Source organism: Carassius carassius, chromosome 31, assembly GCF_963082965.1.
Source record: "Carassius carassius chromosome 31, fCarCar2.1, whole genome shotgun sequence".
Lineage (NCBI taxonomy): Eukaryota > Metazoa > Chordata > Actinopteri > Cypriniformes > Cyprinidae > Carassius > Carassius carassius.
The window spans coordinates 21,034,487-21,155,185 of NC_081785.1; the positions used below are offsets into that span (position 1 = coordinate 21,034,487).

Sequence of the window (120,699 nt, forward strand, 5' to 3'; positions counted from 1 at the left end):
ATCCAGTCTTCAGAGTTTGAGGGACGGCGCGGAGGCTGGCAAAGATGGCCAGCGTATGACGGTTCACACAGCCGCCGCGTTCTCGCTAGCGGCGTGGCCCGATGTTTATCTTGTTGGATTAAATCCTGCCGTGGATACGCTTCAGGATTATACACAACGAAACGCAGCGAATGTGACGCATGCGTTTTTCCTTCATGTTTACTTAGGACTGTGCCCGCCTCCAGAGAACGCTGTTGGACTGCTAATGCACATCTAAGCCTCTCACTGCAGTTTCCACACTCTAACATTTGACTGTCTCGCAGCAAAGGCTCCTCGAGCGTCATTTAACTGAGCTATCATTCGCGCGCCCCCTCAGACACTCTGCACAATCCAGCCTTCAGAGTTTGAGGGACGGCGCGGGGGCTGGCAAAGATGGCCAGTGTATGACGGCTCGCACAGCTGCCGCGTTCTCGCTAGCAGCGTGGCCCAATGTTTATCTTGTTGGATTAAATCCTGCCGTGGATACGCTTCAGGATTATACACAACGAAACGCAGCGAGTTTGATGCATGCGTTTTCCTTCATGTTCTCTAACATTGACTGTCTCGCAGCAAAGGCTCCTCGAGCGTCATTTAACTGAGCTATCATTCGCGCGCCCCCTCAGACACTCTGCACAATCCAGTCTTCAGAGTTTGAGGGACGGCGCGGAGGCTGGCAAAGATGGCCAGCGTATGACGGTTCACACAGCCGCCGCGTTCTCGCTAGCGGCGTGGCCCGATGTTTATCTTGTTGGATTAAATCCTGCCGTGGATACGCTTCAGGATTATACACAACGAAACGCAGCGAGTTTGATGCATGCGTTTCCTTCATTTTCTCTAACATTTGACTGTCTCGCAGCAAAGGCTCCTCGAGCGTCATTTAACTGAGCTATCATTCGCGCGCCCCCTCAGACACTCTGCACAATCCAGCCTTCAGAGTTTGAGGGACGGTGCGGAGGCTGGCAAAGATGGCCAGTGTATGACGGCTCGCACAGCTGCCGCGTTCTCGCTAGCAGCGTGGCCCAATGTTTATCTTGTTGGATTAAATCCTGCCGTGGATACGCTTCAGGATTATACACAACGAAACGCAGCGAGTTTGATGCATGCATTTTACTTCATGTTCTCTAACATTGACTGTCTCGCAGCAAAGGCACCTCGAGCGTCATTGAACTGAGCTCTCATTCGCGCGCCCCCTCAGACACTCTGCACAATCCAGCCTTCAGAGTTTGAGGGACGGCGCGGAGGCTGGCAAAGATGGCCAGTGTATGACGGCTCACACAGCTGCCGTGTTCTCGCTAGCAGCGTGGCCCAATGTTTATCTTGTTGGATTAAATCCTGCCGTGGATACGCTTCAGGATTATACACAACGAAACGCAGCGAGTTTGACGCATGCGTTTTCCTTAATGCTTGCCAGGGACTGTGCCCTCCACCAGAGAGTGCTGTTGGATTGCTATGCACATCTAACCCTCTCACTGCAGTCCCCACATTCTACATTGTTTGCCTCGCAGCAAACGGTGCTTCGAGCAGCATTGGATTGAGCTGTAATGCCAAACGTTCCCTCAGACACTCTGCGCAATCCAGCTTTCAGAATTCGAGGGGCGATTCAAGGGTCCTGCACCGACGACCCATTTATGACGGCTCGCACAGCCGCCGTTTTTCGCTAGCGGCAAAGCCCGATGTTCAATCTGTTGGCCTAATTCCTGCCGTGGATACGCTTCAGGATTATACACAACGAAACGCAGCGAGTTTGACGCATGCGTTTTCCTTAATGCTTGCCAGGGACTGTGCCCTCCACCAGAGAGTGCTGTTGTATTGCTATGCACATCTAACCCTCTCACTGCAGTCCCCACATTCTACATTGTTTGCCTCGCAGCAAACGGTGCTTCGAGCAGCATTGGATTGAGCTGTAATGCCAAACGTTCCCTCAGACACTCTGCGCAATCCAGCTTTCAGAATTCGAGGGGCGATTCAAGGGTCCTGCACCGACGACCCATTTTTGACGGCTCGCACAGCCGCCGTTTTTCGCTAGCGGCAAAGCCCGATGTTCAATCTGTTGGCCTAATTCCTGCCGTGGACACGTTTCAGGATTATACACAACGAGACGCAACGGCTCTTATACATACACTTCCCCTGTGCACGAACGCCACGAGCTTTTCGTGCCCGGATATTTTAACATGTATGACAGCGTTGCAGGAAGCGGAAATTTTGAGACCGCTAGTATGGTCTCGGCCGTGTGTGAACGCTTGCCCGACATTTCTCTATGGGTGTTACGCACGATTTGTCATGGATACACCATTCAGTTTCAATAAGGCCCGCCTCCTTTCCGCAGAATTCTTTCCACGGTGGCGAAGCCGATGGAAATAGCGGTGCTGCGACTGGAGATGTCAACTCTGCTGAGCAAAGGGGCTATAGAGGAAGTACACCCCTCTCAGATGGAGGCGGGGTTTTTTTTTTACAGCCGTCATTTTGTGGTAAAAAAAAAAAAAAAAAAACCACTGACGGATTACGACCCATTCTGGATTTACACCATCTGAATCTTGCACTCAGGAAGTTCCTCAGATTCGCTTTAGAGAGCAAAGCGTATCAGTATTTCTCAAAGTGCATGGATGGATCTCTGGCCCCGTTGCGGCCCCAGGGCGTTCGTGTTTGAACTATTTTAGGCGATTAGCTGGTGTTTAGCGCAATCGCAGACTCAAGCACACTCTCATGGGGATCTTGTGTTGAATCATTTAACAGCCTGGGCTTACGTATGGAATGTTTCACCCCGTTGTCTCCGCATCGGACGATTCCGGTGACACGGCGATGTGTGATGTCGCTAAAAATATGTATGTCAACCGAATTCTCCTGACTGAATTCTCCTGACCGGAGTCCGGCTGGGGATTTGCGCTTCCCGAGAGACTGTCACGACGGATGCGTCTTTGACCGACTGGGGAGCTGTTTGTCAAGGGAGTTGGCACATAAACAGGTTGAAATTACTGGCTGTTTTTCTGGCTCTCCAGTATTTCTCGAATCTGCTGATCGGCCGTCATGTGCTGCTCAGATCAGACAACACAGCGGTTGCGTCATACCTGAATCATCAGAAAGGATTATTCTCTCGCCCCCTGTGCAGGCTGGCGAAACATGTTCTTTGTTTTCAGAACTAAATTCTATCGATCCGAGCTGTTCATGTCCCTGGACGTTGGACTTTGGAGCGAATTTGCTATCCAGGCAGACTCTGGAGCAAGCGGAGTGGGGATTGCACCCTCAAACGGTGAGTCTCCTATGGCAAATTTTCGGGGAAGCGAAGTGGAATTGTTTGCGTCAAACACGACTACGCATTACCCGCTTTGGTTCTCCCTATGCCCTCCAGCACCCCTGGGCTTGGATGCATTAGCCCACAACTGGCCCAGGACCAGTTTGTATGCGTTTTCCCCCAATCTGTCTGATTTCGGCGGTATTATGCAGAATACGGGTGGACAGGGTGGAACAGCTGCTGCTGGTGGCTCCGCGGTGGCACACACACAGCCGTGGTTTGTGGATCTGATCAATCTGTTAGCGGGCTCTCCATGGGAGATTCCCCTCAGACAGGATTTATTATCACAAGCACAGGGACTGATTTGGCACCCGAGGCCAGATCTATGGAATCTGTGGGCGTGGCCTCTGAGCGGAGTGAGTTCATATGTCCCGGTCTTTCTGCTGAAACTACCGAGACTATACTGAATTCTAGAGCAGCTTCTACGAGACGCTTATATGCTTTCAAGTGGAGACTGTTTACGGCCTGGTGTGAAACTCATAATATGGATCCAGTTTACTGCCCAGTGGCGTCAGTACTGGAGTTCCTTCAGGAACGTTTTTCGGATGGAGTGACAACAGCTACCCTAAGGTTTACGTGGCAGCCATTCAGCTTACCACGAATATATAAATGGTGCCTCAGTGGGCCATCATCCACTGTTTCTCGTTCATACAGGGTGCGCGACGGCTGAGGCCTTTCCGCCCCGTGCGGGTCCCTTCATGGGTTTTTCCATTGTGTTGCATGGTTTATCTGGGCATCTGTTTGAGCCCTTGGAATTGTTCCGGATAAATCCTGACTTTTATAGCACAGACTCTGTGGAAGTGTTGTTGCGACCAAGGCCTAATTATGTCCCTAGGTCGCATCTATCCCTTTCGCTTTCAGCAGGTGGTCCTGGAGGCTTTTTCTCCTGCTGCGGCGGAGTCTGGGGATCTAAGTCTTTGCCCTGTGAGAGCGTTAAAGACTTATGTGGATCGTACTGCCCCATGGCGTGAGTCTGACCAGCTGTTTGTCTGTTTTGGACATAAGAATAAGGCCATGCAGTTACGAAACAGCGCCTGTCCCATTGGCTGGTGCAGGCTATTTCCTTGGCCAATGAGGCGCGCGGGCTCGCTTGGCCCTTAGGAGTAAATGCTGCGGTTCTGGCCGTGCCGTACCTTGATAGCTTTCTTCTTCGTCATGAAATCTGAGGTAAATGGCTTGGGCACCAGGTATATATATGCTTACGCATGCTGGGCGGTGCCACGCGCTATTTGGCCAATAAGATTGGCGGGATGGTATAGGGCTTCAGACATTCGTCACACCGAAGGTGTTCCCCATACGTGGTGACGTCACCGCAGCATCTCGTTCCCTAATCAGGGAACCAAGGTTACATACGTAACCGAGATGACTTCATCCGTTCAGCCGCATTCACTGGGTTTTTGTGTTAGCCTACTTTAGGTGCTTGAGAATGTTTGTAATACCTTAAAATGTTATTTTCAGCGACAGTTATCTGACATACAAATGGACGCTTGAGTCATCAATCTGTATAAAAATACTACTTTTAAACTTCTTGTGTACATTAATCACTAACGACTGTGATTGGTCCTTCTTGAGTAACGTTGAGAAAAGTAACAAGGAGCTATCAAGGCAAGGCAAGTTTATTTATATAGCACATTTCGTACACAATGGTAATTCAAAGTGCTTTACATAAAAGAAAGTAAAATAATAATGAAGAAAAATAATAACAAGAATAAAACAAGCAATTTTAAAACTTTTAAAATTATTAAGAAAATTACTTATTTGAAATGAATTTAAAACAGTTAGAAAATGATTTTACATAAAATAAAATAAAAACAGTGAAAATATAGTGCAATCAGTTCGGACATTGCACAGTGCTCATTCAATAAATGCACAGCTAAACAGATCTCTCCATTTGTTTCGTATGCTCCAACCAATGTAAATGACAAAATAATTTAAAAAAAAATCACAAACATTTTTTTCTGGTTCTCAGGAGGATATATTATTTAATGCTTTTAGTAGAAGACCGAAACTAAACAAGAAGCCAACACTGCTGTCCCGGGTCTCAACAGAAGAGGGCACCTTCCTCCCAGATTTGAGCAGTTCTCGAGGACGCGCCCTGAGAATCCACGTGCACTCGCAGAGTGGAATGCCAGTTCGCGCGCTTGCTGTTGCGAAGGGCGATAGCGTCGCGAACGAGCGCGCATGCAAGCAGATGGATCAGATGAGACGTGCGTCACGAATCCATTCCGCAGAGATGCTGAAGGAGCCGCGACAATAAAGCGACGTTTAGAAAAGAGAAAAAAGGATATCACCCGCCGTCCTCATGGATGAACATTACGCATATATAACGTTAAACCATTTGACGTCTTCGACATAATTTTAAAGCGCATTTTGTAAGAATTATAAACCACACCCGGCTCTGTGAGGAACGGGATAGAGGTGAGTAACATGGAAACGGACACACGGCTCTATGACATGCCGTCAGTGATATTAATGCAGTTATATGACTGTTTCCAAGGTCATAGCCACGTACCGGAATGAACCAGATGTAATATGTGTGTGAATGTGTTGTCTGTTTTTATTGTAGCAACGCAACACATCGAGCTGCGCGAATCTCATTTCAACAGCGGCCCGCTGCAGTCATTAAACCAGACCAGAGCACGACAGAGACCGGTCTGATGGGTTTATTAAGAAGTTAAATCGTCGGTATAGAAAGCAGCATTTGTCGAAAGTAACTGCTGTAATTATCGGGTAATTACTTAAGCTCTGCAAGACACGCAAACGCCAGACTGATGTTCGAATAAAAGCTCAGTGTCACGTTACACAGGGTTTTGTTTTGTTTTTCTTTAGCACCGTCTGCACGCCTGTAGTAACGTTACATTAGTTTCACAGATCAGTCATTTAGTATGTAAACGTGTGAACATGTTAAAATGACAGCTGTCAATCACTAAGCTCTTTAAAGGCAGGAAAGCGCAATTCTAAGAGATGATATCATGTCTTTAAATTTACATTTGCCTTACATTTTTTATCCAAAGAAACTTAGTTATAGTCTTACACAGTCCTCCAGTTTGATTGTCTCAAGAGTGCACTAATGTGTCACTGGGATGTTCTGTTGTGTGGCTCTGCTTGTACTATTTGAGTTCCAGCACATATAAATGAGCGTGTGTGATGGAAAACCAGGAGTGGAATCATAACAAGGGGATTACATGTGTTTACAGTGCGGGAATGGACATTGTTCCAGACTGTGTTGACATGCAAAGCTTTATGCTCTGGCTTCTTTTGGAACTATTTTCACTGACAGAGAGAAAATATACAAACCAAAGGTGCGGTAATATTTACTTTTGTTCTGCAAAATTTCGCAGGAAAAATGCAATAATTTCTCGGAACGTTGTGGGAACATTCCCAGAACGTTCTAGGTAGGTTCCAGAATGTTCCCGTAAACTAAACTAAACATTCTATTTACATGAAGCAAACTTTCCTGGCAAGCCAAGAGGGTCCTAATTCCTAGTTCCTAAAAGGTTCCCAGAAAGTTCTCTGAAGGCTCCCAGAACGTTCACCTAACCTCTTTACTCTGATATTCCCATCCAGCTTTCCTGTGTCCCATCATGTACACGATATAGAGGACGAACAGATGGACGTCAATAATCAGAAGGCTACAACAAACCATGTCTAGTTTTAAATCATTAAAAATAATCAGAGCAAATTTAACCATCATAAGGAGCATTAAATGAGATTGAATTGTCCATTAATATGGAAGAACTTGTATCACTGTACCATAATAACCCAGATTTTACATCTCTTAAGCAACCACCAAATAACAATTACTTCAACACAATATTGGGTTTTAAAATATGAATTTTATTTTAACAGACATTAAAAATAAATAACATGTATTTGACTTGAACTAGGATAACATTACATGACATCCATTTCTTACCACTCAATTAGCGATGATGTCTAATTCTCTCTTTTGGTCTGTAAACAAAAACTTCTATGATAACGTCATGTACTCTTCAATTAGACGTGTCAAATGTCTCTGAAATCACAATATTTACTTTCGTATATATATCCATTATAAGTAATTATTTAACAAAGAAATCAATAAATGAATGTAAGTCAGTCAGTAAAACGAAATGATAATTTTTTAATTACTCAAGTGTGTGGCTCTTGGAAGACAGGAGAAGGCACATTCTTGACAAGCGCATGCAGATCAGAGGTGCGCAGTGAAGAAAGATATGAACAAACCATGGAGTTTATGATACGCTTAACCTTGGCTTAATTTCAGCTATAAAATTAGATTCATATGATCGTTATAATGCGATTTGACTGCTTTAATGTCTACACTTTATTAAAAGCTTATCAGACATAAAATTCTGCAAAATATAATTTGTTTATGAAAAAAAAAACATTTAATTAGAATAATCTAATTCAGAAACCTCTGCAAAGTTTTAATTCGTTTACATGGTTATGACATCTAAAAATAATCTGCTGGGAACGTTCTGGGGTCACTCATGAATACTTATAAATTATTTGATCCATTTAGAGTTTTATCTCCCAACACAAGGAAATATTCTTATTTTTCTCCGGTTCACCATTCGTTTTCTAGAATAGATTTCTTCTTAATTGATTATGCATATTTAACAAACATCAAACATTGTGATTACGAAGCAATTGTGTTACCTGATCATAGTCCAGTATCATTCCACATAGAGATGGAGTATGGCCTGACAACCAAAAAATGGCGGTTTAATAATGCTCTTTTATCAGATGACAAAGTAATAGAGGAACTGCAAAAACAAATTGATATATTCTTGCATACAAATGATGATCCAGAGATCAAAAGATCGACCTTGTGGGAACATTTAAAGCATACATGAGGGGCCAGATTATTTGCTTGAATAGCTTGAAAAATAAACAGCGAAGAGAAAGGGAGCTGAAAATTACTCAAGAACTTAAGGAACTGACAGAGTTTATGCCAACTCCCCCACACCAGACCTTTATAAAAGAAAGCAGTCATTGCAGACATTATGAATATGGGGAAAAAACAGGTTGCTGTTAGCCCAGCAAATTAAAGAAGCAGCAGCATCAAGGTTAATTACAGAGATACGAACAGATTCTGGTCAGACAACAACCAAGCCCAAAATAATAAATGACACATTCAAAAATTTCTACTCTAAGTTGTACTCTTCAGAATCAAAAAATGATTCAAACGTAATAGAACATTTTTTTAATAATCTTCAGATACCTACTATAAGTCTAGAAAACAAAAAATTATTAGAACAACCTATTTCAAACTTAGAAATAAAACAAGCTATACAGTGTATGCAAAACTCTAAGTGCCCTGGCCCTGATGGTTACAGTGTTGAATTTTACAAGGCTTTTAAAGATCAAATCTCAACACTTCTTTTAAGTGTTTATAATGAAGCATTAACTACAGGTTCTTTGCCTCCAACATTATACGATGCATGTATCTCTTTAATCCATAAATCTGGCAAGGACCTTCTAGAACCAGGTTCATATAGACCTATAAGCCTTTTGAATGTAGATAACAAAATTTTGGCAAAGATCTTAGCCATTCGTTTGGAAAATGTTCTTCCAACTGTTGTGTCATCAGACCAAACTGGATTTGTTAAAGACAGGCAGTTGTTTTTTAACATCAGGCGATTGTTCAACATTATCTACACTCAAAATCCAAATAAAGAAGTATCCGAAATATTGGTCTCACTGGATGCCGAGAAGGCCTTCGACAGGGTCGAGTGGGATTTTCTTTTCTCGGCCCTGTCAAGGTTTGGATTTGTCCCCTACTACATTTCTTTAATTCAGCTGCTTTACGCTCAGCCTAAAGCATGTGTTCACACAAATAATATGGACTCTTGTTCTTTTCCTCTTCACCGGTCAACACGACAAGGCTGCCCTTTGTCTCCCTTGTTGTTATAGGTTATAGAACCTCTTGCTATTTTGCTGCGCTCAACGGGCGATTATAAGGGGATCGTAAGAGGAGATAAAGAGCATAAAGTGTCCTTATATGCAGACGATCTGCTCTTATATGTTTCAGATCCATCTCGATCTCTACCAAAAATTATGTCCATGCTATCTGACTTCTGGAAAGTATCAGGATATAAAATTAATCTGTCAAAAAGCACATTATTTCCGATCAGCTCTAAGGCAAAAGATCAAGTACATACGCTCACCCCCTTTCCCTTCGCTGTTTCAGACTGTTTTAAATATCTCGGAATAAATATCACTCAGGAAATATCTGGCCTCTTCAGCAAAAACTTTGTCAACCTATATAAACAAACGGAGCAACAGATCGAGAGGTGGTCTAATCTCCCGATCTCTCTCGCTGGCCGAATTAATATTATCAGAATGAATGTTTTACCGAAATATTTATTTTTATTTCAGTGTGTTCTAATTTTGATTAATAAGAATTTTTTTACCAAAATAGATTCTTTAGTTGCGTCCTTTATTTGGAATAAAAAGACACCAAGAATTAAAAAATCATTTTTACAAAGACCCAAACCCATAGGAGGAATGGGATTGCCCAGTTTTCGGCTCTATTATTGGTCCTGCAATATTCGATGTATGTCATTTTGGAATGGATCTCTCAAACCTGATTGGGAACAGATGGAAAATCAAGCTTTTTCTCCTAAAACATTGAGATCATTGATACATTATACCTCTGATCTTTCTAAATTTAAGGCTCAAAATCCTGTTGTGTCTCACTCACTAAAAATTTGGTCTCAGATTAGAAGACATTTTCAGTGGAATCAATGTTCAGTCCATACACCAATAATTGGTAATCAAGCACATAAGCTTTTTTCAGGTCAAACATTTCAACAATGGGACCTTAAAGGAGTGCATACAATTATAGACCTCTTCATTGGCAAAATATTTCCAACATTTGAACAATTAATACATAAATTTAATATTGATAACAAGGACTTTTTTAAATACTTGCAAATTCGCAACTTTACTAAAGCAACATTTCCCTCTTTTCCAAATCAGCCTGAAGTATGTCCTATGAACAATGTATTATTGAACAATCCACTCAAAAAGGGTCTATTTCTAGAATATATAATTACCTTTCACAAATAGATTGTACAACTGCACTTGACTATATAAAGGATGCTTGGAGTGAAGACTTAGGAATAAACATCACAGACGACCAGTGGATCGAAGCTCAAGAGCGGGTCCACTCCTCTTCAGTTTGTATCAGACACGGTCTGCTGCAGTTTAAAATCCTGCACCGATTGCACCTTTCCAAACAAAGACTGTCCAGGATGTTTCCAGGAGTGGACGCCTCTTGTGAACGTTGTGGCTATGCCCCTGCTTCATTGGCACATACATTTTGGAACTGTCCCCACATTACCCTCTATTGGTCTAAAATAATAATAAAAATAATTGAGACTGTCAACAATTTTTAATGTTAGACTTCCAGCAGATCCAGTAATGTCACTATTTGGTGTTGTACCTATAGATATACATTTGAACAGCTCACAAATTTATGTTTTGTGTTTTGTGACGCTGCTAGCCAGACGTCTAATTTTACTAAACTGGAAAAATAAAATTCCTCCTACTCATCAAAACCTTCTTAGATGCTTAATGCAATATTTACAATTGGAAAAATTAAATATTGTTTAAGGAAGATAGAAAAAACATTTTTATTAATTATTATAACAACCTTTTATTAATTATTATAACAAGTAAATTTGGAAGACCCTCCTATTGCCTGATTTGATATATTTTTAATTAATACTTCAAGTGTGTGCAGGAATTTTGCTTTGTGTGTTTTTTTTTTATTTATTTATTTTTTTGTGTGTTTTTTCTGTTTACATTCATACATATACACATTGTATATATGTAAGTGATTTGTATAAAACTGTTGGAAAATGGTAATAAAGACAACTGGGAAAAAAAGTATATTATTTATATTTATGCCACCTGATGGAGAAGTTCTGTAAAGGGTTAGTTCACCAAAAAAAGAAAATTAGGCTGTGTTTTACTCATCCCCGAGGCATCCTGTGTGTATATGACTTCCTTCTTTCAAACTTATCCAGTTGGGGTTAAATAAAAAATTAATCTTTGATCTTTTAAGCTCTATCGATGCAGTCAGCGGTAGAGATCGACCGATATGGGTTTTTCTATAGCCGATGCCGATGTTTAGGGGTCAGGGTTAGACGATGGCCGATATATGCTGTTGATTTTTATGGCCAATATCTTGAAGTTTCCCCTTCATTTGCATGCCAAAATGTCACACTAATAATAAGTGGATGCACAACATTTCTAAACTTATCATCATTTATTGAGCACTGACTTGAACCATCTCTCGAATCTTAATTTTGTGCACTGCACGGTATTAAAATAAAAAATTTATCCAAAGTTAACCAAATCATTTACATAAAAGTTTTAGAGCATTTATCAAGCAGAATTTTTCAAGTTTGTTGGAACATAAATGTAAACTTAAATATACATTTCAATAAAATAAATACAATTTTAGAAATAAAAATCAATTAAACTGATAAATATAAAAAGTTAAATATATAAAAAAATAAATAACACTAGTGCTGCAAACACACTAGCAACCAGCAACATTTGTGTTTGGTATAAATGACACAGAACATCTATAGTGCATTCTAATTTCAACTTACACACGCACAAATTTTTTAGCGGATATGCATTTTCGTCCACACGGATCTGGTGTTTTGGAAGAGTGAAACCGATGTTTTGAAACCGGGTCCCAGAATGGATATATTTGAAAACGCCGCCTTTGCATTTCGTCTGGACGGCGAATCCGTACATTTTCTGAAAATATGACATCAGCCCACGTCTCGCCCCTAGTCAAACACCATTACATCACATAACAGCAACAAAAACATGAACAAACACCGAACGATTGTGTTTTTTATTAACTAACATTAACACGGATTAATAAATGTATTGTTCCATGTTCATTTGTGTACCACGCGCAGCAAATCCATGTCTTCTTCTCCGTTTTAAGTGTATCTCTGTGGCAGAATTACAGCGCCACATGCTGGTCTGGCATGTATACTACATCGGTTTCGTGTGGGCACGGATATTTCTTGAGACAAGGGAAAAAAAGATCGGGGGTCCATCTCCGTGTGGACGGGGCCGAAGAAGTAACGGGTACTTACGGTTATGGATAGAAATGTAGCGGAGTAAAGAGTACAATATTTGCCTCTCAAATGTACATGAGTAAAGTCATGAGTACTCCCCAAAAATGATACTCGAGTAAAGTACAGATCCCTCAAAATTGTACTTAAGTACTGTACTCAAGTAAATGTACTCCGTTACTGTCCGACTCTGTATATCATGTTAATATATTGCCATAGTTAAATTCCATAACATGCCAATTACATGTGATACCAATTTCACATGTTCGCACATACATAAGTTCTTGCCAAATTTTTTTCGTTAATTCTTAGTTTTTGCCTTGATAATAGAAAATATGAGCTAGGCATCATGTATGACAGTCAAAAATGAGATATGAGCTACAAAATGACCATATCCTGCCATTAGTTATATAGAAGACATATCTTGTATGTATAGGGTTTATATGTGGATATGAAGAAGCAATACAGGAGACCATTTCCTGTATATGCACATATATGCACCTCAATTTTGCCTATACGTGGCATATATACAGCATATATATTATCATATATGTGCATATTCGCATATATCCACATATAGGTTCTTTCCATGTGGATGTCTACACTTCTTCATTTCATCGTTGTTGTGTTTAGGGGATACGCGTGAGCGTCGCGACATGTTTACATTAATCTACACCCCACCTCCAGCTGCGGGGTGGGGGGGTTTGAAAACTTCGTTAATTGTATAACGTTGCTCCGCCTTTTGGAAGTTTTTATTGCCCTGAAATGAAGAACGAAAACGAACTTCATTTGAAGTGTATCAGGGCCTTAAGTCATGATCACAAGAAAACAAGAAAGAAAAATATTAATAATCCATGGCCTCTTAGGACATCCCTGTCATGTGAGTGTGAAAAAGTAATTCTCTTCTTTTAGTTAAATCTTGGCTGCTTTGTATCAATTCATTCCCTTTTAAATTTAAACAAATGTTGAATTCTTTGCCATGATATCAGATTTTTCTTCCATATGGAGACAAGGGCTGTAACATCGATATCCATTTATACAACAACCAATTGATGGTATGATGTGCCCATGTAGTGTTTTAAAAATCAGTATATATTTTTAAGATTTTATTTTGACACTCTCATGTGTCATCTATATCTGCGTGCAATGTCCTAAAGAAAAACCCCTCGAAAAAGACCAATGGAAGATTTGTTTGAAATCTACATCAAATATTTGAATAGATTATTATTTTTTTTCTTCAGCATGGATTAACATGTTAACAGATTTTTTTTCTTTTATTTGCTGTATTTTTTAAATTCCAGGCACGAGGACATCCAACTTGCTTAATCAAATATTTAATTTTTGCTCCGCAGTTTTGCTTCCTGACTGTGAAACCACTGATTGTGCATTTTAAATGCTGTCACGGTACAACAAGCAATACTCAAACAATCTTCTTTTCTTCTCTGGGTGCAGAGGGCACCACACGGCTCCAATGACAGTCCCAGACCCCTGTCGCTGGCGTTAGGGGACAAGCTCGGAGAAGACCACAGACAGGATGAGCGCAGGGCAGGAGCAGACAGACATCCTGTCAGCAGGCATTCTGGTGAAGGACCGATGGAAAGTAGTAAGTCTGCAGGTTTTAATGCACATCAGTGTAGTGCTTGGCTTGTTTCCTATCATGAGACCGTTTTCAGTAGCTGTTCAGATGGTGGCGGTTGTGACTCACTCCTCACTGTGATCTCGTGGTGCAGTGTGTGTTCCTCTGTGACCGGCTCCTAAAGGGCACTGATCAGTAACACGTGGCCTCCTCTGACCAAACATGTTGTATAAGCCCGCTGCTGACTCAACCCAGTATAACCCCCAGTGAAAACCTTGTCACTGTGCAGGGAGATCTGAGGGAAAAAGGAAGTGACACAAGAGGGCAGAAGAAATTGTTGCACAAAGGGACATGTGATGCCAAGAGAAATAAATAGCAAAATATTGAAAATGTAATCCGACTGCTGTGATGCTATTGCAGAGGACATGTAATTTAGCATTTTCTTGGTTTGCATTAAATCTAGTATAAGTGCTGTACAAAATAAAAATGATTTTATTGATTCTTTTTTCCCCTTAATTAATGTATTTTACACCAAAAACAGTCAAATTTAGCATTTTAGTCTGTGACTGAGGTGCATTTTTTGATATGGATGGGATTTTGATCAGGGTGAGGAACAGTGGATTAAGAATTGAATTACATTTTGAAATGATTAAATTACTAGTAATTATTGTGATTAATAATCTATGATCTTCAAATTGAAACCATATACAGTGATATCACTCTGGTCTTTGCGTTTGACCTCAGGTGAAGAAGATTGGCGGTGGTGGCTTTGGCGAGATCTACGAGGCTCTGGACCCGATGAACCGCATCTGTGTGGCTCTGAAAGCAGAGTCCGCTCAGCAACCCAAACAGGTTCTGAAGATGGAGGTGGCGGTGTTGAAGAAACTGCAAGGCACGTTGTTAAGCAGAGGAGATAAATGTGACTTTTATAAATACACAAATGGCATACTTGAATGAATTCCCAAATTTTCTATTTTTGAAACTTTCAAATACCATACCATACACTTTCATATTTTTAATAAAAAAAGTATGGTTTCACAAAAATATTAAATATTAAGCAGTAGCACAGCATTTCCAGTATTAATAATAAGAAGAAATAAGTTTCATAAGATACCGAATCAGCATATTATAAGGATCATGTGACACTGAAAACTGGAGTGAGCTGCTGAAAATTCAACCTTGTCATCACAGGATTAAATTACATTTTAAAATATAATAAAAACAATTTTAAATTGTAATAATGCTTCACAAATATTACTCTTTACACGATCAAATAAATATGCTACATAATTAAATGCAAATATTAAAAAAATTGCACTGACCCCAAACTTTTGAACAGTAGTATATCTTGTGTCACTTTTTAGTTTTTTGTTAAATTATTTTGTTTTCATGGTTGTATATAGGTTTTCCTCTGGGCAAAGAATCAACTAATCAATTAGCAGAGCCCAGCAGTGACTCCATCGTTATCATCTTTCCCTCCCTTTACAGTCCTCCTTCATTATATCCTCAACCTCTCCACTCTGCTTATGAAAAAAAAAAAAAATCAATGTACTTGTATCATGTTGGCTGTAATATGGCTGTATGATAGATCAGAGTGGTTTGATCTCTCCCTGAAGGAACGGCTTGTAACTGGAGATCTCTCTATCCACTTGCTGCCCCTCACCCCATTAGAAGAGACGTAAATTAAACAGAGCGATGCACAAATAATATATGCAAATCTTCTGGACACTAGCTAAGAAGTACAGTAGCCTGGTGTTTTTCATACATAGCTATGTCATTTTTCTCATAATTCTGAATGAGAATACTGTGTCAATAACGAAAATGAGCATCACACTCAGAATAATCAAAATTATAGAGGACTGGAGACTATGGAAGAGGCATATGAGGAAGAGAGGGTCTTGCGGGGGTCTGTAGGGTGTATCAGGCAGAAGGCAGGAGTAGATCAGAGTAGAATATGGCTAAAGCCAGTCTGATCTGCTCCTGCGGACAGAGAGTGTCCCAAGAGAGCTGAGCCGCACTGAACTAAATCCAAACACCCCCCTCCTCTGGACGGATCTCCGTTAGGAGGAGTAGTGGAGCTCATGGACAGAAAAAGACGCAGAATACTTAAAAAAAGAAAATTTACTGTTTACTATTTGTCTTGTGAAGTGGTCATAATCATAACTTTTATAGCTTTTTGAAGTCCATTTTGGTTTCATGTCCACCCTCTCTTTGATCTTTAGATTACTATTTTTTTGAAGGCTATTTCTGCTGCTGTACATTTAAGAGTTCATATGCAAACGACTTCTGTTATGATTGGTTGGTGCATGTGAAATGAGATACATTGATATAAAGTGTTGTCTCTCTGTTTCAGGAAAGGATCACGTCTGTCGGTTTGTTGGATGTGGCCGCAACGATCGCTTTAACTATGTTGTCATGGAGCTTCAGGTGAGGTCTGATTGACAGGTTATGCATTTTTTCTATCTTAACATGTGCTGAATATTACAGTTCACTAGTAGTGATGGTTTTACATGCCTAATATGTGTATTTAATTAGGGATGTCCCAATCCGATCCACGGCATCGGTATCGTTCAGATACTGGCCCAAATCGGAGACCGGAGAGGAGAAAAAAATATGATCCGATACCAACACAAACCATGGGAAAATCTAGCTTAAACCATCGCCCAAATGCTTGAATATTAGCATTTCCCTTGCTGTGACATCCAGTTAATCGCGCAGCCTGTCACGTGATAAGCGTAGTAGCCAATTATAGTCGCATGAGTATGAGAGTTAGCTGATTTACAGAATAGCCATGTCAGTGGTGAGGAAGTATTTTAACCTTAAAGAGAAAAAAAGTCCAAGGGTCGAATGCAAAATTTGCGATGCAAATGTTATGAGGGCTGGCAGTGTAATGTGAATATTTTTGCACCATCCCAGTTGTTAAGAAAAAAACTTTTGTTTTATATGTATATTAACGTATACGTAAATAAAGATGTAAACAGAATAATAAAAAATGCGTTTCACGGTGAAGACAGTAGACATGCGAAGCACAAGCCATTCCCGCAGCCGTGCGCGCTCGCTCTCACCTCATGTTTGCGGCTGACTGATGACTGCAAACGATCATAACTGATGGACAACTTTGCCCTGGAAAAGACAACAGTAGTCTGTAGTCCGAGATAAGAAAAAGAAAAAAGCCCAAGATGAGGCCCGTGCATCACTTTTAGGTACTTTTATAATCCTGTTAATCTTTATTGGATTTTGATAACATTAAGTTATGTGTTTTAATGTCGCATCTGCCTTAATATCCTCTTAGAGTTTCAATGTTCCGTTTAATTAATTCAATTCAAATATCCACTTAATCTTTCATTTTTGGTTACCTTTTTGCGAGAATACTTGAGACTATAAAATTAATCAGACAACTGTATTAGTAAAATCATAGCCATAGGCAACTATCTAAGTACAATTGTAATTTGTAAATAATAATTGTTTTATTTTTACTTGTTCATTCAATTTTTTGAATGCTCCTGCTAAATACTATTGTACCTGCAAAACACTGTTTATTTTTATTTGTGCATTATGTGCATTTGTAATGTGTATCTTTGTTCTATTTTTTTTAATAACAAAGATAAAATAATGACAAAGATTTGTATGTTTTTCGGTGGCTAATTGAGCAAAGTTGAGCTTCCATTTATTATTATTAGTAGTAGTAGTATTAGTTCAAGAATAAAATAAAAATATTGGATTTATATCGGAATCGGCAAATAGCCAAAGCTGCGGCATTGGTATCGGAAGTGAAATAGTGGTATTGGGACATCCCTATATTTAATATGAGAGTGCAGTAATGTACACTGAAATATATAAAGACAATAATAATGGTTAAAACATCTGTAACCTATTAAAAGAAAGTTATCTGTTAATCTATCATTTACCTACAATATACATTAACTTAGTTATGCAAATAAGATGTAGATTTGTGGTTTTGTTTGTTGCAGTTTATATATGAATATGATGACTTTGCAGTCTGTGTGCATTTATTTATGACTTTATGTTAAACCCATCTTTCAATTAAATATTTGCAGCCAAAATGAGTAACCTTTTGAGTTGCCTTTTTGGCTTTTGCAGGGTCGTAATTTAGCGGATCTGAGGAGGAGCATGAACCGTGGCACTTTCACAGTCAGCACTACACTCAGACTGGGTCTGCAGATACTGGAGGCCATTGAGAGCATCCACTCAGTGGGCTTTTTACACCGTGACATCAAACCGGTAAGAAATTTTAACTCTTTTAACTGCCCCCAACAATAGTTAACAATACAGATAGTAGTGATAAGAAAATATATACTTTATATTATAACTGTGTTGTAAATAAAAAGCAGTATACTTAAATAGTACACGTAGTATAACAATAGAATGCTTACTTTTTACTCAAAATATTGCAACCTTATCTAAACGAGTGTCTTGTTCACACTGTTTTCAGTCCAACTTTGCCATGGGCCGATTTCCTAGCACATGTCGAACTTGCTACATGTTAGATTTTGGTTTGGCACGCCAATTTACAAACTCCTGCCAAGAAGTCAGACCGGTCAGTATCAATAGTCATTTCCAATGCAGTCTTTCTGACTCTGACTCTGTACTGTAAGATTCTCTTCTCTCTTAGCCCCGTCCTGTTGCAGGGTTTAGGGGTACAGTGCGATACGCCTCAGTCAACGCCCACAAGAACAAGGTAACAATCCCCCCGTTCGCTCTCTTGTTCCTGTTTGGTCTCAGCTTCTTATACTGTGGTCAATTCTGGTCTGATCAGATTTGTTTTGGTCTCACTGTCACAGGAGATGGGAAGACATGATGACCTGTGGTCTTTGTTCTACATGCTGGTGGAGTTCTTGGTTGGCCAGCTGCCCTGGAGGAAAATAAAAGACAAGGTGCCGATCAGGCACGACGAAGAAGTGCTATGAAAAGCATTTTCCTGTTTGTTGGGAAGTGATGATGATATTTTTGTGTTTGTGCATTAGGACCAAGTGGGGAAATTAAAAGAGAAGTATGATCATCGGCTCATGTTGAAACACCTGCCACCAGAATTCAATGTCTTTCTGGACCACACCAGCAATTTGGACTACTTTACCAAACCTGACTATCAGGTAAACATTTGATACTTTAATAGATCAGTTTAATAGAGCATATCTAGCAGTTATTGGTCAATCTTACTTGAAAATGATCTCTCCACTCTAGCTATTGAGGACCGTTTTTGAGAATAGCATGAGAACCTATAACGTAGTGGAAAATGACCCGTATGATTGGGAAAGGATGAGCTCAGATAGTCCACTGACAATCTCTGCCACTGCAAACACGCCACAGCACCATACACGCCTCACACCAGCTCAGATGGGGTAAGTCCTGTGACTGCTTTACTTCCATTTGGTTGAATTCTCTTAAACAATTGCATTTTCTTAGTAGTGGCGTCATCATGAAGGGGTGCTTCTGTTTTCTTCCAGCGTGGTGAATGCCTCACAGCTGCCTGGAGATCTTCTGAAGGAGAACACAGATGAAGTTCTGCAAGATGAGCATCTCAGTGATGGGGACAATGCTCGGCCCGAGCATCTGCCTGGATCTCCAAGCTTTCCTTTTAGGAACCAGGAGACTGAAGTCTGGGAGGGCCTGGACCGCAACCAGAACCAAATCTGTCCCGCTGTCTGGAAGGTACCAGAATGTGTACCATGAACCAAAATCAATCCTAGACAACTTTGTCTGTTCTTTGATGTTTCATATTATGTTTTCCTTCCCTTCTAGATGGGAACAGAGGATGAACATAGCAACCAAGGCAATCAAAGCCCCCATGCAGGGCCTAGCATTGGTTCTCCAGTGCGAGTCCGGTTAGACATGGTGCCATCAGATAGAGACACTCCTCTTTTGAGGAAACTGCGCAACATCCATAGCTTTGAACTGGAGAAGAGACTAACTTTGGAACCCAAACCCAACACTGAGCATTTTGTAGAAGCCTGGTAAGTCTCTCTACACTCAAAATTGCGTTTTCTTTTTTCAAATATTGAGCATTTAGCTACTTGTGAGTATGTTCTGAAGACTTAGCGTGCATTCTTTTGGGTTTCTGTGAACAGTTCTGGCAAGCAGCCACCTGGTACAGCACAGGGGCGGGAAGCTGACGGTATCCCTGGCATGGCTATGATGAACGGAAGTCACACAGAGCGTGTTTGGCTCTGTGATGAGGGATTGCGCTCTGGCGGTGTCTCGCCCAAGGTTGCTTCACCGGGATCTCCTGAGCAGGGCAATGATGCAGCTAACAGTGGCTTTGTTGCTCTAAACCTGAGCTCAGGTCTACAAGATGTTGAGTTGCGTGATTGGGTGATGGTAGAGAAGGGCTCTGACCTGCAGGACTTCAAAGAGGCGGCAGGACGTAGCCCTGGTACTGAGGCTAAACTCACGAGTAGCCCATCAGATGAGTGCGATGAGGAGCCAGAAGTTTTGCAGCCAATGGATGAATCTCCGGATAAAGAATCCACTCTTAGTCCCGTACAAGGAGACACCCACATACCTCACACGGTCCAGGGCCCACAAAGGATGGATCGGATGGAGCTCAGTGTATTCCCTGCTGCTGGTGGACTTCCTGTTACCCCCACCAGCCCTGGTGAGGCACTGGCTGAAGGAGCTCTCACACAGGTAACTATGGCTCAGAAAACTGTTTTCATTACTTCTACAAATAGTCTACAATTTCAGATTTGGTCACATGATCTTTAGACCCATACCCAGAAAAGCTCAAAACAGCTACAAATATGTGCCAAACATAATATGAGGCTCTATCTTGGCAATACTTTAGCTTATCAAGACACATTTTGGGAGGTATTATTGGTACCATGACCATGCCACCTAATTGTCAAACATTTAGTACAAATCACAATTAATTTTATAAAGCGCCTGTGTAATCCCTGCAGCGTTTCTCACTAAATTTAGATGAGGTGAATTTTAGACTGCTTTTCTCTTGCAAATGTGATCAAGAGCAAGCCAGACAGGAACTGAATAGGAGGCAACATTTTGCCAAGGATCTGGGCAACACTTATAAACCTACCAAATACAAAACAAAAAAGACAATAATTTAGATAAACTAGCTTATTAAATGCATGTATGTAAGTTGCAAAAAAACATTACAGTAATTAGTGATTTTCACTTATACACCCCTCGTGAAAATTTCCTTTCTGCTCTACTTTTCTGGATGTCGTAAATAAGGCTAAATAAGTTTCTATGCTACACACGCTCATGTCAGCAGAATAAAGGTGGTCTCTGAGGGCTGCTCACCTGTAAGCCACAGTAATGAGCTACAGACAGCTCACCCTCACGTCTGTGATGTAAGTTTACAGTAGTCTGACCTCAGCTGATCCTGTTACCTTAGCTCTTGTATCCTCACAGCCCAGGTCAGGACACTGTTTGTGGAAGAAGTGTTGTGAAACAACACATAGCTGGCTTAATTTATTAGGATGTTGCAGATTCAAGCACATTATGGCTCTCTGAAAGATGAAGTGCCAAGGTCTCTAGAAGATGTCAGTGAATTTTCCAGAATTTTTATTCTGCCTACCTGCATACTGTCACCATCTGCATCCTCTTATTCCTTAATTACCTCTTACTGTCTTTCTGGCCATTTAAATCTCTTTTTAGTTTAATTTTTTTCCTCCTTCACTACCCATTCACTCCCCCTGACTCACCTAATCCACCTCACTAAACGCTCTTCACCTCCCTTCCACTGTTCCCCACTTTCCTTTTCTAGCTGCCCACCTCTCCTGCATCCCAACCTGAGGAGCTTGTGGCAAGGACGTGCAGCCCCCTGCACCTGCGCTCCCCTAGCCCACACACCCTCCTGACCACCCTGTCGGACCCCTTACACCAGCGCGCCCCGCCTGGGATACAGCGCAGCCAATCTGCAGACCACCAACACCCTTCCTCTTCCACCTCCTCGTGCCATGCCTGGCTGCCACTACCTTCCCAGCCCCGTGCTGCCCATTCACCTGGACGCAGGAAACTTCCTGCTATTCCAGCGACTGCTGCAAACTCCAAGTTCCCCTCAGTCATACGAATCACCCGCGCTCAGCTTCAGCAGGTGAATAGGCTCTCCCATTCCGTGCTTCCCATACCTTCAGCCATCTCTACCCACCAAACATGTCTTCTCTCCAGTTTTACTGCTTCCTGTTTTTTGTATGTTCTTGATTTTTTTTTTTTGTATTTGACTACAGTACTGAAGTCATGCTGTTTTTTGTGAACACCCTCCCCCCAGGAGTACCGTTCTTTATATATATATATTTTGCTGTACTTATGCCAAATATAAGTAATGCTTATTTAAAGAGTTCCAAATCGGTCACTAGGTTTCGGACCAGGGCTTATGTGTCTTCATTCCTCTGAATATGTGACTAACCATCTCTTATCCTGTTTAATTCAGTCAGGTTTTGCTTTTCATCCAAGTTGTCCAAAGCAGGGGTGTTAAATCCTGCTCCTGGAGGGCAAAGTTGAACTCCAACCCTAATTAAACACACACTGAACCAGCAAACTAAGGTCTTGTGGATTACTAGAAACATCCAGCTAAGTAGTTTTGAAGTTAGAACGTTGCCGCTCCAGGAGCAGAATTGGACACCCCTGTGTTAAGGATATTATAACTTGCAGACATTCTCTTTTCACTAACATTAAGATGTGGTGTGTGGTTTGTCAAAGATCAGTTTATATCTGCATGCAAGCATGTTTGGTTACCAATACAAGCATTCATGAATCAAGACTGAACCTGAATTTGTGACCCCCAGGTGACATTGACGACATGAACATTTATGTAGTGCATAGCTAATTTTTTCTATTCTTCTCTCAGCTGACAGCTCAGCGCCCTTCTGTGCTGTCCTCCCAATCTGCATCTGAAAGCGTTCCACTGGAGAGACGTGAAAATGGTAACAATGGGATGCATCCACAAGACAACACAGCTGACATCAACTCCCCACAGGAGCATGTTGCCTTCCAGTCCACCTGCCCATCTAATGTTGAAGGGCATCCTTTGCTAAATGGGAATGGACCTCAGAAACCTTCAAGCCCAGTGCCAAGCCTGGTGCCGTCTCCACGCACACCTCCCTCTCCGCGTAGCCCAGTTCTGATGAACGGCTGTCTTACACCTCCTTTAGATACACAGAGAGATGGCAACAAGCAACCTCCTAAACTAAAAGACCCTAAGAGTGATCCTCCCATCCTTGAGCACTCCATCGAGCCCAACCAGTACACTCTGGAGGAGGGAAAGGAAGATGCTCCTTCCAGAAACGGCCTATCTTCTCCAGCCTCTGCTCCCAAACAAGACCCTAATCGTCGTCACAGTCGTATCCCAGTGTTAGAACCATCTAGCCTTCTGGATCCACCACCTGGATCTGCTAAAGAGAAGTTGCTGCAGAGGAAGGTTCACCACATTCCACTTTCACCCTCTGCTTCCCCGTCGTTATCCTCTGACAGGCGTGTCATTGTGGCTGCTATGCAGCGGGACCAGATTTCTTCTGCCTCTTCTGAACACTCTCAAGATGAAGAGTCGCTTTTGGGTTCTCGTTCAGATCGTCATGGAGATGATGCTGCCTCACTGTCCTCATCCTCCAGCCCACTTTTACGGAAGAGCAAGATACCACGCCCAGTTACCCCCACAATGAACACGGAAACCATTACTGCACACTTAGTGCCCCGTCCACCACCAGGAAACCCTCCTAGCCGCTCCACTGTGGATGGAAGGTAGTTATCCAACCTATAGCCAACATATTTTTATTGTATATGCATGGTTCTTTCAGAATTTCTAACCCTAGACCATTGGTTCCCAACCCTGGTCCTGGAGAACCTCCAACACTGCAAGTTTTTGATATCTGATATTTACCTGATACACACATTTCAGGTCTTGGAGTCTTTACTAATGAGCTGATGAATTGAATCAGGTGTGTTTGATTAGGAAGACAACTAACGTGCTGTTTTGGGGGTTCTCCAAGGACCAGTATTGGGAACCAAATTCTTACTTACGTCAAAGAACTTTGGGCCAGCAATGTCTGTCTACTGCCTAGCAACCCTCCAATGGTTTTGAGTGGTCGCTATGGTATTTGTGATAATTGTAGATGTTTATCAGGCAATCTGTTATTTCTTTATCAATTGCATGCTATAGCATAGTTTGACTTCATTTGACTTCTCCCCCAGGCTCCGGCGGTACAGGATTTTTGCCGGCAGCAACAGTGGCTCAGATCTGCTGACATGTTTGGCCCAGCTAATGCACATCAGCTCGCCCCGTGGCTCTCCGCACCCCAGCTGCTCCTCCCCTCAGCACTTGGGCATGAGACATGTGTTCGTCGGCCCCACTGCTGCTCAGCACCTCCACCAGCGCAGCTCTAGTGCATCCCCCCGCAGCTCCTCCTCACTACAGCGCTCCATCAGTTCTTCCCCGTCCTGCCATGAGCACCGTGGTGGCTGTCTGGGCCGCAGCCATTCTCCTCCCAGTTTCTCAGGCTCACCTCCAATGCGCCGCTCTCATCCTCACACACAGGAAGGATGCTGTGGGAGACAGGCCCGCTCTGTCACTGTACACACCCAACGGGGCACAGCTGGCATCCGTGAAGTCAGGTGCTCGAGCAAGCTGGGCAGATAGTCAACCACAGATTTCAGACACTGACAGAAGAAGTGTATGAGTGAATTGGGACCTTTGGGTTTCAAAGATCCCAATTTCTACAATAGCTAAAAAATAATTGATTCTTATTCCCTCGCATCTGCAGCTTTTGTGACTCCTTTGAATAGCCTTCCATCAGTTTTCAGATGCTGGCTTTGAGGAACACCTGTCACTTTCAGAACATGGGAGGCTATACATGATGGTGATTGGCTGGATCTTTAGTAGTTCATAGTTTGATTTCTTTCAAACATTCATGAACTACATGAAGTTTGCATCAAGATCGGCTGTACTACAGTATTTATTATGTTATTTATTTGGGCTTTGATGCATTGCAGCCCTCTCTGAGCAGTGGCAGGTACACTGATAGATCATGCCATCATTAACCCTTTCTGTGCTCGTGCTTTGGCTACGTTCAGCACTAAGACATGGCCTGAAACACTAAGCAAATCTGTGAACTGAAATGCTGTGCTTGCATGTTGTTGCATTTGAAATTCATTTACCCACCCTCAAGTTGCTCCGAAACTTTCTGTGGAACATACAAGAAAATGTCAGGAAATGTTTTTTTTTATCCACACAGTAGAAATCAGTGGTAACCAAAACTGCAAAGAAAAAAAATTAAACGGTAACACTTTAGAATACATTTCCATTAGTTGATGTTAGTTACCTACTTTAGTTAATGAACTAAGCAAGAACAAACCTTCTCCAGCATTTATTAATTTTAGTTAATGTAAATTTCAACATTTACTAATTTACTTATTCAAATCAAAAGTTGTGCTTGTTAACATTAGTTAATGGGCTGTGAATTAGCATGAACTAACAACAAATAACTCACTATTCACTAATTCACTAACATTAACAAAGATGAATAAATACAGTAATAAATGTATTGTTCATTGATTGTTCATGTTAATTAATGCATGAACTAACATTAACTAATGGAACCTTATTCTAAAGTGTATTCTAACAGTTTTGAAACTACGTAAAGGAGGACAGAATTGTCATTTTTGGGTGAACTATGCTATGTTCAATGGGACCATGCGCTTGTACTTGAGTAGACGGTTTCTGACATCACTGAGTTTGCAAGAAATGGTGATCACTGAAACGATCAAAAAAAAAAAAAGGAAATGTTTTTGCACTTTGATGTGCCTAAAGAAGTTTTGCTTTGGAATATACAGTATATAGGGCAGGCCTCAAGTTTACAGAATCTTGAGTCATTAACTATTTGTTAATTTTGTTTTCCTGTAGAGCCTCTGGTATCCCACAGCAATGTACCATTTCCAGCAGAACAAAGTGTCATATAAGTCACACCTATTTTTTTTACTGGTTATTTGTAGGCCCTCATATTATCTATGCCTGTTATACTTAACAGAAAAGTTAAAATCTCTCAACTTAATGTTAAAACGAGAGTTTTTAAAGTGCCAATACTTTTACTGTTTCATATGTTATGTGAAGAGATCTGATACTGATACAGCGGCCAATATTCACGGATTAAATGTGTAGTTTTATTATGTTTTGTGCCATATGATATCCAATTGAACTAAAATGAATTCGTTTTACATACCAAAACTTCAACACATGTGGGCTGCTATTTGCCATTTGTCACTCATATCAAAGTTTTACATGTTTCAGAGTTCATTCAAAAATAATAATACATATTTATAGAAAGCATGCATCTAATTCCCTTCAGAGGCTGGAACAATAAGCCGTCTTCCTTCTCCGCCTGTAAAATGCTGTGATAAAGCTTCCACTTCCCACAGAAGGCCAACTCTGCATGAGCTGCAGAAACATAACAAAACGCTTCCATGTACAATAAACCCAGCTTACAAGTTTTCATAAACCTGGAGTTGGTAGTTTGATCATTACTGTCAGCTTGTAAATAGAGACTTCAAGTTTATTTTCCTGTCTGTCCTCTGGTTTGTGTCTTAAATATATTCTCTTAACCTCACTACCCATGTTTTAACTTTATATCAGCACTTGCAGAGTGTACTTACTCAGTCCTCAGCTGGTTAATATGGATTTATGAGTATGAGGGTGATTTACCAGAGCATGTGGGATATCAGCATATGGCATCATACAAATATAATTTTTTTTCTCACAAAAAAAAAAAACCTATATAAGGATTAGAAAAAAGGCATTACTAGCAAGATTTATTATTATTGTTATAGCATCACTTTAGTCAGACAATTACAGTTGCAATTACAGCCTTGCATTATGTAGTCAGTAATTTTATTGTTAATGGGTCAAATTTCACCATAAATTTCAAACCTTTTATGTTTGTCAGGTTGAAGTTATATTGCAAGGAAAACAGGACAGAATTTTCCAGGACACCCTGAAATGCTGTTTCATTTCAATATTGTTGACAAAAACCTAGTTTCAAAGAAAATCAGTGTAATTAGTGATTAGTGAAATGCAATGTAGTATACTGGTTTTATCCCATCAGAAGCAGACTGTTCAATTGCTTGATGGTTCTCAACCTATTTTCATGGGTTTTTATCTCCACGTTGAGCACAGTACTGTTTTAACAATGGACTGGAAGTTAATCTGTAGTATGATTTCTGTTTGCATTTCATCTCTAACCATGCAAAGGCTGAATGTCTCTATTACTGCTCTATTATTAATTGTCACAAAATGACAAGCAATAATGTTACAGTATAAGAAAAGAAAAGAAAATTTTACATATGTATAATTTACATTTTTTTTTTCTTACAGTTGTGAAGTTAAAGGTACAGTGTACAAAAGAATGTTATGGGGTGGGACATTGTACATTATTGTAATTATTTGTGTTAGTTTTTATTTGTATCATAAATGTCTTGTACAGTGTTATTTTGTATTTATTTATTTATTTATTTTCAGTTGGAATTATTTTGTATTTTATTTTTATAAACTTGCTATAAATACAATTTTCATTCAGCATGCCAGTAGAGGTCCCTGAACATTAAATGTCTCTAAAATTGTTTTAAATTCTGAATTCTAAAGTGAGAACCTTGGGACTTTTATTTTGAGAACCTGACGTGAAGTTCTCCCACAGAGCTTATGTTTTATTGATTCTAGCTTCACCGTTTGAAACAGTTACCATAGAAACCGGACCTGATTACATAAAAAAGAAAAAAAAAGAAAGAAAGTGAGTGAGTGCTGAGAATGGCTGTATGTTGGCAGCCACATCACATCAACATCTCAACCAAAAGACCCGAGACATCAGGTTAGTGAGTAAATAAATTGAAATTATTAAATGTTTAAAAAAATAATGAAATCAGATATAAAATTAATTATAAATTATATATATATATACACACACACACAGGTGCTGGTCATATAATTAGAAAATCATCAAAAAGTTGGTTTATTTCACTAATTCCATTCAAAAAGTGAAACTTGTATATTATATTCATTCATTACACACATACTGATATATTTCAAATGTTTATTTCTTTTAATTTTGATGATTATAACTGACAGCTAAGGAAAATCCCAAATTCAGTATCTCAAAAAATTTGAATATTACTTAAGACCATTATAAAGAAAGGATTTTTAGAAATCTTTGCCAACTGAAAAGTATGATCATGTACAGGCAGGGCCGTAGCTGGGGTTTGCGGGGCCCCGGTGAAGGTTGTATCAGTGTTCATGTTCGTTCTATTTATGTGTCTGTGGCATTCCTCAGGTGTTATGAGAGCCCAGGTTGCTCTGATAGTGGCCTTCAGCTCTTCTGCATTGTTGGGTCTGACATATCGCATCTTCCTCTTCACAATACCCCATAGATTTTCTATGGAGTTAAGGTCAGGCAAGTTTGCTGGCCATTTAAGAACAGGAATACCATGGTCCTTAAACCAGGTACTGGTAGCTTTGGCACTGTGTGCAGTCCAGTTGGAGAATGAAATCTGCATCTCCATAAAGTTGGTCAGCAGCAGGAAGCATGAAGTGCTCTAAAACTTCCTGGTATATGGCTGTGTTGACCTTGGACCTCAGAAAACACAGTGGACCAACACCAGCAGATGACATGGCACCGCAAACCATCACTGACTGTGGAAACTTTACACTGGACCTCAAGCAATGTGGATGGCGTGCCTCTCCTCTCTTCCTCCAGACTCTGGGACCCTGATTTCCAAAGGAAATGCAAAATTTACTTTCATCAGAGAACATAACTTTGGACCACTCAGCAGCAGTCCAGTCCTTTTCGAAGCGAGACGCTTCTGACACTGTCTGTTGTTCAAGAGTGGCTTGACACAAGGAATGCGACAGCTGAAACACACGTCTTGCATACGTCTGTGTGTAGTGGTTCTTGAAGCACTGACTCCAGCTGCAGTCCACTCTTTGTGAATCTCCCCCACATTTTTGAATGGGTTTTGTTTCACAATCCTCTACAGGGTGCGGTTATCCCTATTACTTGTACACTTTTTTTCTACCACATCTTTTCCTTCCCTTCGCCTCTCTATTAATGTGCTTGAACACAGAGCAGGCACGTGCAGAGGGGGTGGGGGGCGGGGGCGTTGGGTGCTTGATCACCTGCCACTTTGCCCCTTGGTGCCCAAAGTGCCCTTTTGTCAAAGCAAAATTTCCTCAATTTTTTTTTGTCATAACATACCCTTTTGTGAATGCCTGCCCATGCCCAATCTAAATATTAGTAAAATTTCTGAATAATAATTTAGCCGTCAATAAAATGACCTTTCACCTGAAGACGACGACCTCATCCGATTGGGATGATTCGTCACCAGAGCCGGATTATCCATAAGGGCACTTGGGCCAGTGCCCAGGGGCACCAACCATTCACAACAACTAGGGGGGCACCACATGATACAAGCTTTAAAAATATTTTTCGTAAATTGTTTTATTGTTAACTTGAAATTCTTGAAAGACCATACATAACTCGTTTATGAACACTAACTTAACAACAACAATAATAATAATAAATTATAAATAAATAAAGATTACATGACCCCCCTTCCGTCCCCAATCTGTCAGAGTTGAGTTGGTCCACAACAAGTACGCGCAAATGTGTCATTTTTTTAACGGCTACAGAATGATAACTCGCTGAGTGTTTCTTCATTTTCTTTGTGGTGGAAACGCGGCATAAATGAATCAAAATGGACACACGTCAGTTGAGTGGTTTTGCAAAAAGAAAGTTAAAGAAAGACAAGGACGCTAGACGTTTAGCTACAATTCAAAATGTTCCAGGGATCGAAAGTTTTTTTAAAACGAGTGAAGAATGAGCTCAGGACGACAATGACACAGAAGCGATCCCTGTTTCCCATTGAAGTTAAAGTTAAAACATTACCGTCTACAGCCGCGATAGGGCGCTCTATGCTACTCAGTGCTCCTGTAGTCTACCACTGAAGACATAGAGCGCCCTCTCGCGGCTGTAGACGGTAATGTTTTCTCTTGGTTCTTGGTTCTAAATAAATGCGATTTATAGTCCAGTGCGACTTAGGTTTTTTTCCTTGTCATGACGTATTTTTGGACTGATGCGACTTATACTTAGGTGCGACTTATAGTCTGAAAAATACAGTAGTTGGACAAGTTAAAAAATTACATTTGAGAAATCACCTTAATTATTTCTGATGGGGGGGCTTTTGAGGTATAGTGCCCAGGGGCACCACGCTGTCTTAATACGGCCCTGTTTGTCACGCTGCACGCGCATTTTTTAATTGCCAGAGGATATTTTCAACAAGCTGGTAAGAGGTGTTTCATTCTCAGCGAAGTGATTTTGATGTTTATTTACTTATTATTATTTTACAAGAAAGATGTGATGTGAGAACATGCAGATATGTTGTTTATATTGCTGTGTGTGTAGCCTGTAGTGTAGAAGTAACATAAGCGTGCTGTTTGAGGGAGAAACGTTTCACAGGCATCGAGGGCAGAGGCGTCATGCCAATTCAGAGTGAGGGAGCACGTGCCCCATCAGATTTCTGAGCCAAGTGGAAGAAAAATAGCATTTTAATGATAATTTTGCCACAGTTTTTGCTTGAACATGTTATACATATCTAATCATTTCTGTAATACATTTTAATTTTAATTTTGCAACTTATAAAGCGTTAAAATTAGTATTCATTTTACATATTAAAACTGGTGTATGAAATGGCAAATGAAAAATTTTTAAATTTAATTTTCATTTTCATTTTGCACCAAACGTTGCACAAATGTATTGGAAAATGTAAATGTAAATACAGAAATGCATTGTCATTTTACATATTGCATTGTCTTTTTGCATATTACATCCCAAATTGAATATTGCTACCCATATGCTTCCATAGACGCGTTCGTACAACGATTCATGATATCCAATCAGAAACGATTCTGTTGCGCTTATGAATGCAATGGCCAATCAGAGACGTGCAGAAGAGTCATCACTGAAACGCGGTGTTTTTTTCACTTGCTCGCTGGCTGAATTATTTAGCAAATTCTCTCATCAGAAACAACAAAAAGTACAGATGTGCATAATGTAATGTTAAGTGCTTCAGTAATTTTAATGGGAGTTTTTGAGAATGCCTGAACTCTGGCTAGACTGAATGAAAATTTTCTTTGATAATATAAATGTTCTTTACTCTCTGTAAAATGAAAGTGTTAAAATTAGTAACTTACAATATTTGCAATATTGCAAATTCAGTTGTATTAAAAATATTTTATGGCATGATATGGCACTTAAGTAAAAAGTCGGGTTTTTATGTGTAGTTAATAGATTACACTACTTTTCCATTTATTGATCAAATAACAATCTATAAAGGTGCAAAAAGCGTTTACTCAAACATGTTTGAGAATCGAGATATTTACTGATATATTAAGCATGTTTGGAATTGTTTTGAATAAATAGGAAAAATAGATAAATAAAACATATGCCTATATCAGTTATACAGTGCTTTTGTAGCAGGACTTATAGCTACCCCAACCCCCCCCCAAAAATGTGCCCCCTCAAAAATCATGACTGCATGAGGGGTCTCTATATATTTAATATATACAAATATATTTTTTCTACAATAGCAACAGTTTTAACAACAGCAAGACCACTTTAGCCTGTAAACTCAATAATATCTCTGGAAATAAATGTAGAAATATCAATGTTTTCACGGATTGGCCAGGTTCTTCCACCACAATCACCCAGCGATCACAGTCACCTGAGTTCTAACGATACCCACCTGCACCACATCAGCCACTCTGCTTCATTAGGGATTTTCCTTAGTTGTCAGTTATAAACATCAAAATTAAAAGAAATTAACATTTTAAATATATCAGTCTGTGTGTAATGAATAAATATAATATACAAGTTTCACTTTTTTAATGGAATTAATTATATGACCAGCACCTGTGTGTGTGTGTGTGTGTGTGTGTGTGAGTGTGTGTGTGTGTGTGTATATATATATAAATCTCACAGTCAGCTATTAACTATTAACTATTGACAGTGAATTACAGTTTAAAATATGTTTTTTATTTATAACTAGCTGCTTCGTTGTAATAGTTTAAGCAGCTAGCAAGTTGCAAAAAAATTGAAACATAAAGAATTCCTAAAAAATGTTTCATTTGACACTTATTAAATATTAGGGTTACAAATTACATGGGCAAGATGCAACCAGATGCAGTTCTACAGTTTTTAAAACAATTGCTCCTGAGTGCATTTACATTGCTGTTCAAAAGTCTCTTATGCTTACTAAGGCTGCATTTATTTGATCATACATACAGTAAAATCACAGCAGTGGGCTGTGATGGTCCTCAGATCCCTGTGTCAGGCTGGACTTATCTGTGAGTGTGAGGATCCTTGGAGGCCGGTTACTATAGAAACGTGTGCGGGTCCACGTGCATGTGACCACTGGCGAGCTCTTTTCATGGTAATTATGCAGTCAAGAGCAGTCTCCACTCTAATGCTTCATATATCATTAAAATCCTCCCGAGTCTGGTGTTATTAAGACTAAAACCAGACAGTTTTACATATTACATTGTACAATTAATGTGCCATAACAGATAAATCTGGATTTTCATAAGGCCTGATCTCTTTTCTTTCACTGACCCATAAGGAAATATTCGAACATGGATGTTGAGTGGTACTTCGACAGCATTAGACTGGCTCAATGGGCAGAAATACTCTTCCTATGTGTCTTGCTCTCTCTTCTACCTCGAGTCTGTCATCTATTGATTTACTGAACTTCATATATAGCCACAATATGTCATACCATCATTAAGCATCAGCCTGTCATCTTCTCAAAGGTTTTTTTTTTCAGGTTTGCTGTGCTCCTTGATGACAGTTTTATTATCAATAGTATGAGCTTGTGGCTTGTGATGATTCAATTTGACCAAGTGATTTCAGCTCCTCTTTCAATGAATGGTGTGGCTGATTGGCTTTCAATGACTGATTTGGTGTCAGGAGATAAAGGTTTGCAGGATTGCATTTCAGTCATGTATTATAATGTATTTTCAAACTTATCAGAGGATAGGACATCATTTTGTTCAGTTAGTTCAATGTGACACAGCAATTAAATCATGCAACGTTTAAGTTTCAGTGTGTACATTTTTGTGTTCATTTTCATCTGTTTTGTGCAGGTGTTTGTAAAGTGAAGTCTAAAATAAGTAATTAAACTCAGGGGAAGAGTTAGCATGTCAGCTGGATCCCTTTGAGCTGCCCCAGTGCTATATTTGTGTTTTATCCTCTGCAGATTTTTTCACACGTGGCCAAATGACTTTGAAATGTTTCCCAGTACATGTGAATGTGTCAAGCCATTTACATACACAGGATATATGCTGCTAATAAAAAAAAAAATGCTATAACGGTCTCAAAAAAATTGTAATGCTACCAATACAACAATAAATGTATGATAAAGGAATATGTTTTTTTGCTATTAATTTTATTTTAAGAAAAGTAATTTAATATGTGAATAAATACTGAAGTGACAGGAAAAATTAAATCAAGGAGGACAAATGAATACTATGAATTAATTATTTTTTAAATAATGTAACATACACAAAGGTACTGTAGAACTATATACAGTAAAAACAGCAATATTGTGAATATTATTACAATTTAATCCTATTTTAATCTGTAATTTATTTCACTATTTTAAAACACATTTTAAATAGTACTGTATGTATATATTTATGTATTTAATCAAGTATACAGTAAAACAGAAATATTGTGAGTATTATTACAATTTAGTTATATTTTAATTCTATTTAATTATATTCTATTTAATTTCTTTTGCTATTTTAATATATTTTAAAAAGTTTTTTATTCCTGTGATGCAAATGTGAATTTTCTGCATTATTACTCCAGTCTTCCACCCCAAACCCTAATATGTGTTTGTGTGTGTGTGTGTGTGTGTGTGTGTGTGTGTGTGTGTGTGTGCGTGCGTGCGTGCGTGCGTGTAAACCTTTCTTAATTTGCTGTAACAGCATCTTTATCTGTATACTTCACAGTCATGTCTTTGTTGACAGTCATCCTATTTTTTCTATTTTTCCTTAAACCGAAACAGAAATAGCTTCTTCCCAAACTGTTTTCGAGTTCTGTTATTCCTCGGGACTTTTATTGTGTAGTCTTACGGTTGTCTGGCAGCCATTCAGAAAAGACTTACCTCTTCAGAAAACGTATTTACAAGTTAGCGGACTTCCTTGGCGTCAAACGTTATCTGTCAGGCGAAACTGTTGCATCTACAGCATCACACGCTCGCCTCGGGTACGTGTCTGTGTGTCATTATATTATAAAACAGTACAGTACGTGTGTGTTTGATGGTTTGAATGCAGATGTGTTTCTCCTCTGCTGAGATTGCTGGTTTGATGGTGAATTTCACTTTAGTTACTCGACGTGTCAGAACTGATTTGTATGAGCTTCACGTGTCAGTTAACGACGACTGCGCACACAATTGAGGCCAACAGGCTTATTTATGTTTAATAGAAGAAAGTATGGTTTGTTTTATTTCTTCCTGCAGGTGTTTGTTTTTACCGAGGTTGATTGAAAGCCACTTCTCTGAGTCAGGTGAGAGTCTTCAGCTGCTGAACTGAATCTTTACTGAATCTCTGATCAGATCGTGATGAATGTGATGATGGTTTCTGTATCTCTTTGTGTTTGCGGCTGTAGAGATGGAGAAACTAGAGACTTCAGAGCTTCAGTCCAGACTGTCATCCCTGTCCGTCTCGTCTTTCCCCGGTGTAACCTCAAAACACTGTGAAGCTAACCCTTTAAACAGGTTTGTGCAGGTTTATCGCAGCTCCACGATGGTTGTTTCAGAGGCATGTAAACCTCACCCTTCCCATTTTCATTTTGAAGACTTCAGAGCACAGACCTTTCCCGGACAGTAATCCAACCGGACAGCCAAACTAACACGGATGATAACAGCGAATCTGCTCCGTCTACTGAGGTACAGTGAGTTCAGATACATGTGAATAAGAGAGCTGTAGTTCTGTGCTTGACTGTCTGTCTGTCTGTATTGTGATGTTGTCAATAGGAGCCCAGCGCATCTCTGGGGAAGACAGAAGCGGGCGACTCGCAGGAGAGCAGTACTTCACACCCTGGGGAGAAAAAAGGTTCGTAAAGCCCCCATTAGAGAGGTGAAGCTCATCTCAGGTAACCTTCTCATCATCTTTCATCATTGCCCCTCGAGAACAGAGCTGTCAGAACAAAAGAAGGATGTTTGCGCTATGAAATATGGGAATCTTTCTATATATGATAGCGGAACAAACTTGTGTGTGTTTTCTTTCAAGTCACTATAGGGCAAGTCACGTGACTTTCAAAATCAGCATGCAGTGTATATTATATAGGCCAAGTTCTGTAGTATGCAGTTCAAAAGTTGTTTTATATAGCAGATCTTTAGGCTCTGATTGCATAAAACATGATGAAAGCTGCTGTAAAAGTTATTGATATGCTATATCATTGAAAGAATATCACTTGAGCAGTCGTGTATCTCTCTGCAGCTCTTCCTCCGATGAAAGCAGCATCCACGTGGACCTCCACGGCTCTGAAGGAGCTGAAGACGAAGCTGCGTCAGGAGAAGGACGGCGTTGTGACGGTGTATCGTGGAGATACGATGAGCGTCCACGTGCCCACCGTCCCCGAAGCCAGGCGCGTGTGCTGGGAGTTTGCCACTGATGGCTATGACATCGGTTTTGGGGTTTACTTCGACTGGTCACCGGTCACCAGCCGGGCCATTACGGTCCACATTAGTGAATCCAGTGACGATGAGGATGAAGACGATGACCTGGAAGGTGAGGGAGTACTTCCTGTCATGTGTTTCCTGCTTTTGTTCAGACGTTCCACACAGTTGCCTTCAGTTTTAATGAACAAATTAGTAAACCGGGTTACTCTCGGGTTACTCTCCTTTTTCCAGGTCGTATTTGACCTCCGATCCAGATAATGAAATTAAAATGTTACGTTTTCATAGTAGAAAAAGCCTTTTTTTAAGGTCTTTTAGGATGTTTTTGCAGTGTGACATAATTATAACGCCACATCAGCATCCTTTCGATAAGACACAAAGAATTATAATAAAATAAAAACACAATTTCCAGGCAATGAGAATTTGGGAGGCATGAGGAAATGTGCTTATTTGTAATGGTTCGGTGTCTTATTAAATGTTGTGAAACTTTTTTGTTGTTGTTGTTGTTGTTTTTTTGTACAAAGCTTATCATAAGGAGATGCATATAAAATACATACATTAACATTTAGCAGATGCCTTTATCCAAAGCCACTTCAGTGCATTCTGGCTCCACATTTATTATTATTTTTTAACCAGTATACTTTCAGTGATATTTGGACCATTGCTTTGTCAAACAGTCCCCGCGGTTCCTGGAGATGTTGAGAAGGGCTCTAAATCAGTTGCCAACTCGAACTTGGGCGAGATCCTGCCCGTGTACCGTCAGGACAGTCATCTGGCGGTTCAGAGCGGGAGCCACGAGTTTCCAGGAGAAGGGACATATCAGCTGAAGTTCGACAACTCGTACTCGCTGTGGAGGAACAAGACTCTGTACTACAGAGTGTACTACAGTGCCTGAGAATCAAGTGCATATTTAAACCGAAGGTTTCAGTGATACTGTTTTTGATCATATGTATTAAATTACTGTATAATTCTTGCTTTCGTTGATCCGTGCTTTTCATTTTATCCAAGCCCTCTCATAGATCAAAAAAATGACATGTATTTAAAATGCTTTAAGTGATGGGGATCATGAGGCTCATGACACATGCAATGTGTTTTATGTGGCTTTAGATGTTATGTGCAAGATGTTATGTTTCATATAAACGGTCCATGTTTCCTAAGTATGTTGTCTGACACCACAACCGAACTGTGGCATCGTATATCAGGGACTACAGAGTAATCAGGGAACGTATGTGGGTGGTGAACCGGGTCTTACAGTTCTACACAATTCAAAGCAAGGAATCAATGTCAGTGATGTCGCCACTGTTGATTCAGGTAATGATATAGGAGTGTTTTCTGTTTGTTTGGTTGGTTGTTGTTTTACTGCATTGAGCAGCGCATGAAATGGCCTCTGAGGTCACACACACACACTATTTCTAACATACTGGGTTTGTTTTCTCAGCCATAAGACACTGGAAGCCACAGCTAGTTTAGATATGTTTTTATGGCAGTCGTATACTGTACTGAGATGGCTGTCACTTCAGTCACCAGGGTTACTACTCGTGGGAATTGTCAAAGCTAGCTTGTTTACAACTTTAAACCATTTCCTGCCACAAAAGCTCATTTGTCGCATAACTGATTCAATATTTTCTTGTCCCAGGCTCTTGTTTGGCATGATTTAGGGGTGTTTGGCATCAGTATAAGACATAATGCTGAAGGCCAGTTGAAGAGGTTTTATTGCCATTTATGTTCTTGGCTGATGCATCTTTACCAAAATGACTTCTAGCGAAGGTTTTATGATTTGTTTTGCTTGTATGACGTGCAATATGCCACACTAAGTGCTGCCAGCAGGGGTTTTAGTATAGTATTTTGTTTCCTTCAGATAACTCTCTTGATTATATGAAAACCATATCGCGCTGCGAATGTGCACCGTATGAGTTTCTTTCTGTACCTCAATTATTCGCATGTCTGGAGAGACTGTTGCATTGTGCTGCTGAGGTACACCGTTCTGCCCATGTGTTTTTTCTGCTTGTCCTCCTCCTCTGTATCTTGTTTGTATATGCATAGGATATGTGTTTGTCATCCTTGGTTTTCATTTGTTTCATTTCTGTTTGTTTTCCACAATAAACATTGAGAGTGAAATCAGTGTGCAGTTGCTGCCCGTTTCATTTCCAGCTTTATGGTTCCTTGCTTCCTGTAAAATGTGGGTCTGCACTTCTGAGAATAACCAGAAAAAGTGCTTTCTCATCTGGTTTTCATTGGATGATCACAAGCTCCATTTACCTTCAAACATATGTAAATGTATTGAGGTACAGATGAATCAGAAGTGTAATTGTTTCTTATTTTCGACAGAGGGTTTTGATTGAAAAAAGACCACATTATATATATATATATATATATATATATATATATATATATATATATATATATAAATGCTTATTTATGTAGGATGTTTGATTATGGTTGATACAAATGAGAAATTAATATTATATTCAGCTGTTTATACTATTTTTAAATCAATTATAAAAGCACAAATGTAATGATCATATGTTAGGCTATCTTATTAATATGCTCACCCAGAAAAGGAGAACATTTAATTTGTTTTACATTTTTATGAAATAGAGTCCTATAAAATAGAATTTTTTTTTATTTACATTATTTTTAATGTCTTAATTGCTGATTACTAGATGAAACTTGATGAAAATTCAGGATATTTTGTGGTATTCAACTTTTAATTACAATTACCATATATATATATATATATATATATATATATATATATCAAAAATGCATAGTAAAAATAACATACTTTTAAATTGTAATTCAAAATATATTGGTTTAAAAGATGGTCATATAATTAGAATATCATCAAAAAGTTTATTTCATTAATTCCATTCAAAAAGTGAAACTTGTATATTATATTCATTCATTATACACAGACTGATATATTTAAAATGTTTATTTATTTGAATTTTGATGATTATAACCGACAACTAAGGAAAATCCCAAATTCAGTATCTCAGAAAATTAGAATAGAACTTAAGACCATTATAAAAAAAGGATTTTTAGAAATATTGGCCAACTAAAAAGTATAAAAATGAAAAGTATGAGCATGTACAGCACTCAATACTTAGTTGGGTCTCCTTTTGCCTGAATTACTGCAGCAATGCGGCGTGGCATGGAGTCGATCAGTCTGTGGCACTGCTCAGGTGTTATGAGAGCCCAGGTTGCTCTGATAGTGGCCTTCAGCTCTTCTGCATTGTTGGGTCTGGCACATCGCATCTTCCTCTTCACAATACCCCATAGATTTTCTATGGAGTTAAGGTCAGGCGAGTTTGCTGGCCAATTAGGAACAGAGATACCATGGTCCTTAAACCAGGTACTGGTAGCTTTGGCACTGTGTGCAGTCCAGTTGGAAAATGAAATCTGCATCTCCATAAAGTTGGTCAGCAGCAGGAAGCATGAACTGCTCTAAAACTTCCTGGTATATGGCTGTGTTGACCTTGGACCTCAGAAAACACAGTGGACCAACACCAGCAGATGACATGGCACCGCAAACCATCACTGATTGTGGAAACTTTACACTGGACCTCAAGCAACATGGATTGTGTGCCTCTCCTCTCTTCCTCCAGACTCTGGGACCCTGATTTCCAAAGGAAATTAAAAATTTACTTTCATCAGAGAACATAACTTTGGACCACTCAGCAGCAGTCCAGTCCTTTTCGAAGCGAGACGCTTCTGACACTGTCTGTTGTTCAAGAGTGGCTTGACACAAGGAATGCGACAGCTGAAACACACGTCTTGCATACGTCTGTGTGTAGTGGTTCTTGAAGCACTGACTCCAGCTGCAGTCCACTCTTTGTGAATCTCCCCCACATTTTTGAATGGGTTTTGTTTCACAATCCTCTCCAGGGTGCGGTTATCACTATTGTTTGTACACTTTTTTCTACCACATCTTTTCCTTCCCTTCACCTCTCTATTAATGTGTTTGGACATAGAGCTCTGTGAACAGCCAGCCTCTTTTGCAATGACCTTTTCTGTCTTGCCCTCCTTGTGCAAGGTGTCAATGGTCGTCTTTTGGACAACCGTCAAGTCAGCAGTCTTCCCCATGATTGTGTCACCTACAGAACTAGACTGAGAGACCATGTAAAGGCTTTGCAGGTGTTTTGAGTTGATTAGCGGATTAGAATGTGGCACCAGGTGTCTTCAATATTGAACCTTTTCACAATATTATAATTTTCTGAGATACTGAATTAGGGATTTTCCTTAGCTGTCAGTTATAATCATCAAAAGTAATAGAAATAAACATTTGAAATATATCAGTCTGTGTATAATGAATAAATATAATATACAAGTTTCACTTTTTGAATGGAATTAGTGAAATAAACAAACTTTTTGATGATATTCTAATTATATGACCAGCACCTGTAGTTTAATTAGTATATATATATATATATATATATATATATATATATATATATAAAATTATACGGTGGGCTCTTTCATTTAAGTAACTTCACTAGATGACCTGATATTATTGTTTTTCTTGTATCAGGTTCCACCTAAGCAAAACATGTAAGGGGGTTTGTTTGTTTGTTTTTTGGTCACACTTTTACAGGAATGAGTATATCTAGAAATGTCTTGGCTAAGGAAGTATGTGAGCATTTCTGTCCTTATTGCCCAGGAGAGACATGTTTATTAATGACACTGATTTCAAGAGAATACGTGCTTTTTTTCCTTTGAGATGTGAAATCCTGTCTAATGTTAAAAACGGTCCAAACAGAGCATATCTTTATCTAAAATATACTATACGCTGTAAAAAATGGCCAACTGTGGTCACTCATGAATTATATGATGTGGGCATGTGTGTTTAGTGCATCCTCATTTAAAACGGTTCATAACCGTCATGACAAGAGCCTCTCAGTGTACCGTCCATGTATTTGGAGGGTCAGATTGTTCAGTAACATTTTATAATGACAGTTAAATGCATGATTGAACTCCCTGTTTAGGATCAAGGACTACAGGATTTTTTTTCTTAGAAATGAATGTAGGGTACTTACAAATAATTGGAGCTTGAAGCACTTTTAGCAGTAGTTTTTTTTAACACTGCATTGTTGCAGTTTTAGCATGAACAGCTGTTTCATATTGAGTTCCTTAAAAGCAAGCAAAGCCTTCTCTCTCACACATGTAGTTCAGATTTGTTAATACATTCACAGACTATGTATTTTTGTGCAATAAATGTTTTCTCTTATATTCCATGTACTTAACACGTTTTCACGTTTGTATTTTTTGTCCACTTTCACACATTTTCCTTTCCTTCGTCACTGGAATGTACAGCTCATCACTTGTTCAGAGATGTCTTAGTTGCAAAAAGCAACTGCGGTCTTTTCACCAAAGCATGGTACTTTGTACCAAATACAAACAAACAAATGTAGTACTTTGCTAAAAAGAAACTAAACTGTCTTAACTTAACAAAGCATCTCACACAACTCATTATCAAAATGTTTTATTGATTGTTTTAATTATTCAGATTATGCCTTCAAATCATCAGGAGTATCAGGCTGACAGGATGGATGACTGGCTTTGAAAGCATCAATCTCAATTAAGGTCTGGTTTAACCTTCTGATGGTAGGGAACTGGGACATATCCACCTTGAACCTTTAGAGAGAGTCTACATTATAGCATTTTGCATTGCATAAACGTTAATGTCAGCTCTAAGGAGACATGTCGTACCTTTCAGCGTTGTAGACTTGAGGCACAAGACAAATATCTGCCATGGATATCTAGAAGCGTAGCAATGTTTCAAAGCATGTTCAGACTGAATTTAGAATTCTTAAAAACTACTGTTCAAACCTTTTAATAAATTAATATTTTATTCAGCAAGGATGCATTAAATTGCTCAGAAATGACAGTAAAGGCATTTAAATGTTACATAATATTGCTGTTTAAACAAATGCTGTTCTTTTTGATGAATATAATTTCAAACAAGAATAAATTATATTTTAATATATATTCAAATGGAAAACTTTTTTTCACAATATTACCATTTCTACTCTATATGTAGTGAGCATAAGAGACTTCTTTCAAAATCATTAAACAAAGCAATATTTTGAACAGTAGTGTATATCACATAATGCTAATTATATTCATAATATTCGATTTATTTGATAAAGTACATGAGGGTTATTACCTCATCGCCAACACAGTATTTCCCTGCCGTCTGCTTCAGGATAGGCTCTAAGGCTTCAAATAACACATGCGATAAAAGTCAATTACACAATTAAAGCAATCAGCTATGAAGTAGTGGTCGACAGATATGTGTTTTTTGACTGCCGATATCTTGGAAAGCATGGGGGCGATACCCGATATAAAATAATAAATTATTGTATTTAATATTTAAGAAGTTTAAATCATTTGACAATGGATTCAAAAACAAAACATGCTTATACTTTAGATGACAGTATTTTTCACAAATAAATAATTATTTAATAAAAATATAATTAAAAAGAAAGTAAACACTGTAACCAAAAGGGCACTTAGTATTCTGGGAAGTTTGTGTGCATTAGGAAACATATTTTTCAAATAAAGCCAGGGTAACCCTCATTTTACATACAGCACACAGTGAAAATGACATGCATATGACAGTGGGAAAATGCATAAAGCACAGCATAATTTGAAATCACGAGTTTAACGCATTCAGTTCACACAGACAGACCATCACTCACAGAACACGTGATCATGCTGGATACACATACACATTAACAAGATCTCACAGCTGGATTCAATTAAGTTTGCAAGGTTTGTGAAATTAAATGTTCATTAGTCATTCAAAGATTTGTTTCAATTATATGAATGCATATTTGCTTAATGCTGATGGCAAACGAGAAAGTATTATAATTTTTGCCTTTCTATTACTAATCGGCCTAATATAAAAGCAATCGTTATAATAATTTCTGTATAAATTAATTCCTTTGTTAAACCATTTTATCTGATTATTAGACAGACTTCTATTTGTATTAGACAGAACTGTTAACTATGACGACGAACAAGAAAGAGAGTGTGAGTACTGTGTGCGCTCAGGCGTTGCCTTTCTCAGCGATGTCAAAATAAAAGTCACGCCTTGAACACATCGGCCAAACAGAAAAACTATAGCCGATATTTGAAAAATGCCAAATATCGGCCGATATATCGGTCGACCACTACTATGAAGTTACAATATTTGCAGTAAAATGTGTTGAGACCACTGATCTATATATGACTGGATCGCTCATCGCGTTCTAAACTGCCAACAGGAAGTGTTCGATCCGCCATCTAACTAATCCCTACCAGCAGAGAGCACCATTGAGTCACATTTTAACCGTTGACCTAAAATAACTCGATTTGAAGCAAATCAGTCAAACGGGATTAGTTGTTATGTCATGTGTACGTAAATACATTTTTACTTCAGGTGTTATCTGCAGTGCTTACGGTCTTTTGGGGCAGGATAATCAATATATTTAAATAGTTTAGGTAGGTGTGTCTGTGAGATGACTGATCAAACACAAAATATAGCCTACTTCTTTATGAGCATATTTATTAAGGAATTATTAAACATGAATGTATTAGTATCAGAAATGGATTTGAATATATTACAGTGAATAATACAATTATGTTGTTAATATTGCACTATAATGAAATGAAAAGCTTAACTTACTATCTCTGCACTGTATATAGTCAATTTATTTCTCTAAATAAATTCAATGATTTCAGAATGAGCACTTTGTCGTTTGTTTTAAATGTTGAGGTCGTGTCCATCAGATTTTTATCATGTTCATAATATTCGTTACTGTAATGAACTTAGCTTTTTAATAAGCAGGGGAAATTCCAGACATTTAAAAAAAAAAATAACCGTTTACATGCCTAGGGTGTTTGCATTGTAATAATGTACGGAGATATTTCAGATTTATAAATGCCGACTTGTTAGATGATGTTTTCTTATTAAAATCATACAATTTCATATTTATTCAATAGAACGTTTACGCACACTAGGGATTAGCAATATGGCGGCGCGGCGGCTTCACTTTAATGATGTCATGAGAAATCCAGTTTTATATTATAGATCAGTGGTCGAGACTGTTACTGCAGCAAAGATAAAAATTAAACTGATGGTTTAAAGGACCATGAGATGTAACTACACTGAAAGAAAAAACTTAATGGGAAAAACTAACCCTCAAATCCTCGGTTGATGAAATGCTGAGCCCACTGTACCTTCTCTGCTCCAATTTTCTGAAGCACATACAGATTCTGAAATACAGCATTATTGGAAATAATGTCTTCAATCTAATGCTTGATTGATATTCCTTAAATAAAGCACTGATGCTAAATACTTGCTTGTAGAAGACAAGTGTTTAACTTGCAGATGAAAACCTGATACTTATGAAAACATTATAGAGACTTGAGTCTACAGTCCCACCTAAAACCATTCAAACAACTTCTTTATGGTTGAAATTGTTACTTTGTGCAACTATAAACACACTTTCATGTCAAACCTGGAGGGGCTGGATCCCAGACGCGATGATGTCACAGATGATGCGGACCTGACCCCTCTGCTTTGGATCTGCAGGCAGGAGGCGGGGCTCTGGACGAGTCTCCTCAATGTACTGGATGATGGCCAACTGTGGTAAATAACAAAACTATGTAAACATAGAAATAATTTATTTCTGTGGGCTACAAAGCAGAATGCATGTTCTTACCGACTGAGACAGGGTGATGCCATCAATGGTGACTGCAGGCACTTGCTGCATTGGGTTTATTGCCTTAAATTGATCTGTAAGCTTGTGAAAAAAAGATAATTATTTGAGTTAACATGGAGTGTTATAGACACGGCTAGTGCAGAGATTTCTGCATATATATATATATATATATATATATATATATATATATATATAACGTTACCTGTTGCCCGCCATCCTTGATGAGATTTACTGACTTTTGCTCATATTCAATCCCTTTCAATGCAAACGCTGCAAATATTAAAACACGTTTAAATTACATTAGAAATTAAAAACATGACATTTTACATGCTTGAGAGAGATAGATGATGGATGTATTCAAGACTCACCTATACGGACTCTCCAAGAGCATGAACTTCTATAATATCCATAAAGAACAGGCTAGAACATGACAATATAACAGTCAAATAATGCATTACAAACAATAACTTCGTTAAAGATAAGAAACAACATATTTAACCTTCGCTTGTGTCGCCATAGCATGCATATAGCAGTCCAGTTTCTACTGAAACTTTACAAGAAAAACCCACTACTTAGTCAACCAATGAGATGTACCACCGATAAATCCTCCTCCTGGCTGAGTTTCTCGTGACTAAGCAATTTCAGTGGACTTCGGAAGACACATCGGGAAATGATTTCGTTTGTGTGTGCGTTTAGATGCCTGTAATCGATCAGCTGCAGTGTATAGAATGTACAGGGTTTATGTATTTACCTTGATTAAACGTGCAGCTGATGCACTCATATTAGACTTTCGATTCCCGTGAAGAATGGATTTCGTTTGAGATGGATTTATACACAACATACACTGTAGCAGTAATGTTCGGTTTACTAGAGAGAACTTCTTATGAACCGAATCTCGTTGAGGATTCAGTCGAACCGATTCGCGAGCAGGTTGAAATCATAGACAGTAAAAGAAAGGTTGAAATGTGTTCGTTTTGGAATAAACGGTTGCTGGGAACAATACTGTTTGTAACAATATTGGATATTATTAATGTTAATATATTAAAAAAAACATTATTATGTATTGTAATTAATAATATTCTTATTTGTGTTGTTATCCATAGTGTAATAAAAAATGTTTTTAAAAACAAAACACGTGACACAATATTATATAATCGAAAACAATTAAACAACCGTTTTACAAAAAGAAAAAAAAAATCATTGCATGACTCAAACGAATCTATTTTTACATAGATTCGAGCCGTTACAGCGAATCGATTCGCTAAAATGATTCACTAAGATGACTTCAAAACATTTTAGGCTAGTTCAAAGCAGTGATTTGATTTTGTATCAGAACCGAAAAGATTTCACCGAGCTAAATGGTAAGAAGGAACTGCATCAAAAATGGCGATTCACGTTCTAATTAATAATTTACAGGTTTATTACCCTATCTCTTCCTAAGTAACATCTCTCTCGCTTATGATGTGTGCCTGTGTCATCAAAGAAACGCCTTTCAAGAAACGCGCACTGCCATTGGTCCCTCTTTAGACAGGTCTAACCAATTAGATTTCCTGCATTATGGGGGAGTATTTGTCTTAAGCGCATGATTGGCTGCTTGAACACAATGTCCCGCCCATTCTTAAAGTCACAGAAGCAAAAGCGGATCGTCTGCAGGGCGCAGGTCTCGGCGCACGTCCTCTGGCGGGGGTTGGACGCACATCAGGGGGCGAATACAACACATAAACCTACGAATTCCATCATGGCAGCGACATTAATACGTTCCCTTGTAAAGAAGAGGGTAAGAAACACAAAAACATTGCATTTTACAGTCATACACGTAGTATGTGTGTTGTCAAAGTATGAACTTCACAGCCAAACACCACGAGCAGATACTTCGCTGCACACGAGCCACCATCAAAGCAACAACTATATATATAATACACTATAAAAATAGTATACAATATTTTGTAGAAATTGCGAGGAGTTTGTAGCCTAATCACCTTAATTATAGTGCCTCTGTTTTTAGAATTTTGCAACAGTTTTTGTCAAGTTCAAAGTGCTACTAAGTGTCACCACACTCTTAGAAAGCATTGGACTTCATGCACGAATACATTTTTGCAACAAATGAGTCCTATGTGCATTCAGAAAAGTAGCTTTTCTTTAACTTAAAGATATATTTTTTTAATGTGTACCTTGATCAAAAGCTATATCTCCCATTAATTTCCTCTCTGTGCTGATTATGAACCAAGGTAAATGTAAGTGCACAGCAGTTTTACATGAGGTTTAATATACTGACTGACATCTATTGAAATGATCTGCCCAGACACCGTAATGGAGATCATTTAATATTGTACCTGTGACCTGTTCTGCAGGTCCCTCTTCAGATGGGAACCGTGTGCTACTCCTCCTCTGTGGTAAGTTCATCAGGTATCGAAGAACAAGTATTGTGCCGAAAGAAATGTGAAAAACATTGTACTCTTAAAATCACTTGAGAATTATGAGAATCAAGCAGACAATGATCTTTGTATAAATATTGCTTGTATATCCAGTTGTTCTAGGTCTTCAATGGATTTTAAATATCGTTTCTTAAGCATTTAACCTGTACACAACCACACACCTGAACCTTGCACTAGACTATATGACTTCGATCTTTCATTCTAGACTTTTAGCTCAGTTTCATAAGGGGAATAACACTAGTGTTGTCTTTGTAAAGACTGGAATACACTACACAACACATATTTTAAAACCCTAGGCATCAAACACTTGCAGACCTCGATTCATCCAGACTGCAAATCAGGTTAAAAAACTCTGGAGAAAAGTGAGCTATTCTAGTCTTAAAACGCAAACTATCATCTCATCAGTCACTTGAAAAAGTTTTTATTGTTATAATTGTTAATTAGTTGTGTTTTATGTTTGCCGTTTACATTCATGTTACACAATTTTATCTGTCCTTTCTCAGTCCACCGCCAAGTTGTTCATTGATGGAAAGTTTGTAGAATCCAAGAGTCCGGAATGGTTGGACATTCACAATCCTGTAAGTTCACACTGTACTAACAGACATCAGTTTAACACACAGCAGTTTAACAGATTACTGAACTGACCATACATAGGCCAAGTTAAACCGATTAGATTAATGTGGTTTAGGCACATGTGATTTTTGTTAATCAACCTGACTAGAAAACACACAACACCTGCATTACTTTTCCTTATATAAACCATCATTCAGTATATACAACGGCTTCATTTATTGTTGGTTCTTTAAAAATGATTGCTTATTGATTATTTAGTTAACAATGTGCAAAAGGAGCAATTAAGAGAACATTAACTAGTTTCTAAAGCTTTACTGTAATCTGCTTTGCACAGTAGATGCCGTAATAATTGTTTGTTCGTTTCTTTGCTCTATTCACTTTCTATATTTAAGGAAGTCTGGTTAATATCACATTAGAGTGGTTTAAAAGTAGTATGTGTTTTCGGTACAGAAAAGGTGGACATTTTTTTAGTGGCTTTGGCATACATTTTAAGAACTAATTTTTGTGTTTTGGTTGTTATATGCAGGTGAATCGTTTGTGCTTTGTTTTTATGTTTAGTTAATGTAACCGTATAACCATTGTCAGAAATCAGATTTTTTTTTTTTTTTTATAAGTGATCTACTGTATAAGTTCTTTGCAGATTCGAGGCTACAAACCAGAAGCGGGTATGTAATGCATATAATGACTATGCTGTCCCCAGGCCACCAACGAGGTCATTGGTCGAGTGCCAAAGGCCACACACGAGGAGATGTTGGCCGCTGTGGACTCATGCTCACGGGCGTACCACACCTGGTCTGAAATGTCCATCCTGGCCCGCCAGCAGATCTTCCTTCGCTATCAGCAGCTCATTAAAGACAATATAGTAAGTTACTGCTGCACATTCTCCGCTCATTTGTTTTGCTTTTTTTGATTCATCTTTCAATCAACACCTTATTTTAGGGTTGAAATGAGCATAATTTAGGTCTGATTTTACTAGATCCTGTTCTACACATTTCTTGTGCTCGTTAAATATGGATACTAACTGTAACACTGGTGGATCTTCAGTTTAAGGGTTTTCACTGGGATTTCATGGCAATGAAAAACCTTCAGGTTTGGAAATATTTCAAGAAGCTGTGGGAACCCTGCTTTCAGTAATTATACAAACGGTTGTTGACAGTGTTTATTAATAGTCCTTTATTGATTCGTAATGTGAATAGTTAAATGGTAGAGCTAGGGCAACTAAGGCTTCTTAATTTTTTTATTTTTTGGGGGGTAGTTTATTAAAAAATTGCAGTTGTGATCAAAAATGCATTTTTGAAATTATTGTTTGTTAAAATAATAATAATTTATTTTTAATTTTTTATTATTATGCATATTATTTTATAATTGTCATCATTAAATTTGAAAATATAATAAAATAAAAGTATTTCTGTTGTAATAATACTATTTCACTGTCAAATAATAAAACCAAGAACTGAAGACAACATCATAATAGTATTCTTAAAATACAACTGTAAATTACCATATACTGTATGTCTGTCTTAATCAAAGCATCAAGCTTTTTTCATGTGGTTCATGTGGAGTTCATGTGGAGCAGTTACTGCTGACTAAGCCACTCTGAAACACTGGATCATGAGCATATTTATTGAAATAAATTCCAACGATTTTGATGAATGCACTATGCCATGCTGTAGTTATGGTTTTATTTTGATTAATCGTTCTGCCCCACTTCCTGCTACTTGTAAATGTGATTTGATTTGTTTCAGAAAGAGCTGGCAAAGCTGATAACCCTGGAGCAGGGAAAAACCCTGGCTGATGCTGAGGGCGATGTGTTCAGAGGACTGCGTGAGTCTCACTCTTGAGACCGTTCTGTAGTTATATTGAGGGCAGTTAGTTAATTACTGAATGTAGTAGTTATTTAAGATCATAGAGTGTAGAACATTAAAAGAAATATTCTATTATTTTCAACCCAGTGACTGCAGTATTTACCGACACATACCAGTGATGCGCAGGTCAATGTAATAACAACCCGCACCCGACCAAAGTTTTTAAAAAGTAGCTAGTAGCTAGTAGCTAAGTAGCTTTAAGTAGCTAGTAAATGCTCATCGTAGCGTCATTGGGCCATAGACGTAGGAACTAGCCAAAAAAAACCTAAAAAACAAACAAAAAAACCTTAATATAACCTATTTTTGTCAAGAATTATAAAAATTCGTCAATGAGCTCATAATTTGTACTAAAATAGTCTAGTCTGGCTATATCTATTTTGATGTTTCTGCATGTTCAGCAGACAGTGAGGTTCGCGTTTGTTCCGTGCAGACTGGTTAATAACACGTAGATTACTTCTGTTTAACATTTAATTCGTAGTTATTGTAGTTATTCATCCAATAAAGTGTAGGCCTATGTATTTAAAAATTGTGTCTAGTAATATATAAATTACAAAGGTTTAATTGGCATCTTTATTTCAAATGACCCGACCTACCGCAACCCGAATATCATTAAAAATATTTTTGGATGACTCGTAACTAGGGATATGCCGGTATCAAATTTTCCTGTTGCGGTTAATTGATAATGTTTTTTTCCACGGTATACGGTATTATCACGGTATTGAAATTTTGTTTTAAAAAAGTGGTCATAATACAGTATAACAGGTTAAATAACTTTTTTTCTTATAACAAAAATAACTAAACATTTAAAACAATAAAGCAATACAGAAAAATATATAAAAGTTTAATGTTTTACACATTAAAGTGCAAAAGAACTATAAAGACCAATAGGTATCCCTTTACAATAAGACCCATTAGTTAACCTTAGTTAATGCATTAATGCATAAGGCAAGGCAAGGCAAGTTTATTTATATAGCACATTTCGTACACAATGGTAATTTAAAAAGAAAGTAAAAAAAAAAGTCATGAAAAAAAATAATCACAAAAATAAAAGAAGCAATTTAAGAACTTGAAAATGATTTAAAAATTGACTTAAAATGAATTTAAGAAAATGGAAAATGATTTTACATAAAATACAGAGCAATACATAAAATATAGTGTAATCAGTTCGGACATCGCATTGTGCTCATTCAATAAATGCATAGCTAAACAATGAGCAATAGCTACATTTGCTATAGAAGTTATTAATCTTTGTTAAAAAATACAAGTCTTAATTCATGTTAGCTCGTTAAATAACACAGTTGCAACTTACTTTTTTTAACAATGTGTTATTAAATATTGGAATACCTAAGATTAATGAATGTTCAGAATAATTTTTTCATTGGCAGTTTGTTAACTAATGAAGCCATAATGTAAAGTGTGAATGAACAATAAAAGATCAAAACACTTTCAAACAATATCTAGGGCATTTGTAGTCCAGATAAAAAAAAAACATATATATGAATGTTTGTAGATAAATAGCCTATTAAGTCTAAATATTTCAGTAGTTGGCTCTGTAATAAACAGCATAGGGAAAACACAAATCTGAATGGTTATTTAAGATTATTTTTATGTTTACAGGTTAAGGGCTGCATTTAGCGCCATCTGCTGTCAGAGAGGGAATGTGCTTTCATTCAGCGTGTCTCTCACGTGTTCCTCCATGTGCTTCTCATGCGCTTGTTTACATCAGAGCGCACGCGCTCTTTCAAGCAGCATACAGCGGTGTGGTGCATTTTAAGCAGCTGATGGGAATAATATTCTTAAAATGCATTCCAAATTCTGAATAATTTGTAATGTATATTTATTCATGGTATTTAGAAGTGCCCACGATATAGTGAATATTAATCACCGAAATATATCGCATTACCGAATACTGGCACAAGTCTACTCGTAACCGCGGGTGACCGCAGACACACGCTCATTTTGGATCAACCCGCGCATCACTGACACATACTGACTGCTACTACAGACAATCATTTTGACTCATACTTTAGTATGTGTAAACAAACAGGATGCATTTACAGTAAATACCCTTATAGAAGAGCACAACAAATGTGTGATAGAATCAGCTCTGTTTGTGTCTAGTTACTGTATGTCTAGTCATGACCAACTCAAAAATATAAACCTGATAACTAATGCTTGGTATCCTTGTAAGAATACCAGGAAGTGATGTTATGATCATGCACATGCTGTTAGTCATGTACATCTAGATGTTCTGCCCACTGTAGGAATGATGTTGGTAACACAAAACCAGAAGTTCCCCAATCTAAAAAAAGTAGTCTCAAAGGACAATTAATACTTTATTTTTGGATTCACAATTGATTTTTTTTAAAGTGCCCCAATTATGCTTTTTCGAATATTGCCTTTCATGCAGTGTGTAATGTAGCTGTATGTGAATTAGGTTTGAGCCGATAGACGATGCCATCGCCAATGGCTGATAGACATCATGATGTTGAGCCGGCATAGTGATCTCCCCCCCCCCCCACCCCCTTTTGAATGAACGATTGTTTTTAGGTTTACTTTCGAGATTCGTGATTGCACAAACTCCGTGTATATAGCAGTACCACTAACCACACATTTTACAAGATTATACAGGTCCTTCTCAAAAAATTAGCATATTGTGATAAAGTTCATTATTTTCCATAATGTAATGATAAAAATTAAACTTTCATATATTTTAGATTCATTGCACACCAACTGAAATATTTCAGGTCTTTTATTGTTTTAATACTGATGATTTTGGCATACAGCTCATGAAAACCCAAAATGCCTATCTCAAAAAATTAGCATATCATGAAAAGATTCTCTAAACGAGCTATTAACCTAATCATCTGAATCAACTAATTAACTCTAAACACCTGCAAAAGATTCCTGAGGCTTTTAAAAACTCCCAGCCTGGTTCATTACTCAAAACCGAGATCATGGGTAAGACTGCCAACCTGTGAGAGGGTAAGACACAGAAAGAAATTTCTGAACGAACAGGCTGTTCCCAGAGTGCTGTATCAAGGCACCTCAGTGGGAAGTCTGTGGGAAGGAAAAAGTGTGGCAAAAAACGCTGCACAACGAGAAGAGGTGACCGGACCCTGAGGAAGATTGTGGAGAAGGACCGATTCCAGACCTTGGGGGACCTGCGGAAGCAGTGGACTGAGTCTGTAGTAGAAACATCCAGAGCCACCGTGCACAGGCGTGTGCAGGAAATGGGCTACAGGTGCCGCATTCCCCAGGTCAAGCCACTTTTGAACCAGAAACAGCGGCAGAAGCGCCTGACCTGGGCTAAGGAGAAGCAGCACTGGACTTTTGGACAAATTTTGCATGTCATTCGGAAATCAAGGTGCCAGAGTCTGGAGGAAGACTGGGGAGAAGGAAATGCCAAAATACCTGAAGTCCAGTGTCAAGTACCCACAGTCAGTGATGGTCTGGGGTGCCATGTCAGCTGCTGGTGTTGGTCCACTGTGTTTTATCAAGGGCAGGGTCAATGCAGCTAGCTATCAGGAGATTTTGGAGCACTTCATGCTTCCATCTGCTGAAAAGCTTTATGGAGATAAAGATTTCATTTTTCAGCACGACCTGGCACCTGCTCACAGTGCCAAAACCACTGGTAAATGGTTTACTGACCATGGTATTACTGTGCTCAATTGGCCTGCCAACTCTCCTGACCTGAACCCCATAGAGAATCTGTGGGATATTGTGAAGAGAAAGTTGAGAGACGCAAGACCCATCACTCTGGATGAGCTTAAAGCCGCTATCGAAGCATCCTGGGCCTCCATAACACCTCAGCAGTGCCACAGGCTGATTGCCCCCATGCCACGCCACACTGAAGCAGTCATTTCTGGATTCCCGACCAAGTATTGAGTGCATAACTGAACATAATTATTTGAAGGTTGACTTTTTTTGTATTAAAAACACTTTTCTTTTATTGGTCGGATGAAATATGCTAATTTTTTGAGACAGGAATTTGGGGTTTTCATGAGCTGTATGCCAAAATCATCAGTATTAAAACAATAAAAGACCTGAAATATTTCAGTTGGTGTGCAATGAATCTAAAATATATGAAAGTTTAATTTTTATCATTACATTATGGAAAATAATGAACTTTATCACAATATGCTAATTTTTTGAGAAGGACCTGTATGTTTGTCAGTGGTACTGAGGATCTGCAAATCATTTGCCATCGTCCGCAGTCATGTCTCTTTACACTGTGACTACACTGGACGCGACCATTGTCGTGTGGCACTGTGCAGCATCAGCTAAAGACCATCTACACTGGACGCGAAAAAGCGACCGTTAAAAGTCATTTGAAATTTGTGTCAGTACGTCATAAATAGAACGCGGCATTAGTTTACTTTCGGGGTATTTGTGGTGTCACGCCACTCCGCGCCGCATTCAGTGTAGACCGCATCATTGATTATACGGAGTTCTATTGACTGATCTGTATATGAATCTCTATTATAGATCAGTGGTTCGATTAGTATTTTGTCGCACCACTTGCATCTGGTGTAGCCACGGTGTGCATCATTAGTTGTTTTCCCTTATAATTCACTCTTCGAGCATAACCACCACCCGCCCCCGTGCACTTGCCCCCGCCCTGCCGATGTCATCGTCCATCGCGATGTTTCATTCTAGACATCGTCCGATGCCAAATTTGTAGACATTGCTCAACCCCAAAGTGAATGTAAACAATCTACCAAGTTGTAAAGCCAAAAGTTTGCGATAAATAAACACTGTAGCTTGTTCGTGTGGTTCAAGTGATGTCGAGAAAACGCTGTCCTATGCTATGAAAGTAAATTTTATTTTATTTTCACGGATGAAAGATTTGTTTATTTGGACCAGCTGGCTCCACTGAATCACAATCTGTATGTTTAATAAATAATACATATTGTTTTCTATTGAGCGTTCAAAATATGGAACTATGGCAACGGGCATATCGATTCCAACACGTAGACATCAGAGCACAGTAGGCTCACAGAAAGGAGGGGCTTAGAGGGACTGAAGTTTATAACTGCTTCAAACTAATTGTTTGAGAATCGTTGAAAAATGAGGTGATATTATATTTTTATTCTGAGAAAATTAAAGTATTTTTTTTACCTTGCATTCATGTAAACCTATTGCAGGAGACTCCCAAAAGAGGAATAACCATCTTAATGAGGTGTGTGTGTGTGTGTATGTATGTGTATATATATATATATATATATATATATATATATATATATATATATATATATATATATACACACACACACACACACAGTACAGACCAAAAGTTTGGACACACCTTCTCATTCAAAGAGTTTTCTTTATTTTCATGACTATGAAAATTGTAGATTCACACTGAAGGCATCAAAACTATGAATTAACACATGTGGAATTATATATGGAATTATATACATAACAAAAAGTGTGAAACAACTGAAAATATGTCATATTCTAGGTTCTTCAAAGTAGCCACCTTTTGCTTTGATTACTGCTTTGCACACTCTTGGCATTCTCTTGATGAGCTTCAAGAGGTAGTCACCTGAACTGGTCTTCAACAGTCTTGAAGGAGTTTCCCGAGAGATGCTTAGCACTTGTTGGCCCTTTTGCCTTCTGTCTGCGGTCCATTTTTTATTGAAAAATGACTAAGAAATCTATAATGTATAATGTTTGTATTTTTTAAACTTAAAAGAATCCTGAAAACAAGTAGCATGATTTCCACATAATGCAAAATGCATTATGCAAGTGTGTTACCCTGTGACGTGTATCCATCACGAAAGTGGGATTCGAATGTTAGGATATACAGAGTCGGTTCTTTCTTTTGGGAGACAGTAACTTTATTTATCATGCACTTTCGGCTTTACAACTTTGCATATCATTTACATTCACATACAGCTACATTACACATTGCATGAAAGGCAATATTTAAAATGGCATAACAGGGGCACTTTAAAAAGGGTGTGTAAAGATTTCTTTAGAATATCTAGCACTCTGAATGATTTATTTGTGAATGAGACTTAATCAAAAACTATAAGCATCACAACTGTTTTCAGCATTGATAATAATAAGAAAAGTTTTTTTTATTTTTTATTTTACAGTATTTATTTGATTTTTTATTAAGGTAGCCTTAGTGAACATAAGATACTTTTTAAAAACCTTTAAAAAAAAATCTTACCAACTCCAAATTTTTTAATGGTATTGCAGTTCTTTTACAAGCTTCACATTTCCGCTTCATTATACAGTAAGTAGTACTGTATTCACTGTGAAGTTATTTTCTATTTTCGGTTATACAGACTGAAATCAACTAAATAAAACACACTTCAGATAAAGCATTATTGGCTGTTTGGGCCTAAGAAAAGTCTTTGGCCCCATAACTGTTTTTACACATTTTGTTTGTGTGCCTTCCCATTATTTACTGTAGTTGTTTGTTGGTCTTGCAGAGGTGGTGGAGCACACCTGCAGTATCACATCCCTTATGCTGGGTGAGACCCTCCCCTCGATCACTAAAGACATGGACACGTACACATACCGGCTGCCCATCGGTGTATGTGCCGGAATTGCCCCCTTCAATTTCCCTGCCATGATTCCACTGTGGATGTTCCCAATGGGCATGGTCTGTGGGAACACCTATTTATTGAAGCCCTCGGAGAGAGTGCCTGGCTGTGCCATGATGCTGGCCAAACTTCTGCAGGACGCCGGGGCTCCGGATGGAACATTGAACATAATCCACGGACAGCATGATGGTATGGAAATTATGGAAGCTGAAGGGATATAAATATTTTAACCACATTATGATCGAGATTCTGTGTGCAGATAACAAAATGATTTTTGTCCCCATGTGCTATTATAGCTGTGAACTTCATCTGTGACCATCCTGCCATCAAAGCCATCAGTTTCGTAGGCTCCAACCAGGCTGGCGAGTACATCTATGAGAGAGGCTCCAGAAATGGCAAAAGAGTGCAGAGCAACATGGTTGGCTTGAAGAAGTTAATGGATTTCACAGAAAACCATATTGCATATGATATTCTGCTCTGTTATGAGCAACAAAAAGTTCACCATAAAAAAGATTTTTTTTGTTCCAAACCCATACAATTCTGGTTAAGCTTCAAGGGGTTTCTGTCGCTTCATTGAAACTTATATCCAAAAAGGTCTTAGGATTTCATTCTCTGGGTTTGGAATGACATTAGTGTAAATTTTCATTTTTGGGTGATCTATCCCTTTATGATGTCTAAACTTCTTTAAATTAGTAGTTCCATATTATTTACTTAATTCCATGGAACATGAAAGGTGAGTTTTGAAGGACATCCTGGCCACATGTTTCAACATACTGAAAGCTATTGAACAAATCTTTTAAATAATTTTTTAACAACAATGAATTTATACCACAAAGGTGGTACAGAAACACGTCTGAAGTGGCATTTAGGTGTCTTTACACACTATTTAATGCTGCTCAGAGGTGGCATGAATGCATTTACACAGCAAATGCACTTTTATCAAACCATCATCAGTCAATAACTGCACTGCATTAACAAAATAGGCCTTTTTTAAAATCTATATAGTCTTTGCATCTTTGAAGTTTGATACTGCTCATGCATTTTCATTATATAGAAAAGATTGGTCAGGATGTTCTTGAAAAAAAATCACAGGAGGGGAGTAATTGGCTAAAATTTATGATGCTACAATTTTTTTTGTAACATGACAGTTACAACTTTTTCCCATCTATGTAGCCTGCCTACCCATGTGTATCTGTTTCTCAGCACTGCAATGGCCAGATGGAGGCAGCATTTCGTTACAAATGAATCCGTGTCATTCTGGTTCATTCTTAACCTCCACAAAGAGGCTGCAATTTTAGACTCAAGATTTAGGAAACTGGAGATTACCCCTGTCCATTCTTCATAGCTTTGAGTGTTAGCATGACGGACTTAAAGATGATGAACAGCAGTGTAAGATACGCATTATTCATATGCCTTGTATTTAATACAGCGTATCCCACCTCATTTGCTCCCACTGCAGATAAACTTCACTTTCTGAAACCCCACAGCAGCTGGATCTTATGCCAGTATATTATAAATATGTTTTCAAGATGGTAAACTGAGGTCCGTCAGATTTACTTCCCCCGCTTTTACTTTGCCTATTTTCACTTATTGTATTAGAATTTGTCATTTGGTGAAAATGTGGAGCTGCTTCCTTACAATCTAATTTTCTGTTCACCAGGGGGCGAAGAATCACGGTGTGGTGATGCCTGATGCCAACAAAGAGAACACACTAAACCAGTTGGTTGGTGCTGCTTTTGGAGCAGCAGGTCAGAGATGTATGGCACTTTCCACGGCTATCCTCGTAGGAGAAGCTAGAAACTGGTTGCCTGAACTGGTTGAACGTGCAAAGGGTCTCCGTGTCAATGCAGGTACTCAAGCTTTATTATATTTATCAGTTCTGATTCTAAAGAACCCCAGTACTGCACATTTTATGTGTCTCACAAAGCTGATCCTGTTTGGGCAGAACACGATAAAGGCCAAAATATGTCCACATGAGTTATCGAGTTTGTTGCATGTAGCAAATGTGTCCATATGCACTTGCAAAGGTTGGCACACTCCGCTGTTTGTTAGATGGAGCAAAATAAGAAAAAAAGTTAAGTATACCTAGTGAAATAATCTTAGTTAGTCATGACAGAAGCCATGCAACAACATTTTTAAACCAATGAGTTTTTGCTCAACATTGAATATGCCAGTTGGCTGTGGTTCTGTTGGATCCCATATAATATTTTGCTCTCAGTAAAAAATAAGAAATGTTTGTTTTGGGGTTTTCTTTTTTAGTTTTTCTGCCAGTTAGGACACAGTGACACAATATTGACCAGTTCCGTTATTTCTATTTCTGGGGCTACCAAGACTAAGATGCACTGTGCTATACCAGGAAAACCTATACCTTAAATATCACAAATAGATTATTTCTCCATGACGTTCAATTGAATAAAATCTCTTTTTGTCCACAGTTCCTTTCTATGTAGAGTTTCTCCAAATTCATGCCATTTCTTTTATCCCTCTTTTTTGGCCTTTTTGTTGACCACCCATGCCTTCGTGACCACACCTCTCCCAGAGCAACTTAAAGCATGTTCAGCTCAACCAGAGGATAGATGCACTATTTGTCTTGGTTATGCCACAAAGCAGAAGCACATTTTGTGGTATAAAGGGGACCAGAAATTAGTTTGGGCCGATCAAATGTTTGAAAAAAAAAAAAAAAATCTGCCGATGAAAATTGTAATTGTAATCAAAGAAGGTTAACCGCAGCTGCTATTCTGAAACCCTGTAACAGCCCTCAAAGACATACTGCCTCAGGGTATCTAAAATTGTGTTTGTGGATGTAAGTTTTTTCATATGTGTACAGTATGTGTTTGCATATGTCAGAACCAATCCCTTTGGTTACAACCCAGTAAAAAGGGGTAAATTAAAGGAAAGTCATCCCCTGTATTCAGCAAAAATCAACAAAACAAATGATACAGAAAGCATTTCTCCAGATTTTAGGATGCCTAAACTTCTGGTTAACCAACTAAACTGTTGTTTGGAAGAGAAACCGCTACATTTTCTCCCAGCTATCCACCAAACTCATCTAAAGTACAGTAATAATTCAGCAAATTGGTGCATCTAGGTTGTGCTCTGAATTACAAACATATTTAATGAATAGTATGTTCTTTCAGAAATTGTAACATAGTGCCACGTGTGATGAAAATGAAGGATTTCAGAATGAGTTTCCATTCTGACGGTTCAGACTAAAACATGTTGTCAGCTTGTTATTGCTTTGGTTTGAGGGAGTTTTCCATAGCTTCTTAATCAGGTCTTTATCTTTCTGTTATTTCTTCTTTAAGGTGACCAGCCTGGAGCTGATGTGGGACCTCTTATCTCACCTCAGGCCAAAGAGCGAGTGAACAATCTTATTCAGAGTGGCGTGGATGAGGGTGCTAAGGTGCTACTTGATGGCAGGAATGTAAAGGTCAGGGGTTACGAAAACGGGAACTTTGTAGGACCAACCATTGTTAGCAATGTCACGGTGAGAGCTACAATACCTACAGTGCAACTTACTCAGCCTCATGTCGTTCCAAACCTGTATGACTTTCTTCTTTGAAACACCAAAAGAAGATCATTTAAAGAATGTATAATTTTTTTAATCCATACAGTGAAAGCCAGTGGGGTTGTTTTGGGTCCAAATGACTTGAACTAAAATGTAAAATCTTATTTTGCATTCCATCGACTTAAGAAAGTCATATGTTTGCAACAACATGGCAGTGAGTAAATCTCTTTAATTGCTGTAAGTTTGGATATGTATCATGCAAAGGCCTTGTAATGTTCTACACTTGTTGCTTGTCCTAATTTAATTTCAGCCGGACATGAAGTGCTATAAGGAGGAGATATTTGGACCCGTGTTGGTGGTACTGGAGGCCGACAGCTTGGATGATGCCATCAGAATAGTCAATAAGAACCCATACGGCAACGGTACTGCCATCTTCACCACCAACGGTGCCGCGGCTCGTAAATACACCCATGAAGTTGATGTTGGACAGGCGAGTTTTCTTTCAATCTTTTTATACATGCTAGGTTTAAAATACAAATTCCCAATGCATCAAACTTTCATAACTGGACTAACTTGCACAAAGAATGTAAAAGTTGAAATTAGTGTAACTTGACGCAGCATCTTAAAATCACAGCTCCCATGTGTGAGAGCAAAGGTCATGCAAATCCGTCTAGCACGTTTACATAAAAAAGCAATGGAAAAGTAGTACATCGGTATGGAAAAATGACCCCTAACAGTGTTGAAACGGTATCTGTGTGACTTGAGATGGGTACATGCAAGACCTTTGCTAGACCTCGGTCAGTCTACGACTGTGGAAAACTCCCTCCTTACAGACGATGTTGTTGTTCGCTTATGTCGTATTAGGCACCTCCACATGTCATGTAGGCTCTTGACAAGACCTTTGAAGGTGAAGAGTTCCAGGCAACCCTCTAGAGTAAATATTAGAACATGATGTAAATGAAATGTGTAAGATTCCCTTGGCGCCACTCCCTCACCCAAAACCAAAAAGCACAGTTTAGATACAAGTGTTGCTTCTTTGCCAGCCATATGTAATGTAAAGATCCAAAATGTATGTAAAGACAGTGTAAATGTATAAACATTTTTTTTTTTTTCATTTGGGCTTACCTTGTTTGCCACAGCTTTGAAAATGTACAGCTGTGACCAGAAAACATAGTTCATAGCAAATATGTGCTTTTTAATAAAAACAGCACTATGCATAAATATTTTGCTAGTAAAGCCCAAAGACTTAAATTAAACTCAAAAGGAATTCCTCGTAACCTGTTGTTCTGGTGGTTATGCAAATGCGCCCCCTTTTTTACCCAGTTTGTTTGCCCGTGGCGAGCAGCTCTGCGATTCACATGCTGGAGTACACTGCACGAGCCATGTGCTGAGCTGGCCTCCAAAGCCCCCGCACGCGAGAACCTCCTTTTGCTTTTGCTTTTTTTTCTCTGTCCACTCCCTCACGAGTCACCTTCGGCCAGAAGGCTCAAATTGTGCAACTGCATTTAAAAAAAAAGCTCTGCCAGTTTCCAGCCTCACTCCACCCCCAAAAATGTAATGTTTTGTTTAGTTATTCTCTGCATGCATTGCTTTTCTCGGCTGGTACACAAATGATTGTGGCTTTAAATTGTGTGTCGACTGCTTCGTCAACACATTCAATAGAATGAGCTGATTGTTTCACACTGAAAAGATGTGCAAGTTTCTTCAACTTCAGACACGTTTATGGCTCAGGCTTTTATTTTTATTAGAACTAATTTAAACAGATGTTATTGCTTTACTATTGTCACATACTCACTTTGAATCTTTAAAGTGTGCATGAAATGAAAATTCTGAATGCTGAATGCATAATAATTGATTATATTGTGAAAGATTCACTTAAATGTTTAATTATAATTTTTTTTTTTTTACTTTGTAAAAATGCCATCATTGGATCTTCCAGTGAAGCGGCAGACTTTATTCTGGTGATAAATGCTAGACTTCCCTGTCTTTTTCATACAATCAGGCTCGCATTCAGATCTTCCTCCATCCAGTAAACAATTAATAAATGAAACAACCAATTTGTTTCACTCACTATTTAAAAATATGAAGATCCGTCAGAAAAATATGAATTTTAAATATTAAATCTACGATAATCTAAAGAGTGTAATAATCTTGACTCATTCTGTGCGTAGAACTTCTTCCCCCAATGTAATATGAAATGTGATAAAAATCATATTTTTGTGCGTCATTTCAGGTTAAGCTGTAACTGTCAGTTTATGCAAAATATAATGTAATTGCATACATGTAGGTTACAGAAAGGAGAAGAAATTGGTCATTTTGTTTCAGAAATGTCAGTTTAGTCAAAGAATGCTATTAAACATTACGTGGTGGAGGTAAGACTCTGGAAGGAAGTTATAGTATATATATATATATAGTTTCTTTTTTAAAGTCCACAGGGCACATAGTTGAACAAACTGCTTTTGCTTGCTGTTTAGTAAAGGTTAACACTAATTTTAAACTGTAGTTTTGTTAAACTTTCTTATTTTGGGACTTTAATTGCTACATTGACATTGAAGCGCAGAGGGCATGCTCTTCAATACACACTGAAAAAGGTTACATTGAGCAGGGAGACTAACGTGAAGCGGTGATGTCTCTCCCACATGGTGTCTAGCGACACGAGGAAAACATACAGCTTTCTGCAGCAGACAAAAATGCATTTGCATCTGACAGGTATGCGGATGTCTTAACTGTCATCAGGGTGTGAGTGTGTCAGATATGTGAGATGCAGAGAACATGACTGCTCAAGAGGCCAAACGCAGCTGACTTCTGAGATACATGTTAATGCACTGCTTTTTTTTATAGATTGGAGTTAATGTACCGATCCCAGTCCCACTGCCCATGTTTTCATTCACCGGTTCCAGAGCTTCCTTCAGGGGTGACACCAATTTCTATGGAAAGCAAGTAAGTATTTGCCACTGGATATCAGGGTATTTTGCTGTGAAGAATATGTTTATATTAGACACTGAAACACAATAGTCTTTTAACTCTTTCACTCTTTCACTGCCAGCATTTTTATAAACACTTGAATGTGGGTAAGTTTCATACAAATAAAAAGCTAAATTTTGAACAAAAAAATTTTGTTTTTGTAAAATAATACGTCTCGATCATATTTAGAATGATGATTAATAAATAGATGGAAAAGATTGCTTCCATCAACTCCTACAAAGTTTGCACGAACCACTTCCTGGGTCAACATTTCATTTAGTAACATTAGGCAGTTTTGATTTCTATTCAGTTTAATCTTTGATTGTGTTATTTTACATATGCATCTTATTACATATGTGATTTCTTGTTTCTGCTGTTTCATCGCGTTTTGATCCAGGGATTCAGTACTCATTCAGAAGATGTGTATTAGCGCCTCCTACTGTATAACAGTGAAAACATGGAAAGCCAGAATAATCCATCAATGGCAAGGAAAGAGTTAATAATTTGGACATTGTAAATGAGGACTACAAGGGGCCTAAGTGCCAAAAATTGTTAATGAACATTATAAACAATGAATTTCATTAGCAGTTAGCTAGTGACAACACTTAAAGGTCCCGTTTTTCGCGCTTTTTTGAAGCTTTGTTTGTGTTTACAGTGTGCAATATAACACGTGTTCATGTTTCGCGTGTAAAAACACAGTATTTTTCACACAATTCACCTATCTGTATACCGCTGTTTTCACTGTCATAAAAACGGGCTGATGACTTCCTTGTTCTATAAAGCCCCTCCTTCAGAAATGCGTAACGAGTTCTGATTGTGCCAGCGGTTCCTGTGTTGTGATTCGACACCAGCTTAGCGCAGGCTGCCCTCCTGGAAACGCGATTGGACTAGTTTTGGACTAGTTTTGAGAAGCAAGTGGGCAGGATTTGTTTTGAAAACCTGGCAATCCTGATCTGAACCATAGACAGTAAAAGAACGCATGTGCTGGAGATGTACTTATAATCACAGGAGCGCCTTTACTGACGAGATGAGCATGAAAATCGCGTTCGATTTTTTTTTTTTTTGCACAGCCCTACCATCTAGTTAACAAAGCTAAACAGCGTTCCCTTTGTGTAATAAGTTACAGAAACTGTTAAACGCACCAACTTAAATAATAAAATACACTTACCGGTTGTGGTCCATAAACAACGCCTTCTCCAGACAAAGAGGGAACTGCTCCATCTTTCAAGAATAATCTTTGTGCGAATCCGGCATTAAACTGATTGAGATTGAGGAAGCTCGCTGTCCTCAGCAAAATGTGCTGCACATAGTTTTACATGTGGATTATAATTTTCGGGAACCGAGTTAAACATAAATTGTAACCATTGATCTCGAAGTACAGCGTCCCTGGGAAGCCCAAACAAAGGTGATTGGACTCCGAGATGAAAATAACAGCGTTTCCACGACATGGCAAACACAAACGCAGCTCTTCCTCTTCTCCGTCGGAGCGCAACAAGACCATGCCGCCTTTTTGTGTATTCCTGTGGGCGGAGGTTGTCAAAAAACTGTTTTAGTGACATCATTACTGCAGGAACTAGAGGGATGTAGTCCAAACCGGTCGTTCGATGTAGGCGAATTCTGTTAAATAAAATATCTCGCTTGGCATTGAACTTTCATAATAAGATATTATTTATACTCTAACAACAACATTATACACTAACTAAAGTTTAAAACATGGGATCACGAAGAACGGGACCTTTAAGATGAACACAAATAATTTTCCAAATTGCTTATTTGGAAGGAATTTGTTTGAAACATTGCAGAGGGAAATCAGATTCATTGTAGATTTAGGCTTTAAATTGAACCGTATTGAACCAAATGTTGCTAAACGCTTTGAAAAGTAGAAAACTTGTCAGGAATACTGTTTTTCTAATAAAATACGGAAATGAAGATATTCAGATCATTTATAAAATTAATAAAAAAAATAAACAATTCCAAATTGACAATTAAAAAATTGCTGTTTCAATTCTACCAAGGATCAAAACAATTTCATGATGAACCAGCTACAGTTTAAAATCAGGTCACATCTGAAGTGTGTCTATTTCGGTATAAAATTTCATCAGCTGTAGTTTGTCATAAAACAATGACTGACATGTTTTGAAGCAAGTGGTTTATTGCTCCTGCCAGCCTAAGTTTGCCAGCCACCTGCCATTTCTCATGTGATGTCATTGTCATTTTGAGAGTGTATTAAATAGATGACTAATCTTGAGTCATTGTTTAGTCTGAAGTATTTTGCTATTCTTTCCATCGCAGGGCATTCAGTTCTACACACAAATCAAAACTGTTACCGCGCAGTGGAAGGCAGAAGATGCTACACTGAAGTCCCCCGCCGTTACCATGCCAACAATGGGACGTTAAGTAATTAATAAAATGTTGCCGCCAAAATCTTCAACAATACTTTTAACTACTGTACAGATTTATATTTTCAAACATACTGTCATATGTAGTTAAGTAATTCCAAAATTGTGATTTTTGTTCAACAAATGTAGCATGTGTTGCTTTAGACACATTTGTCAAATGGTTTGCCGTTCTTACCCTGATCTAGACGGAAGTTTGTTTCAGAAGATAATTGCTCCACATTCATCACTAAATTTACTTTGTGTTGATGACCTGTATTTAGTCTGTATAAAGGTTGAGTTCTACAACATCTACTTTTGATAGCTTGCTGGCTCTTCTGAACTGTTCAACTAGCATATGTTTCGTTAAATATGAATGTCTATATAAATATGCAACATTTGTGAACTGTTGTTAAATAGAAGACTGCTTTGGCCTGTTTACCTCAATAAACAAGAGAATGAATTTGCTCTTCTTAATGTTATCTATTTTAGGGTACATTTACACGACAGTGGTGTGTTAAAAATGTAAAAGTTTTACCTTTGTGCTTTTCATGTATTGTCAAAATGATCCACAAAAATGACTTAAATGCTGTAGTATGTCAGGCCAGTAGTTGACAATAGCCGTTTTTCCATCCAAAGTTGCGAATTTAACTTTTAACATTTGCGAACAAGCCCTGTTTCCATCCAACGAGTCAAAGAACAAAATACGCTGGTTAGTCAGGATTTACCATCCCGTAGCGCAAAATCACATACATTTTTTTGATGCGCTTGAAGGAATTTATTCACGAAATGCATTTCCATCTCCCATTATTTGAATTGTCCCTTTTTCGCACAAGTCAAAACCACCTCAAGCAAGCATAATTCATGCATTTTTATTTGAAATTCAATGTTTCCACCACTCAATTCTGATGCGATACTTAAAAATGTGCATTAAAAGCAGGGTGATGGAAACCCAGCTAATGTCACTTTGTAAAGAAACACTATGTGAACATAATATGAATGTGAATTATGACAATGTTTTTGCAAATTTGCATTTTGTAGTTTACATGGAGACAATATATATATGATTTGACTCCTGACGGGTCATGATTCTTGGGTTATAAAGAACTTATGATGTGATTTCTTAGCAACCCTGTTTGTGAGACAGCACTCTGTAGTATGCCATTAATTATGGTGAACCAGCACGGAGAAGATGCAAAGCTGAGATAAATTACTCTGGATCTTCATCTTACAGCTTGACTGCACTGTCTGCTAAACAACCAACCTCAGATGGAGTAAATCTTGGAAACACTTTGTAATTTGCATGGCGTCCTTTTGGAAAAAGCTGACAAAGCCAAGAGATGGGCTGGTTTCTTATGTGGGCAAAGAAAAATGCAGAGACAACATAAAACGGTTTTAACTGTGGTGAGCATATACATTACCTTTTATTCCACTGGATACTAAACATGTGGTACATTATCCTAATCCAATATCCTAATAACTGAAGCATCAGTGACTTATGTTCAGTTACCAAAGTCTAGCACAACAAAAATGACATTTCTTTTGTAATTTACTCACCATCATTTCATTCCAAACTTCCAGGCTTGACATAAGTCAATAAGGTCTAGTTGTGTTTTGGACCTCACTGACTTGTTTAAAAAAAATAAAAATAATCATACATATTTAAATTGACAAGAGGTTGAATAAATAAGTTTTAAGTGAACTATCATTCTGCAAGTAAAACTAGGTATAAAGGAATACCACAGGGGTGTGACATACTGTAATCTGTAAATTGTTTCTGCAAACTCATCCCACAGGGCTTACATGGATAAACCAAGGAGGTAGTTTTACCTCAACAACTTCATAACTCAATAAACAAACATTTCTTTTCTACAAATAATTCATATATGTGCTGCAAAAAATAAAAAGCTTCTAAATGCTTTGACCCACTGACCTGCTAAGCTTCCACTGCTACAAAGTGCTGTTTGACCATAAATGTGTTTTCCATTCCTTTTTACAAACTTTTAAAAAATTATTTTCTTTAGTAATCAACCACCACTGAATAACCAAGGATATTCCTTGACGCAAAGACCAGCATGATCTAATTATGTTATCCTGCTTCCTCTAGATATCTACCAATAATTGAAAAGTACAAAACTGTGTGTGTGTGTGTGTGTGTGTGGAGATAAGTGGCATGTTCAAACTCTGCATGCAGATGTTTATTTCGCTGGGTATGTCGAGGCCAGCGCAGCCCTATTTCTAACCTCAACTCCTTGTTTCAACTAACTCTTCTTCCTCTATTCAGCTATATGCACTGTCAAAGCCAACTTTGCTTCATGTCTCCCTTTACATTTACCCTTATAAGAGAGGGTTACTTAAACAGAACCCAGAATGAAGTGGGAACAGCAGTATATTAGCTAGGATTGAAGCTGACAAAGTCAGATGCATGTCTTTAAAGAACATGGATTTGACATTCTGTCTCTCCGTATCATAGTGACATTTTGGAGAATATCTGCTGAACGCAAGCAGCGTACATTCTTCTGTGTAAGCCGCACTGCACTGTGCATGGATGCAGTGTTTTCTTTCAAATCAAAGTGTAAATACACATAGAAATCGTATCTTTGTGTCATGGCTGACACAGAAGAGCATACTTGAGTTCAGCAGATGTTCTCCAAAATGCCGATACGGTGATGTGGAGAGTGAGACGAATTGTGGAACAAAGTAGTTATTTTAGTTTTCTTCGCGTACAAAAAATATTCTTATCGCTTCATAATGATATAATTGAACCACTGATGGCAGATGGACTATTCTGACGATGTCTTTCATACTCTTCTGGACCTTGACAGTGTAATTTATCTGGCAGTCTATGGGACAGTCACAAGCCTCTTGGGTTTCATCCAAAATATCTTACATTTTTGTCTGTATGTCATGTCTATGGCTCCATATAAATCCCCATAGTTGCACCATAACTATGGCTACATATGAATATGCATACTTCCCTACCATATAGCATGCAAAAACAGTATGTGAACAGTAGTATGTCCGATTTCACAATATTCATAAAACACTAGGCATAAAGTACCCAGATGACCTACTATTTCCAGCAAGATTCTGAAGTGCACATCAAGTGGGCAATTTACATTTTCATGAGGCATGGGAAAGTGGCTCAAATGACGCTGGTACAGTAGGGTCACATGACAGTGACAACATGACAAATGTAGTTATTCTGGGTTACATTTATACTATATAGAACATATACTTTTTTAACGGCTGCGTAGTAATTACCTTTTTTTTTTTTTTTTTAAAGTGCCTACTTGGAAAGTATGCAATTTCGGACAGAGCCATTGTAATCACTATGACACACATCCTTTGTTCACCATTCCGGCAATGTACTATTACTAGGGTCTGAATTCTCAAGTATTCTTGCATTCCAGTTTGTATTCACACAGAAGATTTTCCAGCAATTCACGCAAAAAATTCCAGGAAGAAAACCCTGTGTGAATGCAGTCATCTAGTTTTCCCTTCTTTACATAATAGCAAAATGCTCACAGCTGGTAAAAGATTTGGACTAGGAATGTTGTCAGTGTTTCTGAAAAATAGTGATGGGTAAAGAATTGTAATGTAAGAAGAGAAAAGATGGACTTGGACACACATGGACTATATTTAAAACTAAGAGCCCTTAATCTCTGAAACTCAGAACTCTAGTTTGGATCATTTAGAAACATAATGGTGCAGTATGTAATGTTGACAGCTAGCAGTTGAAATCGGAACTGCAGTCCAACTTCCAATTCCTTTCCAGAATAAATTTTCACATGGGATGTCAGATTGAGAACTCATAACAGGAACAAGCACAATTGACAATGGAAGGTGAGCCTCACACTGCAAGTTGTTGAGATGCATGCCGAGGCTTTTTAGCTTGGGTAGAATCTGCGATCTCTGACCCTGTTTGTTTGCTGGCTTCTGTGGGTACAATATGCTGTGTTTATCTCCACCTGGCCACCTTGGGCGTTAAAATAATATTGGGTCAATTAGCACTGGGATAGAATCATTAAGACAAATAATACAAAATAAAAAAAAAAGACATTCCGACATAAAGCACACTACTAAGTAGAATAACTGGCTGTAGTGTTTTTTGGAGAAACAAATATGTGAACTTAGCATGCTTGCTAAATATCGGCAAACATATTTGTTTTTATGCTTTTGTAGAGTCAAAAAAAATTTCATACATCACCTTTAAACATTTGAAGTAGTAAGAGCGATGCTTGCCTTAGCAATTAAGCAAACTATATTACATAACACTGGATGCATGTAAACTGGATGTCTAGGCTCTTGTAAGTTCTGGGAACAAGATTATAATATCTTTGGCTTATATGTGAGGGTACTCAGATCGAAGATTGTGTTCGGTGCAGTGTGTCCACAATTATAGTCTCCAACATTCGCATTTCCCAGCAATGGTCCAAGGGCAACAAAGGGATTATAAAACTTCTGGTTTGGAAAGCAAGAGCTTTGGAAAGAGTGCCAAGCTCCAGGCCACAGAGACAGGAGACTGCCTCCAACTGTGGACGTGAAGGGAAAAAGCTACCAAAAGCAAAACAAATACACACAACGATGCAAATAAATACCTTGGGAGGGAATACCATACCTGCTGTGCCCTGCAGAAATCAGGACATCCCTGAATAAGACAATTTAGTGTAGTATTACTACATATCTAGTAGGTTTGTTGTAGCTTCATCAGGATTATTTTTGGCACCAAGATGATTTCCTATTGTGTGGTAGAGCTTTTAAAATGGACCCGTTTCATTCCATTTACCTTCTTGCCACATCAGGAAGGTGTCTGGTCAAATAAACCCCATATTAGAAAATGAGAGGAATGTGGTTTGGTGTTAAAGCTTGCACACCGAGCTAATGGAAAGACTATCTGTTACAGGACACAGTATGTGCTTTCAGGCAGTGTCTGTTTTTATTTCTATTAATGGAAACTTAAATATTTGCTGAAGTTTATTCAGTGTTCATTTCAGCAAATGCTGCCTCGATCTCCTATAATTCTATTTGATAGATTCTCGCAATCTTCTGCAGCATAAAAAAACCCAAGGTACCCTTAACATTAACGTACAAGTAAAGTTGCTGACTTCTATAGGAGTGAAACAGAATATTCAATGAGGTAATAAATGTAGGGTGGCAGGTGCAAGTTAAATTTGATCAGACTTTGATTCCATCCAGTGGAAATTTAATAAGGGGGGGGGGCAGTATTGTGAAAACATTTTGCGAATAGTGTTTTCATCCTTTTTGTTCAAGGGAACAAAAACATAACCTTTATATATATTATTAAACAGCATTGCCAAAGGTTATGTTTTTGTATATATATATTTTTTTTTTCTCTCTCTCTGGATGGAACACAGGCATTTGTGAATTTTGCTTAATAACAGAAATACATATTAAGAAAAGAAATAGGGTCAGTTTTGATTTAATGTTGACTAATGCCAGGCCACTGAGCCAGGAAAGACATTGTCGAATGCAAAAATCCATCTTAATTACCATGGGCACTGTGAAATGTGTCAAAGGCGAGACCAGATGATGCAAAATTGGCATGGAACTGCCACAAATTGCCTTTACATCCCACCAAGTTACAATTCTGGGTCATTGGGCTGGTCTTGGCTCTGCTTAACTCTGACTCATCTAATTGAATTAGGCTAACCTCAAGTGCTAGGTTTGGGGAAGCAGGTGAAGGACTGCCCCGTGGAAATACCTCCAATCTCCCTGGCAGGAGGCTTCCACCCATTTCCACATAAATGAACTAGATACTGTGTGTTTTGTTGCCAGGGTTTAGGTAAACTAATCACGTCAAACCAACATGGCTCTTAGTGGCTATGAATAAACACAATGACATTTGCTAACATAATCAAGCATATGACAGTACTTCCAGTGCTTCCCACACTGTGTTTGGGGAACAGTCCCATCCGGTGAAGGTAATCATTGGTTTACGTGATATACACTGTCTCCAAGAGGAAAAATACAGAATAGTCAAAATAATAACTTTTTTTCTTTTTTTTTTTAAACATAGGTTGTTTAATTTCATTTACTGCATGACAGTGCAGTTTGAAGTGTAAAATTAGCCTATAATTGGAAAGACAGTAGAATAATGGGATGGACTGTAAAGTGCTAGCTTGGCGATCTTTGCTGCTTCCTTCTGTAAGCAAATTTATATACAAAGACACCACTTTTGCAGTTTTTTTTTCCTCCAAAAACCCACTCTTTTTTATTTACTTGAGCTGCGCTAGACTGTCTCCACAAGTTTATTTTCAAGGAGATGTGTTCTATCACATATTATATGAAGGTTGAGGGGAAAGGACCAAAATAATGATATACTTTTATGACATTTACATGGCTATTTAAAAAGTAGATGTTTCAAAGGTTGTTTTTAATTCCTTGATCGAGCTTAGCTATAGTCTATATTTATGTAATAAGCTCAGTCATAGAGTGCACCAGTGCAGTGTCATCTAACAGAAGTTACGACAAATATTAGTGCTCTTCCTGTCCCAGGACCTTGAAAATGTTGCAGTGTAATTCTGCAAAGCCAGCACCACAAAAGTTACTGGGAAAAGTCTTTCCTTGTGATTCCAGTCAGAGAATACATATTCACCAGTCACCACATTTCATAACACTTAAAATTTCAGTTTAGAAAATTTCCTGGAGTAAATTTAGTTTCTGCTTACTGGATCATCAGTTTAATTACAAATATTGTGGTATATGATTTTTTTATATGAGTTTCATAACTTTAAGAAATGTTCTTTGTGGGGAAGAATAATGCATAAATGTGGTTGTACGCAAAATATGGATCCCAGCTAAATAAAACAATGGCCTATAGACTATGGTGCCCTATCATACACCCTGCGCTATGCGGTGTAAGGTGTGGCGCAAATGTTTTAGCTAGTTTCAGCCCGACGCAGATCTAGGAATGGAGGAATGTCTGTACTTCTTCAAAAGACAGTTAAAAAAGATGAGCTTATTCAAAACTTTTGCATTTGATCCTTCGCTGGCTGTGTATAAATCTAGCGGTTCTGTTGTGTTTGTGTCCCAGTTACACGATTCTTTCAGCAAATTTTACATGTCATGTTTCGTAACGGTACGTTTCACTTGGAACCTCAACCGAAGTGATACTAAAAAAGCAGAGGTGGGTAGAGTACCCAAAAACTGTACTCAAGTAAAAGTAAAAGTACTTCTAGAAATATTTACTCAAGTAAAAGTAAAAGTACTAGTCTTGAATAGTTACTTGAGTAAGAGTAAAAGAGTATCGGATAAAAAATCTACTCAAGTAGTTAGTTACTAGTTACTTTGGGTCATATATACTGAGCCTATTTTTATTTAGATATATAGATAAAATGTATGTAATGTATGTGTGCGTGTATAAATGTATATATTTCATCAGCCTTTACTCCAATTTATGTAATTTATTATAAAACCCTGTCTGTTTACTTAAGTAACAGATATAGGTGTCATGCCATAACATATTTTTAATACGACTGACTTTATATTAAATGTGAATTTAACATTGAAAGTTAATGTGATATAAATATTGCTACTAATCTTTCATTGTTCAGAAAGAGAGCAAATAACATTTACATTATTAAAGATAATTTTCACTGACAGTCTAGATTTCAATCACTCTCAGAAACTCCCATTAAAATCACTGAAACTGTTAACACTGTGAAATCAATATCTTAAAAGCGCCAGCAAGCAATCACAGATCTGAATTTAGCAGCTGATAATATGACTCGCTGAACGTACTTGCACCAGTGTGATTGTATTAAAATTAATAAAATCTTAATCGGCTATTTTTTGTCTTTTGGAAGCTGCATTCAACTTGACTCCCCTCTGTTTTAAGCCACACACGTACAACAAACTAATGTCACAGTTGTATCGTGTACTGTAATCGAATGTAGCCCAAGTTATTACCTGTTAAACAGTAGACAGCACACGCGGTGTTCATCTAATAAGGATCTCCATCCCTAGCAAATAATAACCTTTGCAGATTTCAATTCAGTGCAGTTCCAGCCACGTTTTCAACGCTCTTTCTGTTCTTAAACGTTACAACTCAGCGCGTGCGGCAGGGAACTGAACGACTCATTCAAACTGATTCATGAACCAATTCACTCGTTTGCCAATTGGTTTGATCAAGCCTTTGAACAGAATTGACTCAAAAGAATGAATCATTCGCGAATGGGCATCGCTCATTGCCCAGAGAAAAGTAGACGGCGCGTTTGGAATAAACTGAAGCATTATAACATTTATTGCATTAAGATAAAGTAACGAGAGGAGCGTCGCCCACAGTAACGAAGTAAAAGTACAGATTTTTCCCCCAAAATTTACTCAAGTAAGAGTATAAAGTACCCATCTTTAAATATACTCCGAAAAGTATTCGTTACCCCAAAAAATTACTCAAGTAAATGTAACGAAGTAAATGTAACTCGTTACTACCCACCTCTGTAAAAAAGTACCAGGTACTGTACCCAGTGGAAAACCCCCCAAAAGTGAAACATACCTTACTGTGCCATACCATGCAGTGGAAAAGCACCATAGAAGAATAGGGCAACCTGTTTAGAGCATGCGCTTTAGACCAACTTTGAGTCAAATATGGACTAACCCAACTTTTGGGTTAAAAGTGTAATAAAGAAAATAGGGCTGGGCAAGTTAATGCGTTATTATCGTGTTAACGCATTGATTGATTGTATTATTGTATACAATAATACGACTTTTTTGTATTATTATGAAAGTCCGTTGCTCACTGGCTCTGAATACACATACAGACAAATCATGGGTCACAGGAGGGGATGCTCCTGATCAAATTATTTAGGCTAAGCATCAGCATTCACAAACCACTGTCCACTGTTATTTTTAACACAAAAAAATGCAACGAGCTCGTAATCACGACTTCATAAATGGGAAATAGGAAGTTTCCGATAGCACGTGAAGACAGCAGAGAAGCGCTCTCGCTCAGCACAGTGGAGTGAATAGTTTGTGGTTTATTATTTTGAGTCGTATGGGATGTGGTAACACACGGCCCTATCACAATATATTGCTTTACAGATCTATCACTTTTGCCACTCAATACATGCAATCATTCACGCAATCATGCAGCATGTATCAGAAGAACTGCACTGCGGCGCGGTTAGCGCATACACTCACTGATCTATATACTGTATAACTAAACCGTGCTCTTGCCCACCTCTTCCAACTGAGCCAGGTACTGCTAAACGGTATGATCACACTAGCCAAACAAACAAGGCTTTGGGGGTTATGATTGCATAGTGTGAGCACACCCGAATTATTCTCCTGCATCCCACACACATACAACCCGAATTCCGGAAAAGTTGGGACGTTTTTTTAAATTTTAATAAAATGAAAACTAAAGGAATTTCAAATCACATGAGCCAATATTTTATTCACAATAGAACATAGGTAACGTAGCAAATGTTTAAACTTAGAAATTTTACACTTTTATCCACTTAATTAGCTCATTTAAAATTTAATGCCTGCTACAGGTCTCAAAAAAGTTGGCACGGGGGCAACAAATGGCTAAAAAAGCAAGCAGTTTTGAAAAGATTCAGCTGGGAGAACATCTAGTGATTAATTAAGTTAATTGTTATCAGGTCTGTAACATGATTAGCTATAAAAGCTTTGTCTTAGAGAAGCAGAGTCTCCCAGAAGTAAAGATGGGCAGAGGCTCTCCAATCTGTGAAAGACTGCGTAAAAAAATTGTGGAAAACTTTAAAAACAATGTTCCTCAACGTCAAATTGCAAAGGCTTTGCAAATCTCATCATCTACAGTGCATAACATCATCAAAAGATTCAGAGAAACTGGAGAAATCTCTGTGCGTAAGGGACAAGGCCGGAGACCTTTATTGGATGCCTTCGGGCTCTCAGACGACACTGCATCACTCATCGGCATGATTGTGTCAATGACATTACTAAATGGGCCCAGGAATACTTTCAGAAACCACTGTCGGTAAACACAATCCGCCGTGCCATCAGCAGATGCCAACTAAAGCTCTATCATGCAAAAAGGAAGCCATATGTGAACATGGTCCAGAAGCGCCGTCGTGTCCTGTGGGCCAAGGCTCATTTAAAATGGACTATTTCAAAGTGGAATAGTGTTTTATGGTCAGACGAGTCCAAATTTGACATTCTGGTTGGAAATCACGGACGCCGTGTCCTCCGGGCTAAAGAGGAGGGAGACCTTCCAGCATGTTATCAGCGTTCAGTTCAAAAGCCAGCATCTCTGATGGTATGGGGGTGCATAAGTGCATACGGTATGGGCAGCTTGCATGTTTTGGAAGGCTCTGTGAATGCTGAAAGGTATATAAAGGTTTTAGAGCAACATATGCTTCCCTCCAAACAACGTCTATTTCAGGGAAGGCCTTGTTTATTTCAGCAGGACAATGCAAAACCACATACTGCAGCTATAACAACAGCATGGCTTCGTCGTACAAGAGTCCGGGTGCTAACCTGGCCTGCCTGCAGTCCAGATCTTTCACCTATAGAGAACATTTGGCGCATCATTAAACGAAAAATACGTCAAAGACGACCACGAACTCTTCAGCAGCTGGAAATCTATATAAGGCAAGAATGGGACCAAATTCCAACAGCAAAACTCCAGCAACTCATAGCCTCAATGCCCAGACGTCTTCAAACTGTTTTGAAAAGAAAAGGAGATGCTACACCATGGTAAACATGCCCCGTCCCAACTATTTTGAGACCTGTAGCAGAAATCAAAATTGAAATGAGCTCATTTTGTGCATAAAATTGTAAACTTTCTCAGTTTAAACATTTGCTATGTTATCTATGTTCTATTGTGAATAAAATATTGGCTCATGTGATTTGAAAGTCTTTTAGTTTTCATTTTATTAAAATTTAAAAAACGTCCCAACTTTTCCGGAATTCGGGTTGTAAGTCTCTACCCGCCCATCAAGTGTTGTCCCACGCCGCACTCTGCTGCGATGGGTCCCGTGATCGTGCAGGTCTCTAATATGAAGGAGCCTGTTATAATGTTATGATTGAGGCTCTGGACTCTGAACATAATTTTTTTTTTTTACAACAAACTATAAAATATTTTCTATATAAATGTAAATGTCCTGGCAGTGACAAATAGCTTGTTTTATATTTAATTTAATCACATTAATGTAGTAAGTTAAGATTTACAATAAATATTTTAACTGCTACTATGTAAAATAAATACTGCTGTAAAAAAGCACCTTATTTTTTGAAAGTGCTTGCAAACCATGTTATTGAACTTTTGTTGATATAGCAGTACTTTCAAATGGAAAAAGTGCACAATACACTACTTTTAAATACGTTATTAGTTTTGTGCATAACAATTAGTGATGTCATTCTTGAACAATTTGTTTATTTGACTCGGGAAGAACGAGTCGTCTTGGGGAGTGATTCGTTCAGTCGCATATGTGCAATATTCTATAGGTTCTGTACTGGAATTAGTATTTCACCTGTTTCAGTCAAAGCAGTCTGAGCCGGAAAGAGAATTGATTAGTTCATCTATTGAGTCCTCAGGTTTTTCGAGCCATTCATGCATCACGTGACAGAACCAAAGGCTTTAACCAATGCAGTATGAGTCTGAAAGAGACTTAAAAATAATAATAACCAACTCTTTATTACCTTTGTTGCAACATTCAGTGTATGGAAAATAACCATCATGACAGAAATGCACACATTTATAAACTAAGAAGTGAAAAGCTACGATTTGAGACCAGAAATGCAGTAACTGTAAGAGTAAATAATAATGATAATAAGAACTATGCATCCATTTGTAAGGAAGCTTGTAAATTATTTTCTCTATCCAATGCTGTCACGTCACATGACAAAAGAACGAACGATAGGTTAAAGACTTTTATACAGTCTATGGTTAAATCTTATGGGGCTGTCACTTGAAGAAGAAACAACTAAAAACTTAAGTCTCGTGAGATGAACTGATCAATTCTCTTTCTGGCTCAGACTGCATAGGTTAAAGCTTATGGGGCTGTCACGTGATGAAAGAACGACTCAAACCCAAAGACTTGTTAGATAAGAGGTGAGCTAATCATAGACTGAAGACCCAGGTAAACAATGAATTCATCTTTTCTGTTTCTTACAGCATTATAGTTTTGTATTGTTTGTAGTGTGATCAGCTTTTGTGTAAGTACTAATAGACATGTTAGGGAAGTAACACGTAACATTTTAATTATATTTTGATAAAAATAAACGGAATGACTTGAAAAAAGATTCGTTCATTTTGCTAAATGAGACTCAAAGGTCTGAGTCAGTAAAATGATCTGAACTTCCCATGACTAATAACAATTTGATTAATTGCGAATAATCACAGACAAAAAATTTATAAAAAATTTAATAGGTGCCCAGCACTAAAAAAAAAACAAAACAAAAAAACAGCTGGATTAGTCCATCTTTGACCCAAAGTTGGGTTGAAACGACTCAGCATTTTTAGAGTGCATGCACTTGTAAAAATAGGGCCCTATAGCTGAATATTCACTGTTTTTTTGTATCTAAGTGTGTGTGCTTCGGATTGAAATGCTAACCAAATTTAATCATAACTGCCATTGTCTAAAGGTTTTGACCATACTGTCAAACTGAATTTTGGGATGAATCTATGCTTCATAGGTCAAATATCCTGTGGTGGCATTTCATGCCTTTTCTCTCTTCCATTGCTGGTTTTAATTGCTGTCAAAAATGGCTGGGTCACAAGGGACACAGCTGGAAAATCCTTGATGAAATAACAGTTTGGCTGACTGAATTTCACCCTGTTTTTAGTCACGTCAGACCACTTCACTAGTTAAAAAAAGAAGAAAGAAACAAAGCAGACACTCACGTTCTCTCATTTTGTTTCCATTAGCTAAGCCCTCTCTCAAGTGTTTTATCACATAATGTGAAGGCCAAGGGGGTGTGCCTGGAAATTACATCTGAGTCCACCACCACAATACATATTGCAGGATTTTGCTACATTGGCAAATGTGAAGTTTCCGTGAGTGTCTAAAAAGGGATGTTTCAAGGTTGTCCAGATTAGGTTTTTTGTTTTCTCTCTGTTGGGCACTCATTGGGACCCATTTTGAAGTAAGGGATGGTAAATGGAAAACAGCTGTCGAGAATTTCCAAACTTTAAAACAACAAGGCAAGTGGTGTGCTGTTACAGTTCTATTTAGGATTCAATGAAAATTAGTTACAATGCATTTCATGATCAAAATACTCGGTTTATAAAATGTTTCCATCAACATAATAATAAGGTTCAAGTTTCTTTTCTAGGTTTTCTTTTGTAATTTGCCAGTTGCCACCACCAACCAATTGAACACGTGATGGACATAAAAGCTTACACTTCAAATTAGACAGCACACATGATGTGACTTTCTGAAATTCGTGTTTATAATGTAATCCACTACTGGCAAGGAATCAGTGACTGAACATTCATGCTGGAACTTTAGATTGTGTAAAAAATACAGATAAATATAGGCCAGATAAAGATGACGTAAACTGAACAGGGAGTCACCAGTAAACAACCTAGTGACTCCCTGTTCTAGGAATGTAAATCTTATGTTTATATCTAATAATACCCATCTGTTTCATTTGGAAAAAAGTACATGACAATCTGCTGGTTTCACTTGCAGTGCAACTTTAAGGAAAGTTTATACTTAATTATTTATACTACATCTACTATCTGGACAGTTAAGCCAGTCAGTGGTATTGTTGAAATCACAAAACAATTGAATTATATATTATTAAAACATACAGTGGCTGCATTAATTTAGCATTTTTCAAGGAACATTCTCCTGTTGGATATCACGTGTACATGCAACTCTTTAAAAAGCGACATATATCCATTTCATGCATGTGATGTGAAGACTGCAACAATTTTGTTATTATGGACATGTGGGTCAACAAGATTCTCTGGTCTCATAATTTTTTAGAGGAGTATAAGTTTTTTTCTAAAACCAATCTCTGGGCTTCATGTTAACCTAGACCAATATGACATAAATATATATATATATATATATATATATATATATATATATATATATTCATGCAAGTGGGATTTAAACAGGCATAATTTTGCACTTTATCTATAGAAAAAATAAATTGCAACTTCCTTGACATATTCAGACAGAATTGGCTAAAAATGCTAACCTATCATTTGCTATACATAAAAAAAGTTAGATCAGAATAAAGCTAAAAATGTCAATGTTAGGTTCCTTTGTTGAGGTTACTTCATATTTGAATGATTTTTGAATGTAGGTTTATTTTGAGCATACAAAGAAAGTAATTTGAACTCATGATTTGTGTTGACTTTTGCACCTTGACAAGCAGTTTTAAAAGCAATTCATGTCGTATTATACATAAATAATGTCGTCCATTGATTTATTTCTTTGCTGGCAGGCAGTCTTAGTCTTTAGATAGAATTTTATTTTGATATTCATGGCTGTGATTAAAAGAGATCGGTTGCCATCACCCTATGATTTCCTGTGAAAAACTATTCACTCTGTGGGGACCCATGTATAAAAAGGGGGTCATGTAATGGTCGGTACTCTCTGTTGTTTGCAACACCAGGGTGTAGCCTTCAGAAACCAAAGAATTATGGGGTGAGCAGTAACCGAGGCTACATAAGGTTATATAAGCAAAAGGGGTTCACTTCCAGTTCTTGCAAAGGGAAGAAACTTCAGCAAGTGACTGACATGTGATTCATCCGCCAAACAAATTTGAGATATAAGCCAATATTACATAAGATGTGGAGTAGCCGCAAAGCTTACACAAAATTGTAGTTGACATAGCAGATTCTCAGGGGCCAAGCTTCTAAAAAACAATGTAAACTTAGCTCAGAATAATTTCAAATCCATCCAGCAGCACCACCCTCGCATTGCATGCCTTGTACTCAAGTTAGTTACTGGCTTCCCAGCCGGTCATTTCTGTTGCACTTTTTGATGAAGCTGGTGTGTATCCATAAAACATTCCACAAGCAGAAAAAGCAAAAAGAACATATTTCAGAATTTTAGGGTGTTGCTATACTGTAGCCTTATGGCAGCTCTTGGCTTTAAGTTTCTGTATGTTGTTGGGCAACAAAATTTAACGCTAATTGCTATGACAGAGATGAAAGTAGAGACCCCCCCCCCCCACACACACACCCATATACAAATATCATCATCAGCATCAGACCTGTAATTACAAGGTTCACCAGAAGTGCTTGTGCAGGATATCCTGTGGCACATTATTTTATGTATTTGTAAGATTAATTTGCAGAGCACAGGGAACATAACAAGTAATCCCACTTGTTCTTTAAAATATCTTGAAGAAGTGTAAATGTTTTTACAGGTGCATCTCAATAAATTAGAATGTAGTGGAAAAGTTCATTTATTTAATTCAACTCAAATTGTGAAACTTGTGTATTAAATTCAATGCACACAGACTGAAGTAGTTAAAGTCTTTGGTTCTTTTAATTGTGATGATTTTGGATCACATTTAACAAAAACCCACCAATTCATTATCTCAACAAATTATAATACTTCATAAGAACAATAAAAAAATAAAAAAAAATAGTGAATTCTTGGCCTTCTGGAAAGTATGTTCCTTTACTGTACATTTATTCAATACTTGGTAGGGGCTCCTTTTGCTTTAATTACCACCTCGATTCAGCATGGCATGGAGGTGATCAGTTGGTGGCACTGCTAAGGTGGTATGGAAGCCCAGGTTTCTTTGTCAGTGGCCTTCAGCTCATCTGAATTTTTTGGTCTCTTGTTTCTCATTTTCCTCTCTGGGGTTCAGGTCTGGTGAGTTTGCTGGTCAGTCAAGCACACCAACACAATGGTCATTTAACCAACTTTTGGTGCATTTGGCAGTGTGGACAGGTGCCAAATCCTGCTGGAAAATCAGGATCTACAAAAAGCTGGTCAGCAGAAGGAAGCATGAAGTGATCCAAAATGTATTGGTAAATGGGTGCATTTATTGGTAAATGGATGACACTAGCACAAAAAAAAAAAAAACAATTGACCAACACCAGCAGATGACATTACACCCAAATCATCAAAGACTGTGGAAACTTAACACTGGACTTCAAGCAACTTGGGCTATGAGCTTCTCCACCATTCCTCCAGACTCTAGGACCTTGGTTTCCAAATGAAATACAAAACTTGCTCTCATCTGAAAAGAGGACTTTGGAACACTGGGCAACAGTCCACTTCTTCTTCTCCTTAGCCCAGGTAAGACACCTCTGACATTCTCTGTGGTTCAGCAAATTCCTTGACACATCTGTGTGTGGTGGCTCTTGATGCCTTGATCCCAGCCTCAGTCCATTCCTTGTTAAGTTCACTCAAATTATTGAATTGATTTTGCTTGACAATCCTCATAAGGTTGCGGTTCTCTCTGCATCTTTTTCTTCCACACTTTTTCCTTCCACTCAACTTTCTGTTAACATGCTTGGATGCAGCACTCTGTGAACAGCCAGCCTCTTTGGCAATGAATGGAAACCTTTTTGTAAAATCATCACAATTAAAAGAACCAAAGACTTTAGTCTGTGTTCATTGAATTTATTTAATACACGAGTTACACAATTTGAGTTGAATTACTGAAATAAATGAACTTTTCCATGACATTATAATTTATTGAGATGCACCTGTACATCTGCTAATTAATCTCCTCTTGTTAATGGCTTAACAAACTTAATGAGATTGAGATGGGAATTGTCCAAACAACAGAAGATTGGGGAGTGTTTGGAGCGGTTATTGCTGACACTTTTGAGTGCTTTAATATGTGTAAACGTGATTCAGACTCTGCTGTATTAAAATTACCCAACATTCATTAAATTATCTTATTTTGTGTTCTGTAGAAGAATGAAAGGTTGAGGGTGAACACATGATAACATTTTCATTTTTGGGTGAACTGTCCCTTTAAAAAGCAATGCATGTTACATAATGAATAACACATTAAGTTAATTTGTGCATGGTCAAACCTCACAATTTTGTTGTCATATTTTTTGTTTTATGCACTATAAAAGTAGTTCATTGTTTTGTAATCTTATGTTTTAATTAAAATGTAGATTAAAGGTTGCATTGTGCATTCTACTGGGCTGGCAACAAATTCTTTCAAATTATTATTGTTTCGTTGTGGCAAATGGTTTTGAATGTGTCAAGCTTTGGTGTTCATCTCGGTTTATTTTTTTATTGCATCAGTTAAACAATGTACTGTAATTGCTCTGCGTTATGCCATAAATACTGTTTATGAAGTATTGTGATAATTCCATGGATGTACAGACTGCCTTGTCAGTAATTGTCTCAGTTACGTGTGAACATAAGTACTCATTTAGAGACAAAAAAATGGTACATTTAACTGCTGCTGTAACATAGTCACTATATTGTGTAGTGCCATATAGACTTGTCCAGCTTGGAAGCTAACAGCATAATAATAAATTTTAATGAGAATTTTCTCATTCAAATCATTGCAGCCTCAATATAATGATCTTTGCAGGAGAGTAAGTAATTTTCATGACACTTAAGTAGCGTCACATATTGAATTAGCTCTATACCGTTGCTATAACGTTGTTGAAAGTGTTCTCTTAACTTGTCAGAAGTCAATACGAGGGCCTGCACATGCATGCTTGGCACGGGAGAAAAGACCACAATGGGGTACCGCAGTTTGAAGAAAAAAAGAAAAAGAGGAAAGAAAGTGTAATATTTTTAGTTCCAAATTACAATGTTGGAATTGTTGCTTTGCTCAGCCGACTGTCCGGGGACTGGAATGGCATGGTGGGAGCAGAGGCACTGCCAAACTCCACCCAGTTCCCCTCCCTCCTTCTCTCTGCCCTCTCTGTCCTTCTCATTATATCCTCTCAGCACCAAAATCGCAAACCGGGCTCCAGCGCCCCTTATTTCTGCTCTTCCCCATCCCTCAGCCGGGTTTCACCGGCAGTGGCAGTGAGAGCCATTCTTAACTCGCTGTGCGGTGAAACACTTTCATTAGTTGCAAGTGAAAGAGAAAAAAACATGTCATCAGAATGCAACCCTACCGTCAGGCCTGAATTTTTGAGGATAGCACAAAACAGTTCATCCATGCAGCTCTCCTTGATGTGAGACCAAGGTTCACAGAGTTAAGAAAACCCCTCTGTAAACCTGCTATTCAGCTCATATGAGGTTTTCAATGGAGTCTTCTCCTGCTTGCAGGATCTTTTCAAACCAAAAAAGAAACCACAGAAGAAAGTCAAAAAGCTTGTTGAAATTCAGTGCTTAGCAAGATTTCCACCTAACAAAATGCTCATACATTTTTTCTCTGTATAATCCTACAATATATTTCTGCCTAGCTTAAAGTTTTTGTAAGATTATATATTTTCCTATATTTTAGAGGAACTTTAATATATATATATATATATATATATATATATATATATATATATTATATATATATGTATACATATCAGTCAGTTAAGTAATTTAACTTGAAAACTGTGAAGTGTTTTGTGTGTGTTTTGATTCTAAAGTTTGACCCTAAATGTCCTGGGTACAGGATCTTCCACTGCTTTGTGGGCGTTGAAGGTACACAGACATTGAAGTTTACCATCCGCTGTGCCAGAATACCTGGCAACTGATGTGAAAACAACAAGAAATCATTTGTCCACCCTGTTTTTGAGCTCTGAAGTTGCCATTTTATACCCTTGCCACAAACTCCTACAATAAATTAGATAATGTCTACATCTCTTTACACCTCTTTTAAAGTTAACAAAGGAGGAAAAAGCCCTATTTTAGAAGTTATGAGGCAAATGACTTAAATTAACTACATGTAAGACGGAATCTCAAGATCCCAGTTAAAAGGCTATTTAAGATTCTTTAGGACGCAGTTCATGATATAACAACTATTACTGGAAAGGAAGCTGGTTTGCAGCAATTGAAAGCTTGTAAGAGTAGGTTTAATTGCTTGTTAGCAGAAAGAAAAAGTGGTGAAGTAACAAAACTGGCTGTTAAGTAGAAAGTAAAGCTGTAAGTTTTAATTAAGTACACCCGTAAAAAATTATTTTTAAACCAATGCATTTATTTCTAACAGTCCAGCTGTTTTTTTTTGTTCTTCTGAAGAACTTTTAGCTGAAGCCACTTCAGATGATGAGGGAGGGTATGAGAGGGTATTGCAAATTTGAAAGCCTTACATATAATTGATGAGGAAGAAACCACACTCTTTAGCAGGTATTCCATGTCCATTTTTATAAGTAAGGGGAGGGGATGGTGGAGGATGGATTTCAGAAGGCTTGCGATGACGAGGCTCGGGATTGGTGGATGCTGTTGTTTGGCATGGCCCCCTGCCAAGCACTTATGTCTTTATATACTGTAAACAGATGACCGACCAGTCCCGACTGTGTCTCTGTGTTCAACCTCTCCTTCTGGCTCTCTCCATCTTCTCTTTCTTCTCTTCTTCTTTCTGAAGACCTTTGCTGCATCTGTACACCCTCAAGACTTTCAACAAGACCGGGAAAAACAGCAAACACATCCTCCTCCATAAAAACCATTGAGTCACTTTTTCTAGAAACGTTTTAAGCCTTCAGCTGTTTGCAGTATCGGCGTGGGAGAAAGAAACCATGTCTCAGCAGATGTTGCTCTTGACAGTGGTGTCCATGTGGCTTTTTGCCGGGTACTTCCTGGCAGAGGCAACATATTCCAATCACAATGCCAACATTGACAATCAGCTTCCTCCAGAGGTACCTGTGGTGATGGAAGCAGAGGCCCCTCGTCCAGTCAACTTCAGTCGCACCTTTTATGGGATCATGTTTGATGCTGGAAGCACTGGCACCCGTATCCATATTTACAAGTTCATTCAAAAAGACCCAGGTAAGTTTTTCCATGTCCTTTCTCCATATTCCTTTTTTTTCACACTAAATTAGCTCTGCAGTTCCCCAGATAACTTACTTGCTCCTCTTGTAGCATGAATTTGAATATTTTCCTCTCCCAATGTGTTGCTCTGATGATCCTGACTCACATCCATGCTTCAGTGTAGCTTACACCATGAACTCAGAATGATCTTGAAGAGTCCCGCCTTGCAGATTCTGTGAACGGCTGCCCTCTCCATCTTTCTCTCTCTTGATCGCTTTCTCACTGAATCCCTCTCAGGAGCCTGTGGGTCATAGCACGTCTGCTTACTGTGTCTGTGTTTGCCGTGGTTCATTCGCTTCATGGTGTGAAGGCAAACAGAAACACAGGGATGGGAAGAGGAAAGAGGGATGGAGAAAGTTGGGTAGTAAGCAGCTGCAGTTTCATTTAATAAATTGCAACCCTGAGCAATATGTGAAAGACTATGGGTTTAAGCTGATAATGCAATAATCGGTTCCACAAAATACCCATTAAATGGAGACATGGCATCACTCCTGATGAGGTAAACTCTGAGCCTTGAGAAACTCTTAATTTGCCTGTCTGGAAAAATCGTGGTGGTCGCCATTTGTGGTAAACATACAATAACCAAATGTTTCTGCTCATGCACAGTAACCTTAGTAGATGGAGTCGAGTTGCCCACAGTCCATCCCTAATGTGCACCTTCTAATAGCATATAGGTCTTCAGGTGTTCCCTCTGACATTTCTGTCTGTCTCTGTGTCCCACAGTTGAGCTTCCAGTGCTTGACAATGAGATGTACCATGCAGTGAAGCCTGGACTGTCAGCGTATGCAGATGTACCCGAAGTGGTAAGCCACTAACTTTCTTTTAACAACATCAGGGAACATGTTATTTCTATTACATTCTAATGGCTTTCACTTTTTCCAGTCTTGTCTGTGCAGTGCAGATGGAGATGGAGAAAGCATTTTTTTTTTTTACATTTCAGCTGAAGACGATATTAAAAACAGAAACCAGAACCAGAAATTCTGTATTCAGCCGTATGGAATTTGAATTCTTGACTTTTTCAATTATTCTTTAGTTTGTGACATTTGCAGATATTCTAGTTATTCCAGTATTCTACTGGTGTGTTATCTTCCTATCCCAAACTCTGTAACCACAAGCCAAGTACATTGAAACAGTTAATAATTCTCTTCACTAATGAAACACCTTGATGCTGGTAGACAAAAAAGTTGCCAATTCACCCGATTATAGATCATGTTATTTAGCTCACTTTGAGGAATTGTGGAAGATTTGCAATATGTAAAAATTTTTTTTTATTTTTCTAGGGTGGAGAAACCATTCGGCAACTGTTGAAGGTCGCAAAAAAGACGATTCCCAAAGAGCAATGGATACAGACACCTGTGGTTCTGAAAGCCACTGCCGGCTTGCGCCTGCTGCCTCAAGAAAAAGCCAAAGCCCTTTTGAATGAGGTAAGGCATTCTTTTCTTCACAGACAGTTTATAAGAGAGACCAACCATCCCAAAGGGATACAAACCATGTTGTGTACAAGAGAGAGAAAGAAAGACAGGAAAAGTAAGAGAGAAGAGAAACCAATACTGTGCAAAAGCAGCTGTTCTGAGGCTGTCTGGAGTTGAAGGGACCCATGCCTTTTGAATTATCGTATTCAACGCCACCACAGCAGCCACACTTGTGGTTTCTAGCTTGCCCAGTTTCAGACAAATTTGCCCAAGATTGATTCAGTGAACTTCCCATCGACTCCAGATAAAATAGAGCCGGCTTGAAATTTTATGTTGTAACAACCAAATGGTTTCTTTCTTTTTTATAGTGTACATTTCAGAGGAACACATGAGTCATAAACTCTTGGATTTCTTTACATTGTAGAGCTGAAATTGAAGGGTTAATTCATGTAATTTCTGATTTTCTCCATAGGTCAAAGACATTTTTGATGACTCTCCTTTCTTTGTACCAAAAAACAGTGTCACCATCATGAATGGAACCAATGAGGGTACTATAACCTTTCTTTGTTTAAAATATCTAAACTGAAGCACAAATGTATATTAAACTCATAATGTAATGCACATACTTTGAAACATCCTTTTTACACCTACTTTCCTGTGTCTGTTATTGTGATAGTTACCTGAGTGTTTAATATACAGTACAGACCAAAAGTTTGGACACACCTTCTCATTCAAAGAGTTTTCTTTATTTTCATGACTATGAAAATTGTAGATTCACACTGAAGGCATCAAAACTATGAATTAACACATGTGGAATTATATATGGAATTATATACATAACAAAAAAAGTGTGAAACAACTGAAAATATGTCATATTCTAGGTTCTTCAAAGTAGCCACCTTTTGCTTTGATTACTGCTTTGCACACTCTTGGCATTCTCTTGATGAGCTTCAAGAGGTAGTCACCTGAACTGGTCTTCCAACAGTCTTGAAGGAGTTCCCCAAGATATGCTTAGCACTTGTTGGCCCTTTTGCCTTCTGTCTGCGGTCCAGCTCACCCCTAAACCATCTCGATTGGGTTCAGGTTAGGTGACTGTGGAGGCCAGGTCATCTGGCGCAGCACCCCATCACTCTCCTTCTTGGTCAAATAGCCCTTGATGCCTTCATTGTGACTACAATTTTCATAGTCATGAAAATAAAGAAAACTCTTTGAATGAGAAGGTGTGTCCAAACTTTTGGTCTGTACTGTAGCTGTCTGGATTAAACCTTGTCTGGAAGCCTCCTATGCTCAATATAAAATAATCCTCCGTATTTTTACATTTTAATTGACATTCGGTTTCGGTTTCATGCAAAATCAGACATTCATGTGTTTGTCCTGTGGTTTTATGAGGTGTGGCTAATTTCACATCTCAGACAGATTAATTACCTGAGCTGGTCCTTGATGGCCCCAGTATAAGATGTATATTTTCTATGGAGACATTGGTCTACATTTTAATTCAGTACTATTGAATATAGCAAAACAATACTGAATATGTTCAAATGTCAAATAATGTCCCAACAGTGATTGGTGTTTACCATGTTATTTAGAGTTGAAACTCAAATTCTGCATCTCAACTGAATTCTTTCTCTTACAGGGGTCTTGGCATGGGTTACAGTAAACTTCCTCACAGGTACAGTCATGAATTAAGTAATTAAAGTATTTGGTTTAACCTAAGAGTAGGCCATGACTCTAAGCTAACTCTAGATATATTTCTTAATGTAACTTAATTTACATAATATACATTTACATGCTTTTCATGGATTTGAATAACTGATAATAAACATGTTTATTATACTTTTGCACTGCAGGTCATTTGTATACAAAAACAAGAAAAACTGTTGGGATCCTGGATTTGGGTGGGGGTTCAACTCAGATTACTTTCCTTCCTAGGTTAAAGGTATAATGATTGGACAAATCCACAGTTGACATATACTGGCTAGAATGTTTCAGATTGTTTTTTTTTACATTGACATTGTTCTCTTCCCTTTCACAGAAAACTGTGCTGACTGCTCCTGCAGACTACATTGCCAAAATCAATATGTTCAACAGCACTTTTGAGCTGTATACTCACAGGTCAGATAACTTGACAATACATATCCTTTCCAGACAAATACTAACAATATGTCATCAGTAGAAAAAAATATTTTTATAATTTTTTCCATTTGCAGTTATCTTGGAAATGGACTAATTGCTGCACGACTGGCAACTCTTGGCGCTCTTGGTGCAGATGGTAATTACTAATAAAATGTTTTAATATCTTCTAACTTTATTTTATATGGATGATTATTAATTTATCACAATGTTCGATCTTCAGGTCTTGATTGGAAAGTTTTCAGAAGTTCTTGTTTACCCAAAAAATTCAGAGAAGACTGGAGTTTCGGTGGACTCACCTACAAAGTCAGTGGAATCCCAGATGGTGAGTGACCAGAATTGGTCAAAACTGACTTTAAGCTTCCATTAATAGTTGGACTAAAACTGATAAAAAAAAATATTTCGTTTTGCTTTAGTTAACTTCTCCGGGTCTGTTTCTGTCTATTTTTGGTTCCATAGAAATACTAACATAACAAACATTGTATTTAAACAGAAAAAAAAAATAAGTCAGTTTACTCGGTTCACTCATCAAATGCTTCAACAACTCTGTAACCACAGACATGTAAAAAGAAAAAGATCACATGCTTGGTATTTAGCCTAGCCTTTTCTCCCTTCAGCAATGTTGTGTGGCAGAATCACTAGCTATGATCGGCCTTTATAAGCAGTCCATATGGTTTTCAGCTGGTTGACCTGACCAGACAGTTAGCTCCAGGTCTTATGAAAGCTGCCTATTAGGTGCTTCCTAGTGTGGAAACCACTCTCTGAAGAGTTTGTGGCAAACCCTTAAACTCATCTAATAATAATATAATAATACAAACAAATGGTGATTGGTTGCTTCCCATGTCCGTCAGACTGTCTGTTCCTGTCTAAACAGGGATTTCTGCAAAGTGGACCACCAGACTTTATACTGATGAAATTACTGAAAAAATAAACTTAAAATATATATTTATAACATTACATCTGGCCCTTTATTTCCAGGTTTTGCAGGGTATAAGTTATGCTACCAAGAGATAATGCAGGTGGTGAAAGGGATTGTGCACCAGCCCTTTGAAGTCAAGGGAAGCAGCATCTTCTATGCCTTCTCCTATTACTATGACAGAGCTGTGGAGTCTGGTCTCATTGGTAAGACTAAATTGGGGATAAGGGGGGTCAGTGCTATGTAGTCTCTACAAATGAATAATCTTTAAAAGTAAACTATATTGTCTAAATCTTTTAGATGGATCCCGTGGTGGTACTGTGGAAGTCAGGGATTTTAAAAAGAGAGCCAAAGAAGGTAAGACTTTGGAAATTCTCCCAATCTCCAAAAAACACTCACGTCAAAGTCCTGCCGCACATAGCACAAACATTAACCCTCACTGCTTATTTGCATTTGAGGTTCTTGACAATCACACTGGCTTCACAAAATGATAGCTCTGCCACCACATAAACATAGGTTACACCTCTCCCACACATATACTTCTGCTTGCGTGTGTTCACCTTTTTTGTACCTCTCCAAGCCGCTATCTCAGCTTTTCCATGTCCTTACTAAAGGATTATATTATGAATTCTTGTACAGAATGTGATGCATATGTCAGTTTAGGGCCTGAAACTGAATCATGTAGCTCACTTGGTAGATTGTGTCCAACAGTAAATGTCAGCAGAGATGATTTATCACTAGGGGGAATGAGTTGGCATCTTATGTAAGGCTATTATTTGTATGCTGACACTGTCGCATGGTCTCGATGAACCACATTTGGCACATTGGTTAACCCAGTGGCAGCAGTCCTGTGGATTCCCCTCTCCTCCCTGACCGTGAGACAACACCTAATGCCCAATACCTAACTGGGGGCAGGCAGGACTTAATGTTCTACCCTTTGTGGGAGCACAATCAGCACTTGTGTACGAAATTATTAATTCCCACTTTCCTCCTCATCTCAAACTTTCACAAATCACGTTGTCAGCCAGAGGAAAAACAAAACATTGGGAAGACCTGTTTCACAAAGACGTGCCAGACAGTTGTAGCAAACACAGTACCGGTGCCTCAATGTCTTACCTAATTTTCCCCCAGACTCTGACACACTGCAGCATGACAATCAACAGTCTGGGACTAAATGTACACTATGCTTATCATTTCTTGTGCAACATAGAAATCTTTTAGTCTTTTAATTTTCTCTTGGATTTTTTATTGCCCAATTCTGTACTCAAGAGTTACAAAATATTTACATTTTCTGAAGAAAAAGTGACTGGTGTTGCCCATGCAAAACTCTTCGCCGTGAGCATTGCAAAACTTTTCAAAGTAGTTCTTAGTGCTAGGGTGTTCTGGGTGGTTGCTACACTAGGTAGTTGCCACCACTTTCCTAAACAAGCCACCCAGTTTGAGGTATAACTCATGTCTGTAGCACAGACTATGTGGGAAGAGAAATGCGTCAAGGTTTAATACTAAGGCTAAAGGGTTTGTTCTAATCCCTAACTTTAAGTATGAGCAACAGCTTTCCTTCGCAAGCACAGCTAATTATTGTTCTTTTCTTTTACTTAAACAAGTGTGCAACAAGATGACTAAATACCGTCCAATCAGCCCCTTTTTGTGCATGGACATGACCTATATCACATGCCTATTGAAAGAGGGATTCGGGTTCAAGGACAGCACTGTTCTGCAGGTGAGTGGGAAATATTAAAACATCATCATTTAAAAATGTGAAACTGGACATTTATAGGCCAAGTCACTAAAATTGGGATCAAACCTGTCTACTAGCTCAGTGTTTGTACATATTTGAGCATACTGAATTAAATTGCCAAAATCCTGGTTACATTCCTTTGCAGACGAAGTAGTACAAAGTAAGCAGCATAATGAATAAATGATCTTCTTTTAACAGCTTACTAAAAAGGTGAATAATGTGGAGACAAGCTGGGCACTTGGCGCCATCTTCGATCATTTCCACAATCTCAACATTAATTAAAGCCAGCAGTCTTGCAATGGACACCAGCATGAGGGGGAGCACAGGGGTCAAGCCAGGGCAAAACTCACCTGATCAAGCAGCCCCTTTTGTCCTCCTCCATAACTCTTAAGTGAGTTCAGACCGGCCCTGCGCTGCAGCCCTGTATCACAACTCCCTACCCCCTCACCAACTAAACACTTACAGAACTGTTCACAAAGAAATCACTATATTTTTGTAAAGATGGCCAGGCCAGCCTGCAATTTCTACTGTATGTTTACATTTTTTCAGTTGTAGTCTCACCTGAGACACTGTCTGTCTGTCCAAGCTGGCAGTTTCAAAGTTTCAATGTTTAACTCACCCATTTAAAGCTCTTGATTCATGTAGTTGTGCAGGATATTGTGCAGTGGGACACATGTAAAAACATTGTGTTTATTATTGAAGCTTCCGTAGCCTCTTCTGCAGTAATGTTAGTGGTAGTGCTTGCACAGTAGTGTAGTGCTGTTTTAGGTTATGGTAAATTATAATTCAGTTTCCATTTAGTGCCATTTAGTTTCATCTAGCACTTAACACTTTAATGTAGCAGGTTCAGTTACAGCCATCTGTTTTATAAAGTTGTTTGGGATCAGCAGCTTAACCTGGGGTTGATTTGGCTGGTAGGGATAAGGACAAATCATACATGTACGGTCACTTAACTTGGGTACATGAGTGCTGTTTTACATATTAATAATTCAAGTATTTATTCTTATCTGTTTGTATATTACGAAAGTTAGCATAGCAGAGTTGAAGAGCTGAGTTGGAACATTTTCAGAAGCATATCACATTTGGTGAAAATCTATAGTGGTTTTTTTCTTTTTTAGCCAAGGTCTAACCAGCCATGGTTTTTAACACTGAATGGCATGCAATTAAATATACTTGCCATGCAGCCATTATCAAATCGTAAAAAGGTATATAAACTTACATGGCTAAATCCTATAAATACTTTGATAAAATATTACTCAAATGACTACTGGTCTGAAGTTATTAAAGTAGACATTATGTGTTACTGTATTCAATTCAAATGGGAGTTATTTTTATGACAACAGAGTTTAGAATACTTTAAACTTGGGTTGGTTATTGTGGATGGCTCGAAGACAATTTAGGGGGTCATTATGTAGAACAGCGTTGAAACGTTCCTGATTTGTGTATGCATAAATGCTCAGGTGTAATTGGGCAGAATTTTGTTATATTTTGTGACGGGTGCATACTGCTGACCGACTTAGGACCAATTTTTGGCAGTATCATGTTAAGTGTGTTTTGTGAATTATTGTACAAATATTTATTACAAGAATACTTGCTAAATATGCAGCGTACCGTTGTTGCATCTCTTAATCCATCTGCTTCTTTAAAGCTGCTGCAGTATACCTGTTTATGTATTTTACTATGTTTGTATATACACATCAGTAATGTATTTTACCAGTTGTCACAATACAATGTATGACATGAAATTATCATGTACTGCTTCGCCATTTTTAGTTATTCAACAGCAAATGCTATAAATATGCTTGCTAATTCAATGTTGTGAATGACGTGATAATTGTACATGAATGAATCATAATAACAATCTGTTGAATTACTTAACTAATGGGATTTTAATATTAAAATACATTTAACCTACAAACTTCTCTCGATCCATCAAGTATATTCTAACTTAAGGTATTCTTGAGTTACAGATATTTATTTTTTTCTGAAAGAGTGTTGACACATTTATAGTAGAATAACTAAATCTTGATATTCGTGTGTTTTAGAAACTAGGCCTGACACGAAATACATTACAAACATAGATAATAAATGCTTGCTTGATTACCTACTCGGAAAGAAATTGATGTTTTCACGGTCAAGTCCCATCCATGCTCTACACTGGGCGATTTAAATGCACGCCAAATATAACCGCGTGCCAATTCTCGCGAGATAAAAGGTAAAATAATTGAGAAGGGTCTGGCTGCAGACTTGCATTCTCAGACTTGCACTCTCAGACACGTGCACTTCCGCTAGTGACATCACTTGCAGTCTTTATTTATTTATTTTTTTGTTATATTTATTGATAACTGTTTGTTTGAATCTCTCAACATTTTACAACAGTAGCCAGGTGGTGAAGACAAGAAAAAAGAAACTAAGTTACAATGTCACTTGCAATCGCTACTTGCACTCTCCGCTACCTGTGACATCACTTGCAATCAACACAAATCGTGCGTGTTGCCAATGGAGACAAGACGCTGTGGTGCTGATTAAACGATTAAAACCAAATTAGTAGGCCTACTAATATAACGTACAGGGTCCTGCAAGAAAAATACAAGAGCGGCAAATCCGTAACAGCAGAATATGAACGTAATGCACAAAGTCTTTCGTTAAGCGTTTTCCTCCTGTAGAAAAAACAAACACTTAATAGGGCATAATGCATTAAGATACATTAAGTTCAATTAAAAGACCAAATTCAAAATATAGTTATGTAATGTACTACAAGACAAGCAGATGGCTATGAACACAATGCGCAAACTTTGTCCTCCCATACAGCAAAACGCTTAATGTGGTCTAATAACAGACTAAGATGATAAAGACAATTCAGTAGGCCTAGCCTATATGTCTTGTTGTTGACTCAATGTATATACAGACCAGCAAATATGAACATGCATTATGAAATGCATTAAGTGATTTTAAAAGGATCAACTCCGTACATTCAAGCAGTCAAGTACAGAACGCAGTGCGTTAAATTGTACATTAAACGTATTCCTCCTATAGAAAATCATTGTAAATATTATAAATAAAACACATTATGTAGCTTAATGGACAAAGACAGTGATTTAAACGAGTTGTAGACAGTTTATTCTATATGGAAAAATGCTTAACGCGAAACTTTGCGTCTTGCGTTTATTCTGGGCTCACCTGATTGCCTGTACATATTAGTATTTTAATAATATAGAGAAGCACATTGAGTTTGGCCTTAATCATCTTAGTCCATTATGCCACATTTTGCGGTATGTGAGGAAAATACTATATACATATTCATTAAAATAATGAACTGTATATTTAATTTGAATGTTTGACCAGCCCTAACAGTCTTATGAATTGTGTATGTTTCCTATACACATACACACACATATATATGTATATGATTATCCTTTAAATTACATTTTTCTTATTCGCTCTTTGTTCTTCAAAACTGGAGCAACTTCAAGTTTGAGAAACGGTAGAACACATTTTCTTTCTATTCACAAAGGCAGCAGAGCAATAGTAGTTACATCTTGTATTTATGTTATATAACATTTTCACATGGGTTATTGGAAAAGATGGCATAAAAATGTTAACCCACTAAGGAATAAAATATAACTTAATTTACACTTATAAATTCCATGAACAAAATCTAACATTAGAGATCCAGCAAACATCCAGTTTGCAGCTACTGTTTTACTTGCTGGCGTAGGCCATTATCTGCTCCTGTGGGTAGAAGAAAAATATAACTTCAGTAAGTGACTTACAAGTAAGCAATATTCATAATTCACAAATGCACATCTTCCCACTTTTGATCATGAAGGGCGAGAAGTCCTCCTTAGATCACATTTGAGGCACTTACACAGGCTGTAATGTCTATATCAGAAACACCAAATGTGGGAGATATCCCTCAAGGCTTAAGACAAGTTACTGGCCCTCTGGTTGGAAACGCTTAGTAAAGGAATGAAGCCATTTCATAAGAGTGGCCTGTAATAAAAGGAGTGTGAAAACACAAGCCAACACCACTATGCACAGCCCTGCAACTCCACCCACACACTTTCGGTAACAGTAAATTTAGGGCTAAACATAACCATAGTAGTAGCTCCTGACCATGTAAATTACAGGCATGGATAGGAGTAGAAAGGCATGTAATCAGAGGACAAGATGGGGGGATGGGGTGACAGAGGGGAAGAAGTCAGAGGAAGAGCGAAAGGGGGAGCAAAAGTTGGAGAGGTGAAAGAAGACTGAAGCTGGAAGCACAACAGAGGCACAGATAACAGAAATGAATGAGAACAAGAGCGGATTGCTACAGAGCTGAAGAAAAGAACAAGATCCAAAGATCTAAAAATCAAAAAAATCTAAGATCCAAAAATAAAACTAACATTTTGAAGGAACTGTGGAAAGAATAAGAGATGTGATCATACTTTAAGTGGAGGCAGTGCGTTGGTAGCCTGCAGGCCGAAGGTCCTCAATAGAACCATAGGGGCGGCATTAGTGGAGTACAGTCTCTTCATGAGGTCAATGGCTGCCATCATAGGAAGATTGTGTCGCTGACGTTCAGTCTCAAACTCCAACAAGTGCTGCATGGCTCCTAGAGTTCAAAGGATCAACAGTTAAACAGTAAAGCATGTGAAGTACTCTCTTTTTTTCCTTCTTCAAAAGTTGTCCTTTCTGTTATCCATTTGGTGCTTTTTGTCTGCACATAATTTACACCTGCAGAAATCTGTGCAGATTTACACAATAATCATATGCCATTAACTTTTACACATCCTGTGTCTTGCATCAGAATTTTTTTTATGCTTTTAAAAAGCATTCAATCAGCAATATGAAGGTAGTACTTTCCGCTTAATTTCATACACTTTACTGCATATAATAAAACTCCACAACAAAAATTTCAGGTGACTTTGCTCCAAAATCAAATATCTGCAATCTGGATGAATATGGAAAATATCAGTTACTGCTTTTAATTAAACATATATGAATTTCTTAGAATGAATTTCTAAGAAACTGATGTCAATAATTCCAAAAACAAGGTTTCCATTTGTGGACGCAAAGAAATTTATGAGCAGTTCTTGGCAGGAGTTACAACAAGTAAGAACACTGTATACCCCTTCAATATAAGGAAATGGAAAAGAGCTTATGAAAAACCACAGATAGCTCCACTGGGCTATCAAAAGTATGCTACTTCAGGTATGAAATACTCTATGATCCGAATAAACAGCAGAAATTTCCAACCAAACATTTCTTGTCACGTTTCTTCAACGTGAGGCAGCTCTTCACTATATAGCTTAACATTTCTGAGTTTCTTATTAGATAAGCTCATTACATGACTTCATGTAATGTTTATTAAATGAAAATATTTGATGTATATATGTGAAAACTGTCACACAAGTACAAATCCAGTGAACACATACAGTACATTCGGCTTGACTGCTGCTAATGCTGAAACACTCACCAAGGTCTTTTCCGTTAAATGCTGCTTGGCTGAGAACTTTTGTGAGATAGGCCACATCGCCAAAGCCTAGATTGGCACCTTGGCCTGCTAAAGGATGGACTCTGTGTGCAGCATCTCTGAAATAAGAAAGATCAGAAAATATAGAGAGGAAACCTTGAGACAGGAGCCATATTGAGCTTGATCAGCCAAACCTGCTGAAATTTCCTCCTTGTGGACCCCAATACCTTAGAAATTCCTCATCACGTAGGTTTAAAGTCTCAGACACCCACATACAGCTGTGCTATAAACCTAATATTTCTCCCTTGTATATACATGTGCTTCTATTCTTATGAAAACCACTCTTAAATTCTGAACAATTATTAAAATTATGAAAAAAATACTCAAACCCAAAAATCATTTCATGCACTTGCAAGCATACCCAATGATGGCCACTCTGTGGCGGATGTATTCTGTGGCATGGCCCATGCCTAGCGGGAACATAACCCGGCTCTTTGGGCCAATACCTGCAACACTAGGTGGAAGCTGACGTGCAGAGCCGCTGTCGGGCATCAGGACAGAAAGAGCCGTCCGGAACAGAGAGCCGGCAGTCTCCACCAGCTCAGAATGGTTCTCATTACTCCACTGAAGAGAGTGAAACAGAGAAGTAAACAACAGTGGAAATGGCACCAGAAGAATGAGGTGTGCAAAAATCTCTATTCGTTATAGAGTAGTTGAGCTTAAACTTGATGGGAGAGCCAAGTGGAGAGCCAATTAAAAAACAATCATTCCAAATCCATATGACTTTCTTCCTCTCATGTAATAAGTAAAAGGATGAAATTAATGATTCTCAGTTCATTTTTTGATTTTTATTATTTTCTGTCCAACTAAAGTTCTCTCATCAAATGACAGGCTGCAGTAAAGGGCAGAAAAAAAAAGTGTTTTCCACTGTTCACTTTCAGCCTTACAAATGAAGATTGAAAAAATGAAAAATCTTTAATGGATCCAGAAATCAATCTGGAACCAAAATGTACACAGAGGAGAAGATTTCCACATGATGAACTAAAATTCTTATAGAACAGCCTGTTCAAATAAAGCTGATATTACTTCAGAGCAGTGTGCCTTTCAACTTGACCGAATTGATAAAATATATATATATATATTCGGTCAAGTTAAAAGACACACTGCTCTGAAGTAATATGATTTTTTTTTTCAACACCATCAACACTAGTATTTTTTTATTAATAAAAATGTTGGAAAACAAACAGGAAAGCAAAATTACCAGAGTTAATACCTTACACCGGGGGGGGGGGGAGGGGGGTCTCTGAAAATTGTGTAGTCAAAAAGGCTGAGAACCACTGCTTTAGAGGACTTGTTGGAATAGAGCACAGCATGGACTCCTTCAAATGACAATTTTATAGTGCTTTCTTGTTCCTTTTTGGATCATGACAGTCCCTGGTCACTGCTGCTTTTTATTGCATGGGAAAAAACTGCATAAACTTCCTTCAATGGAACACCACAATTTTGAAGAAATAAAAGTCATATGGGTTTAGAGCAACATAACATGATTTTTATTAATGCTATCTTTATCTTGAAATCTAGAGGTAAGCTATACCTTCTTCCTTTTGTGCACTCAAAACACTAAAGTCTTAAAAAGACAGGTATTTCAGCAGAGATGCAAGAAGCGTGCCTTATTAAAGTAAAATTCTGAGCAGGCCACAAATTTGAGTTTGGTCTGTAGAAAAAACATTTCGTGGAGTAACGACCAACACTGGCAAACCTTGGGCTTAATTAGCAAACCAGTTTTGATGGCAAGCGTGACTCAGATGCAAAATGCCTATGACCAGTAAAAATAGCCAGCTTGGGGAAAAAGGAGTTTCTCTGACGGAAACACAAACAAGAAGGAAAAAGGGTGTGAGGGTCAATTTGAGGGTATTCAGCCAAAATGGAGAATGCGGAGCACAGATATGACATTTAAATCAAAAACAACTTCTTTGTTATGTTATTCTACATACTAAAATATTGCAAAAGCACTGTAATAGCACAGTTTAGGGAGGTGGACTATAAGTGTGTCAACAGTGTCAGTGTTTACTCACAAATGCAGAGTTAATGGCATCCACAAAGCTCTCTTCATCCAGCTGTAGAAGTTCTTCAGCATGCGGATGACTGGTGGACCAGACCAGCGAGCTCTCTGTGTCTGACAACTGCACAGCAGACACATACACCACATCCACGTTACAAACACGTGTATGTATGCATGTATTTTCCATTTGACCACTAAGTGATATCACGATGAGCCAATGAAACAAATCAAGTACAACTGAGATTATTTACAAGTAAAATAATCTCTTAAAGTCAGCTCACAGGAAGCATTGCAATGGGTCCACTTGGTAGAAACCTCTGCCAGGCTACGTTATTTTCTGTGGGCTGAAAAACGATATCGCAAGGTTAATACATTCAGTGCAACCATATTTCCTCTGTAATGAAACATATCTCAGCAAATTACAGAATTCAGTAAGTTGTGAAAGAAAAAAACACGAGAAGCAATATGATTTGAACTTGAAACTGGAGGATTATCATACCTCAGACAAATGCAGAACAGCGACGGCCGCTGACTGATCGTAATTCCATTTGACTGTGGGGATGCCAGCCTCTCTCCGCACCATTGAGTTCGGTCCATCAGCACCAATCTGAAAGAGACAAATCATACCTACCTTAAGAAATGGAGGATTTGCTTATGTAGGCTGTGCACTCATCTGTTTGTGATACCAAAGGAAACACTGGATACATTCTACATACCAACAGCCTGGTGTGGAGAGTCTTTCCATTAGCTAGAGTCACCTGAACCCAAGGGATGGACTCAGAGACATGGTAAGGACGGGGCCAGATGTACTTCACCACTTTTGTTCGGTACTGCACTTTAACATGGTCTGGTTTAGACATGAATGAATGAATGAATGGTTATCAAAAAATCATTACACATTAAAATGCAACAAAAAGAGCATTAGTCCAAATCTTGTTCAGTTCCCCTTGAGAAATGGGAAAAAATCCAAACAAACAGGGTTTGGCTGTGACAAGGTCAAAAATTAAGGATCATCGAACCACCTCATAAAACACAAAGCTGTTTTCCTTTCTCTGGTTGAGGCCTGCTAACATTAACAATTGTCTTAACTGCTTTGGCAAGTCAGCCATGGCTGACTAATGGTGTTTATCTACAAGCAAACCATGCAATACAAAAGACCAACTGCCAATATCCTGCACACAACAGAGAACGAAAGTAAAGGAAGCAGAAAATCCACTTTTCTTAAAATCAATGGCGGTCTAGGCACATAAAAAAGATCTGGAATTATACCTACTTTTCGGACCATTCTGTCCACAAAACTGAACACTAGTTATTGCGCATGGATGAAAAATATTGGCTTCTTGCTGATTTGAAAGTAGAATAACAAAAAAACAAAAAAAAAGCGCTGGCAGATGCATATACTTTTTGTCTAGTACTTCACCAGAAATAGCAGACTGTTAAAAAGCACCAACTCGACACAAACACGTGAACACATGTGCTACCGCACATCTGTTAAATGCAAGATGCGTTTTAAAAAAGGCCTGTTTTTAAAAATATGCTGTTTTACAGAGCATGGCATGGAAAAGCCAAATGCAGAGCCTTGGAACGGTTTAGTTCATTACAACAACAAAATGTTACAGTAAAATGCTGTCCGTGCTCAGGCACCCCAAGCGAGCGAGATGCTACGACTGGAAAGGAATGTGGTTTTTCAAATGGGTCAATAGACCACTGCACGTGTCTGAACAGGGTAGCAATTCTCGTGGGTCTTTTGACTCCCACCAAAAGTAATGTGCAAGATGATCGAAATAGCAGGAAAAACACGGATGCACACGGAGGTGGAATCTTTAGGGGAAAAAAACAGAAAAAGAAATATGTTCAAAAGGAGTATAAGTACAAATAAACATTTTGCCAAGACGGGAAGGAACGACTTGTGGTGACATCATTTGCCAAGCCATCCCTAAAACTAGTTAACAGGGAACCCACTCAGAGACGGCAGGACCCTGCTGGGAAAAACATTTAGCTACATGGAAAAAGCACAGCGAAAGCAACGATTAAGGATATATCATCATGTAATGATCAAAGTTCAGTGTGCGAAGCAATGATTATAAAAACAAACACATAAATCGATCCATAAACCAACATTAAAATGTATCCGTTACCAGAGAGAGTCTGCAGCTGTTTGGTGAGGGCGGCCACAATGACATCGTTCTCAACGATGTATGCCATCTCTTCCTGCAGATTGTCCTTATCAAATGTAATCAGAGCATCTGAACAAGCATCCCAAACCTAAAGCAAAGAACCAAATTATTGCTGTGGTTTACAACTCTATCCTTATGCGACCACTCAGGCGATATTTATGGATTTCCAAAAGAACACGTGCTCCATTGAACTTGAACACATCAAAGCCGTTTGACTGAGCGAAGAGTTTTGCCAGATACTCTAACCAAACATCAGCCACCAACAGCCTTTGAGGTTGCACGGTTGACTTTGTAAATGCACTGGGGTGAGGCAGAAATGTAAAATGCCATTCTTTGTGGCGATTTATGCTTGTATTTATAGTTAAGCTAATAATAAATAACAAATATGCGAACATTACTGTCAAGCTAAGTTTGTTTTATCCAAGTTGCCTTGCAACTTTGTTAATAAAACATGGTTTTAAATGCAAAAAGCTCTTGGGGATTGATGCAGCTATATTTTATAAATCTAAAATGACGTAACTAAGGTGACTGGCAAACAATTAAATCCATGAATAACATGGATTCAGAAGGACTGTTCTATCCTTTCTGTTCTACAGCCATGCTAAAACCACTAATAGTAGTGGTTTTTGCCATTTTTGATACATGGTTACATGAAAGATTTAAAACGTGACCAACCCGCTATTATAAGGATTTTACGTGTAGGAAAAACACAGCCGTTGATACGTTTTGGAAGTGCTATGTACCTACGTGCAGTGACTGCCAAATTAAAACGTACCTTGCCAAAATTACCCTTTTGGCATGAAAAAAGGTTCAGACCATTATGGAGGAAAAAATCTAGCTGATAGCACTTTAGGGAACCTCCATACTTTTTTTTTCATGTACATGGCACTTCCCAAGCCCACTTTAGTTGCTTTCCTTCAACCACTTGAATTTAATTGGAGGGCAAGAGGGAACCCAGCTCAGTTCCTTTTGCAGTTTCATCCTTGTTTGGACATAAATGCACTCACAAACAAAAAGGAAAGGTATAATGGGTGAGGTATATCACTATATAAAGTGCACTCTGATGACACCCCTTAGTTTGCCCAGAAACCACAGGATTTCTTTCTGGCAGTGAGAAACACACACATTACAGGAGAAACCCCACCACAGCATAGTAAACGAAGGGCCCTTTTACTTGTGATCTCCACACTCTCCACAGATTTTAACTCCTCTCCCTGCATCTCAAATGAATCTTCGTAATTAGTAGACACAGTTGGATTTATGTCATCCCGCTAAATAAGACTCTGATCGATAAACTGTGGCCGCAAGCAAAACCAAGCTTAACCATGAGGTTCTCCATCTCTAATGTATGTTTTGTATTCAGAGGCCGTGGTTCTGTAGCATTAATTTATGGGTGGTTGCTTATGGTGTGATGAGGCAACGACGGTGAGCAAAACACAATACAGCTGTTTTTAATAGAGTCGCCTCATACGCTCATGAAAATAAGCAGGTAAGGTCATAGTAAATAACTGTGTTGGTTACACATAATGTGTTTTACTTTAGTGGTTAGTTGCTTTTAAATGACTTGAGTTTCTTTTGGTGTGATATTTGATTACTTCAGTTACATTTTCACTTGTAAAAAAGAGCCATGGTACTACTACAATGTTTTGCTGGACATTCTGTGAAGCACGGTAATACTGTGGTGCGTAAATATGATAATCATTCAGTAGAATGTGATACTATCATTACATAACAGCACCGCCCAAGTAAGCATTGTATAACCGCATACTAGTTTTACTGACCTGCATTTTATTATACGGCTTGCATCTCATATTTGCAATATGATCCCAAGCACCAAGACCTGTAACACAATAGAACATGATTAAAAAGTTGATCCTTTATGATATCCAACCCGAACAAAAAGCAAACTAAATGTAGTAATGGAAAAAAAGTACACAGCGCTACCTACTGACCTACTTCCTGGGGAATCTTTCATTTACAAACATTATACTGTAAATAGTTTTAATGACAGGAGTGCAGTTTCAGAGCTCTGAATGGAACAGATGTATTTATCCTCACCACAGACCTTGTGATTGGATTGTGCCTCCACAATACCCAAAGCACTGGTTCTAAATGATGCCCAACATTGCCCATAATGCAAACATGCATTCTGTGGACAAAAATCAAAAGCTTGTGTTTCATTTAACATTACACACTGTGTAGCCTGGCAACATAGGGCAGCTCACTTTCTGTGGCAACACATCTTCTACTGTTTGTTTGTTTGTTTTTTGATCATACACTTTCTGTACTTCTTCATTTTATAGTGTATGAAAAATTAAAGTCATTAATGACAAAATAGAACCATTTCAATAAAACAATATATTCTGTTCCCCAGTGAATTATTAGATACTATTATTTATTATTATTAGTTAAGAATTGATTATTTTTGGATAAACTACTCCAGGTAGATAAAATGGCTTGTAGGTGTTCCTCTGCAGTGTTATATGAACCACACAGAAAGAACATTACAAAAGCTACACAAGTCCGTACCACTTAGAAGTGTAGCTGAGCCTGGGCTGATGGAGCTGACCCGTGTACTGTAGGTCTCCGGGACCCTGTCCATCTCTTTTTTGTGACCAGCTTCAAGCAGAAGAATCTTCTTCCCTGCCAAATTTGGATCTAGACCTGAATGATGTACACAGATTAAATGCAGGGTGATTGATTTTCTTTCTAACATCCTCTCTAAATCAGTGATGTTGTTTCTCCTCTCATTTTGCATCCTTTACCAATATATCTGAACAAGAGCTTACTAAAGTTTGCATAAAATCGGAGCGTTGATTGCACACTGCTTACTTTAGCATCCTACATGAAAACGTCACATTGTACAACCGCATTTTCACCCTTCACCTCCAGCTAAAACACTTTCATCAAGCTAAATAGCAACCTCTTTTTTCCTTTCCTTTTTTTTGCGTGATAAACAAGGGTAAAGAAAAGTCACGGGATTTATTTATTTGTTTTTACAACTAGGAAGTGTACTTCTGCAGCGTGGGGGAGTGGAGATGAGGGGCAAAAGCAGGCTGGTACCGGTCAGCTCTTTCATTGACACTCACTCACTCACCCAAAGAACATGCCATAGCGGTGCCCACCATCCCCCCGCCGGATATTATAATGTCAAAGAGCTGGTTGTCTGAAGTGCTGGATTCCTCATCGCGCTCGGAGGACGCGAATCCTCTGAACGCCCTCCGTGCGACACACCGCCGTCCTGTCCCGAGCACCGCTAGCTTAGCTTTCGCGAAAGTGAACATTCTAGCGGGAAAACAGACGTGAAACAACTCGTTACAGCTAACAAGCCTTCAAGAGAATATCTAAAACTCTTCTTTATATCTGTCCTGTTATTGACAATAACGGCATTCTATCTGTCATCCAGCCATGTTGTTGTACGAGAACATACGTAAGAGTTCTGTTTGTTACACTCCTTCCGGATTTTAAAAGCCACTAAAATTAAGAAAATTAATCATGGACATTTCCAAAACATTTCATCCGTCTTCACTTTACAAGAAGACATACAGCACCATTTAATGACGAGAGTAAATGCTGTCTTTTAAAGTACTTTCACTTCCCCGCTCTTGTTCAGAAGTGTTTGAGATGGAAGCATGTTAGCTTTAGCGCCACCTTCCGCCGTGGAGGACACAATCAAGGGCGTTTAGTTTATGAACATAGGCCACAGGTATCTGTGTTTTACTGCTACAGTACATACAGTGTTTGCTGAGAAACAGATGCTGTTTTGTATCTAGTATTTCTGGAGGCCATAGGACATAAATGTGTAAATGTGAACTCAGGATTCAGTGCTCAGGCTCCGGTGCGTGGAGACTGTCGCTGGTGCAGAGATCACGATTCGATTGCCGATTCCAAAGAAATTGAGCACGTCCTGATCTTTGATGTCCTTATAGCGGGCCTGATCACACTCCTCTAGCTAAGAAAAAACAACAACAGACAAAGTCAATATCTTGATAACATAAAATGCTATTTTCTTTCACATATAAATAATCGTTTTGGTAATCGTTTCAATTTTATTTTAGCTAGTGATTGCATTCATGGAAATCAGTGCTGCCTGTGGGACGTTGTTCATCCATTCCAATATTAACTAGATTTAATGCAGTACAAATATTCCATGTAGACTCCCAAAATGTTGTTTATAATAGTTTTGCTTATAGATTAGATTCAATTTTATTGACATTGCACATGTAAGGTACAAAGCAATGAAATGCAGTTAGCATCTAACCAGAAGTGCAATAAGCAGAAAGTACAGGATATACAGATATACAGTGTCCACAATATGTTATAAATGTACAATAAATAAACAGATAAGGCTATGGACATAATTTACAGATTTTTAAATACTATCAGCATGATATACAGATAGGTGTACTATGATCATACTATACAGATGGTACAAATTTTAAATAGTGTTTTTAATGACAAAATTACAGTTTGGTGTCTGTTTCTTTCAGCTCCTTTCTTATTTCAAAAGTAAAACAACTCATTAATCCAACAAACAAACTAAATACAGATTTCCCACCAGATCTCTCCTACTTTAGATTTCTCTAGATCTGAAGAGGGAGACAATGTGCACTTTATGGAAAGCCAGCTGTCCTGTAATGAAGAAAAGAATAAGGCTGAACTATCTCTTGAGCTGCATTTGGAGGCTGTGAAGGCTAAACGAGAATATAGATCTTCAGCATCAGAATGGCCTGGAGAAGAGGCTCCTGCTGATTTCCCTGCTCACCTCGAGCACCGAATAGATACTTAAATCCGAAATACTGCAGCAGAGCATCAGCGATCATGATGGGTGAAACTCTGAGAACCGCAAACACCACAGGTCATTCAAATTTCAAAAGCGATAACGATGTTTGCAAAGCTATTATCTGAAACATACAGTACATCTTCCACTCTTGTCCTCAGTTCAAAGGTGATTCTGCTGAATCTGAGTTCAAATGGAGTCGAGGCACCAAGAACTACTGGATCTAACTCTCTGGGAACGGTGACAGAGAGACAGAGGAAGCCTCTCCCCCAGGATTCACAGAAAGCCAAAGAGGAGTGTCAGAAACAGTTTTGTGTTGCTCCCATCCCTGAGAAGGCCTCAAAGCCTCTTCATGATGACCTCATCCATGAACAAGAGCGCTTGAGGAAGGAAGGTTGTGAGCAGAGGAGAGATTTCCTCTTGACCACGCAGAAGCCCTTCAGTTTCCACAAGAGGGAGGAGAAGAAGCGAGAGAGGCTGAAGGAGGAGACGGCCTCTGCTGATAATAGTGAAAAAACAGAACCAGTTTGAGTGAGGAAACCTGTACCGAAAGCGGTCTCAGAGCCCAGGTTCTCTTAACAGCTGAAAGGTGCCATTTATTTGAATATTTAATTAAAAATAAAAGTATAATATATTATTGTATATGCTTATGTATGTACTAAACATATAATGTTATATATTTAATTGAAAATCTAACATATTTAAAGGAATAGTTTAGACAAAAAGTTTCATTTGAATTTTTAATTTGAAAATGTGCATTTGATTTTAATTGAATTTATTGTAAACATTAAAACATCATCTTTTACTCATCGTCTAAAACTGTTTTTATGTGATGCTGGTTCAGAGCAGGAGCAGCAGAGGAAGATTTGCATTCATCTGCGAGCTCAGGAGACTCTGAAAGCCTCCTGAGCACCCATTCAAAGGCAGGAACCCAGTATAGATAGACCCACAGTGCTCAGAAGAACAAACGCTTCTTGGACCAGAAGCTGTCCTTCAGACCTAAAACTAACGCTGCCATGTCTGACTTTGACAAGCTCCTCCAGGCCTTTCAGCACAAGGCAATGGAGGCAGCAGAGAGGAGATGTCACTCACTGTAAACCCTTCCAACTGCACACATTCACAGGTTGCTATTTGAATTGAGTTTAGATTCCTTTAATTCCTTTGAGTTTAATATGTACTTTTTCATTGACTAGAAATCAACAGACAAGATGAATCTGAAGAGAAGCAGTTCATTTGGTGCTTACACAACATATGCTGCCAGGAAAAGATCCATGGCTGTGAGGTGAGCCTGCCGCTTTGTATCTTTTCATAATTGTAATTTTAAATAATAATTTTCAACTTTTCAGTGACTAAAATCAATAAAACCAATTAAACGGATCAAGTTTTCTTTTATAATACACATCCATGGTTTTAGCACAATACACTGTATTCCAAAGAAAGTAATTTTCATTAAATCTCATTGGCTGCACAGGCTATTGGTTAATATTAATGCAAATAGCTATTTAAGCATGGTTTTGGGCTAGTATTGTAGGTTCAACATTTCTAAAATGCACTTTCAAGGATCTTTCCAATATTTAAACACAAATTAAATTAAATTAAATTTGTTAATGTACTGTGTTAGAATTGTATGGCTATTTAAATAAAGCAAGAAATAATAATAAAATACATTATTTAAAGCAATAAAAAATTATATGAAATAGATTTGCATATTAGAAATATATTCAGAAATATTTGATCATATTACAGAAATAATATCTGTTACTTAAGTTATTTTTGTGTTTGCCCGGGTGTCCACTAGTGGTCTCACTTCCCCATAGGCACCTCAACGCAGGCACTTCATTTCCCACAAAGCCTTGTCCCTTCATCACCATAATTGCACACCTGTAAAATTGCACTCAGGTGCCTTCACTTTCATAGTCATTATCCTGTCTATTTAAACCGGTCTGTTTTCTGTCTGTGTCATGGAGTCTTTAATTTCCTTCACCCAGTTTCCTTGCGGTCCTTGTGTTTCTAGTTTCTAGTTCCTTGTTTCCTGTTTGTTTGTTTTGGACTGATTTCATGGTTTTGACCCCCTGCTTGTTTTGGATTTTGCATTTTGGATTACCCAATACACACATTTGCTATTGGGTCTCTCGTCTCCTGTGTCCTATCGTAACAGAAGGACTCCATCCGATCAGATCCAGCAGTGTTGGATTTTGTCTCCGTTCCCCAGCCAGCATGGAGGAGCGGAGGAAAAGATTCATGAAATTAACCACCCTCCGTCAAAGGGGGAATGAGGTGGGTGGTGTGGCACAAGAGTTCTGGACCTTGGCGGTGGGGCTGGGATATAATGATGCGGCCTTGAAAGACTTTTTTAACATCTGTTTAGACAACCCCGTGCCGGAGAGGGAAATGAATGAGCTGGAGGCCTTTGATTTTTGGGGGTTCATACTGTACCTACAACATCGGTCTCAGTGGGATACCCCAGCCACATCTGTCTCTCCCGGTGGGATGGCCGACTCTAGACCGGGGTCTACAGACAGGAGGACCGCCAGGCCAGCACCACAGCACAAGCTGGCCGCCAGCCCAGCGCCACAGCTCAATGTGGCCACCAGCCCAGCACCACAGCGCAATGTGGCCGCCATCCCAGCGCCACGGCACAAGGAGGCCGCCAACCCAGCGCCACTGCGCAAGATGCCCGCCGGCCTAGAGCCACGGCACAAGATGGCCGCCGGTCCAGCGCCTCTGCACAAGATAACAGCCACAGGTGACCCTCCAGAGTCGGGTCAGGTTCCCGTTGACCCTCCAGAGTTGGGTCAGGTCACCCTTAACACTCATGAGTTAAGCACTACCACAGTTAGACCTCAGGAGTCAAGTCACCGACTATCTTCATGGGCAAAGTCAAGTCACCGACTATCTTCATGGGCAAAGTCAAGTCACCGACTATCTTCATGGGCAAAGTCAAGTCACCATTGATCTTCATGGGCAAAGTCAAGTCACCATTGATCTTCATGGGCAAAGTCAAGTCACCATTGATCTTCATGGGCAAAGTCAAGTCACCATTGATCTTCATGGGCAAAGTCAAGTCACCATTGATCTTCATGGGCAAAGTCAAGTCACCATTGATCTTCCTGGGCAAAGTCAAGTCACCATTGATCTTCCTGGGCAAAGTCAAGTCACCATTGATCTTCCTGGGCAAAGTCAAGTCACCATTGATCTTCCTGGGCAAAGTCAAGTCACCATTGATCTTCCTGGGCAAAGTCAAGTCACCATTGATCTTCCTGGGCAAAGTCAAGTCACCATTGATCTTCCTGGGCAAAGTCAAGTCACCATTGATCTTCCTGGGCAAAGTCAAGTCACCATTGATCTTCCTGGGCAAAGTCAAGTCACCATTGATCTTCCTGGGCAAAGTCAAGTCACCACGGATCTACCAGAGCCTCTCCACGTCTCTGCTGAACTACCAGAGCCTCTCCACGTCTCTAGGCAGGGATACATTGACCAGAAAGGGGGAAATCCCATGCATCCCCCCCCGGCAAATCGCACCCTGCAAATATGGCCATCCATGTGGACAATGAGGATCATGACAGCACAGAAAATAAAACCCATTAGAGGTATAAAGACACATGAATGATGGGGGTTAAGATTTTTTTTTTTTTGCAGTGAATACGTGTTATGATTATCACAGAGTGGAACAAATCTGTTCAATGCAAAGTATTTCTCCTAGTTTTGATGAGAGGTTTGAGATTACTTCCTCTCTTGTGACCCATACGCATTAAAATAAAATCATCTTACTCAGTGGAAATACAGTAGATGCAGTTTTAAATCTTTCTTTTTATGATTTGATGTCAGCTTTATGGTCATTTGCAAATATTATGACACACGCTGTTCTTCTGTCGTTCTATTACAGTGCAGGAAATGGTGAAGACCGTGTCACAAATGAAGAGGAAAAAGAAGGTAATGTGGAAACCAAAGAGGAAGAGTGACAGACGTGGCTGGTGGGCCAGTGTATTTCACATCTATATTCCATATGTGCTGGGGAGACTGTGGTCAGGCAACAAATCGCTGGCAGATCATTTCAGTTTAGAAAAACCGTGTTGTGCATGATTAACATGATTGATCATTTATATTTCTTTTAATTTTTAAAATGTTACTGTATTTTGTATTACTGTATATTGAATCAGTGAGGGTCTTGATACAGCTGAGCCCTCTTGTTTATTAATGTTTTTACAATAGTGCAGAGATTATGAATGTTCAAGAAATTCATAACATTTCTAATAAAACAGAAAACCAAAAGCAAGTGTTATTTTATGATTCTAAGTATGTTATGGGGGCTACCGACCCAACAAAGAAAGAAATAACCATAAAACACCAGAAGATATTAAAAGCAGTATATTTGCTTGAGTTCTGCTTACTGCACATTAAATCATCTTGTAAAGCACTAATTTAAAAGTAAATTGGGGAAGCCTTGTTTTGGCACGAACACATCTTCCACCTGGAGGAGTCTGTCAAATGTGACTTTGAACGTCTGCTGTATTTATGAACTATAACTGTCACAGAGACTGGCTTTATTCATGAAACTCCATTTGAATAAATACACAAATAACATTTTAAGACAACTCATCTGTAGCACAAGGTCCTTCTGAAATTCTTTTGAGAGTCATAGCACTGGTTGAATAAACAGCTCTCCTCTTTTGGAAAAAAAGCTTGTGCTGAATTTAAGGATTTAAAGGAATTTGTGTTTCTGTGTAGCAGAATTATTTTAAAGATTTTGAATCATGTTTTCTGCTTTTGCTGTTACATCTTAAAATGGTACATAATTAGTTTAAACAAGTCGTACAGCATGCAGTATATTTTGAAGTCTAAAATTGCACTTTTGAGGAAAATATGATAGCCAGTCCTGTCCATTTTGTTGTATACGTTGTATATTTAGTGGTTTAAGAAGTGATGACACTGAAAAATGGAAAGCGTCAACTGCACATTTGAAAATGACCGCCCAGTTTCACCCATTCATTTTGTTTTGGAAACACTTTTTTCTCATGGCTAAATGAGGTTTAAGTGGAACTACAGGGCTTTGTTCCTTTTCCCATACGAGTATACACTAGAATTACGCCTTTCACTGGTAATGGGAGATTCAGGGGGTCAAGATTTGGCAGAAGTTTGGTGCATCATTTTCGTACCACAAAGTCACACAAATAGGAAAACTTTCAATTTTCTTTGAGCATTGAGTTTCAGATTTGGGCTGTGTCAGTGGAAAAAATAGATGGGATGCTGCAAGGATGCTGTATTTTTTTTAAAGCCAGCCCCGAAGTTTGCATCACACTGGATTTTTTGGATCACTGCAGAAATGTAGCTCTGTGAACAACAAAATTGTATGATTCTTACATGTTTTTTTCATCACAATAATCTATACAAATGAACACTACCTTTATGAATTTTAAGGCTAAATACTTTTGTTAAGTAAAAGGATGAAGTTAAATAACATCATTACTACTACGTTTCCAACAACTATTTATTTGCAGGAATACATTAAACACAACAATTCTATACTTGAGTAGATAAGTTAACACTTGATGAGCGTGATGACGTTTAATATCCAAGTACAAAATAGGTTAATATTGGACAATTACAATAGAGTATGTAAGAGTAAAAAAATTAAAACATATATAACAAAGAACACATTGATGTGCTTTTTTAATTTTTAGGTATTAAAAAACCTTGCTGAATTTTTTGTAATTAAATAAACAAATAAAATGATTTAAACTTTTTGTAATTTGCTTGACCAAATTGATTTGAATCACCTGATGTTGTAACTACGACTTCTAATATTGCATATAAGAACTTGAAAGATTAGCCTCATTATTTTTTTGCAAAAACTATCCTTCTTCAGTAATGACTATTCAAAACTATAGCTATGCATTCTGATCATATAAATATTATGCTATCACGTCATAAAGTAGTGGCTTGAAAAATGTTGGAAAGAAAAGAGCTGGAAAAATGACAATTTGTTATTGTCTTCTGTTTGACACTGTAAAGCTGCTTTGACACAACCATTATTGTATAAAGCGCTATAGAAATAAAGGTGACTTGACTTTATACAACATCCCTCCTGGGTGCATATTGTTTTATTTTGCACGTAGGCATTAGTGTGCTAAAATCACTACCACTTTACTTTTGGGTTTATAATTTTGCCAAAAAAAAAAAAAAAAGTGCTGTGGCAACTTCAGCCTTGCATTTGGAAAATGTTGACGTTATAACGCTATCATTCTCAAAAATATATTTTATTTAGCCTCTGTTAAATATGTAGATTTAATAAAGTTGACTGAACTCAGTGTCCATCTTGTCTGTTTTATGCACACACCTCAGTCAAGTCATTTAGGGAGGACAGAACGGCACGTTTGAGTGACAGCTTCTATCTTGAGTTTTAAGTCTCAGATAACTGAAAGTTCAAGTGCTCCTGCGAGGTCGCCATGGCAACTGTGCTCTCTCCTGTCACACTATCTTCAAGTGCTTTGGGTCTAGCTGTCACAACCGAATGTCCCTTACACTAATAACATGCTGGATATATCCCTGAATCAGGTAGGACATAAGGGGCAAATTATTCAGGGAATCCCTGCAAATGTATCATGAAGCAAATAATAAAATAAACAGAGGATTTAACTAAGTCTGTTAATCTGGACAAAGGTAATTCATTTGACTTGAATTTAAATATGATTATGATCCGGCTGGATGCATTTCAAAATGTGCTTTATGATCCATTTTTTCCCCATTCATAACATGTTCAAATTCATGGAATGTCAAAATGCCAACTAAAAATTTCAAAATAAAGTTTCTTCAATAGTTATTTGACATTATACTGTAACTTTACAATAACATTTGAAAGTTAGATAAGATTCTTAGAAATTTTTGAAAGAAGTCTCCCACCAAGTCTGTATAGTTTGATCAATAATACAGTAAAAATAGTAATATTTCGAAATATTATAATTCAAAATAACTCAACATTTCAACATATTTTAAAATCTTAATGTCTGTGACGGAAAGCTAAATTTTCAGCAGCCATTACAGTTTCTAATTTGATTATTTGGTTCTTAAGAAAGCATTCTAATTAAAGTCAAAAACAGTTGTGCTACCTAATAGTTTTGTGAAATCTGATCAATATTTTTGAAGAACAGTGTTTATTTGAAAAAAATAAAAGTGGAATTCTAAATGTCTTCAATGTAACTTTTATCCTTGCTGAATAAAAGTATTTATAATAATTACAACAAAAAAAACCCCTCTTGAACAGTAGTTTATGTTGAGCAAAGAACATACTGCACTTATCAAGAGTAATTTGTACCAACCTAATGCAGGATTTGTTTGTTTGGTTATATAAATTGATGATACCTTGCTGTTATCATATAAGCAGAAGTACTTTAAGTATTTATGTTCATTCACTCATCTACAAAACAGTTTATTCTAATGAGTTCTCCTTAAATGTGTTCTTTGATTATATATGCATACGGAGGTGCAAGACTCTCACCTGTAGGAGGAGCTATGGCTCATAACATGTGCTATTACTAGGAGCAGAGAAGATTAGAGATATTTCCATTCTGTCCTTATTTACTGTCCATTTGAGCTCAATATCACAGGGGGGAGAACATTTAGGACAGTTACAGTGCGACTGAATAAAAACACAACATACTTTGAAATATTGTGTTATAAATATAAGTTTTTTAGGGAAGATTGTCAAAAAGGTTTCCTCCTCCTAGTTTGAATGCACATCAAGCAGCATGTATGAGGTTAGATGCAGCAGAGAGGGGAGAGGGAGCAGATAGAGGGAGAGATAAAGAGAGAGAAAGTGAGTGAGTGAGTGTTTGCATGTGTGTGAGAGAGAGGGGGGAGCAAAGAGGAAAAGAAAGAGAGAGCGCAAACACAAGGATAGCAGGCTTGACATATACATATTCGCAGTGAACAAACAGAAATCGCAATGCCAGAGAAAGACAGACGAAGCCAGTGAGAGAAGAAGGTCACCTCTAGAGCAGTGAAGGAACGGTACGTCAGCTTCAAACTGTATATTGTGACCATAAAGTCAGGGCTAAGTTAGGCTTCTTCTCTTCTAGATGTTGAATGCATGAAGCATCTGTTTAAAGTCTTTGCAGTAAAATGTATTTGAATGCATTGCAACTAGATTGTTAATTAAATATATTTGAACCTATAGTCCCTGATGCACACTCCTCTGATAAGTCTTATTTGTCCTTGGCAAATGGTATGCAATGTTGGCACTTCACAGTGGGGACATACCTGAAGACTGAACTTTGTAGGTCTGGAATGTGAAATCAGGAGGTCCTGCTTTAAACAGAAGACGACATTTTGATGCCCCACCACTGAAAGACGACCAGGGAACACACAGCATTACTGAGGGTCACAATGGAGAAACTCTCCGAAAAAGATAAAGGTCTGATCCGGGACAGCTGGGAGAGTCTGGGGAAGAACAAGGTGCCACATGGAATTGTTATGTTCACGAGGTAATATATCAGTCATGCATGCTGGCTAATACTCTTTTGCGTCAAGGAATATTGCTATTTAATTTGGTCCTCATGTTTATTTGGAAAGTTGCAAAAAGAGCTGTGAGGATCAGTATTTCATGAACTGTATTTTTGTAGGACAGATGCATTTGTCAAAAATAATAATTTAATCAAAATTATTATCATAATTCATTTAAAATAAGTAATTATGTATAAAGTAAATACCTGTTTAGATTTTATGCAAATAAAGTAATTGGTACTCAAAAAGGAGTGTCCTTGCATTCCATAACTCAAAGATTGTACTCATCATGAAGGTATAGCAATTTCATAAACAAACTAAATTGTAATCTCTTAAAATCCATTAATAATCTGTCTCCCACTGTCTGTTCCTCTAAGCGCAGCTCAGTAAGAGGCTTGACTTGTTGCTTGGCGACAGGGTGCAGCGAGATCATTTTCATCAGAATCACCTTCTCAGAGGAAAGATGCTACCAAGTATCACTTTCCTGAGTATTCCTCTTCAAACTCGCCATAGAGGATAAAAGTGACTTTCTTTGAAAAAATAAAAATAAAAATAAAAAACCTACTCTTTGTACTCTTCAACATCAAATGATGTATATTACCTAATTTAATTATCCTTCTTGTTAAGGAAATGTGATTATGGCAATTATGGTTGAAGATTCATGTTAGTGTACTGCTTTGTAGTGTTGCCTCATTAAATATGACATTTCTTGTTAGGTTATTTGAGCTGGATCCAGCACTGCTTGCTCTCTTCAACTACAGCACAAACTGTGGCGTTGCACCTGAATGCCTCTCCAGCCCAGAGTTCCTTGAGCACGTCACCAAGGTGAGCCAAGAGGACAAATGTTTAACAATTAGTAAAATGAAGAAGCAGGAACCTACTTTTGGGAAAAATTCTCTGTTCTTATGCAATCTTGTGTCCTTGTGTTCTTGTTCTACATCACTGTCAACTGCCAATGTTCAATTCCATTACTCCAAATTTTTTTAAATAAATAATTTTAATTAAAAAAAATCCATATATATATAAGTACAGAGGATACTGGCAGAAGGTATTCAAGTAAGTTTTAAACTCACTCAAGACAAAACGTTCCCTCTGCACGCTCGCAAATATATGATGGCTTGTGAAAGTAAAGATTTGTTGTTTTTTTCTGGTATAATTTTAATAAAGTTATATAGACATGAAGAAAGCATAATGTCATTTTTTTCGGCATATTTAGAATCTTAATACTGGCAAAGCACAGTTAATATTAAATACATACTCTTTATACACATGTTAGTGGTGAATTAAAAATATAGAAAACAATGGAAAAATATAACAAGTAAATGTTTAATAATTATTGTGCATTAAATTGTGCCTCTATTTAAAAAGTGTTGGGGTGGTAAGTTGAGCAACAAGATCATATCATATCTCAGTTATCAAAAAGATGCATTTTGTGTCCTCGTTTCCATTCGAGTTTATTCAAGGTAGCATGGCAAGACCAGTCTTCATGAGAACGCAAGACTGTTCTTTGTATATTAAGAGCTGAGAAACAGCCTTGGTGTGGTGTTGTTGGTAAAGTAGTTGATGGGCCGGTAACTGAAAAGTGGGTTGCTCACAAAGAGTAAGGGACATATCTAAATGGACATTTTAATCATAATTCCTCACCTACAGCAAAATTGCCTGAAAGCTGCATTTGCTCCCATCATATGTCGAAAGATCATATGTCTCACTGATATGTTTGGTTGTTGTGAGTTGCACCAGAACCACATGGTTCATCTAGGACCAGGGTGTCTGATCCTGCTCCTGGAAGACCCCCTTGCTGCAGAGTTTAGCTCTGACCTATTGAGACTTTCAAGCAGGTGTGTTAAAATAAGATGAAGCTAAACTCTGCAGGAGTAGACCTTCCAGGATTGGACACCCTTGATTTAGGCAAATGAACACTTCTATAATGCTTCTTTCTATTGACTAATTTTGACTCAACGTCTGAGTTTACAGCCATGTAAACTCAGCTCAAGAGAGGTTGTATATCTGTCCAGGTGATGTTAGTGATCGATGCTGCTGTGAGCCATCTTGATGACCTACATTCATTGGAGGACTTCTTGTTGAACCTGGGCAAGAAGCACCAGACAGTTGGGGTGAAGACTCAGTCCTTCACTGTGAGTACACTTTGCCTGGATGGCTTAGTTAAGATGACTGATATCACATATAGCAGCCATAACACTCAAACATCAAAGATGACATTGAGATTGACAGTGATCTTTGGCGAGTGTCACAGTGATTTTTCAGACCATGGTTCATTGATTGGGTTCTTTCACATTCCTTATTCCTTAGTTGGTTGGAGAGTCCCTGCTTTATATGCTTCAGTCCAGCCTGGGTCCGGCTTACACGACACCACTGCGCCAGGCTTGGCTCAACTTGTACAGCATCGTGGTATCAGCCATGACCAGAGGCTGGGCCAAGAATGGTGAACATAAGTCAAATTGAGAAGGAGGTAGATGTGAGATTCACACTGGAACACCCTTGAGGTCACAAACTAACTTCTCAAAAATCCTTTCGAAGAGTGAGGGGCCGGGATATGGGACCACCATTGTGAAAATCAGTTCAGCTGAGTTGTATTTTGGCTTACTGAACGATCCTAACTTTGGTAGCTTGGTTTAACTGTAGACTAAGATTGTAGATGAGGTTGAGGTGGAGCTTATTGCAGGACACAGACAGTTTTTGATTGAAACTTCAAAAGCAAAATGTGCTTTGTATATACAGTAATGACTAAGTACATATAGTAATGACTAAATGTATTTCCTCAAACTATCTTAAATGACTGTCTTGATGTGTTGATGTTTCATGTGAGCGTAAAACAGAGGTTTGACTATGCACATGTGAACTTGGTCAACTCGAAAAAGTTTTATTCTGATGCCTCTCGGAATCAATTTAGATAAAGGCCTTTAAAGCCACTACAATTTTAACCCTAAATGACACAGAATTAATTCTATACTCTTGCCTGTGCTGTGTTAGTTAAAGTTTACTGTAAGTTTAGTGATGTTCAGTAAGTTATCTGAGCATGAACATGATGATAGTGTCCAAATGATAGTGTCAAAGACAATAAGCAATCAATAGCCATGATTTATTTATTTATTTTTTTGAAGCCATCCAAATGTTCATGTGAAATGTTTCGTTTGCCACATTTTTCAACCATTAACAGTATTTCTGGCGATGAAAGTAAATGACGAGAACTGTTACATCTGAAATAGCTTTTGGAATTTTTAGACTGTTAATTTATGAACCTGTGCCATGTCATAAGTTTACATTTCCATTGTATGGGATTACACTCGACGCACTCTACTCCAAGACTTACTTACGAAAGACTTGTGTAGAGTTACTTCACAAAAAGTGACTGTTATATCATAGTGACTAGCTGATTTGTTCACCTATTTACAATAGTCTAAAAATGTTTATGCTTAATGACCCAGTCCAATGGGTGTTAGTGATGAATAAGAATTTTATTTCACGGTGTTTGTAAATTTGTTATTTTTGAAAAATAGTAAATTGCATTCGTTGGCTTATTACAAACTTCTAAGTTAAGAAAATACACACTCTTATCTAAGGTAAGAATATTTGTTGCCATAATTATGAGCTATAGAAAAACGCTAAAAGCGATGATAACCTTTTTGCTGCTATTCAATAGCTTTGTAGAAATGTTGTTCTCTTTATATGAGAGATATTTCTACATTTAAATGGGTCATGCCAAGTCTTTCAAAGTGCGTAGAGCTGTCACAGATATTGAAACTGCTGGTATGTTACACTTTACATGTTAGCTTATATGACAATACCTACTTTAGGTATATAGCCTTTTCGATATATTTAGGTGTATGTGGATTGATTATTTAATTTTATGTATTGCTCAATGGTGCACTATGATAAGTTAAAATTTTTTTCTCTCTCTTTAAGACTGTTCCCTTTTTCTTAATACATATGTGCCATCTAATGGCTTTTTCAATAACATTAAGATGTCTGTCTTTATGGAATGATTAGCTTGTTAGTATTGAAAACCTTTTATGAAGGTGCAATGGTTACAACATTTTCAAGTGAAAGTGTTCCTTTATGATGAGCTATGTTTATTGACCACTGAAGTGTCGTGTGTTGTGTTTGCTTCTGTGCTTTTTCTCTTGATATTCTGTGACTGAATTGTCTCAATGTCTACCTCACTGAAGCAGCTGATATTAAACAGCGATGTTATGACCTGGCTCCCCAGTAACCAAAAAGTTATATTTCAGTTATACTGTACATCCTACTGTATATCCTCTGCCAGTCACCAATCAAAATAGATTCAGGATCAGTCAAGGCTCTATGTAAACATATGTTGGAAGCTTATTTGTAATAAATGACAGAAATAAATAAGATCTTGCTCTCTTGATCTCTTCTGGAAATTAGTGAATCGAGTTTGATGGTGTGAACTATGTGATTGCGGAATAACAATAAATAATTTTTCTTTTTTCATTTGCAGAGGTAAATCTAAATCAGTTCATGTAACTAAGTTCAATTATATTCCATTAATTATATCAGCTCTGTGCAGGGGCGTCACTAGGCCCTTTTTAGGGGGGCTTCAGCCGCGTCGGCAAGCTGCGTCAAGTTTCGGCTCCTCCCATTATCTGAGTCTGATGGGAGTTAGCGCATTTTTCAATCTTCAGTGGCGCCGAGCAGAGCGAACATCAGAGAGTACAAGGTGTGTCGTGAGTGCATTTATTGATAGATTGCTATGATATTACATCTGCATTGGTGCAGTTCTTTGTCATAAATGCATTGCAGTTTACATAATGTAATGTTACTGGACCATTGGGAGCACACGGGACGGCTAGGTTTCTCATCCAATACCAATATGTTTCGCTGCGTTCACCTTCAGCCCTTGTGTGATAGTTGTTTTTCATTCCTACAAAAATGAAGTGATTAACACCCATGAAAACATACTTTAGAAAACGATCATGATTTATTTTATTTATTTACTTTTTAAACTTTAAAACATATTATTTTGTATTTTGGCATTACATTATGCTGCCATGCACAGAAATGATAAAAGACACACATCATTATCTGAAAGCACTAGATGGCCCAGAGAGAGAACATCATTATTATTTTGGAGTTTTTTTGTTTTGTATTAATAAATATAGTTTTGTATTAATTAATAATGAATCAGGAGGAGTGTACATACATATATTAGAGTAAGAGTAAAAGGGATTTGTGAATTTCTTTTAAGTACTTGATTTATAGAAGTGGCAAATTGATAATTCATGTTGTTATTTTTAATAAATAGAAATAAATATAGAACAGATTAATCATATTGCCAATAGACAGTTACATTAATACACGTTTAGCTGGTTAGTTAAATGATTTGAAATTAAATAGATTTTCACGGGGTGACTTGGTGAATAACCAACCGTATTGTTGATTACAAAGGCTAAAAAGCTTAAAAAATAAAATAATTTATATTTCATTGTTGATGGACTTAGTTACCTAGCTTTCCTGGTAGCTTTGTCTGAGAAAATGATTCATAAATCAACCTATCAGTTGACCCTATGTTTACTTTCTTCACTGACAGACAAAAATAAAAAGCCTATATCAGTCAAAGCTCAGCTTTACGAGGGAAAAGACAGAGCAAGATAAAAACCAAGAGAAAAAGAGTGTGATGCTGATGAGGTGAGAAAAAAAACAGCTGCCCGCACATGGCTTTAAAGCTATTGTCATCCAATTTTTTGGCCTTCAAAACATCTTAAAATGCACATATGTAGATCAGAGAAATCAAAATTTTCTCGGGGGAGTATGTCCCCGAATCCCCCTAAATACCTCACATTCGGTACCTCAGTGATTATAAAACTGTGCCATATGCATGTTACTGGATGAATGAATGAAACTAGTTAATAATGAGCATTAGAGCATAAACTAATTTTTTTTTTTTTTTTTTTTTACATCATACCCTCATTGGGGGCTGAGCCCGCCTAAAATGAAAATCCTAGAATCACCCCTGGCTCTGTGTCATGAGGAAACTGTCTCTTGAAGATTATCTTTATATAACACTGGCACACTGGCTTGAAGAAAAAAGAAACAGCATTTGTCTTATGTTATTGTTCACAATGTCCCAGTTCTAATAATCAGGAGGTTATGAAGAAATACTCTTCACGCCTTTGCACTCTCTGATGTGACATTGTCAGAGTGGATAAGATGGAGGAAAACTCCAGAAGCGAGAGCTGCTCACTGGGTTTGTGGATTCAATTACACTGCATTATTGTAAATGTCTTGAAGGTTGACTGTCAAGCCTAGGCACATTCTGCCTCACTTATAAGAAGCAAAAATACTCCTCCGCAAATATTAGTGTCTATCCACCACTGCTATATAAATGTTTTTGTTCTGTTTTTTGGGAATTTATGAGGTTCCTATTTGACATTTATATGATTCCAAATTTACAATTATGAATATTTCTAAGAATAGAAGCCACAAATACTTGTTCTATATCTGCCCCAAAAGCTAAATAAAGTGTCAAATTGAGAGACAGTGAGAGACTGGGAGAGAGACAGAGATAATAATAAAAGGCGCAATAATAATACAAACAATACAGACTAGAGATCATTATTTTTTAGAAAGTCTGCAATGTGTTGGATGCAGGGCATTGGAAGTCACCATGGCAACCAAGACAAGCACAGTGAGAGAATGTGTGGAGTGTTTGTATTTTGAGACTCAGACAGTAGAGAAGAGTTGTTGAGGACAGGAGTGTGCTGGACTGTGACTTTGGGATCTATTTAAGTGTTGAGTTCACATTTCCTTGTCACAGTGTTCTGGCTTACTCAAAATATATAAAACATTATTTGCTTAATAATGACAAATCAACAGTATCTTCACAATATCTGGCCAATTTAAATGCATATTTGGTTACACTTTAGTTTAGGGACCATTTCTCAATTTTAACGTATTAACTACAACTTTTGCCTAAAAAAACAAAAATCCTAATTTTCTGCTTATTAAC

General features: G+C 38.1%; 7 protein-coding genes and 1 pseudogene across 14 annotated transcripts; 6 read left to right on the forward strand and 2 right to left on the reverse strand.

The window, feature by feature from the left end:
- Positions 1 to 5,487: 5,487 nt before the first annotated feature.
- LOC132111724 (tau-tubulin kinase 2-like) lies at positions 5,488 to 26,132 on the forward strand. 3 transcript variants are annotated; one of them, XM_059519295.1, is made up of 17 exons: positions 5,488 to 5,725; positions 5,874 to 6,037; positions 13,870 to 14,020; positions 14,738 to 14,885; positions 16,347 to 16,420; positions 18,095 to 18,235; positions 18,447 to 18,551; positions 18,627 to 18,692; positions 18,796 to 18,888; positions 18,979 to 19,104; positions 19,196 to 19,353; positions 19,459 to 19,663; positions 19,754 to 19,965; positions 20,080 to 20,638; positions 21,738 to 22,067; positions 22,821 to 23,710; positions 24,161 to 26,132. In XM_059519295.1, exons 3-17 carry the CDS (start codon positions 13,952 to 13,954, stop codon positions 24,603 to 24,605), a joined length of 3,621 nt encoding a protein of 1,206 aa, XP_059375278.1. In that variant the 5' UTR covers positions 5,488 to 5,725; positions 5,874 to 6,037; positions 13,870 to 13,951; the 3' UTR covers positions 24,606 to 26,132. The 3 variants fall into 3 exon arrangements, with proteins under 3 accessions (XP_059375278.1, XP_059375277.1, XP_059375279.1); XM_059519294.1 differs by lacking the exon at positions 5,874 to 6,037; XM_059519296.1 differs by lacking the exons at positions 5,874 to 6,037; positions 21,738 to 22,067.
- A 7,992-nt stretch (positions 26,133 to 34,124) lies between these two features.
- LOC132111748 (protein TMED8-like) lies at positions 34,125 to 37,805 on the forward strand. Of its 2 annotated transcripts, XM_059519337.1 has the most exons (7): positions 34,125 to 34,269; positions 34,523 to 34,569; positions 34,672 to 34,780; positions 34,861 to 34,951; positions 35,039 to 35,117; positions 35,505 to 35,795; positions 36,361 to 37,805. In XM_059519337.1, exons 3-7 carry the CDS (start codon positions 34,674 to 34,676, stop codon positions 36,576 to 36,578), a joined length of 786 nt encoding a protein of 261 aa, XP_059375320.1. In that variant the 5' UTR covers positions 34,125 to 34,269; positions 34,523 to 34,569; positions 34,672 to 34,673; the 3' UTR covers positions 36,579 to 37,805. The 2 variants fall into 2 exon arrangements, with proteins under 2 accessions (XP_059375320.1, XP_059375321.1); XM_059519338.1 differs by lacking the exon at positions 34,523 to 34,569 and having other exon boundaries at positions 34,127 to 34,269.
- Positions 37,806 to 41,151: 3,346 nt separating this feature from the next.
- On the reverse strand, positions 41,152 to 45,298 carry LOC132111749 (maleylacetoacetate isomerase-like). Of its 2 annotated transcripts, none has more exons than XM_059519339.1 (9): positions 45,143 to 45,298; positions 44,760 to 44,811; positions 44,594 to 44,661; positions 44,392 to 44,472; positions 44,188 to 44,313; positions 43,867 to 43,942; positions 41,850 to 41,902; positions 41,393 to 41,442; positions 41,152 to 41,317 (listed from the first exon to the last, which is right to left on the reverse strand). In XM_059519339.1, the coding sequence occupies exons 1-9, from the start codon at positions 45,230 to 45,232 to the stop codon at positions 41,191 to 41,193; spliced, it is 723 nt and encodes a 240-aa protein (XP_059375322.1). In that variant the 5' UTR covers positions 45,233 to 45,298; the 3' UTR covers positions 41,152 to 41,190. The 2 variants fall into 2 exon arrangements, with proteins under 2 accessions (XP_059375322.1, XP_059375323.1); XM_059519340.1 differs by lacking the exon at positions 45,143 to 45,298 and adding an exon at positions 44,891 to 45,087.
- A 718-nt stretch (positions 45,299 to 46,016) lies between these two features.
- On the forward strand, positions 46,017 to 64,749 carry LOC132111732 (methylmalonate-semialdehyde dehydrogenase [acylating], mitochondrial-like). Of its 2 annotated transcripts, none has more exons than XM_059519313.1 (12): positions 46,017 to 46,168; positions 46,743 to 46,781; positions 47,330 to 47,404; positions 48,100 to 48,261; positions 49,145 to 49,223; positions 55,711 to 56,013; positions 56,121 to 56,242; positions 57,485 to 57,674; positions 59,130 to 59,311; positions 59,643 to 59,822; positions 62,174 to 62,272; positions 64,589 to 64,749. In XM_059519313.1, exons 1-12 carry the CDS (start codon positions 46,130 to 46,132, stop codon positions 64,691 to 64,693), a joined length of 1,575 nt encoding a protein of 524 aa, XP_059375296.1. In that variant the 5' UTR covers positions 46,017 to 46,129; the 3' UTR covers positions 64,694 to 64,749. The 2 variants fall into 2 exon arrangements, with proteins under 2 accessions (XP_059375296.1, XP_059375294.1); XM_059519311.1 differs by having other exon boundaries at positions 46,018 to 46,168; positions 46,743 to 46,784.
- Positions 64,750 to 83,732: 18,983 nt separating this feature from the next.
- On the forward strand, positions 83,733 to 91,698 carry LOC132111742 (ectonucleoside triphosphate diphosphohydrolase 5-like). Its single transcript, XM_059519328.1, has 13 exons — positions 83,733 to 84,497; positions 85,263 to 85,342; positions 85,820 to 85,963; positions 86,424 to 86,499; positions 87,585 to 87,620; positions 87,799 to 87,887; positions 87,984 to 88,063; positions 88,159 to 88,220; positions 88,305 to 88,406; positions 89,060 to 89,203; positions 89,298 to 89,354; positions 90,602 to 90,717; positions 90,934 to 91,698. The coding sequence occupies exons 1-13, from the start codon at positions 84,248 to 84,250 to the stop codon at positions 91,015 to 91,017; spliced, it is 1,320 nt and encodes a 439-aa protein (XP_059375311.1). The 5' UTR covers positions 83,733 to 84,247; the 3' UTR covers positions 91,018 to 91,698.
- A 2,563-nt stretch (positions 91,699 to 94,261) lies between these two features.
- LOC132111740 (ubiquinone biosynthesis monooxygenase COQ6, mitochondrial-like) lies at positions 94,262 to 104,084 on the reverse strand. 3 transcript variants are annotated; one of them, XM_059519324.1, is made up of 13 exons: positions 104,022 to 104,084; positions 103,530 to 103,717; positions 102,962 to 103,096; positions 102,214 to 102,272; positions 100,394 to 100,520; positions 98,972 to 99,102; positions 98,755 to 98,862; positions 98,537 to 98,599; positions 98,269 to 98,376; positions 96,615 to 96,817; positions 96,197 to 96,312; positions 95,166 to 95,332; positions 94,262 to 94,467 (listed from the first exon to the last, which is right to left on the reverse strand). In XM_059519324.1, the coding sequence occupies exons 2-13, from the start codon at positions 103,714 to 103,716 to the stop codon at positions 94,438 to 94,440; spliced, it is 1,434 nt and encodes a 477-aa protein (XP_059375307.1). In that variant the 5' UTR covers position 103,717; positions 104,022 to 104,084; the 3' UTR covers positions 94,262 to 94,437. The 3 variants fall into 3 exon arrangements, with proteins under 3 accessions (XP_059375307.1, XP_059375306.1, XP_059375305.1); XM_059519323.1 differs by lacking the exon at positions 104,022 to 104,084 and adding an exon at positions 103,863 to 104,015; XM_059519322.1 differs by lacking the exon at positions 104,022 to 104,084 and having other exon boundaries at positions 103,530 to 104,015.
- Positions 103,990 to 106,352, forward strand: LOC132111943 (protein FAM161B-like; annotated as a pseudogene).
- A 6,724-nt stretch (positions 106,353 to 113,076) lies between these two features.
- Positions 113,077 to 117,621, forward strand: LOC132111752 (neuroglobin). Its single transcript, XM_059519343.1, has 5 exons — positions 113,077 to 113,219; positions 113,458 to 113,692; positions 114,428 to 114,536; positions 115,727 to 115,846; positions 116,022 to 117,621. Exons 2-5 carry the CDS (start codon positions 113,595 to 113,597, stop codon positions 116,172 to 116,174), a joined length of 480 nt encoding a protein of 159 aa, XP_059375326.1. The 5' UTR covers positions 113,077 to 113,219; positions 113,458 to 113,594; the 3' UTR covers positions 116,175 to 117,621.
- The last annotated feature ends 3,078 nt before the right edge of the window (positions 117,622 to 120,699 follow it).

Coding starts and splice junctions, on each gene's coding strand:
- LOC132111724 (XM_059519295.1), top strand. CDS start 13,952: ATGAGCGCAGGGCAGGAGCAGACAGACATCCTGTCAGCAGGCATTCTG. Junction 14,886..16,346: donor GGTGTTGAAGAAACTGCAAG/GCACGTTGTTAA, acceptor TCTCTGTTTCAG/GAAAGGATCACGTCTGTCGG. Junction 19,966..20,079: donor GAGCATTTTGTAGAAGCCTG/GTAAGTCTCTCT, acceptor TTCTGTGAACAG/TTCTGGCAAGCAGCCACCTG.
- LOC132111748 (XM_059519337.1), top strand. CDS start 34,674: ATGGAGAAACTAGAGACTTCAGAGCTTCAGTCCAGACTGTCATCCCTG. Junction 35,118..35,504: donor ACACCCTGGGGAGAAAAAAG/GTTCGTAAAGCC, acceptor ATCTCTCTGCAG/CTCTTCCTCCGATGAAAGCA. Junction 35,796..36,360: donor TGAAGACGATGACCTGGAAG/GTGAGGGAGTAC, acceptor TTTGTCAAACAG/TCCCCGCGGTTCCTGGAGAT.
- LOC132111749 (XM_059519339.1), bottom strand. CDS start 45,232: ATGTTGTGTATAAATCCATCTCAAACGAAATCCATTCTTCACGGGAAT. Junction 44,473..44,593: donor TCAAGGATGGCGGGCAACAG/GTAACGTTATAT, acceptor TTTTTTCACAAG/CTTACAGATCAATTTAAGGC. Junction 41,903..43,866: donor CATCAACCGAGGATTTGAGG/GTTAGTTTTTCC, acceptor TGTTATTTGAAG/CCTTAGAGCCTATCCTGAAG.
- LOC132111740 (XM_059519324.1), bottom strand. CDS start 103,716: ATGTTCACTTTCGCGAAAGCTAAGCTAGCGGTGCTCGGGACAGGACGG. Junction 103,097..103,529: donor CGCTATGGCATGTTCTTTGG/GTGAGTGAGTGA, acceptor TACATCATTCAG/GTCTAGATCCAAATTTGGCA. Junction 98,600..98,754: donor CTGTTCTGCATTTGTCTGAG/GTATGATAATCC, acceptor ATCGTTTTTCAG/CCCACAGAAAATAACGTAGC.
- LOC132111742 (XM_059519328.1), top strand. CDS start 84,248: ATGTCTCAGCAGATGTTGCTCTTGACAGTGGTGTCCATGTGGCTTTTT. Junction 88,064..88,158: donor TTTGAGCTGTATACTCACAG/GTCAGATAACTT, acceptor TTCCATTTGCAG/TTATCTTGGAAATGGACTAA. Junction 88,407..89,059: donor AGTCAGTGGAATCCCAGATG/GTGAGTGACCAG, acceptor CTTTATTTCCAG/GTTTTGCAGGGTATAAGTTA.
- LOC132111752 (XM_059519343.1), top strand. CDS start 113,595: ATGGAGAAACTCTCCGAAAAAGATAAAGGTCTGATCCGGGACAGCTGG. Junction 113,693..114,427: donor GGAATTGTTATGTTCACGAG/GTAATATATCAG, acceptor ATTTCTTGTTAG/GTTATTTGAGCTGGATCCAG. Junction 114,537..115,726: donor TCCTTGAGCACGTCACCAAG/GTGAGCCAAGAG, acceptor ATATCTGTCCAG/GTGATGTTAGTGATCGATGC.
- LOC132111732 (XM_059519311.1), top strand. CDS start 46,130: ATGGCAGCGACATTAATACGTTCCCTTGTAAAGAAGAGG. Junction 46,169..46,742: donor GTTCCCTTGTAAAGAAGAGG/GTAAGAAACACA, acceptor CCTGTTCTGCAG/GTCCCTCTTCAGATGGGAAC. Junction 46,785..47,329: donor TGTGCTACTCCTCCTCTGTG/GTAAGTTCATCA, acceptor GTCCTTTCTCAG/TCCACCGCCAAGTTGTTCAT.